Source organism: Salmo salar, chromosome 02, assembly GCF_965601325.2.
Source record: "Salmo salar chromosome 02, fSalSal1, whole genome shotgun sequence".
Classification (NCBI taxonomy): Eukaryota; Metazoa; Chordata; class Actinopteri; order Salmoniformes; family Salmonidae; genus Salmo; species Salmo salar.
This window is the reverse complement of record NC_138292.1, coordinates 81,585,832-81,728,128: the sequence shown is the minus strand read 5'-3', so window position 1 is coordinate 81,728,128 and position 142,297 is coordinate 81,585,832. Positions and strand designations below refer to the sequence as shown.

General features: G+C 44.7%; 9 protein-coding genes and 1 long non-coding RNA gene across 20 annotated transcripts in view; 6 read left to right on the top strand and 4 right to left on the bottom strand.

Annotated features, from left to right (window-relative positions):
- Nucleotides 1–22,988, top strand: part of LOC106585215 (uncharacterized) — an 88,375-nt gene extending 65,387 nt beyond the window's left edge. For 2 of the 3 annotated variants that reach the window (XM_045710804.2, XM_045710821.2), the window contains 11 exons: nt 205–334; nt 2,632–2,822; nt 3,394–3,484; nt 3,679–3,814; nt 3,901–4,091; nt 15,576–15,737; nt 15,856–15,992; nt 16,861–16,994; nt 19,778–19,872; nt 20,150–20,831; nt 21,600–22,988. In XM_045710804.2, the coding sequence (XP_045566760.2) occupies nt 205–334; nt 2,632–2,822; nt 3,394–3,484; nt 3,679–3,814; nt 3,901–4,091; nt 15,576–15,737; nt 15,856–15,992; nt 16,861–16,994; nt 19,778–19,872; nt 20,150–20,831; nt 21,600–21,688 (2,038 nt within the window). In that variant the 3' untranslated portion in view covers nt 21,689–22,988. Of the gene's footprint in view, nt 1–204; nt 335–2,631; nt 2,823–3,393; nt 3,485–3,678; nt 3,815–3,900; nt 4,092–15,575; nt 15,738–15,855; nt 15,993–16,860; nt 16,995–19,437; nt 19,491–19,777; nt 19,873–20,149; nt 20,832–21,599 lie in introns of those variants that run through there. The other variant, XM_082967522.1, reaches the window with a different exon arrangement.
- Nucleotides 22,989–23,093: 105 nt separating this feature from the next.
- On the bottom strand, nt 23,094–24,760 carry LOC106585236 (uncharacterized). The gene is made up of 4 exons (XR_001323926.3): nt 24,684–24,760; nt 24,464–24,493; nt 24,086–24,218; nt 23,094–23,182 (listed from the first exon to the last, which is right to left on the bottom strand). It is a non-coding gene; the product is annotated as an uncharacterized LOC106585236 (long non-coding RNA).
- A 5,403-nt stretch (nt 24,761–30,163) lies between these two features.
- Nucleotides 30,164–41,482, bottom strand: txndc11 (thioredoxin domain containing 11). 3 transcript variants are annotated; one of them, XM_082968702.1, is made up of 12 exons: nt 41,130–41,482; nt 40,022–40,296; nt 39,089–39,308; nt 38,034–38,163; nt 37,222–37,315; nt 36,741–36,853; nt 35,751–35,954; nt 34,718–35,495; nt 34,113–34,267; nt 32,847–32,959; nt 32,162–32,242; nt 30,164–31,971 (listed from the first exon to the last, which is right to left on the bottom strand). In XM_082968702.1, the coding sequence occupies exons 3-12, from the start codon at nt 39,190–39,192 to the stop codon at nt 31,437–31,439; spliced, it is 2,307 nt and encodes a 768-aa protein (XP_082824828.1). In that variant the 5' UTR covers nt 39,193–39,308; nt 40,022–40,296; nt 41,130–41,482; the 3' UTR covers nt 30,164–31,436. The 3 variants fall into 3 exon arrangements, with proteins under 3 accessions (XP_082824828.1, XP_045569255.2, XP_082824830.1); XM_045713299.2 differs by having other exon boundaries at nt 39,211–39,308; nt 40,022–40,238; XM_082968704.1 differs by lacking the exons at nt 40,022–40,296; nt 41,130–41,482 and having other exon boundaries at nt 39,039–39,306.
- Nucleotides 41,483–47,525: 6,043 nt separating this feature from the next.
- Nucleotides 47,526–50,137, top strand: LOC106593742 (phospholipase A2). The gene is made up of 4 exons (XM_014185120.3): nt 47,526–47,629; nt 48,121–48,349; nt 49,479–49,585; nt 49,890–50,137. Exons 1-4 carry the CDS (start codon nt 47,587–47,589, stop codon nt 50,036–50,038), a joined length of 528 nt encoding a protein of 175 aa, XP_014040595.1. The 5' UTR covers nt 47,526–47,586; the 3' UTR covers nt 50,039–50,137.
- Nucleotides 50,138–51,029: 892 nt separating this feature from the next.
- Nucleotides 51,030–76,032, bottom strand: LOC106594449 (bifunctional apoptosis regulator). The gene is made up of 9 exons (XM_082968692.1): nt 75,685–76,032; nt 73,953–74,282; nt 70,429–70,527; nt 65,983–66,082; nt 64,193–64,362; nt 63,675–63,819; nt 58,227–58,409; nt 56,519–56,715; nt 51,030–55,521 (listed from the first exon to the last, which is right to left on the bottom strand). Exons 2-9 carry the CDS (start codon nt 74,273–74,275, stop codon nt 55,329–55,331), a joined length of 1,410 nt encoding a protein of 469 aa, XP_082824818.1. The 5' UTR covers nt 74,276–74,282; nt 75,685–76,032; the 3' UTR covers nt 51,030–55,328.
- A 422-nt stretch (nt 76,033–76,454) lies between these two features.
- LOC106594439 (uncharacterized) lies at nt 76,455–79,927 on the top strand. The gene is made up of 3 exons (XM_014185816.3): nt 76,455–77,227; nt 77,428–78,077; nt 78,812–79,927. The coding sequence occupies exons 1-3, from the start codon at nt 76,768–76,770 to the stop codon at nt 79,121–79,123; spliced, it is 1,422 nt and encodes a 473-aa protein (XP_014041291.1). The 5' UTR covers nt 76,455–76,767; the 3' UTR covers nt 79,124–79,927.
- A 241-nt stretch (nt 79,928–80,168) lies between these two features.
- On the bottom strand, nt 80,169–87,365 carry LOC106594426 (uncharacterized). Its single transcript, XM_014185793.3, has 8 exons — nt 87,262–87,365; nt 86,522–86,711; nt 86,384–86,443; nt 85,807–86,211; nt 85,464–85,582; nt 83,734–83,927; nt 83,010–83,178; nt 80,169–82,887 (listed from the first exon to the last, which is right to left on the bottom strand). Exons 1-8 carry the CDS (start codon nt 87,271–87,273, stop codon nt 82,606–82,608), a joined length of 1,431 nt encoding a protein of 476 aa, XP_014041268.3. The 5' UTR covers nt 87,274–87,365; the 3' UTR covers nt 80,169–82,605.
- Nucleotides 87,366–87,418: 53 nt separating this feature from the next.
- Nucleotides 87,419–108,286, top strand: LOC106594126 (uncharacterized). Of its 5 annotated transcripts, none has more exons than XM_082968652.1 (18): nt 87,420–87,764; nt 88,143–88,323; nt 88,434–88,706; nt 89,044–89,107; nt 92,717–92,958; nt 93,514–93,907; nt 97,348–97,675; nt 98,008–98,298; nt 98,471–98,600; nt 98,814–98,997; nt 99,286–99,782; nt 102,577–102,855; nt 103,303–103,465; nt 104,277–104,426; nt 104,504–104,677; nt 104,932–105,298; nt 105,763–105,834; nt 105,934–108,286. In XM_082968652.1, exons 1-18 carry the CDS (start codon nt 87,760–87,762, stop codon nt 106,178–106,180), a joined length of 4,041 nt encoding a protein of 1,346 aa, XP_082824778.1. In that variant the 5' UTR covers nt 87,420–87,759; the 3' UTR covers nt 106,181–108,286. The 5 variants fall into 5 exon arrangements, with proteins under 5 accessions (XP_082824784.1, XP_082824778.1, XP_082824773.1 ...); XM_082968647.1 differs by having other exon boundaries at nt 88,143–88,706; nt 102,577–102,725; nt 102,786–102,855; XM_045710697.2 differs by having other exon boundaries at nt 87,421–87,764; nt 88,143–88,706; nt 98,008–98,097; nt 98,203–98,298.
- A 184-nt stretch (nt 108,287–108,470) lies between these two features.
- On the top strand, nt 108,471–120,606 carry LOC106594136 (uncharacterized). Of its 3 annotated transcripts, none has more exons than XM_082968660.1 (7): nt 108,472–108,823; nt 109,731–109,866; nt 110,233–110,763; nt 111,064–111,153; nt 117,708–117,769; nt 117,937–118,984; nt 119,187–120,606. In XM_082968660.1, the coding sequence occupies exons 1-7, from the start codon at nt 108,815–108,817 to the stop codon at nt 119,726–119,728; spliced, it is 2,418 nt and encodes an 805-aa protein (XP_082824786.1). In that variant the 5' UTR covers nt 108,472–108,814; the 3' UTR covers nt 119,729–120,606. The 3 variants fall into 3 exon arrangements, with proteins under 3 accessions (XP_082824787.1, XP_082824786.1, XP_082824794.1); XM_082968668.1 differs by having other exon boundaries at nt 108,475–108,823; nt 117,937–118,129; XM_082968661.1 differs by lacking the exon at nt 109,731–109,866 and having other exon boundaries at nt 108,471–108,823.
- Nucleotides 120,607–126,207: 5,601 nt separating this feature from the next.
- LOC106594045 (uncharacterized) lies at nt 126,208–137,134 on the top strand. Its single transcript, XM_082968671.1, has 9 exons — nt 126,208–126,553; nt 128,485–128,634; nt 128,748–129,181; nt 129,284–129,383; nt 129,695–129,875; nt 131,355–131,537; nt 133,624–133,685; nt 133,998–134,886; nt 136,882–137,134. The coding sequence occupies exons 1-9, from the start codon at nt 126,437–126,439 to the stop codon at nt 137,022–137,024; spliced, it is 2,259 nt and encodes a 752-aa protein (XP_082824797.1). The 5' UTR covers nt 126,208–126,436; the 3' UTR covers nt 137,025–137,134.
- The last annotated feature ends 5,163 nt before the right edge of the window (nt 137,135–142,297 follow it).

Genomic DNA, 142,297 nt, shown 5'->3' with positions numbered 1-142,297 from the left:
ATTAAGTTACTGATGAATAAAACTGGTTAATTAAGTTACTGTTGAATACAACTGGTTAATAAAGTTACTGTTGAATACAACTGGTTAATTAAGTTACTGATGAATGAAACGGGTTAATGAAGTTACTGCTGAATAAAGCCAGATGTATTTGTTTATTTATATTGTATGAATATAAATGTGTTATATTGTATTTGATGTCTGCAGCTACAGTAAGGTATCTCAGGACACCTGTAAGGACTACTTCAGGGAGCTGGGAGACGCAGACTTCTCCGTGTTCTCCAACGCTCTCAGCTTCAAACGCACAGCCCTGGTTAATAATGCCAAGACCTGCCTGGTGAGTCACAACACTGTCACACATCATGGATGTGGTCCAAATGACACCCCTATTCCCTTAATAGTGCACTACTTTTGACCGGGCCCATCGGTCTCTGTTCTCAGTAGTACACAATAAAGTTACGTCCTCCATCCATTACTTTCTGCAAGGCAGTAAAGGCAGATTGAAGCTCTGGAATGAACCTGGTTAACCCTGGGGGGCAATAGCAACAGTAGCATCTGAAAGAGTCTGGTTAACCCTGGGGGGCAATAGCAACAGTGTCATCTGAAAGAGTCTGGTTAACCCTGGGGGCAATAGCAACAGTAGCATCTGAAAGAGTCTGGTTAACCCTGGGGGGCAATAGCAACAGTAGCATCTGAAAGAGTCTGGTTAACCCTGGGGGCAATAGCAACAGTAGCATCTGAAAGAGTCTGGTTAACCCTGGGGGGCAATAGCAACAGTGTCATCTGAAAGAGTCTGGTTAACCCTGGGGGCAATAGCAACAGTAGCATCTGAAAGAGTCTGGTTAACCCTGGGGGGCAATAGCAACAGTGTCATCTGAAAGAGTCTGCTTAACCCTGGGGGCAATAGCAACAGTAGCATCTGAAAGAGTCTGGTTAACCCTGGGGGCAATAGCAACAGTGTCATCTGCATACAGGTGTGTGTAAAAAAAAAAAATGCAGAGACCTATATTGTTTATATAAACAGTCAAAAAGTACAGGACCTAAGATCGACCCCTGTAGGACACTTTTGGTAATATCAAGGAAACCTGATTTAACACCATCAGACAATACACAGTGTCCTGTCTGTCAGGTAAAAATAAAAAATGGCCAATCACATGATGCTTGACGACTTAAGACAATCAGTAACGAGTGGTCAACTGTCTCGAAGGCCTCCCATAGGTCAATAAACAGGACAGAACTGTGCTTCTCCTTGTCCATACCTTTTACCACATCATTTAACATCAAGGTTGCAGCAGAGATGGTGCTATGACCCTGCTAGCAACCATCTCGTATTCTGGGAAGGATCTAAGCTGACAGTTGATTAATGATTCCCTAAATGGTTGCTAGGCAAGACAGTTGAGAGATGGCCGATAATTACTGAGGTCAGAGGGCTCCCCACCCTTTTTTAATCTTTATTTTAACTAGGCAAGTCAGTTAAGAACAACTTCTTATTTACAATGACGGCCTACCGGGGAAGCAGTGGTTTAACTGCCTTGTTCAGGGGCAGAACGACAGATTTTTTTTATCTTATCAACTCGGGGATTCGATCCAGCAACCTTTTGGTTACTGGTCCAACGCGCTAACCACTAGCCTACCTGCCACCCCATATTGTTTGAAGGGGGCCAAGCTTCTCCGCCATAGATAGAAAAGAGATGAGAACAACTCTAGAGCTAACTGAGGTTCAGAGACACAGCAGATGGAGATATGTTCCTCCCCAGGCTCAGTCTTCTCTATTAGCCTGTTGTCCTTTTAGGTAGAGAGAACTTTCTCCTGTTTCTAGAATATACAACCATGCTCACACATGATTACTGAGTATTGTTTTAAATGTATTTGAATTTAGGTCCAGCTTTAAATGACGTTCAGCTTATAATGGCATCATAAAGCCTTCATAATGCCTTCATAGGCACTACATAAATGTGTTACAAAGCATCTATAACCATATGTCATGCTTTATAAAGGGTTCAGAAATGTGGCATAACTGTGTGACATAATTGCCAATGTCAAATGTGACATAACCCACTATGTAGAAATATTATATAAACATGGGCTTTATGAAGGCTTTATGAAGCTTTATGGCAATATAGAATGACAATATATAAATGACAATATATAAATGACAATATATAAATGACAATATACAAATGACAATATAGAATGACAATATAGAATGGCAGTATAGAATGACAATATAGAATGACAATATATAAATGACAATATACAATGGCAGTATAGAATGACAATATAGAATGACAATACAGAACGACAATATAGAACGACAATATAGAACGGCAATATAGAATGACAATATAGAATGACAATATAGAATGGCAATATAGAATGGCAATATAGAATGACATTATAGAATGGCAATATATAAATTACAATATATAAATTACAATATACAATGACAATATATAAATGACAATATAGAATGACAATATATAATGGCAATAAAGAATGACAATATATAATGGCAATATAGAATGACAATATAGAATGACAATATAGAAATGCTCATGATATGAACTTACATTTGATGCGATCTGATTGGAAGTCGTGAAGTCAGTGCTGTGTTGTGTCCATCTGTCCCTGCAGGGTATCATCGGCACGGTTCTGAGCAGTGACAACCTGCAGGTCCTAGGTAACATGGTGTGTGTTCTGGACGGTTCCTACATCCAGAACTCTGACCAGCTCATCCTGCAGAAACTACAGAACTGTAATGACCTCACCGACGAACAGGTGGCTGCCATAGAAACGCTGTTGACATCTGGGAAAACACAGTACGGGTAAGTCAACATGGAAATAAACAAACGCATCTGATTGGCTAGGCTGAAACTAACTGACTGACTGACTGGGCTGAAACAGTATCTGAAGTTAGGATTGGGCCCTGAAATGTAAACATTATATGTCAGATACACTGATGTGCGTGTGTACATGTTTCCTGTCAACAGTATAGTTGAGTCTGTACTGTATGATTGAGTTTCCTGTCAACAGTATAATTGAGTCTGTACTGTGAGTTTCCTGTCAACAGTATAATTGAGTCTGTACTGTGAGTTTCCTGTCAACAGTATAGTTGAGTCTGTACTGTGAGTTTCCTGTCAACAGTATAGTTGAGTCTGTACTGTGAGTTTCCTGTCAACAGTATAGTTGAGTCTGTACTGTGAGTTTCCTGTCAACAGTATAATTGAGTCTGTACTGTGAGTTTCCTGTCAACAGTATAGTTGAGTCTGTACTGTGAGTTTCCTGTCAACAGTATAGTTGAGTCTGTACTGTGAGTTTCCTGTCAACAGTATAGTTGAGTCTGTACTGTGAGTTTCCTGTCAACAGTATAATTGAGTCTGTACTGTGTTTCTCCAGACTCCCAGCTACCTGGAACAGAGAGACCCTGGACAACCTGGGCATTCTACCTCTCTACCTGACATCCTCCTTCTACAGGAACTTCTCTAAGGTCACAAACACTACACCTGGCTGTGTGTGTGTGTGTGTGTGTGTGTGTGTGTGTGTGTGTGTGTGTGTGTGTGTGTGTGTGTGTGTGTGTGTGTGTGTGTGTGTGTGTGTGTGTGTGTGTGTGTGTGTGTGTGTGTGTGTGTGTGTGTGTGTGTGTATGTGTGTGTTTACAGGCTGTGTTCTGTTGTTCTCCAGAAAGTAAAGGGTCAGTTCCTACAGTCATTCCTGAAGGTGTTGAGAAAGAATGGAACGTCCAGACAGAAGAAGAGGAGGATGAAGACGGCTATCAGACAGTCCATCATCGACCAATCACAGTCCAAACGCTTCATAGGTGTGTCCACCCTGCGCTAATATACCCTGTCTGTCTGTCTGTCTGTCTGTAGTGAGTGAATAACAGTACTCTCCTCCCTGTCCTAGTGAGTGAATGCACAGTGGGAAATATCACTCAGGTGACGATCAGTGAGAGTACGTTCCCCTTCAACTACGAGACCGTGACCAAGTTCAACTGCTGCCTGACGGCCAAGACAGTTGTTGACAACCTGGACGCCATCACCGCCAAGGTGGACGACCAGGAATACCTTGAAGTGGTCCTGGCGAGACTCAGAGAGGTACTGTACGCTTTCAGACAAAGAATCAGAATCAACTTTATTCACCAAGTACATTAACACAGTCACAATGTTACCTGGTGATATGGTGCTATTGGTGATAGACAACACAGTCACAATGTTACCTGGTGATATGGTGCTATTGGTGATAGACAACACAGTCAGAATGTTACCTGGTGATATGGTGCTATTGGTGATAGACAACACAGTCACAATGTTACCTGGTGATATGGTGCTATTGGTGATAGACAACACAGTCACAATGTTACCTGGTGATATGGTGCTATTGGTGATAGACAACACAGTCACAATGTTACCTGGTGATATGGTGCTATTGGTGATAGACAACACAGTCAGAATGTTACCTGGTGAAATGGTGCTATTGGTGATAGACAACACAGTCACAATGTTACCTGGTGATATGGTGCTATTGGTGATAGACAACACAGTCACAATGTTACCTGGTGATATGGTGCTGCTAGTTATAGATAACACAGTCAGAATGTTACCTGGTGATATGGTGCTGATGGTTATAGACAACACAGTCAGAATGTTACCTGGTGATATGGTGCTATTGGTGATAGACAACACAGTCAGAATGTTACTTAGTGATATGGTGCTATTGGTGATAGACAACACAGTCAGAATGTTACCTGGTGATATGGTGCTGATGGTTATAGACAACACAGTCAGAATGTTACCTGGTGATATGGTGCTATTGGTGATAGACAACACAGTCAGAATGTTACCTGGTGATATGGTGCTGCTAGTTATAGACAACACAGTCAGAATGTTACCTGGTGATATGGTGCTGCTACTTATAGACAACACAGTCACAGTGTTACCTGGTGATATGGTGCTATTGGTGATAGACAACACAGTCAGAATGTTACCTGGTGATATGGTGCTGCTAGTTATAGACAACACAGTCAGAATGTTACCTGGTGATATGGTGCTGCTACTTATAGACAACACAGTCACAGTGTTACCTGGTGATATGGTGCTATTGGTGATAGACAACACAGTCAGAATGTTACCTGGTGATATGGTGCTGCTAGTTATAGACAACACAGTCACAATGTTACCTGGTGATATGGTGCTGCTAGTTATAGACAACACAGTCAGAATGTTACCTGGTGATATTTACATTTACATTTTAGTCATTTAGCAGACGCTCTTATCCAGAGCGACTTACAGTAGTGAATGCATACATTTCATTTCATGCAGATTTTTTTTTTTCTTTTTTTCTTTTTTTTCTACTGGCCCCCCGTGGAAATCGAACCCACAACCCTGGCGTTGCACACACCATGCTGGGGTTGCAAACACCATGCTCTACCAACTGAGCCACAGGGAAGGTTGTAGGCATCCCTACTGTGAAGCATGGTGGTGGCAGCATCCTGCTGTGGGGATGTTTTTCAGCGGCAGGGACTGGGAGACTAGTCAGGATTGAGGGAAAGATGAACGGAGAAAAGTACAGAGAGATCATTGATGAAAACCTGCCCCAGGACCTCAGACTGGGGCGAAGGTTCACATTCCAACAGTTCAACGATCTTAAGAACAAAGCCAAGACTACGCAGGAGTGGCTTCGGGACAAGTCTCTGAATGTCCTTGAGTGGCCCAGCCAGAACCTGAACTTGAACCTGATCGAACATCTCTGGAGAGCCTGACAGAGCTTGAGAGGATCTGTAGAGAAGAATGGGAGAAATTCCCCAAATACAGGTGTGCCAAGCTTGTTGCGTCAGACTCAAGGCTATAATCGCTACCAAAGGTGCTTCAACAAAGTACTGAGTGAAGGGTCTGAATACTTATATAAATGTGATATTTCAGTAGTTTCACGGACTACTCAAAGCAAATTTACAACTTTTATTATTCAAAAACATAAAATACCGTGAAATAGCTTATATTTTTTTGTAAATATTGTGATATGATATTTTGGCCATATCGCCCTACCCTGCTGGCATGTCTTATGGAACCGTGTTCGAGCTGAATGTTATTTGATTATGCAGACAATCTGGAATTTATCACAGTAATATTTCTCATAACTAGAAGATAAGCAGTTCATCTCTTGTCAACCCTCAACCAAGAAAGACTGGTATGCATGTTGTTGTTCTTAGTTCTGTATGTGCAGTTAAGGGCAAGGGATGCTGCTCAGTTTTGTGCCAGATGCAGTTTTGGTAGGTATTTTGTTGCTGCACGTGACCATATTAGCGGACAGTTATCAAGATGGGATGAGACCAGAGCCTGAACAACTAGTACAGTTGATTTTTGTGTCAAAACGCAGAACATCTTTTTATAAAAGACATACCCCTCTCCATCTTCACAACAACTTTGTCAATATGACATGCCCATGATAATGGATCATCCAATGTTATATCTAGGAGTTTAGCTTACTCAACTTCCTTAATGGTCACAGTTTATGTACAACTCCAGTTGAGATTGAGTTTTTTTTTTATGTTTTGAAACAAATACAATGCTTTTAGATTTAGATGTATTTAAGACCAGTTTATTATGAATCACCCATTCCAATACTGACTGCAACTCCTTATTTAGAATTTTAGTGAGCTCACTGGCTTTGGGTGCTGACCTGTAGAATGTGGAATCATCCGCATGCATAGTCATTCTAGCTTTGTCTGAGACCAGAGGCAAATTATTTGTAAAAAATAGAAAATAATAACGGCCCAAGGCAACTGCCCTGAGGGATACCGCACTGTACAGTGCCCTCCACCAATACTGGCACGCCTGGCAAACATGAGCAAAACAGGCTGCAAAACAATATATGTATTGTTTATCCTCTTGGTCATTCAACTTTTAATTAAAGTAAAATCATTCAAAGAAGAAATACATTCTTAACATAAAACAAGTATTTTTCTAACATATGTGTGCCACAATTATTGGTACCCCTTCGTTCAATACTGTGTGCATCCTCCCTTTGCCAAGATAACAGCTCTTGAGTCTTCTCCTATAATGTGTAATGAGGTTGGAGAACACATGGCAAGGGAATGGGAGACCATTCCTCCATACAGAATCTCTCCAGATCCTTCAGATTCCGAGGTCCACGCTTGTGGACTCTCCTCTTCGGCTCATCTCACAGGTTTTCTATGAGGTTTAGGCCAGGGGACTGGGATGGACATGGCAAAACCTTGATTCTGTGGTCAGTGAACCATTTTTGTGTTGATTTTGAGGTGTGTTTTGGATCATTGTCCTGCTGGAAGATCCAACCAAGGCCCAGTTTAAGGTTCCCTGCAGAGGCAGTCAGGTTTTGATGTAATATCTGCTGGTACTTGATGGAGTCCATGATACTATGTATCCTTACAAGTTGTCCAGGGCCTTTGGAAGAAAAACAGCCCCACAGCATCAAAGATCCACCACCATATTTCACAGTGGGGATGAGGTACTTTTCTGCATGGATATCTTTCTGTCTACGCCAAACCAACCTCTGGTGTTTGTTTCAAAAAAGCTCTATTTTGGTCTCATCTGACCATAGAACCTGGTCCCATTGAAAGTTCCAGTAACGTTTGGCAAACTGTAGGTGCTTGAGATTGTTGTTTGATGACAGCAATGGCTTTTTTATGGCAACGCTCCCAAACAACTTGTGGTTACGTAGGTGGCGTCTGATTGTAGTTTTGGAGACTTTCTGACCCCAAGACCCAACTAACGTCTGCAATTCTCCAGCTGTGATCCTTGGAGATTTTTTGGCCACTAACCATCCTCCTCACTGTGCGTGGGGTCAATATAGACACACGTCCTCTTCCAGGCTGATTGTTAACATCTCCAGTTGCTTTAAACTTCTTAATTATTGCCCTGATAGTGGAAATGGACATTTTCAATCATTGAGCTATTTCTCACAGCAATTTCCTGATTTGTGCAGCTCAACAACCTTTTGTCGCACATCGTTACTGTATTCTCGGGTCTTTCCCATAGTGATGGATGACTCTGGGAACTTGGCCTGTATGTCACCTCGTATGTATACCCCAGTGAAACAGGAAGTCATGGCTTACCACTTAAGTATTCCTAATCACTCAGGTGAACTTAAAACTTAAAATATGCATGGGAATATACTTCAGTTAGATTTTACTTATAAGAATTTCTAGGGGTGCCAATAATTGTGGCACACATGTTTTGAAGAAAAATATTTCTTTCATTTACTTCACATTTATCTTTTTTAATAATTTTACTTCAATTAAAGGTTAGATTTTTTTTGAATATTTTGAATGAAAGACCAAGAGGATAAACAGCAAAGACACTCTTATTACAGCCCATTTTGCTCATATTTACCAAGGGCGCCAACACAAGTGGAGGGCACTCTACATATCTGACGTTAGAGAAGCTTCCATTGAAGAACACTCTCTAGGTTCTATTGGATAAGTAACTCTTCAATCATGTGATGGCAGGTGATGTAAAGCCATAGCAAGTTGTTTTTTTTCAATAACAATTTATAATCAATAACATCAAAGGCTGACAACACAGTCAGAATGTTACCTGGTGATATGGTGCTGCTAGTTATAGACAACACAGTCAGAATGTTACCTGGTGATATGGTGCTGCTAGTTATAGACAACACAGTCAGAATGTTACCTGGTGATATGGTGCTGCTAGTTATAGACAACACAGTCAGAATGTTACCTGGTGATATGGTGCTGCTAGTTATAGACAACACAGTCAGAATGTTACCTGGTGATATGGTGCTGCTAGTTATAGACAACACAGTCAGAACGTTACCTGGTGATATGGTGCTGATGGTTATAGACAACACAGTCAGAATGTTACCTGGTGATATGGTGCTGCTAGTTATAGACAACACAGTCACAATGTTACCTGGTGATATGGTGCTATTGGTGATAGACAACACAGTCACAATGTTACCTGGTGATATGGTGCTATTGGTGATAGACAACACAGTCCGAATGTTACCTGGTGATATGGTGCTATTGGTGATAGACAACACAGTCACAATGTTACCTGGTGATATGGTGCTATTGGTGATAGACAACACAGTCACAATGTTACCTGGTGATATGGTGCTATTGGTGATAGACAACACAGTCACAATGTTACCTGGTGATATGGTGCTGCTAGTTATAGATAACACAGTCAGAATGTTACCTGGTGATATGGTGCTGATGGTTATAGACAACACAGTCAGAATGTTACCTGGTGATATGGTGCTATTGGTGATAGACAACACAGTCAGAATGTTACCTGGTGATATGGTGCTATTGGTGATAGACAACACAGTCAGAATGTTACCTGGTGATATGGTGCTATTGGTGATAGACAACACAGTCAGAATGTTACTTAGTGATATGGTGCTGATGGTTATAGACAACACAGTCAGAATGTTACCTGGTGATATGGTGCTGATGGTTATAGACAACACAGTCAGAATGTTACCTGGTGATATTGTGCTATTGGTGATAGACAACACAGTCAGAATGTTACCTGGTGATATGGTGCTATTGGTGATAGACAACACAGTCAGAATGTTACCTGGTGATATGGTGCTGCTAGTTATAGACAACACAGTCAGAATGTTACCTGGTGATATGGTGCTGCTACTTATAGACAACACAGTCACAGTGTTACCTGGTGATATGGTGCTATTGGTGATAGACAACACAGTCAGAATGTTACCTGGTGATATGGTGCTATTGGTGATAGACAACACATTCACAATGTTACCTGGTGATATGGTGCTGCTAGTTATAGATAACACAGTCAGAATGTTACCTGGTGATATGGTGCTGATGGTTATAGACAACACAGTCAGAATGTTACCTGGTGATATGGTGCTATTGGTGATAGACAACACAGTCACAATGTTACCTGGTGATATGGTGCTATTGGTGATAGACAACACAGTCAGAATGTTACCTGGTGATATGGTGCTATTGGTGATAGACAACACAGTCAGAATGTTACTTAGTGATATGGTGCAGATGGTTATAGACAACACAGTCAGAATGTTACCTGGTGATATGGTGCTGATGGTTATAGACAACACAGTCAGAATGTTACCTGGTGATATCGTGCTATTGGTGATAGACAACACAGTCAGAATGTTACCTGGTGATATGGTGCTATTGGTGATAGACAACACAGTCAGAATGTTACCTGGTGATATGGTGCTGCTAGTTATAGACAACACAGTCAGAATGTTACCTGGTGATATGGTGCTGCTACTTATAGACAACACAGTCACAGTGTTACCTGGTGATATGGTGCTATTGGTGATAGACAACACAGTCAGAATGTTACCTGGTGATATGGTGCTGCTAGTTATAGACAACACAGTCACAATGTTACCTGGTGATATGGTGCTGCTAGTTATAGACAACACAGTCAGAATGTTACCTGGTGATATGGTGCTGCTAGTTATAGACAACACAGTCAGAATGTTACCTGGTGATATGGTGCTGCTAGTTATAGACAACACAGTCAGAATGTTACCTGGTGATATGGTGCTGCTAGTTATAGACAACACAGTCAGAATGTTACCTGGTGATATGGTGCTGCTAGTTATAGACAACACAGTCAGAATGTTACCTGGTCATATGGTGCTGCTAGTTATAGACAACACAGTCAGAACGTTACCTGGTGATATGGTGCTGATGGTTATAGACAACACAGTCAGAATGTTACCTGGTGATATGGTGCTGCTAGTTATAGACAACACAGTCAGAATGTTACCTGGTGATATGGTGCTGCTAGTTATAGACAACACAGTCAGAACGTTACCTGGTGATATGGTGCTGCTAGTTATAGACAACACAGTCACAATGTTACCTGGTGATATGGTGCTGCTAGTTATAGACAACACAGTCAGAATGTTACCTGGTGATATGGTGCTGCTAGTTATAGACAACATAGTCAGAATGTTACCTGGTGATATGGTGCTGCTAGTTATAGACAACACAGTCACAATGTTACCTGGTGATATGGTGCTGCTACTTATAGACAACACAGTCAGAATGTTACCTGGTGATATGGTGCTGCTAGTTATAGACAACATAGTCAGAATGTTACCTGGTGATATGGTGCTGCTAGTTATAGACAACAGTCAGAATGTTACCTGGTGATATGGTGCTGCTAGTTATAGACAACACAGTCACAATGTTACCTGGTGATATGGTGCTATTGGTGATAGACAACACAGTCCGAATGTTACCTGGTGATATGGTGCTATTGGTGATAGACAACACAGTCACAATGTTACCTGGTGATATGGTGCTATTGGTGATAGACAACACAGTCACAATGTTACCTGGTGATATGGTGCTATTGGTGATAGACAACACAGTCACAATGTTACCTGGTGATATGGTGCTGCTAGTTATAGATAACACAGTCAGAATGTTACCTGGTGATATGGTGCTGATGGTTATAGACAACACAGTCAGAATGTTACCTGGTGATATGGTGCTATTGGTGATAGACAACACAGTCAGAATGTTACCTGGTGATATGGTGCTATTGGTGATAGACAACACAGTCAGAATGTTACCTGGTGATATGGTGCTATTGGTGATAGACAACACAGTCAGAATGTTACTTAGTGATATGGTGCTGATGGTTATAGACAACACAGTCAGAATGTTACCTGGTGATATGGTGCTGATGGTTATAGACAACACAGTCAGAATGTTACCTGGTGATATTGTGCTATTGGTGATAGACAACACAGTCAGAATGTTACCTGGTGATATGGTGCTATTGGTGATAGACAACACAGTCAGAATGTTACCTGGTGATATGGTGCTGCTAGTTATAGACAACACAGTCAGAATGTTACCTGGTGATATGGTGCTGCTACTTATAGACAACACAGTCACAGTGTTACCTGGTGATATGGTGCTATTGGTGATAGACAACACAGTCAGAATGTTACCTGGTGATATGGTGCTATTGGTGATAGACAACACATTCACAATGTTACCTGGTGATATGGTGCTGCTAGTTATAGATAACACAGTCAGAATGTTACCTGGTGATATGGTGCTGATGGTTATAGACAACACAGTCAGAATGTTACCTGGTGATATGGTGCTATTGGTGATAGACAACACAGTCACAATGTTACCTGGTGATATGGTGCTATTGGTGATAGACAACACAGTCAGAATGTTACCTGGTGATATGGTGCTATTGGTGATAGACAACACAGTCAGAATGTTACTTAGTGATATGGTGCAGATGGTTATAGACAACACAGTCAGAATGTTACCTGGTGATATGGTGCTGATGGTTATAGACAACACAGTCAGAATGTTACCTGGTGATATCGTGCTATTGGTGATAGACAACACAGTCAGAATGTTACCTGGTGATATGGTGCTGCTAGTTATAGACAACACAGTCAGAATGTTACCTGGTGATATGGTGCTGCTACTTATAGACAACACAGTCACAGTGTTACCTGGTGATATGGTGCTATTGGTGATAGACAACACAGTCAGAATGTTACCTGGTGATATGGTGCTGCTAGTTATAGACAACACAGTCACAATGTTACCTGGTGATATGGTGCTGCTAGTTATAGACAACACAGTCAGAATGTTACCTGGTGATATGGTGCTGCTAGTTATAGACAACACAGTCAGAATGTTACCTGGTGATATGGTGCTGCTAGTTATAGACAACACAGTCAGAATGTTACCTGGTGATATGGTGCTGCTAGTTATAGACAACACAGTCAGAATGTTACCTGGTGATATGGTGCTGCTAGTTATAGACAACACAGTCAGAATGTTACCTGGTCATATGGTGCTGCTAGTTATAGACAACACAGTCAGAACGTTACCTGGTGATATGGTGCTGATGGTTATAGACAACACAGTCAGAATGTTACCTGGTGATATGGTGCTGCTAGTTATAGACAACACAGTCAGAATGTTACCTGGTGATATGGTGCTGCTAGTTATAGACAACACAGTCAGAACGTTACCTGGTGATATGGTGCTGCTAGTTATAGACAACACAGTCACAATGTTACCTGGTGATATGGTGCTGCTAGTTATAGACAACACAGTCAGAATGTTACCTGGTGATATGGTGCTGCTAGTTATAGACAACATAGTCAGAATGTTACCTGGTGATATGGTGCTGCTAGTTATAGACAACACAGTCACAATGTTACCTGGTGATATGGTGCTGCTACTTATAGACAACACAGTCAGAATGTTACCTGGTGATATGGTGCTGCTAGTTATAGACAACATAGTCAGAATGTTACCTGGTGATATGGTGCTGCTAGTTATAGACAACAGTCAGAATGTTACCTGGTGATATGGTGCTGCTAGTTATAGACAACACAGTCACAATGTTACCTGGTGATATGGTGCTATTGGTGATAGACAACACAGTCAGAATGTTACCTGGTGATATGGTGCTGCTAGTTATAGACAACACAGTCAGAATGTTACCTGGTGATATGGTGCTGCTAGTTATAGACAACACAGTCAGAAAGTTACCTGGTGATATGGTGCTGCTAGTTATAGACAACACAGTCAGAATGTTACCTGGTGATATGGTGCTGCTAGTTATAGACAACACAGTCAGAACGTTACATGGTGATATGGTGCTGATGGTTATAGACAACACAGTCAGAATGTTACCTGGTGATATGGTGCTGATGGTTATAGACAACACAGTCAGAATGTTATCTGGTGATATGGTGCTGCTAGTTATAGACAACACAGTCAGAATGTTACCTGATGATATGGTGCTGCTAGTTATAGACAACACAGTCAGAATGTTACCTGGTGATATGGTGCTGCTAGTTATAGACAACACAGTCAGAAAGTTACCTGGTGATATGGTGCTGATGGTTATAGACAACATTTAGAGACAGAATACAGGCAGGGGAGTTTACACAAAGTTAACTTACCTTATATACAAATAGGTAGGTTGAACATAGAGCCGTATAACGTATGAGGCGATAACTGGTTTTACTGACGTATGTTTTGTAGTATCGCTTGATTCACATGTACGGTACACACACATCTGACCTGATGTAAATAGATTATCATTACATCTGACCTGATATAAATACATTATCATTACATCTGATCTGATATAAATACATTATCATTACATCTGACCTGATATAAATACATTATCATTACATCTGACCTGATATAAATACATTATCATTACATCTGACCTGATATAAATACATGATCATTACATCTGACCTGATATAAATACATGATCATTTCATCTGACCTGATATAAATACATTTATCATTACATCTGACCTGATATAAATACATGATCATTACATCTGACCTGATATAAATACATGATCATTACATCTGACCTGATATAAATACATTATCATTACATCTGACCTGGTATAAATACATTATCATTACATCTGACCTGGTATAAATACATTTATCATTACATCTGACCTGGTATAAATACATTTATCATTACATCTGACCTGATATAAATACATTTATCATTTCATCTGACCTGGTATAAATACATTTATCATTACATCTGACCTGGTATAAATACATTTATCATTACATCTGACCTGATATAAATACATTTATCATTTCATCTGACCTGATATAAATACATTATCATTACATCTGACCTGATATAAATACATGATCATTACATCTGACCTGATATAAATACATGATCATTACATCTGACCTGATATAAATACATATATCATTACATCTGACCTGGTATAAATACATTTATCATTACATCTGACCTGGTATAAATACATTTATCATTACATCTGACCTGATATAAATACATTTATCATTTCATCTGACCTGATATAAATACATTATCATTACATCTGACCTGATATAAATACATGATCATTACATCTGACCTGATATAAATACATGATCATTACATCTGACCTGATATAAATACATGATCATTACATCTGACCTGATATAAATACATGATCATTACATCTGACCTGATATAAATACATGATCATTACATCTGACCTGATATAAATTCATGATCATTACATCTGACCTGATATAAATACATGATCATTACATCTGACCTGATATAAATACATTTATCATTTCATTTGACCTGATATAAATACATTATCATTACATCTGACCTGATATAAATACATTATCATTACATCTGACCTGATATAAATAAATGTATCATTACATCTGACCTGGTATAAATACATGTATCATTACATCTGACCTGGTATAAATACATTTATCATTTCATCTGACCTGATATAAATACATTATCATTACATCTGACCTGATATAAATACATGATCATTACATCTGACCTGATATAAATACATGATCATTACATCTGACCTGATATAAATACATGATCATTACATCTGACCTGATATAAATACATTTATCATTACATCTGATTAACAGAGAGAATGTACAGATAGTATGACATGGGTGTTATGAAGCTCTATCCTCCTGTTGATTATGTGACTGTACTTCCTGTTTCCTGTGTCCCGCCCATCAGTTCTACTCCGCAAACTCCACCATCCCAGAAGCAAAGGTGCAGGTTCTTGGGCCGGCTTCGTGCGTTGCCACGAATGCTGACATCACCATGTGGAATATCACCAAGATCGACACACTGTCAGCTCTGATGGACTCCTCCTATGGAAACTGGGATGCTGCCATGGTAACCAGATGTATCTGTCTGTCTGTCTGGCTGTCTGTCTGTCTGTCTGGCTGGCTGTCAAATGATTAACCAATCAATCAGTCTGCCATTTACCAATCTATTCATGTCCCCCCTATAGGTGCAGGCCATCATCAGTAAGTACCTGAGGAACTCAGGAAATACTCTGGGCAGTGCAGAGCTCAACTCCATCGGTGGACCCAACCTGTGTTCACTAGACATCAGCCTCCTGAAGACCATTACACAGAGTAGCCTGAGGTAAGACAGAGAGGTGGACCCAACCTGTGTTCACTAGACATCAGCCTCCTGAAGACCATTACACAGAGTAGCCTGAGGTAAGACAGAGAGGTGGACCCAACCTGTGTTCACTAGACATCAGCCTCCTGAAGACCATTACACAGAGTAGCCTGAGGTAAGACAGAGAGGTGGACCCAACCTGTGTCCACTAGACACCAGCCTCCTGAAGACCATTACACAGAGTAGCCTGAGGTAAGACAGAGAGGAGGACCCAACCTGTGTCCACTAGACATCAGCCTCCTGAAGACCATTACACAGTAATGTAATAGTAATAACTGTTACCCTTATTACTAAGATGGGTAACACAGCTAACATTTTCCATAGGAAAACATGTAACACTTAGCCGCTATGCTAACACTAGCTTGCCAGCATCCTGAAGACCGTTACTACAGAGGAGAGCCTAAAGTAAGAGACAGAGGCTCCTCCCCTCCCCCGTTACCGTGGAAACACCACAGAGACTTTGTTTAGAACAGTCCGGGGGGGAGGGAGATGACAGCTGCATTTCAGTTCTATTGGATCATTTTTAAAGCCTTTTTATAGGAGGAGCCGCTGGTTTCAATTTGTTTTCAATGGCGGAATTTTTCAAATTGAAACTAATGACCTATTTTGTGGTTTGATTCTTTACTGAAATGTGACAGGCTGTTACAGTCTGGGCTGTTTTAGGAGATGGCTTGAGATGAATTGAGGTGCTTTTATTCAACCTTCAACTGTTTCTACTGGTCTGCCCACTTACCTATAGTGTGTTGACGTGTGTCTTATCCTGATCTACAGTATGAGGAACAATAAGACGGTTGTGTTGACGTGTGTTATCTGTTTAACCGTGTTGCAGTAAGGCCAATGCCCTGACGGTGACCAACTGCAACATAACGAAGAAGAGAACGCTGTTCATCATTGCTGAAGGAGCCTTCCAGAGCCGTAGTACTGTCTCTGCTACCTCCTACCAGCTAACACAGCCATACATAGGTACCTCTACCTCCTACCAGCTAACACAGCCATACATAGGTACCTCTACCTCCTACCAGCTAACACAGCCATACATAGGTACCTCTACCTCCTACCAGCGAACACAGCCATACATAGGTACATAACATACATACAGTTGAAGTCGGAAGTTTACATACACTTAGGTTGGAGTCATTAAAACTCGTTTTTCAACCACTCCTGTTACGTTCGTCGTAGTAAATGGACCAAGGCGCAGCGGGTCGAGTGCTCATCTTAACTTTATTTGTGAACACTTATTAAACAAAACAAGAAACGAACAAACTAACAGTCTTGCAGGCTAAATACAGCAGTGCTAAGAACAACCTCCCACAATACCCATAACAAACATACTCCTAAATATAGGACCTTCAATCAGAGGCAACGATAACCAGCTGCCTCCAATTGAAGGCCCCAATCCCAATTACCTAAACATAGATCTAAATACCCTAGAACAGACATAGAACTATACAACATAGAACTAAACCAAAAACCCCGGCATACATAAATCAAACGCCCCTCTACATAAACACACACTCAAAACCATATAAAACAAATACCCCCTGCCACGTCCTGACCAAACTATAATAACAAATAACCCCTTTACTGGTCAGGACATGACAACTCCACACATTTCTTGATGGCAAACTATAGTTATGGCAAGTCGGTTAGGGCATCTACATTTTTCCAACAATTGTTTAGACAGATTATTTCACTTATAATTCACTGTATCACAATTCCAGTGGGTCAGAAGTTTACATACACTAAGTTGACTGTGCCTTTAAACAGCATGGAAAATTCCAGAAAATTATGTCATGGCTATAGAAGCTTCTGATAGGCTAATTGACATCATTTGAGTCAATTGGAGGTGTACCTGTGGATGTATTTCAAGGCATACCTTCAAACTCAGTGCCTCTTTGCTTGACATCATGGGAAAATCAAAAGAAATCAGCCAAGACCTCAGAAAAAAAATTGTAGACCTCCACAAGTCTGGTTCATCCTTGGGAGCAATTTCCAAATGCCTGAAGGTACCACGTTCATCTGTACAAACAATAGTACGCAAGTATAAACGCCATGGGACCTCGCAGCCGTCATACCGCTCAGGAAGGACACGCGTTCTGTCTCCTAGAGGTGAATGTGCTTTGGTGCGAAAAATTCAAATCAATCCCAGAACAACAGCAAAGGACCTTGTGAAGATGCTGGAGGAAACAGGTACAAAAGTATCTATATCCACAGTAAAACGAGTCCTATATCAACATAACCTGAAAGGCCGCTCAAAAACCACCATAAAAAAGCCAGACTACGGTTTGCAACTGCATATGGGGGAAAATATCATACTTTTTGGAGAAATGTCCTCTGGTCTGATGAAACAAAAATAGAACTGTTTGGCCATAATGACCATCATTATGTTTGGAGGAAAAAGGGGGAGGCTTGCAAGCCGAAGAACACCAACCCAACCATTGAAGCACGGCGGTGGCAGCTTCATGTTGTGGTGGTGATTTGCTGCAGGAGAGACTGGTGCACTTCACAAAATAGATGGCATCATGAGGCGGGAAAATTATGTGGATAAATTGAAGCAACATCTCAAGACATTAGTCAGGAAGTTAAAGCTTGCTCGCAAATGGGTCTTCCAAATGGACAATGACTCCAAGCATACTTCCAAAGTTGTGGCAAAATGGCTTAAGGACAACAAAGTCAAGGTATTGGAGTGGCCATCACAAAGCCCTGACCTCAACCCTATAGAAGATTTGTGGGCAGAACTGAAAAAGCATGTGCGATCAAGGAGGCCTACAAACCTGACTCGGTTACACCAGTTCTGTCAGGAGGAATGGGCCAAAATTCACCCAACTTATTGTGGGAAGCTTGTGGAAGGCTACCTGAAGCGTTTGACCCAAGTTAAACAATTTCAAGGCAATGCTACCAAATACTAATTGAGTGTATGTAAACTTCTGACCCACTGGCAATGTGATGAAAGAAATAAAAGCTGAAATAAATAATTCTCTCTACTATTATTCTGACATTTCACATTCTTAAAAAAAAGTGGTGATCCTAACTGACCTAAGACAGGGAATTTTTACTAGGATTACATGTTAGGAATTGTGAAAAACTGAGTTTAAATGTATTTGGTTAAGGTCTATGTAAACCTCCATCTTCAACTGTACATACATGCATTCCTCTACTACCCTACTAGCTAACACTGCCATACATACATACATACATACATACATACATACATACATACATACATACATACATACATACATACATACATACATACCTCTACTATCCCACCAACTAACACAGCCATAATTAAGTACGGCTCTGTCTCTCTTTCTCTGATTCCCTCCATCCATATCGCTGTCTTTCCCTTTCTTCTGTCTGACCACTAGGTGGTGCTGACTCAGACTACTCTCTGTCTGTCCACTAGGTGGTGCTGACTCAGCCTACTCTCTGTCTGTCCACTAGGTGGTGCTGACTCAGCCTACTCTCTGTCTGTCCACTAGGTGGTGCTGACTCAGCCTACTCTCTGTCTGTCCACTAGGTGGTGCTGACTCAGCCTACTCTCTGTCTGTCCACTAGGTGGTGCTGACTCAGCCTACTCTCTGTCTGTCCACTAGGTGGTGCTGACTCAGCCTACTCTCTGTCTGTCCACTAGGTGGTGCTGACTCAGCCTACTCTCTGTCTGTCCACTAGGTGGTGCTGACTCGGCCTACTCTGTCTGTCCACTAGGTGGTGCTGACTCAGCCTACTCTCTGTCTGTCCACTAGGTGGTGCTGACTCAGCCTACGTTCAGCGTCTGTCCACCTCTAACATCAATATGGACATGGACACTTTCATCAGCCTGGACCCTACTGTTATACAGGTGTGTATGTGTGTGTTTCTACATCTGTCTGTCTGTCTGTTTGTGTGTGTGTGTCTGTGTGCATTTCTACATCTGTGTGTCTGTCTATCTGTCTGTCTGTTTGTGTGTGTCTTTGTGCGTTTCTACATCTGTGTGTGTGTGTGTGTGTGTGTGTGTGTGTGTGTGTGTGTGTGTGTGTGTGTGTGTGTGTGTGTGTGTGTGTGTGTGTGTGTGTGTGTGTGTGTGTGTGTGTTTCTACAACTGTATCTAGTTATCCCCCTAACCCCTCCTCCATCAGACTCTGGGTGTGAGCCAGGTCAAAGGTCTGCTGGGTTCTAACCTGCCAGAGCTGAAGAGCTATGAGAACCAGAGCGTGGTCCAGACCTGGATCAGCACCCGTTTCCAGGCCGACCTGGACTCCCTGGGGCTGGATCTTAAGGGGGGCAAGGCTGACCCCACCACGGTTGGTGTGGGGACCATCATACTTCCTAGTACCAGTGCAGGGGTAGCTGGAGGAGCTGGGCCAGTCACCACCGTGGCTGGAGGAGCTGGGCCAGTCACCACCGTGGCTGGAGGAGCTGGGCCAGTCACCACCGTAGCTGGAGGAGCTGGGTCAGTCACCACCGTAGCTGGAGGAGCTGGGCCAGTCACCACCGTAGCTGGAGGAGCTGGGCCAGTCACCACCGTGGCTGGAGGAGCTGGGTCAGTCACCACTGTGGCTGGAGGAGCTGGGCCAGTCACCACTGTGGCTGGAGGAGCTGGGCCAGTCACCACTGTGGCTGGAGGAGCTGGGCCAGTCACCACTGTGGCTGGAGGAGCTGGGCCAGTCACCACTGTGGCTGGAGGAGCTGGGTCAGTCACCACCGTAGCTGGAGGAGCTGGGTCAGTCACCACCGTAGCTGGAGGAGCTGGGTCAGTCACCACCGTAGCTGGAGGAGCTGGGTCAGTCACCACCGTAGCTGGAGGAGCTGCTACTACAGGTAAAACATGACCGTTCCTTTTTATCTATGAAAGATCAGCCGGTTCTCTTTCATTTCTCTGTGATAGTTTGATTATTAATCGTTTATAATGCGCTGTATATGATTAGAGGTTCGGTGAACAAAGTTATAATGTATTGTTTCAATCAATCAATCAAATTTATTTATGAAGCCCTTCTTACATCAGCTGATATCTCAAAGTGCTGTACAGAAACCCAGCCTAAAACCCCAAACAGCAAGCAATGCAGGTGTAGAAGCACGGTGGCTAGGAAAAACTCCCTAGAAAGGCCAGAACCTAGGAAGAAACCTACAGAGGAACCAGGCTATGAGGGGTGGCCAGTCCTCTTCTGGCTGTGCCGGGTGGAGATTATAACAGAACATGGCCAAGATGTTAAAATGTTCATAGATGACCAGCAGGGTCAAATAATAATAATCACAGTGGTTGTCGAGGGTGCAACAAGTCAGCACCTCAGGAGTAAATGTCCGTTGGCTTTTCATAGCCGATCATTCAGAGTTCGAGACAGCAGGTGCGGTAGAGAGAGAGAGTCCAAAACAGCACGTCCGGTGAACAGGTCAGGGTTCCATAGCCACAGGCAGAACAGTTGAAACTGGAGCAGCAGCACGGCCAGGTGGACTGGGGACAGCAAGGAGTCCTCAGGCCAGGTAGTCCTGAGGCATGGTCCTAGGGCTTAGGTCCTCCGAGAGAGAGATGTTTATGATTAGAGGTTCAGTGAACAGAGTTATAATGTATGTTTCTGTGTTTCTGTGTAGCAAGCGGCGGAGCGATCAACAGACCAACGTTCGGCCTCCACCTTCTCCTCACCACTCTGGCCATCGCTGTCCTGTACATTCTACACTGATTTCAGAGTGAGAGAGTTAACTGACTCCATAGCATCAAGTCGCATTCGGCTCAGACAGGGAAAAACATAATGTAAAGTTCTCAAACAGGAAACAAAAATATATACATTTAGAGTCAGGTAGTGCCTTAGATATTGTAAATATCACTGAATAAAAGGATATATTGGATCTATCAAAAGACTGTAAAACAATCTAGCACTTTAGTCACGTCAATGTTTCTGCTTTGACAAGGTCTTCACACCATTTTATTTAAGTGTATTCACTTTGTATGTTGTATGTGCTGTCTTGGTTGGAATGAACTATTTTCTGTCTTGGTGGCTGGAATGAAGTCTGTTCTGTCTTGGTTGCTGGAACGTTGTTTAAAGAAGTATTTTTATGGCTCTATTCAGTCTGTATATAGCTGAAATGTAAAGGTCATTTCCTATTAAGCCAACATCTGCAGCATTTACCGTGAATGCAGTCTACGCTACGGGAACATTGCCTTTAAATTTCAATCATGCTGTAACGCTGAACTTCCACGATGTGGATTGAATAGAGCCCTTTGTCTTTGCCTTCCGGTGAAAATATGAAGGTATTTCATTAGATGACAAAGAAGTATTGTGTTGGTGATGTCGTCTTTCTGGGAGAGCCATTGAGAGCCATCAGGGTTAGTATCTCCATACAGTACGCCAACACTTATCTACCGAGCCAAAACGCTGTTCATGTCATGACAACCAATTCCTCTAGTGTAGAATGATTCTGTCATTAGAATGTCACTGTGCTTCTGTTCATGTCAGCTCAAACTGCTGTCTGTCTTCTCAATGCTGCCATTTGATGATACTAAATAGCAGTTGAACGTATGATTTAATTAATAAAAATATATATTATTGCACAATCCCCCCCCAAAAAATTATATTTTATTCATAAAGAAATAAACAGCCTATGAACTAACAACAAAATATTTCAGTGGTTGTGAAATTATTGTAATTTTCAGGGCTCAGTTTATTCCTAACAAACCAGTACAGTACTCAATCAGAAAGACTCACAGTGCTGCATGAGACAATTATAGTAATATAACTTACAGATCATACAACAACCATCAAACCGTGAATATTCACATTCTATGTTTTCTATGGCACAAATATTTTACCGTTGCCAAGGCAGCGGTTAACTGCATAGCAAGGGACAGGGCAGGATGGGATGGAACACTGTCAATGACAACATTCTGTGACAGTTAAATTGTTATATTGAATTAAACTAATTTGTTTTTCAAACACAAAAACTGCTGTGCAGTTCTACTGGGTGGAAGCTGAGAGAAACAGATTGTTTTGGAAGAACAACAACTTGTCTCAGAAGACAAGACACAATGTTGTAGCTAGCTTCCCAAAAGACACGGGAGACTCCTGCAGGTTATGCGCTTATAAACCCCCAGGATGGTCTTGCAGGAGGGACACGTGTGCTTGGCGTCTTTGAGCCTGTCGAAACAGAAAGGGATGAGACAGCAACCCAGAACAAACCTGAGGAGAAGGAGAAGAAACAACAATGGTCAAACATTGTATGGAGATGCATCTTAAGGCCTAAAAGGGATTTCTCTTAATCACAATCAACTTTTACCAGTTAAATGTAGACACAAATAAAATACATTTTGTATAAAAATGTTTCCAAATATCTCATTAAATACAGTATATGCATATATACACAAATGCATTTCAACCTGGACACTGGATGAAGTCAGCCTGAATATTTTGGTGTCATTTTGTTAAGACCCTCCAGGACCGGACTTGACCAGAGCAGATTGTGGACAAATACTGTTTTCATCTTTCTATCTGTAAAATACTAAAGTCATAGGTAAAATGCATTTTTGGTGCATTTTTCCAAAGAAAATGTTATCTAGAATCAATGATTCCCTCTGGGCAAGTCTGGAGAATACATCTAAGCATAACCTCACAACATGTGGTGAACGTAGATGATTCTGAAGCTGAGAGAAATTAGTTGGTTTGTTGGAAGAGTCTGACTTTCAGGAAATGGCAGTTAAAAGACAAGTACGCTGAAATTAGACTACCAAAGCCTAATTAGACCCAGTCACAATCTCATCAAAGTAAGTTACGAAATATAGTCCAGTTTGTAACATTCTTTATGAAATGGGCTTTTAAATTATGTGTAATTTAATGTAGTGAGCTTTGACATTTTTGGCGGTAGTATGATAAACAAATACATACATTTTCATCAAGTTTGACATTTGTATGTTTATTTGGTGAAAATACTAATATTAATGGATCAAAATACCAACAAATCTGAGAATTGATAGATGGATGCAAGTCATTTCAGCCTGTGGTGCCTGACCATAACCCGCTGACTAACAGTAGGATAGGCTTTCACCACACACACACACACACACACACACACACACTTGTACGTACCCACAGAAGAAGAGTCCTCCACAGAAGAGCTAGGTGAGGACACCAGAGAAGAAGTCAACCTTAGTGACCATGGTCTGGTGACAGTTAGGACAGATCATCTGGACAGGACTGTCCCCAAATGCACCGATGGCCACTGGGGGAGGGGGGAGTAGACAAAGTATTAGTTCATTCTCTAATGCATTCATTTGTTAATTCATTCATTCCTACAGTACCTCACAGCATGGCTTCATTCATCTATCAATTCATTCACTCATTCATTCATTCATTCATTCATTATTTACTTTCTTCCAACTCTCTGTCCACTGAAAACACATGGCTGTTTAACTTCCTTTATAGTTAACAAGAGTTTCACTCAACCCAAAGTACAGTAGGACATACCAACAGGCACCTGGACGTTGGCCATCCTCCCTGAGAGGAAAAAGAGTTGGGTGCTAACAAAGAATACACAGAAAGACATACAATATCCTAATGGAACACTCAACAAATGCTGATAGCCATAGAGAAAACATTCAAACTACAAATAAAAGTCTTATTTTTGATAAGCTTAAATTTTTCATCATTACTTTTCCAATAACAGAGTTTCTTATAAAGTACTTACAGATCCGCTGTAAGGGAGAGTCTTACTGCTCTGCTGGTCCAAAAGGAGTCTGTTACTCAGACTTTTCTTCTACTCAGTAAAACAGGAGGGTGAACAGAGTCAGTAGCTGGACCCGCCCATCCTACCAAACAGCCTATAGTGCTAACTACTGTCCTGTCTTTGGCATCATTAGACTGAAGACTCATTTGTAGTTTATCAAATCAATTCTCTGTAATTATTATTACGTGATTAACTAATCAGGTAGATGTAATTAACTAGGAAGTCGGGGCACCAAGGAAAATATTCAGATTACAAATTTTCCTAATATAACTTTCAGATATTTTAATATCTGATCAATTAGTCTTCTAATTAATGAATTATTCTTTACCTCACGTTAGTCTCATTCCAAACGTAGTAAATTGTTGGTTATCTGCACGTACCCAGTCTTCACTATGAATCATCCATACATCAATTGTCTTAAATCATTTATTTACTAATTAAATAAATCACAGAAATGCATAAACAAACAGTAGATATAGTTACAAGGAAATGATAGCGGATGTGCCCTAGTGGGCTAAACCAGCATGGCGGCTTGGTGGACAAAAGGGAAGTGGGTGTCGACTGAGATCAGACACCACAAAGTTGGTAATTATAACAATTGAAATGCAAATCCTTTGCACATGAACGCTCACTCATTCGGGAATAATTGCATTCAATATATGTATATATATATATATATATATATATATATATATATATATATATATATATATATATATATATATATATATATTTACGCTCAGTGTGTCGTCCTGATCTCTGTTGGAAAGTTTGTTTCTGTTGGAGAGTTTGTCCGCCCTCTCTCTCTGCCGTGGTTAGAATGGATAGTTCAGAGTAACATTCAGCAATGTCGTTATAGAGTAGATGTTTCGGCGGTTGTCGGTCTTCGCGTTCAACGATACCGAATTCCTAGCTGCAGACTAGTAATTAGTATCAAAGATTTGTTCTTATTCTGTCGGTTTGATAGTCTAAGAGTTTAACCACGTGGTAGGGTTAAGAATTCAGCAAGATAAATGCATGGTCTCTACTCAAACCTTAGCCCTCTGTGATGAGGTACTGGTCTCTACTCAAACCTTAGCCCTCTGTGATGAGGTACTGGTCTCTACTCAAACCTTAGCCCTCTGTGATGAGGTACTGGTCTCTACTCAAACCTTAGCCCTCTGTGATGAGGTACTGGTCTCTACTCAAACCTTAGCCCTCTGTGATGAGGTACTGGTCTCTACTCAAACCTTAGCCCTCTGTGATGAGGTACTGGTCTCTACTCAAACCTTAGCCCTCTGTGATGAGGTACTGGTCTCTACTCAAACCTTAGCCCTCTGTGATGAGGTACTGGTCTCTACTCAAACCTTAGCCTCTGTGATGAGGTACTGGCTCTACTCAAACCTTAGCCCTCTCGTAATTGAGGTAAGCTTGGTCTGAAGATAGAAAACCCAAGGTGGGGTTATATTCGGAGCAGCAGAAAGGGACGGTCCCATGACGCCAGCTCAATGTCTGCACTCATGGGCGGGCCTCTGATTTAGTTAAACTCCAAAGGGAATTGGAGTTTCCTTCATTAAAGAGTCTAAAATCACATTACATAATTTCAGAAAGTGTTTCATCTTTACTCATTCATTTTATACAATAATTAGATGAAAGCCTCACAACTGAGACTCTTGTATAAACAGGATTATGGTAATGTGGCTGTATTGTCTCTCATGAGTTTCACAAAATTGTACCAAACGGACCAGTTCATAGCTGGCTACGTCACCGACCTTTTAAACATTCTCCAGAACATGAATATTGTTCGGTTCTCAAGTTCTGAGAGGTGGAAGAAATTCCTTTGTTCTCTCTGTGAAAACTCACTCTCTCTTATACTCTGGCCAGGAATTTATGACCTGCCTAACAGAGCCTGGTGTAGGGAGTATAGAGAGAGGGGGGATGGTGCTCGCTGTACCCAAAGAGGGCAACGTCATGACACTACTGCACCCTGCCCTTGTCTCCCACCAAACCGCCTATACTGCTAACTACTGTACCCTGCCCTTGTCTCCCACCAAACCGCCTATACTGCTAACTACTGTACCCTGCCCTTGTCTGTGTCTTGCACTAACTGTTAAGACTCTTCACATTGGCTGCTTCTACTATACAGAAACCCAGCCTAAAACCATAAACAGAAAGCAATGCAGATGTAGAAGCACGGTGGATAGGAAAAACTCCCTAGAAAGGCAGGAACCTAGGAAATTGGATAGTATTTTTTGTATTTTTTATCCACTTTAGAATAAGGCTGTAACTTAACAAAATGTGGAAAAAGTCGATGGGTCTGAATACTTTCCAAATGCACTACATATCTACCTCAATGACCTCATACCCCTGCACATGGACGCAGTACTGGTACCCTGTCTATATAGCCAAGATATTACCTCGTATCCCTGCACATTGACTCGGTACTGGTACCCTGTGTATATAGCCAAGTTATTACCTCGTACCCCTGCACATTGACTCGGTACTGGTACCCTGTCTATATAGCCAAGTTATTACCTCGTACCCCTGCACATTGACTCAGTACTGGTACCCCGTCTATATAGCCAAGTTATTACCTCGTATCCCTGCACAACCACTCAGTACCCTGTCTATATAGCCAAGTTATTACCTCATACCCCTGCACATTGACTCAGTACTGGTACCCTGTCTATATAGCCAAGTTATTACCTCGTACCCCTACACATTGACTCAGTACTGGTACTCCGTCTATATAGCCAAGTTATTACCTCGTACCCCTGCACATTGACTCAGTACTGGTACCCTGTCTATATAGCCAAGTTATTACCTCGTACCCCTACACATTGACTCAGTACTGTTACCCTGTCTATATAGCCAAGTTATTACCTCGTACCCCTGCACATTGACTCAGTACTGTTACCCCGTCTATATAGCCAAGTTATTACCTCGTACCCCTGCACATTGACTCAGTACTGTTACCCCGTCTATATAGCCAAGTTATTACCTCGTACCCCTACACATTGACTCAGTACTGTTACCCCGTCTATATAGCCAAGTTATTACCTCGTACCCCTGCACATTGACTCAGTACTGGTACCCTGTCTATATAGCCAAGTTATTACCTCGTACCCCTGCACATTGACTCAGTACTGGTACCCCGTCTATATAGCCAAGTTATTACCTCGTACCCCTACACATTGACTCAGTACTGTTACCCTGTCTATATAGCCAAGTTATTACCTCGTACCCCTGCACATTGACTCAGTACTGTTACCCCGTCTATATAGCCAAGTTATTACCTCGTACCCCTGCACATTGACTCAGTACTGGTACCCCGTCTATATAGCCAAGTTATCGTTACTCAGTGTGTATATAGCCAAGTTATCGTTACCCGGTGTGTATAGAGCCAAGTTATCGTTACTCGGTGTGTATATAGCCAAGTTATAGTTACTCATTGTGTATATAGCCAAGTTATCGTTACTCAGTGTGTATAGAGCCAAGTTATCGTTACTCAGTGTGTATAGAGCCAAGTTATCGTTACTCAGTGTGTACAGAGCCAAGTTATCGTTACTCATTGTGTACATAGCCAAGTTATCGTTACTCAGTGTGTACAGAGCCAAGTTATCGTTACTCAGTGTGTATAGAGCCAAGTTATCGTTACTCAGTGTGTATATAGCCAAGTTATCGTTACTCAGTGTGTATATAGCCAAGTTATCGTTACTCAGTGTGTATATAGCCAAGTTATCGTTACTCAGTGTGTATATAGCCAAGTTATCGTTACTCAGTGTGTATAGAGCCAAGTTATCGTTACTCAGTGTGTATAGAGCCAAGTTATCGTTACTCAGTGTGTATAGAGCCAAGTTATCGTTACTCAGTGTGTATAGAGCCAAGTTATCGTTACTCAGTGTGTATAGAGCCAAGTTATCGTTACTCAGTGTGTATAGAGCCAAGTTATCGTTACTCAGTGTGTATATATTATTAGTGATATTCTTCTTCCATTATTTCTCTATGTTGGTTCTCTCTGCATTGTTGGGAAGGGCCTGTAAGCATTTCACTGTTAATCTACACCTGTTGTTTAAGAAGCATGTGACAAATAACATTAGATTTGATCTAAAATAACACCCTATTCCCTCTATAGTCCACTACTTTAGACCAGAGCCTTATGGCACCATATTCCCTCTATAGTCCACTACTTTAGACCAGAGCCTTATGGCACCATATTCCCTCTATAGTCCACTACTTTAGACCAGAGCCTTATGGCACCCTATTCCCTCTATAGTCCACTACTATAGACCAGAGCCTTATGGCACCCTATTCCCTCTATAGTCCACTACTATAGACCACAGCCTTAATGCACCCTATTCCCTCTATAGTCCACTACTATAGACCAGGTCCCTTAGGATGCCATTTCAGACGCAGCCTGTCTGTCCCATCCACCAGCTGAGAATCATCCCACCTCACAATCAGCCAGGTATGTCTGTCCCTACCACCACCCACCAGCTTAGAATCATTCCACCTCACAATCAGCCAGGTATGTCTGTCCCTACCACCACCCACCAGCTTAGAATCATTCCACCTCACAATCAGCCAGGTATGTCTGTCCCATCCACCACCCACCAGCTGAGAATCACCATACCTCACAATCAGCCAGGTATGTCTGTCCCATCCACCACCCACCAGCTGAGAATCACCACACCTCACAATCAGCCAGGTATGTGTGGATCAGCCCGTAGTGTCCATGCATCATTGGAATAGTTACTGCTTCAGTATGGATGGAGTTGAAGGGGACAAACAGCAGCCTATTCCTTATTTTGTCGTTTTTCCACTTTGATTGAACAACGGGCTGAAAAGGGGAGCAGTGAACCGTTGGATGTTTATCTCAGTGTTACAGATGACGAGAGAGAATAGCTAACGGAGTGAAGAACTGAAACCAGGCCGTCTTCTCTGAGATGAGCTGAAATGAGGAGCACGTGTTCTCAGGGTGCAGGACTAGGTTACGCTGATAACGCTCAGGCCCACCCAACACACACACACACACACACACGCGCCAGGTCATTAGAATCTGGCCACCTCTCAGGAAGTCATGTGCCCAATCATCTAATGAAACAGTATCCTTCCTCAGCATATTTTATGCGCCAATGATTGTACGTATGTACGTATGCATGTATGTAGTGTCACTGGCAAACTGATTTTAGACATGTGGCGCCCTCTACTGTCCATATTGACAAGGTTCTACTCAGATACAAGGGATTCTTTAAGCAGACAATATGCAGTAAAATCATTTACATACTGAAGAAGGTTGGAGCGAAGTAAGAAGGTGCTCAACCAATGTCAGATGAGATGCAACCAGCAATCCTATTGGCTGTCGAGATGCAACCAGCAATCCTATTGGCCGTCGGGTGAAGGCCAATGCATCTCCATTCTAACTGTGAGAGTCGTAAGAAAACGAATAGTTCACAACGCGGTTGATTAAATTAAAACATTTTAATTAGTACAAATCTGTGCAATATTTCACATGTAAAACAGCTGCATCTTCTTTATACCTGAATTAACGTTACATAGAAAGACGTATTTCTAGCGATTCTTGTAAAAATAGATGAATTTAACAAAAGAAACAAAAAAAAGACACATTCTCTATGGAGAATCACTTGGTGCTCCCTGGAAAATAAAAAACGACCAAAAACCAAGGAGAAGGCTTCAGAAGACAGCTACTCACTACTAAACTCACCTGGGGTTATGCCCCAAATGGAACCCTATTAGCTAGACTAGCACTACATAGGGAATAGGGTGCCATTTGGGACATATTTCTAGTGTTCATCGGCCCATTGGGCTTATTCCATTTCTTTTAGTTCCATGTCAGCGACTGCCCATTTGACATGTATTTGTGTCCCTCTGCGACGGGGCCTGGTCGCTTCTCTCTGACCTCACTGGGTAGAACCTTCTCCCAGACCACTAGCCCTTATGGATTCTAGAGTTCGCATTATGATTGGACATTCTAGAGTGTTCCACACATTCTAAGTCCGGAGCTTAGAGACGTCATCAACAACACATTTTACAGCTATTTTGTTCCTCTGCACTCTCTGTAGTATCATCTCCTTTCTTTCCCTTCCCGTCTCCCTCCCCCCCCCTCTCTCTGTCTGGTCCCCAAGGACATCCTATGGTACATGGTTCTAAAGCTGCTGTTCCCTCCTTCCACTAGGAGAGCATTATGAGGCTGTGATTGGTCTCCCTCCTCCTCTACTCCCGCCACCTGTCAGGGCCCCGTAGTACCTCTTTCTTCTTGGAGGGTGTCAAGAGGCTGTGATTCATCAGCTCTGTTTCCTCTCTACCAGCATTACTTGGCATGACATACCCCCCTTCTCCGTCAAGAGGCCATATAACTCCTCTACTGTCTCCTCCTCGTCGCTCTCCTCCCCCTCTCGGTCTCCCTGGCTCTCAGGGCTCCCAGTAAGACCCTCAGCAGTGTATTCTCCTCCCCCGTCAAGAGGCCATATAACTCCTCTCGTCCCCTGTCTCCTCTTCGCTCTCCTCCTCCCCTCCTCCTCCTCCTCCCCCCGTCTCCCTGGCTCTCAGGGCTCCCAGTAAGACCCTCAGCAGTGTATTCTCCTCCCCCGTCAAGAGGCCATATAACTCCTCTCGTCCCGTCTCCTCTTCGCTCTCCTCCTCCCCTCCTCCTCCTCCTCCCCCCGTCTCTCAGGGCTCCCAGTAAGACCCTCAGCAGTGTATTCTCCTCCCCCGTCAAGAGGCCATATAACTCCTCTCGTCCCCTGTCTCCTCTTCGCTCTCCTCCTCCTCCCCCCTCTCCGTCTCCCTGGCTCTCAGGGCTCCCAGTAAAACCCTCAGCAGTGTATTCTCAGTGAGAAGGTTCTCTGAAGCGTCTGCTAGTTCCTGTAGTCTCCTGACCGCCTCCCCTAACTGACGACTCTTCTCCTTGTGCTGCTCCACTAGGCTCAGCCTCTCACGCTGCAGCTCGCCATTCTGGGCCTGCAGCAGTGCATTGTGGGTCTCCAGGGCCACGGCGTTGAAGGATAACCGCCGGTTGTCTCGCCATAGCTGGGCCAGTTGGTTGGAGAGGCGCTGGCGTGCACGATGTAATGTCTGGACTTCTCCTTGGAGAGCGCGGAACTCCGCCTTGAGGAGAACGTGAGGGTTAGGGTCGGATCCGTCTGCTTTCATTGGCTGGTGGGCGGAGTCGGAGTGCTTCAGGATGAAGCGTAATAGGGTGGGGAGAGTGATGGGCGTGTCCTCCGGGAACTTGACGGACAGGTGTTTCCTAAGAGACGAAGAGAATCAGGAAGTAACATAAGACTAGTTAGTCTAACTAAATGAGGCATGAGAGGCTGTGGAATATCTTTCCATATTAGTGAATCATAGCCAACAGGTCTGGTTCAGTACAAAGAGAACAGTGTATTCAACAACAGTCTGAGCAGGTCATGTACATACAGGTATGTGTTCTGTCTTACCTGTGTCTGGGGAACAGGAGGACAGAGGGGAAGTGATCCACCATGAACTCCCACGGCAGGTCGTTACGCGCCACGTTCACCCTACACACATGACGTCACATCCTGTTACTACAGGAAGTTTAACTGTAAACAGTTGAATATCAATGGAATGTAAAAAAAAAAACGAAATAAAACAGAAGTTAAATCAACAACCCAACACGAGTTGTTTCACAAAATAGAAAACTCACCCAGCCTGCCAGCCAGCCAGTCAACCAGCCAGCCAACCAGCCAGCCAACCAGCCAGCCAGTCAACCAGCCAGTCAACCAGCCAGCCAACCAGCCAGTCAACCAGCCAGCCAACCAGTCAACCAGCCAGCCAGTCAACCAGCCAGCCAGTCAACCAGCCAGCCAACCAGCCAGCCAGTCAACCAGCCAGCCAGTCAACCAGCCAGCCAACCAGCCAGCCAGTCAACCAGCCAACCAGCCAGCCAGTCAACCAGCCAGCCAGTCAACCAGCCAGCCTGCCAGCCAGCCAGCCTGCCAGCCAGCCAGTCAACCAGCCAGCCAGTCAACCAGCCAGCCAGTCAACCAACCAGTCACCCAAGCTGCCAGTCACCCAAGCTGCCAGTCACCCAAGCTGCCAGTCACCCAAGCTGCCAGTCAGTCAACCAGCCAGTCACCCAAGCTGCCAGTCAGTCAACCCTACCTGGCGATGGTGACGGTGCTGTTTCCATGGAACATTCTAGCCAGCTGGATGATAACGTGGTTTAGAACAGAGCAGTAGCCACACCACTGACTGTAGTAGAACAACACCACATCCTGGAGAACACAACATGTCAAATAGTCGTCATTTATCACATTCATGAAGAAAAGCCTTTACCACAGCCGTTTTATAGCCATAACCCCTGTCCATTCTAGAAACCAGTCTGAACTGAACAGCTAGAACATAACCCCTGTCCATTCTAGAAACCAGTCTGAACTGAACAGCTAGAACATAACCCCTGTCCATTCTAGAAACCAGTCTGAACTGAACAGCTAGAACATAACCCCTGTCCATTCTAGAAACCAGTCTGAACTGAACAGCTAGAACATAACCCCTGTCCATTCTAGAAACCAGTCTGAACTGAACAGCTAGAACATAACCCCTGTCCATTCTAGAAACCAGTCTAAACTGAACAGCTAGAACATAACCCCTGTCCATTCTAGAAACCAGTCTGAACTGAACAGCTAGAACATAACCCCTGTCCATTCTAGAAACCAGTCTAAACTGAACAGCTAGAACATAACCCCTGTCCATTCTAGAAACCAGTCTGAACTGAACAGCTAGAACATAACCCCTGTCCATTCTAGAAACCAGTCTAAACTGAACAGCTAGAACATAACCCCTGTCCATTCTAGAAACCAGTCTAAACTGAACAGCTAGAACATAACCCCTGTCCATTCTAGAAACCAGTCTGAACTGAACAGCTAGAACATAACCCCTGTCCATTCTAGAAACCAGTCTAAACTGAACAGCTAGAACATAACCCCTGTCCATTCTAGAAACCAGTCTAAACTGAACAGCTAGAACATAACCCCTGTCCATTCTAGAAACCAGTCTAAACTGAACAGCTAGAACTAAGACATGTCTTTAAAGGTCTGTCAAATCAAACCACAGTTATTATGATGTTACACCAGTGTGAGGTGGGGCCCACCCACCCTCTCCCTCTCCTCCTCCCTCCCTGCTCCTCCCTCTCCCCCCCTGCTCCTCATTTTTCTCTCTCCTTTCTCCTCCTCTCTCTCCTGCTCCTCCTCGCTCCTCTCCCTCTCCCCTATCCCCTCCTGCTCCTCATTTTTCTCTCTCCTTTCTCCTCATTTTTCTCTCTCCTTTCTCCTCCTCTCTCTCCTGCTCCTCCTCTCTCTCCTGCTCCTCCTCTCACCTCCCTCTCTCCTCCCTCTCCCTCTCCCTGGCTGCCTCCTCTCTCTCACCCACCCTGTGAGGATCCATGACAGTACTAAGGAAAGAGGAGGTGGTCAGCTCTGAGATGAGGGGTCTCTTCTGGGGCCTCTCCTCCTCCTCCTCTCTCCTCCCCACTAGGCGTCTCTGCAGTGGGCTGTGGGGGGTGCTAAAGTTCCTGATGAACAACTCTGGAGGGGCAAGAAGACACACATATGTAAAGCTGGCTACTTTCCCCTAGACCAGACCTGGGTTCAAATACTATTAGAAATCTTTCAAATACTTTGCTTTAGCCTGCCTGGAGTGCCAGATGGGTGGGGTTTGCTGTTTCAGGACTTTTCTATTGGTCCATTAATCCAGGCAAGCTCAATCAAGCACAGCTGCAGAATGTTAAATGATTTCAAATGGCATTTAAACCCAGGTCTGTTTCCAACTAGATAGTGACTCTGTAACAGTAGCTAGTTGACCCAGTAACTCCCCAGTCTTACCCAGAGACTCTGTAACAGTAGCTAGTTGACCCAGTAACTCCCCAGTCTTACCCAGAGACTCTGTAACAGTAGCTAGTTGACCCAGTAACTCCCCAGTCTTACCCAGAGACTCTGTAACAGTAGCTAGTTGACCCAGTAACTCCCCAGTCTTACCCAGAGACTCTGTAACAGTAGCGGTTCCTCTGTGGTCCAGAACGTAGTGCACCTCATCCTTCAGGTTCACGATGGTCGCAAACGACCGTGCACCATCACCGGTCCCGTTGCCTAGCAACCTTCCTAACTCCCCCAGGCCACCGCCACCCATCTCGTTGTTGCCTAGCGCCCCGAGACGCACCGCCAGCGGCCAGTGGAGGGCGGAGTCCAGGATGTAGAACCTGAGCGTCTTATTTGTCCGACACCTCAGCCCTTTAAACACGCCTGCTTCCTGGTCCTGAGAGGACGGGGAGGAGTCCTGGGAGGAGGATGGTGAGGGAGGGGGTGTCCCTAACCCCTCGCTGTCTAGCCCTAGCCCCTGCTGTGGGGGCAGGGAAACCCCTAGCTGTCCCAGAGTTCTACAACAGGCACTATAGCGACCTGACGACGGGCTGTAGCTACTCAGGATGTTACTACAGGCAACCGTCGTTGCCGTCGCCATCACAGCAACAGGTAGGCAGCATCGTCTGAGGTAGGACTGGAGCACGGCAGCACCACCTGATGTCTGGGAGGGGAAGGTGCAGTGGGGAGAGCGACCCGGATTGGACTGGTTGAGACAAAGCTCACACACCCTGGAGGTGGAGCCTGGGAGGGGGTGTGGCCTGGGCAGAACCACTGAGAGGCAGCAGAGAGGGGGGGACAGGGGCTGGGAGGGTCCACTGTAGTAGTAGTGGTCAGAGGGGTGGTGGTGGTGAGGGGAGTCGCTACAGGAATGGTAGCGAACCGCGACGTCTGCAATCTAGAAGGGGGGTGGGGCGAAGAGTTCAATTAATGTGGCTATAAACACGGAGAGATTTAGAAATTCTCTTCTTCAGAGATCTACAGCCATCTAACTACATTCATCTAGATAGAACAATTCACAATGATGTTCCTGAGTCATGTTTTTTTCTTCATCACATCAAAATATTAAATGTTGTAATAAAATGTATTATTTTTTTATTGTAGTTGTAGTAGTGGTTGTTGTGTAAGGGTCGTCGTTGTCGTGGTGACTCACCTGCGTCAGCAGCAGGTCGGGGCCGGGCCCCAGGGGATTGTGGGGCAAGAAGAGCAGGAGGGCAGGGCCTTTGGTCAGTTCCTGCTCCAGGAGGCGGGACTTAGCGCCAGTCGGCGCCAGCCATTGGAGGACGGTCTCGCGGTGCTCAAAGACCCAGGAACAGATGCCTTCAGAGGTGAAGTTACGCTCCCAACTAGGGAAAATCTGAGGGGGGAGGGAGGAGGCGGGGGAGAGAGGGGACGGGAGGAGACGGGGGACAGGGAGACAGAAAGGAAGAGCTAAACCTCCATAGGAACAAATGACAGTTTATCCCTGAACATTTGACCCGACCAGGAGAAAGTCACTGTATCGCATTAGAGGAAACCAAGACTACTCTCAGGGCCGGCCTGCTGGTGGTCACTAGCAGAAGTGACTTTTCCCAGCAGATTAGGATAATTAACGTGGCAGGTTAGTAGAATTAGGTTAAGGTTAGGAAAAGGTTTAGGGTTAGCTCAAATGTCCCCCGACGCGACTCGAACATATCTATCTACAACCAGGTCTGCCCTGAGAACAGTCTTGGTTTCCACTAATGCAATGCTGCGAGAAACTCTGGGCCCCATCACCACTGAGCAGTGAGTAATTGAAGTGTCGGTAGACAGGGGTGTGTGTGTGGGTGTTGACTGACCAATGAGGAGTTGAAGTGTCGGTAGACAGGGGTGTGTGTGGGTGTTGACTGACCAATGAGGAGTTGAAGTGTCGGTAGACAGGGGTGTGAGTGTGGGTGTTGACTGACCAATGAGGAGTTGAAGTGTCGGTAGACAGGGGTGTGTGTGTGGGTGTTCACTGACCAATGAGGAGTTGAAGTGTCGGTAGACAGGGGTGTGTGTGTGGGTGTTGACTGACCAATGAGGAGTTGAAGTGTCGGTAGACAGGGGTGTGTGTGTGGGTGTTGACTGACCAATGAGGAGTTGAAGTGTCGGTAGACAGGGGTGTGTGTGGGTGTTGACTGACCAATGAGGAGTTGAAGTGTCGGTGCAGGTAGACAGTCTGGTCATCTCTGACAGAGATGGACTCTGCCACCTGTCTACTGGTCACCACCCCGAAACGCACCGCACCACGGAAGTCTGCAGCGGGGAAGAGCAAAGCACTTTCATTCATCCTTTATTAACGCAGGTTTGCCACTTATCAATTCTATAGTCACAGAACTAGAATGAGTAGAACAGGCCTTGCTATGGGCAGAGCTTCCAAGTCTTGTCTATTCATTCTATTTCAATGGCTATGACATTCTACTCCAGCAGCAAAGCCCAGCAAGTTGCAGTTATCAAAGAGACACTGGATTAGAGCATTTACATTTATCCATCTCCCATCAAGGAGAGGAAATCCAGAAATGTAATAACTGTAAAGTATTGGGACAACATGGATGTTAATGTTTAGCTTACCTCTCTTCAGGGCTTTAGGGAGTTAGCCAGTTAGCATGTAGCGGTTAGCTTACCTCTCTTCAAGGCCTGCAGAGCTGAGGAGAGGTATGTGATGTAGCCGGGAGGCTGAGGAGAAGAGCTGAACTGGAAATAACCCACTACCCCTGGCTGGGAGGCAGGAGAGGAGAACAGACAACAGACATGAAACACGTGACTTGGGTTGCAAAAATCCAGTAACTTCCTCAAAATTCAAAGGTTTTCCAGAAACCTTGGTTAGAGGATTTTGGATTTCCTGTTTATTCCCTCCTGATTCTGTGAATCCTCCAAACAGGATATCTGTTCAACCTGGGCATTATGGGAAAGGTACTGTGACATCACAGGTCACAGAACAGTAGAAGCAGTCAGCCATGTCAGAAAGACTCACTTTTATCTAGGTCATATCTACAGGCTAAACCCTGCTAGCAAAACAAACCAGGCTCTCTGTTGTGAGAGACAGAGGCACGACAGAAAGGATTCAACAGGAAACTGGCTAAGCAGCTCCTCAACACCATAACACCCTCCACCATACCGTACACTGCACCTGACCCACAGGTACACCACACCTAGCGGGCCACTCCCAAATGGCACCCGTTTCCCTATATAGTGTCCTACTGTTAACCATGGCCCTGTAGCACACGATAAAGGGAACCGGGTTCCATTTGAGATAGTGTCGCTCATTGTTACATAGAACTCTGTCTTTCTCTCTAACAACAGAACATAAGACCCAAAGCATAACACTCATTTCCTCTGATCTGTTTCTCAGCTCTACCTTCATTCTTATTCCCTTTAGCATCAACCCCTCCTCCCTCACCCCCCCCCCCCCCCCCATCTCCCCCCTCCCCCATACCTCATGAAAAGACAGGAAGTCTTGTAGTGTGGCTCGTGATGGTAGGTATGTCAGTGGGGTGATGACTCTCAGGATGAACCTCTCTACATAGGAAGCCATGAACGGACCTTTGTATTCTATAGGGCCAAACCTCCAGAGACAAACAGGGGAGAGACAGATACAACAGGTCCTATGTACCAGGCATGTCAGAGTAGGAGAACCCATTTAGAACCAGACAGGGGAGAGACAGATACAACAGGTCCTATGTACCAGGCATGTCAGAGTAGGAGAACCCATTTAGAACCAGACAGGGGAGAGACAGATACAACAGGTCCTATGTACCAGGCATGTCAGAGTAGGAGAACCCATTTAGAACCAGACAGGGGAGAGACAGATACAACAGGTCCTATGTACCAGGCATGTCAGAGTAGGAGAACCCATTTAGAACCAGACAGGGGAGAGACAGATACAACAGGTCCTATGTACCAGGCATGTCAGAGTAGGAGAACCCATTTAGAACCAGACAGGGGAGAGACAGATACAACAGGTCCTATGTACCAGGCATGTCAGAGTAGGAGAACCCATTTAGAACCAGACAGGGGAGAGACAGATACAACAGGTCCTATGTACAAGGCATGTCAGAGTAGGAGAACCCATTTAGAACCAGACAGGGGAGAGACAGATACAACAGGTCCTATGTACAAGGCATGTCAGAGTAGGAGAACCCATTTAGAACCAGACAGGGGAGAGACAGATACAACAGGTCCTATGTACCAGGCATGTCAGAGTAGGAGAACCCATTTAGAGTCAGCCTTTAGATCAGAATGAAGATTACATGGACAGAGGGAATAATACCTCATCAAGGACACAACATAATATTATCACAATGACAGTAACACCCAAACAAGACACAAAATGAATACACTCTCCCTCGAGACACAAAATGAATAAACTATCTCCTTTACCTCCAGTGGAACAGATAGATGACAGGGTATAGATATAAAACAACTAGACTCTCCCCTTTACCTCTTGTAGAACAGGGTATAGATATAGAGCATCTAGACTCTCCCCTTTACCTCTTGTAGAACAGGTGGATGACAGGGTATAGATATAGAGCATCTAGACTCTCCCCTTTACCTCTTGTAGAACAGGTGGATGACAGGGTATAGATATAGAGCATCTAGACTCTCCCCTTTACCTCTTGTAGAACAGGTGGATGACAGGGTATTGGTAGAAGCTCTTCTGTTTCCTGCATTTCCCCTGGCTCCACCAACAGTTCACTGCCACAAACTGCACCTGTACAAACAGTGCAGACAGCAGAGACAGAATGAGACCACAGCACACCACCTGCACAGACAAGGAGTCACATTTATAAACAGCTTCACAATTTAATACAGTAACTCTGAGGTGTATCGAGTTGTGCTGTCTACAGTAGAAACAGACTGGCACCCAGACTATATAACACCATATTGTAGCTGTGCAATAGACCAGGGGTGTATTCATTAGTCGAAAACCGTTGCAAATACATTTGGTCTGTTGCAAAACATTTTGCATTTGGTCTGTTGCAAAACATTTTGCAACAGAAACCGCGTCCTCCAAATGAAAAACATTTTGCAATGAAAACAAGTTTCTATACAACAAATTCAAGTAGGTCCCACCCTGTTTGCTTCCTGAGCAGTAAACGGTTTCCATTGCAAAAGGTTTTGCAACAGGCCAAACGTTTTGCAAAGGTCTGTGACTAATGAATACAACCCTGTTCTGAAATGTACTGTTCTGAACCATCCCTCAGCACTATAAGCCAGTCCACAATGTGCAGTTCCCTGCCTGTCTGGCCAGCCTCCGGGTGACCTCTTGGCGAGTGGCGATGGAGTGTGAGCGTGTGTTCCTGCGTGTATGTGTGCACGTTCCTGCGTGTGTGTGTTCTTGCGTGTGTATGTGTTCCTGCATGTGCGCGTTCCTGCGTGTGTGTGCGTGTGTTCCTGCGTGTGTGTGTGTGTGTGTGTGTGTACCTGTTTGACTAGCCTCCGTGCAACCTCCTGAACCTCGTGGCGAGCGGCGATGGAGTGAGCACACCAGGGAGCGTAGAAGAAGATGACAGACACCTCTGCCGCGCCCCTCAGCCTCTCTACCTGCTCCAGCTGACCCAGGTACAGGTCCACTACAGGGGCCTCGGCAGAGAAGAACCTCACCGGGGGACGCGCTGACGCAACCACATTCTTAGCCCGGCTAGGAGGGAGAAGAGGGATGGAAGGGGGTGGGTGTCCGAGAGAGGGAGAGAAAGACGCTAGGAAGAGACAGGAAGGACTTCTATACAAGTTGCTTATCACTTGTCTCATCTTGAAATAAGTTGTGTGTAACAACATACATTGAGTCTTCTCTAGGCTTTCCTCATTCTAACATGTCAGTCCATCCATAACTGCTCAGTCTAAATGACAATTTAAATATTTAAATCTCCTAGGACCATAAGTGCTATGGACTCGGGGCTGCCACGGGAGAAACAATATTTAAATCTCCTAGGACCATAAGTATGTCTGACAGCCTGAAGACAGAATCTCTGACAACTGCTAGAAGTACAGGACGACACGGCAGACAGTCAGTCTCTGATGACAAGCAGCAGGACATGAGACAGGCGACTGGCAGACAGTCAGTCTCTGATGACAAGCAGTAGGACAATTAGGAGTACAACACATTTCTAATGCCTGGATTGAGGTACGTTTTCCGAGCCATATCTCGCACCGACTCCGTGGTGTGTTAATCTACACAGGAATGCTGTTCGACCCTAGTGCAGTTGTAATCAATCGGGTCAGATCTGATGGCTAACCATAACGTTAGCTATTGGAACACAGGCTGAAGTTGTAACGTTAACCAGCAGTTGGCTAGACAGATAACTAGATCAGGGGGTTTTACCTCTCCTCGGGGACCCCCAGTTGTTCCATGTATTTGATCTATTCTAGAGTTATCACACCTGATTCAACTTGTCAACGAATCATCAAGCCGTTGTGAATCAGGTGAGCTTGTTCAGGGCCACAACAAACCTGTGAAATGCCTGGGGGTTTGTCACTGAAAACCACGTATACCTGCCGGTAGATTACCAACCATCAGAATGATGATACCTACCTGCAGGTAAATGTAACGGCCAGTAGTAGCAGGACGCTCAGCAGTATCGCCCCGCAGACAAGCACTGGTCTCCGGGCCATCAGACTAGACACCTGCCTAAGAGACTGCCGCAGCCACCGAAGCATTACAGGGAACTACCCGGCTAGCCCTCCCATCGGATCTACACGCCCTGGCGGTACAAGGCCATTCAGCTAGTGGGCGGGGAGGTTGTATGAAGACTTGGCGATGCGCGGTAGGGTTATTGTAGGTTCCGTACGTTGCACATTTATCGTGTTTTAGGCAGAGTTTAGTTCAAACACGAACAAGCCAACCTTCCTTCCCCACGTAGACTTAGCTACTTCCGCAATGACGCTACTTCACGTCAAGGGAGCGTCGGGAAGTAATCGGTCAAATCTGAAAAGTAGAATCGTTCGAATTTGTGAAATTTGTCAAATAGGCAATCAGAACAAAAGTGTCTTAAAGTATGAATTTACTCCATTGCTTATAGTTCTGAATAGATACGTATTGCATCGTAAAAGTAAGGGGTTGTTGTTTTGTAAGGTTTCGTGTTATGAATTGCTTCGTTATTGTCAGATTGTCTCTCAAACTGCAAAACCGCAGCTGTCATATCTGTGGTATTACTGTCAAAGACCGCTAGGTCGGGTTCGTTCTCCACGGCAATGCTTGCTGGGTGTTCGGCATTGCAGCCGACTTTAAAGGCGAGACTGACTAATACAAATAATCTTGCATAATAAATACTCAATATTATTTGTAGATCAGTTAGTTGGTCACAATTGACCCCATCACGGTTTTGATGCAGTCATTTAAAAAAAAAAACGTTTATTTAAGTAGGCAGCGGGATAACTGCCTAGTCAGCTCGGGGATTCGATTCAACAATCTTTCGATAACTGGCCCAACGGTCTAACCACTAGGCTACCTGTCACCCCAAGTCCAACACGGCCAAAGTGTCCATGACCAAGAAAGGTGTATTCAATCACAGGTATCGCCTCCTGGGTGGATGCTGCCCTTAACCCCTGTCCTAAAATCGAAGTACATTCATTCTAACCTTAAACGGGTCGGGGGACTGGCCTAAGATCAGTTTCCGGGGCAACCAATTTCTTTTTAATCGCCTATGGCAGGAGTTCCCAAACCTTTTTGGCCCACGACCCCATTTTGATATCTGAAAATTCTCGCGAGCACAACCATGTTAAAAAACACATGTAATTAACAGCCAATGTTTCGTTTTTTATTTGGGGCTATGGCAGTCAATTGAAAAACATTCTAACAATATTTCTGATTGTCTTCTTAACTCACCACCACACACTTTAATGTGGGGCTATGACAGTCAATTGCAAATTAGTCTGACATAAATGTATACCACCACTAATGAGATGGGTGTGCTTGATGCATGTCGCCTCGAAGCTTCTCAAAGTCAGGATCAACCTGGATCGATATTGTGTTTTAATGCAGAGGATAGCACTGAATCCAGCTTCACACATATGAGCTGGCAAAGGGTAGCCTATCATACGTTTTATGGTGCTTTCAAGACAACTGGGAACTCGGAAAAATACGAGGTCAAATCATGACGTCAGTGATCTTCAGGTCGAAAAAGTCGGAGCTCGGAGCCCTAGAAAGATGTTGGAATTCCGAGTTGGATGACCGTTAAACGATTTTCCCGTCGGAGTTCGTTTCTTTCCGAGTTCTCAGTTGTCTTGAATGCACTGAAGTCAGAGATTTCCGAGTTCACAGTTGTTTTGAACGCGTCATTAATGCTCAGAGGGAGAGGGCAGGGTATTGGTTATGGTTTGATGTACATAGTTTACAATCGAAGTTACCTGCTGCAGTACATCGCCGAGTTCTGTGCTCAGCCCTTTTTCAAGCCTGTTGCTCTCAATGTATCATACAATGCGTCCATACGGCAGAGGGAGACACCCTGATAACTAGAGTGCAGAGGCCTGCCCGCTGTCCCACCATAGATGTAGCACCATCTGTGCAAATGCCCACGATTCGATCCCATATGGAAACTGTTTTTCTTCAATTCATGCTCGGGAATCGTGAAACATAACAATATGTCATCGAAAATAGCATCCCCTGACATGTATAGCGAACAAAAGCATGGGCATCTAGGTCCTCACAGCTAACGGCCATTTGGACAGCATAAACTGGGGAGTTTTTGATTCGTTCAGTCAGAACATAAATACTTCGTTTAGTAATGTTATCTAACAAAGGTATTGGTGTGAGTTTCTGTGACTCTGCCTCGCCACAAATTGTTTTCGCCATATCAGTTGCGACCGGTAATATCAAAGTCAATATAAAATATCAATAGTGTTGTGGTTTCACAGCGTAGTGGGCCTAGCCATTCACTGTGGGAACGATTAAAGTGCAACGGTCAAGTGCGGCCTTTGGCCTTTTCGCGTGATCTAAGGGCGCTCTTTGATTTAATTTGATCTTTTAGATTTGAAAAATGTTCATTTGGATTTTTAAGGTTGATCACATTACAATGATTTTGAAATACAAATACAATATTATAATTAAAAAGAAAGGAGTACCAAGGCACTCTTCATATAATTGATTAAAATGCCTTTATTAGTATGGCATGTTCAATAGAAACAATGTTTTTTTTTAATCCGACGCGTTTCGGCTGCATGGCCTTCGTCAGGGACTACAAATAAATAATACAATGTTCTCTTTTTAACAGCTTTTCCAATTAGCCCTAGTGTGAAGAGGGAGTGGTTAAAATTGATTGGACACACCTAGTAAGCAATACTATACACACTTTAAAGTGAAATACTGTAGCTATGATATCAGGGGGAGGAAGAAATCAAGACTATCCAACCACACAGAGCAGGACCAGAACAAGGCTGTGATCAACATTTCTGGAGAACCCCTTTCTGATAATTGCGTAAGGGTATTGTCTAAAGGACTGTCCTTTGCCCCCACATACTCAACTAATGAATTTAATACAAAGATTGACCTATTTAGTTTCTACAGGAATCTACATTGGTACAAGCAAAACATCTCTCCAACTACAGACGCCAGTGTCTCAGGTCAGGCAGTTTCTGTGCCCTCAAAAACACCTTTTAAGCCCAAGTCCACCTTTTGTCCCATCGTCCAGAATGCCACACTAAATACATTTGCCAAGAAGGTGAATTTTGATGTGGAGAATCTGTTTAAGGGTAAAATTGACTCCAACCAAACACGACGTAACCTTTCTAAGACAGAGAGGGATGCAGTTGAATCATTGTCCAAAAATGAACGGGTTGTGGTTAAAAAAGCAGACAAAGGTGGCGCTACAGTAGTGTGGAGTAAAGACAAATATGTGACAGAAGCCTACCGTCAATTAGACAATGATGAATTCTACCAATCTCTTACCTTCAACCCTACAGAGGACCTAAAAATTGAATTGAAAGGGATCCTCACAGAAGCTAAGGAGAATGGCTACATTTCAGACAATGAGTTCGAATTTCTTTTCAATGGCAGTCCGCGTATGGCTTCTTTTCACCTTCTTCCAAAAGTCCACAAAAATCTTGAATATCCCCCAGGCAGGCCAGTCATTAGTGGTAATGAAAGTCTGACAGAACCCATCTAAGTACATTGATTACTTTATTAAGCGTTTTCTGACGTCACTCCCAGCCTATCTTCAAGATACCACAGATGTGTTGAACAAAATTAAGGAATTCAACAATATAGGTACAGCTTCCTTTTTAGTCACCATGGATGTGGAGTCTCTATACACCACCATTGAACATGAACAAGGTTTGGCAGCTATGGACCATTTCTTGAGTACCCGACTTGAGACTGAGATGCCTCCTACAGAATTCATTGTCTCACTGACTGAATGGACTTAATCATAACATCTTTATCTTTCAGGACCGTATTTTTAAACAGGTCAAAGGATGTGCCATGGGAGCTTGCTACAGCCCTTCCTACGCTGGTTTGTACTTGGGTAAATGGGAAAATGACTTCATTTTGGATCCTTCTAATAACCATTTCTTTGACCGGATTATATGGTGGGGACGCTATATTGATGATGTTTGCCTTTTTTGGTCCGGCTCAGAAGATGAACTTATTTCCTTCCACCAATACCTTAACAGCATTAACCCTAACATCAAACTAACTATGGATTACAGCAAGGATAACATTCATTTTTTGGACCTCGACATCAGTAAAAATGATAAAGGTTGTTTGCACACATCAATCTTTAGGAAGCCTACAGATGGGAATACCATTCTGAGGGCAGACAGCTTTCACCCCCAAAGGCTCAAAGAGAATATTCCATATGGCCAATTCCAAAGAGTCCGCAGAATTTGCGATCAGGAAACAGACTATAGTGTCAAATCTGCTGAATTGGAGAATCGCTTCTTGAATCGGGGCTACAGCGTCCAGGTCCTGAAAGATGCAGGTATAAGGGCTGGATTACTTGACAGAGAGAACTTGTTGCGAAGGGGAGTGCGTCGTGAAGCATCAGAGAGAGTATTTTGTTACAAAATACAGCACTGAAGCAGAGAACATTAAAAGAATCATTAGAAATAATTGGGGAATCATCCAAAGTGATACGCTACTACGCCAAGTCTTTCCTGAGCCACCAGTCATAAGCTTTAAGAGATGTCCTACCCTAAAGCACAAATTAGTCCACAGCTATCTTCCGGGTGACTCTCAAAAAACTTGGCTTGGCCACAAACCCAAGGGCTCTTTTAAATGTAACCAGTGCAACCATTGCAGAAATATTGCACAGAAAAAGTATTTTGTTGATACAGCTTCCAAAATGGAGTATTACGTCAAGCATTTCATTAACTGCAAAACCACTCATGTCATCTATAGATTGGAGTGTTGGACGGACAAAGAGACGCCTTCAAGATCGCCTAGCGGAACACAAATACGCCATACGGGTAGGCAATGAAGACTACCCCATGGCAAGGCACTACACGTCCTTACACCATGGCAACCCTGCCTCCCTACAAGCTATGGGTATTGATCATATCCCGGCCTCTATTAGAAAAGGGGACCGTCTTAAACAGTTAAACCAAAGGGAAAGTTTTGGGATTTACAAACTACAGGCCACTAAATACCCGGGTTTAAATGAAGATATGGATTTCTCACCCTTCCTGTAGGGTTGTGATGGGTCCATTTGCTGTCATCTAGTGGACATTTTGTCAATTGCCCTCAGCTATGTTTAGACTCTTGTTGTTCATGTTTTGCTGTGTTCTAGTGTACTATGGAATGTATTGCTTTCTTATTCTTGACACTTCTCCCAGACATATTTAAGGTTAGAACTACCCTTCTAAGTGTTCTGATACTTCTAGCTTGGAGTTAAATTTTTATGATAACATAGCTACAGTATTTCACTTTAAAGTGTGTATAGTATTGCTTACTAGGTGTGTCCAATCAATTTTAACCACTCCCTCTTCAAATTAGGGCTAATTGGAAAAGATGTTAAAAAGAGAACATTGTATTATTTCTTTGTACGAAGGCCATGCAGCCGAAACGCGTCGGATTTTTAAAAACATTGTTTCTATTGAACATGCCATACTAATAAAGGCATTTTAATCAATTATATGAAGAGTGCCTTGGTCCTCCTTTCTTTTTGATGACCAATTCACCCCTTTTACCAAAGAGCACCTTCTGTCTACCAACATTTACTTTTGTGTACCTCAGTAGCGCTTCCCTTCCTCCTCTTTCTTCAATATTGTATGCTATTTATTGTACATACTGTATATAGCTTTTTTCTTCCGGATTTTGTCAATTCTCCCGCACAGTGGCGATTTCATGATGTAAATCTTAGTGGGGCAAACAAAATAAATGTGGGATGCATGCCAGCAGAGCCACTACACAACACTAAACAATACCTTAATTGCACTATAACGGTGACAAACGGTGCCCTCAAACTGTTAAGGTCTACATAAAGCTGTCCCAACGCCTCACCTTGTGAAGGTGGCGCAGCGGTCCTTTGTGGGCAAATTTTGTCATCAAAGTCTGGCGTTCTCTGTATTTATGGTGGGAACTCGAAAAACAAAACACACTGCCACTCCATTCGTTCGTGGTTGCTTTGCAATGCTTGCAGTTAGCCACTGATTCCTTCCAAACGATTCATTGTTGAATTTGCTATTTCCAGCTTGTTGTGTAATCTTTATGTTCAATGGCCGATAATTTCTCTTCATTATTTCTCTTCATATGACAAGGATTAAAAAGGATTTGCCAGTAGATTGTCGACTGTCATGATGACTGCTAACTAATATTTTGAAAGTAAGATGTTGACATGATCAGTCCAATCAAAGCTACCATACATATAACGTGATTTGTCATTCATTAAAAAAAGGACAAAAAATGGGATCAAAACTGAATGATGGTCGCCACTGCTCCCGCAACCCCATTTTCATATCAGGCGACCGCACATGGAGTCGCGACCCCTAGTTTGGGAAACGCGGTCCTAAACTGACGCGTTCTAGAACAGTAGACCATTACTAGGCGCGTGGTTTGCATGGAGATGTCTGCTTTATACTTCGCTTTGCTGCTGTTATCGGGTAAGTGTTCTGTTCTCTTTCACAAAAGTAGTTTTACACAATTGTATCTAAACAGCAGCATTGATGTCAAATTGTATTGCGTGGTTATTTTCAGAAAAGCAAAAAAGCTGTGCGTAAATTGGAGTAGGTGCACATATGCCCAAAGGGGTGAAGGCTATAGGCTGTCAATAAAAGGGATTTTCATCCTTTTAGACACAAAACAGTTTTATATATGTATTTGTCATACAGCTGAATCCCACAGTGGTGTTCCTGCATTGTACAGCAGACTGTTGTCTGGTCTATATAGGACAGCCTACAGAGCAGAGGAAAGTTGACGTGTGCGTGTTAGAATCCTACAGCAATATGAGAACATTTCTCCAAAAACAATTTAGTTTGTTGTACACTGTAGCCTGTGTGTGTTTTGTCTCTCTGCAAGTATACACACACTCACAGCGGTTATAGTTAATACATCAACCGTTTATTTAACAATACCTATTACAATCTAAATTTAGAGCATGTTATCGACGGGATAACCAGATCTTATGAAGGGACTGAGTTAGCGACAACACCGACCGTCACCTCACCGTTACCAGAGCGGTGGCGGCGGCGGGACAAGCGCGGCTTGTTGGACTTGGCGGGCGTCGTTAAATGCAGCACTGGGAGGTCGGCGGTGGCTTACATCATGTATGGATGTTACTGCGGGCTGGGAGGCCAGGGATGGCCCCGAGACAAGGCTGACTGGTGAGTACCATCACACACACACACAGCTACTACTGGACAAGGACTGGTTGGCCCTGGTCCAAAGTCTCCTAGGTCTCAGCACTTAGCCCTGGTGTAAATACAGCTGTGGCTTGGCACAAACCCGGTTGGCACCAACTCTGATTTCTAAATCCATCCACAGACCATGAATATCTACAAACAGTAATTTCATGCTGTAATGTGGTGTCTGTCTGCCAGGGCCGGTTCCATGAACATCCACAAACAGTCATTTCATCCTGTAATGTGGTGTCTGTCTGCCAGGGCCGGTTACATGAACATCCACAAACAGTCATTTCATCCTGTAATGTGGTGTCTGTCTGCCAGGGCCGGTTCCAGGCATAAGCAACATAAGTGGTGGCTTTTGGCCCCACCCAAAAAATACATATATTTGTATTTTATTTTAGGAACTCAGTCAGTGTCTCAACTTCCTGTTGAGAGTTAGAATAGGTGTACAGTTTGAGATTTTGTGGTACAGCAGAAGTTTTTCTATTGTTTTGTCAGTCACTGACAGACACTCAATAGCCGATGTCAGCTAACAAATTTCAGATTGGTAAATTAGTCTAACCAGTAATCTAAACTTGTAGGAATCATGGCCAAATACCGGCTGGGCATTCAGGGCACGTGCCCAGGGGGCCTAACCTCCAGTGGGCCCCAATTCATTTTGTTAGTCACACTCACAGATATCATTAAAGGTGCAATATGTAGAAATCGCTCAGCCATTTTCTGGTTGCTAAAATTCTAATAGTTTGCCTAATAGTTTACCAAATCTCGGGTTAGGACCCCCAAAAGGCTAGATCCGGCCCTGCTGTCTCCTATCCCATGGCCAACAGCTAGTTTCTCAGACCCTCCATTTTGAGCTTGGAAAAATATGCTGAATTCTGCTTTGTTGATGAGCTACTACATAGACAAGAGGAAAAATATGGACTGAATTCTGCTTTGTTGATGAGCTACTACATAGTCCGAGGCTGAAGAGAACACAACCCAAAGCCATTGTCCTCACATAATGGATTGTATAGCAGACTGGATTTACATAATTTCTCAAAGTGCTTTATACATTGTACCAGAGTTAACTCCCATCAACAACATGATTTTGTTGTTTTCTGTCCACAAGGTGCTGTCACAAGCATGACTGTTGCTATGGGAAGGCTGAGGATCTGGGTTGTCAGACCAAGACAGACAAGTACCAGTGGACCTGTGAGAACAAGATGTCAAACTGCGGTATGAACTACACATCCCATAATGCAGCACTGTATTTCTGTACTCCTAAGCACTCTCTGGGATAGTGGTTCATCATTATGCCTAACCTTAAATGAAAAGCTAAAAGCACATTTATGATATAGCCAATATTGACTTTGTGGTTGTGGTAACAACTGTGGATACAAGCTGTATTTCCAGGTCTGAAGCCAAGGGGCAATTTTCCACCGATAATGTGAAAAAGTACAGTTCTATTGTATTCTATTTAGTCCTATTGCATTCTAAGAGTTCTAAATTCCACCCTGTCTGTTCTGTCCGGTGGTTCTAGAGTCTCTCAAGGACAGGTGTGACAAGATTCTGTGCAGGTGTGACCGGGAGGCGGCCAGGTGTCTGAGGAGAGCTCCCTTCATCCCTAAATACTCTGTCTGGCCTGACTTCATGTGTGGATACGAACAGCCCACCTGTCCCCGTCACTGATGCTGTTACAGTGTGTGTGTGAGAGAGAGACTAGTGTTTTCTCAGGTTTGTCCTGGCTAGTGGTGTGTGTATAATAAAGACCTACAGTGCTTGACTGTACCCACTGCCCATGTGATTCATGGGTCTGATTAACAGTGTGATTGTATCACCATGACAGACCTGGTGGGGGTGTACCAGTAAGTCCATGACTGAGGACTCAAACAGCAGCTCTATAAACAGGTTGTAGTCTGACATTTTCAATGTACAAAGAAAACAGTAAGGACATTATTCTAATGGCATGTGTGTGTTAGAATCCCACAGCAAGATGACGGCATTGCTCCAAAACAAAGCCATCAGATTGTTGGCATGTGCATGTTAGAATCTAATGGCGTGATTTCATCTGTAGACCTAAAAGAAAAATACATTCTCTCATTTCATCTGTAGGACAAATCTTTGGAACAAACACAAAGTTTCATCACAAAAAAAAAGAAAAGTATTTTATTAATTTGTTTGCTAAGTCTTCATTTTTTGGAGAAACCAGAACAACCCAGGTAATGCAGCAGAGGGAATCACAGTCAAATCAAATTTTGTTTGTCACATACACATATTTAGCAGATGTTATTGCAGGTGTAGCAAAATGCTTGTGCACCCTAACCCTGGAAACTTGTCAGAGGGAATCAGTGCACCAGAAGTAGTACTACCAGTTTCATTTAAAGGGACATTCCACCGCTGTTCAACCTCTCCAGTATACAACTTAGTTTGTCCCGAATGGCATCCCTTATATTTAACCAGCCAAGTCAGTTAAACACATTCTTATTTACAATGACGGCCTAGGAACAGTGGGTTAACTGCCTTGTTCAGGGGCAGAACGACAGATTTTCACCTTGTCAGCTCGGGGATTCGATCTAGCAACCTTTCGGGTTACTGGCCCAACACTAACCACTAGGCTACCTGCCACCCCTATATAGACCACTACTTGTGGAATTCCTCTAAATGAAAAAATAAATCAGAATAACATTTTTAAAATAAAGATATTTAATAATTCAATCTACGCAATTAGAAACAACCAACCGCAGGACAGGTGGGACAGAATACCGCAAAAAATGAACCTATTCATGGACAATTAAACAAAATGACAATTTAAAACAACATTTTAACATTTTGTCACATACAAACATAAAACATCCTTCAGGCCATTGGTTACATGAGAGGGACCAATGAAGCGATAGCCCTTTTATGTTAAACAATGGAGTCCCACCTGTCCTAGTGTTCATCCCAAATGGCACCCTATTGCCTATGTAGTGCACTATTTTTGACCAAAGCCCTATGGCTTACCCTCTAGGCCTTGGTCAAAAGTAGTACACTACATAGGGAAGAGGTTGCCATTTGGGACGAACTCTCAAACAGGTGATTTCCTTAAATTGAAAATGACAACAGTTGGATATCGCCATGTTTAAACTCTTTCTGAATGCAGGAAGTAGAAATTGTTATTATTTACTATTACCATCTGAAACTCAAGTGCGTAACTCTTTTTTTTTTTAAAGTAACTCCTTGTAAATAAAAAAGGCATATGTGTTGCCTTCCAACAAGACAAGCTGAGCTAGCTCCACATCACCATGGAAACAGAATGAAGTGGCACCCTATTCCCTATGTAGTGCACTACTTTTGACCAGACGTTCTGGTCAATATAGTGCACACTGCACTATATAGGGAATAGGACAGGGTGCCATTCGGAACGCAGACAGAATAAAACTAACAAGAACCTGGGCCCGTATTCACTAAGGTTCTCAGAGTTAGAGTGCTGATCTAGGATCAGTTTTGAGATCAATCAATATGATTATGGATCATCATTTAGATTATAATGAATGCGATTTTATGGACGGGGAGGGAATCTGATTCTAGAACATCATTTAGATCATAATGAATGAGATTATATGGACGGGGAGGGAATCTGATTCTAGATCAGTACTCCAACTCTGACACGCTGTGTGAATAGGGCAGGGCTCTCCAACCCTGTTCCTGGAGAGCTACCATCCTGTAGGTTTGATCTCCAACCCTGTTCCTGGAGAGCTACCATCCTGTAGGTTTTATCTCCAACCCTGTTCCTGGAGAGCTACCATCCTGTAGGTTTTATCTCCAACCATTTTCCTGGAGAGCTACCATCCTGTAGGTTTTATCTCCAACCATTTTCCTGGAGAGCTACCATCCTGTAGGTTTTATCTCCAACCCTGTTCCTGGAGAGCTACCATCCTGTAGGTTTTATCTCCAACCCTGTTCCTGGAGAGCTACCATCCTGTAGGTTTTATCTCCAACCATTTTCCTGGAGAGCTACCATCCTGTAGGTTTTATCTCCAACCATTTTCCTGGAGAGCTACCATCCTGTAGGTTTTATCTCCAACCCTGTTCCTGGAGAGCTACCATCCTGTAGGTTTTATTCCAACCCTGTTCCTGGAGAGCTACCATCCTGTAGGTTTTATCTCCAACCATTTTCCTGGAGAGCTACCATCCTGTAGGTTTTATCTCCAACCCTGTTCCTGGAGAGCTACCATCCTGTAGGTTTTATTTCCAACCCTGTTCCTGGAGAGCTACCATCCTGTAGGTTTTATCTCCAACCCTGTTCCTGGAGAGACACCCTCCTGTAGGTTTTATCTCCAACCATTTTCCTGGAGAGCTACCATCCTGTAGGTTTTTATCTCCAACCCTGTTCCTGGAGAGCTACTGTCCTGTAGGTTCATGCCAACCCTAATCTAGCACACCTGATTCTAGTAATTCTGGTTGATAAGATGAATCAGGTTAGTTGCAACTGGGGTTGGAGTGAAAACCTACTGGATAGTAGCTTTCCAGGAACAGGGTTATTACAGTTATTACCACTGACCACCATAACAGAATCATATCAATCCTCTCTACAGTTATTACCACTGACCACCATAACAGAATCATATCCAGCCTCTCTACAGTTATTACCACTGACCACCATAACAGAATCATATCAATCCTCTCTACAGTTATTACCACTGACCACCATAACAGAATCATATCAATCCCCTCTACAGTTATTACCACTGACCCCCATAACAGAATCATATCAATCCTCTCTACAGTTATTACCACTGACCACCATAACAGAATCATATCAATCCTCTCTACAGTTATTACCACTGACCACCATAACAGAATCATATCCAGCCTCTCTACAGTTATTACCACTGACCACCATAACAGAATCATATCCATCCCCTCTACAGTTATTACCACTGACCACCATAACAGAATCATATCCAGCCTCTCTACAGTTATTACCACTGACCACCATAACAGAATCATATCCAGCCTCTCTACAGTTATTACCACTGACCACCATAACAGAATCATATCAATCCTCTCTACAGTTATTACCACTGACCACCATAACAGAATCATATCAATCCTCTCTACAGTTATTACCACTGACCACCATAACAGAATCATATCCATCCCCTCTACAGTTATTACCACTGACCACCATAACAGAATCATATCCATCCCCTCTACAGTTATTACCACTGACCACCATAACAGAATCATATCAATCCCCTCTACAGTTATTACCACTGACCCCCATAACAGAATCATATCAATCCTCTCTACAGTTATTACCACTGACCCCCATAACAGAATCATATCCAGCCTCTCTACAGTTATTACCACTGACCCCCATAACAGAATCATATCCAGCCTCTCTACAGTTATTACCACTGACCCCCATAACAGAATCATATCCAGCCTCTCTACAGTTATTACCACTGACCCCCATAACAGAATCATATCAATCCCCTCTACAGTTATTACCACTGACCACCATAACAGAATCATATCAATCCTCTCTACAGTTATTACCACTGACCACCATAACAGAATCATATCAATCCCCTCTACAGTTATTACTACTGACCACCATAACAGACAAACACACAACCTCTTACCTTCAATATGAATTACCCTCATTATATATATTTATAAACTAGGTGATTCGAGCGCTGAATGCTTATTGGCTGACAGCCGTGGTATATCAGACCGTATACCACAGTATGACACAATTACATTGGTAACCAGTTTATAATACCATTAAGGCTCCTCGGGGGTCTGTGGTATTTTTTTATTTAACCTTTGTTTAATTAGGCAAGTCAGTTAAGAACAAATTCTTATTTACAATGACGGCCTAGGAACAGTGGGTTAACTGCCTTGTTCAGGGGCAGAACGACAGATTTCTTACCTTGTCAGCTCGGGGATTCGATCTAGCAACCTTTCGGTTACTGGCCCAACACTAACCACTAGGCTACTCCGCGATGCGTCGTGCCTAAGAACAGCCCTTAGCCGTGGTATATTGGCTATATACCACACCCCCTCGTGCCTAAGAACAGCCCTTAGCCGTGGTATATTGGCCATATACCACACCCCCTCTGGCCTTATTGCTTAAATATACCATTTTAATTAAGACATTAGGAGAAACCATCCAATATTATATAGAACTTGGTCTGAGTCCCCAATGGTAACCCATTCCCTATATAGTGCACTGCTGTTGACCAGAGCCCTATGGGGCTTCCTACGGACCCTGGTCAAAAGTAGTGCACTATATAGGGAATAGTGAGCCTTTTGAGACGCAGACACATTAAGACATTGGGTTGTCTGGCTCACAGATGGCTGCCTGTTGCTATGATACTGTGGGCTACGCTGGCATCCATCCTGTTGCTATGATACTGTGGGCTACGCTGGCATCCATCCTGTTGCTATGATACTGTGGGCTACGCTGGCATCCATCCTGTTGCTATGATACTGTGGGCTACGCTGGCATCCATCCTGTTGCTATGATACTGTGGGCTACGCTGGCATCAAACCTGTTGCTATGATACTGTGGGCTACGCTGGCATCCATCCTGTTGCTATGATACTGTGGGCTACGCTGGCATCCATCCTGTTGCTATGATACTGTGGGCTAAGCTGGCATCAAACCTGTTGCTATGATACTGTGGGCTACGCTGGCATCCTATTCCCTTTACAGTGGGCCCCATAGGGAGCCTTTTGGGAGGCAGGCCATAATATCTCCTCATTTATGGCACTTGGCACCCTATTCCCTACATTGTGCACTACTTTTGACCAGAGTCCCTATGGAGTAGTGCACTATAAAGGGAATAGGGAGCCATTAAAAAGACACATCCTGTGTTTAAACGGTACCTCCTCACTCACGGCTCTTGCGTACCTGTTCCCTATATAGTGCACTACCCATAGGGGCACTGGTCAAAAGTAGTGCACTACGGAGGGAACAGGTCAGTCCTTCACGGCCCTTGTGTGTCAGGATGCATTAGCTGCTGCACCACCAGGTCTATGTTGATGATGGGGTTGAAATACAGAGCCCAGTAGAACAGACAGTTACACACAAACTGAGGGATCACCGGCCAGAACAGGGCGAAGGCAAAACCCTGGGAGGACATCCTCCACAAGTGACCCCACATCTTCTGAGGGAGACTCCTGGAGGGGAGAGGAGACTTTGGTTCATTACATTAAACAACAAACTATGCAGAGATGGTGGAGAGAGAGAGGGGTAGTGAGGGATGAGATGAGGGGGAGAAAGAGGGGTAGTGAGGGATGAGTAAGGGGGAGAAAGAGGGGTAGTGAGGGATGAGTAAGGGGGAGAGAGGTAGTGAGGGATGAGTAAGGGGGAGAGAGGTAGTGAGGGATGAGTAAGGGGGAGAGAGGTAGTGAGGGATAAGAAGAAGAAAGAGGAGAGAGAGGACGTGAGGGATGAGATGAGGGGGGAGAGAGAGGGGTAGTGAGGGATGAGATGGAGAGAGAGAGGGGTAGTGAGGGATGAAATGAGGGGGAGAAAGAGGGGTAGTGAGGGATGAGATGAGGGGGAGAAAGAGGGGTAGTGAGGGATGAGATGAGGGGGAGAAAGAGGGGTAGTGAGGGATGAGATGAGGGGGAGAAAGAGGGGTAGTGAGGGATGAGATGAGGGGGAGAGAGAGGGGTAGTGAGGGATGAGATGAGGGGGAGAAAGAGGGGTAGTGAGGGATGAGATGAGGGGGAAGAGAGAGGGGTAGTGAGGGATGAGATGAGGGGGGAGAGAGAGGGGTAGTGAGGGATGAGATGAGGGGGGAGGGAGAGGGGTAGTGAGGGATGAGGATGAGGGGGGAGAGAGAGGGGTAGTGAGGGATGAGATGAGGGGGGAGAGAGGTAGTGAGGGATGAGAAAGGGGGAGAGAGGTAGTGAGGGATGAGATAAGGGGGAGAGAGGTAGTGAGGGATGAGAAGAAGAAAGAGGAGAGAGAGGATGTGAGGGATGAGATGAGGAGGGAGAGAGGGGTAGTGAGGGATGAGATGGAGAGAGAGGGGTAGTGAGGGATGAGATGGAGAGAGAGGAAGGGATGAGTGTGAGAGAGGGACAGAGAGGGGTGGATAATTCAGGGTAAAGGGTGAGAGAGGGAGAAAGTTGGTGTGACAGGGATAGAGAGAAACACACACGGTACCTGATCTCAGCTCGGTTATAGAACCTCCACAGAACACAGCCCTCCAGGACAGACAGTAGCATGGCGTTGACGATGATGAACCGTGACGTCCAGTAGTGAACCGACAGCCAATCCCAGGCAAACTCAGCGATCAGCTGGTACGGAAGGAGGAGGTACTTAACTAGGAACTCCGCCCACTGGCGCCAGCTGGGGTGCGCCTGGGGGGGGGGGGAGATATACTAATATCGTCAGTATGACAAGACAACATCTACAGTAGCCTACGTCTTGTTGTCTATGACCAGCCATACTGACAACATGTACAGTAGCCTAGGTCTAGTTGTCTATGACCAGCCATACTGACAACATCTACAGTAGCCTACGTCTAGTTGTCTATGACCAGCCATACTGACAACATGTACAGTGGCCTACGTCTAGTTGTCTATGACCAGCCATACTGACAACATGTACAGTGGCCTACGTCTAGTTGTCTATGACCAGCCATACTGACATCTACAGTAGCCTACGTCTAGTTGTCTATGACCAGCCATACTGACAACATGTACAGTAGACTACGTCTAGTTGTCTATGACCAGCCATACTGACAACATGTACAGTAGCCTACGTCTAGTTGTCTATGACCAGCCATACTGACAACATCTACAGTAGCCTACGTCTTGTCTATGACCAGCCATACTGACAGCATCTACAGTAGCCTACGTCTAGTTGTCTATGACCAGCCATACTGACAACATGTACAGTAGCCTACATCTAGTTGTCTATGACCAGCCATACTGACAACATCTACAGTAGCCTACGTCTTGTCTATGACCAGCCATACTGACAGCATCTACAGTAGCCTACGTCTAGTTGTCTATGACCAGCCATACTGACAACATGTACAGTAGCCTAGGTCTAGTTGTCTATGACCAGCCATACTGACAACATGTACAGTAGCCTACGTCTTGTTGTCTATGACCAGCCATACTGACAACATGTACAGTAGCCTACGTCTAGTTGTCTATGACCAGCCATACTGACAGCATCTACAGTAGCCTACGTCTAGTTGTCTATGACCAGCCATACTGACAACATGTACAATAGCCTACGTCTAGTTGTCTATGACCAGCCATACTGACAACATGTACAGTAGACTACGTCTAGTTGTCTATGACCAGCCATGCTGACAACATGTACAGTAGCCTACGTCTAGTTGTCTATGACCAGCCATACTGACAACATGTACAGTAGCCTACGTCTAGTTGTCTATGACCAGCCATACTGACATCTACAGTAGACTACGTCTAGTTGTCTATGACCAGCCATACTGACAACATGTACAGTAGCCTACGTCTAGTTGTCTATGACCAGCCATACTGACAACCTGTACAGTAGCCTACATCTAGTTGTCTATGACCAGCCATACTGACAACATCTACAGTAGCCTACGTCTTGTCTATGACCAGCCATACTGACAGCATCTACAGTAGCCTACGTCTAGTTGTCTATGACCAGCCATACTGACAACATGTACAGTAGCCTACGTCTAGTTGTCTATGACCAGCCATACTGACAACATGTACAGTAGCCTACGTCTAGTTGTCTATGACCAGCCATACTGACAACATGTACAGTAGCCTACGTCTAGTTGTCTATGACTGGAGTTGTACCGACACGCCTACCTTTATCAAATAAATACAATCAACATGAGAGTTGAGCCGTCCAATGGTACCTGGTGGTTGAGGGGGAGGCTGTCCTCCATTGGCTCGCTGGTGCGTGAGAGGGCGGGGCAGCAGGTGTGCAGGAAGGGGAGGAAGGTTTCGGAGTAGTCGAAGAGGTAGAGGTAGAGGATGGTGAGGCGAGGAGAACTCTTCAAAGCATAGAGCAGGAACAGAGATTTACCTGCATTCACAGCCTGGTGGGGGGGTAGAGGGTGGGGGGGTAGAGAGACGGTGGGAGAGAGGTGGGGGGTAGAGAGACGGTGAGAGAGAGGTGGGGGGTAGAGAGACGGTGGGAGAGAGGTGGGGGGTAGAGAGACGGTGGGAGAGAGGAGAGGGGGTAGACAGAGGGAGACAGGAGAGGGGTAGACAGGAGAGGGGTAGACAGAGGGAGACAGGAGAGAGGTAGAGAGGAGAGGGGTAGACAGAGGGAGACAGGAGAGAGGTAGACAGAGGGAGACAGGAGAGGGGTAGACAGAGGGAGACAGCAGAGGGGTAGACAGAGGGAGACAGCAGAGGGGTAGACAGGAGAGGGGTAGACAGAGGGAGACAGGAGAGAGGTAGACAGGAGAGAGGGAGACAGGAGAGAGGTAGACAGAGGGAGACAGGAGAGGGGTAGACAGGAGAGGGGTAGACAGAGGGAGACAGGAGAGAGGTAGAGAGGAGAGGGGTAGACAGAGGGAGACAGGAGAGGGGTAGACAGAGGGAGACAGGAGAGGGGTAGACAGAGGGAGACAGCAGAGGGGTAGACAGAGGGAGACAGCAGTGGGGTAGACAGAGGGAGACAGCAGTGGGGTAGACAGAGGGAGACAGCAGTGGGGTAGACAGAGGGAGACAGCAGTGGGGTAGACAGAGGGAGACAGCAGTGGGGTAGACAGAGGGAGACAGCAGTGGGGTAGACAGAGGGAGACAGCAGTGGGGTAGACAGAGGGAGACAGCAGTGGGGTAGACAGAGGGAGACAGCAGTGGGGTAGACAGAGGGAGACAGCAGTGGGGTAGACAGAGGGAGACAGCAGTGGGGTAGACAGAGGGAGACAGCAGTGGGGTAGACAGAGGGAGACAGCAGTGGGGTAGACAGAGGGAGACAGCAGTGGGGTAGACAGAGGGAGACAGCAGTGGGGTAGACAGAGGGAGACAGCAGTGGGGTAGACAGAGGGAGACAGCAGTGGGGTAGACAGAGGGAGACAGCAGTGGGGTAGACAGAGGGAGACAGCAGTGGGGTAGACAGAGGGAGACAGCAGAGGGGTAGACAGAGGGAGACAGCAGAGGGGTAGACAGAGGGAGACAGCAGAGGGGTAGACAGAGGGAGACAGCAGAGGGGTAGACAGAGGGAGACAGCAGAGGGGTAGACAGAGGGAGACAGCAGAGGGGTAGACAGAGGGAGACAGGAGAGGGGTAGACAGAGGGAGACAGGAGAGGGGTAGACAGAGGGAGACAGCAGAGGGGTAGACAGAGGGAGACAGCAGAGGGGTAGACAGGAGAGGGGTAGACAGAGGGAGACAGGAGAGAGGTAGACAGGAGAGAGGGAGACAGGAGAGAGGTAGACAGAGGGAGACAGGAGAGGGGTAGACAGGAGAGGGGTAGACAGAGGGAGACAGGAGAGAGGTAGAGAGGAGAGGGGTAGACAGAGGGAGACAGGAGAGAGGTAGACAGAGGGAGACAGGAGAGGGGTAGACAGAGGGAGACAGCAGAGGGGTAGACAGAGGGAGACAGCAGTGGGGTAGACAGAGGGAGACAGCAGTGGGGTAGACAGAGGGAGACAGCAGTGGGGTAGACAGAGGGAGACAGCAGTGGGGTAGACAGAGGGAGACAGCAGTGGGGTAGACAGAGGGAGACAGCAGTGGGGTAGACAGAGGGAGACAGCAGTGGGGTAGACAGAGGGAGACAGCAGTGGGGTAGACAGAGGGAGACAGCAGTGGGGTAGACAGAGGGAGACAGCAGTGGGGTAGACAGAGGGAGACAGCAGTGGGGTAGACAGAGGGAGACAGCAGTGGGGTAGACAGAGGGAGAGAGCAGTGGGGTAGACAGAGGGAGACAGCAGTGGGGTAGACAGAGGGAGACAGCAGTGGGGTAGACAGAGGGAGACAGCAGTGGGGTAGACAGAGGGAGACAGCAGTGGGGTAGACAGAGGGAGACAGCAGTGGGGTAGACAGAGGGAGACAGCAGTGGGTAGACAGAGGGAGACAGCAGTGGGGTAGACAGAGGGAGACAGCAGAGGGGTAGACAGAGGGAGACAGCAGAGGGGTAGACAGAGGGAGACAGCAGAGGGGTAGACAGAGGGAGACAGCAGAGGGGTAGACAGAGGGAGACAGCAGAGGGGTAGACAGAGGGAGACAGCAGAGGGGTAGACAGAGGGAGACAGGAGAGGGGTAGACAGAGGGAGACAGGAGAGGGGTAGACAGAGGGAGACAGCAGTGGGGTAGACAGAGGGAGACAGGAGAGGGGTAGACAGAGGGAGACAGGAGAGGGGTAGACAGAGGGAGACAGGAGAGGGGTAGACAGAGGGAGACAGGAGAGGGGTAGACAGAGGGAGACAGGAGAGAGGTAGACAGGAGAGAGGGAGACAGAGGGAGACAGGAGAGAGGTAGACAGAGGGAGACAGGAGAGGGGTAGACAGAGGGAGACAGCAGAGGGGTAGACAGAGGGAGACAGCAGAGGGGTAGACAGAGGGAGACAGCAGAGGGGTAGACAGAGGGAGACAGGAGAGAGGTAGACAGAGGGAGACAGGAGAGAGGTAGACAGAGGGAGACAGCAGAGGGGTAGACAGAGGGAGACAGGAGAGGGGTAGACAGAGGGAGACAGGAGAGGGGTAGACAGAGGGAGACAGGAGAGGGGTAGACAGAGGGAGACAGGAGAGGGGTAGACAGAGGGAGACAGGAGAGGGGTAGACAGGGAGAGAGACAGTTCAAACCATCATTAAACCCTAAATGACTTATCATCAAATGATGCACACAGCATATCTTAATGGGCTTACTTCAACCAGAGCATATAAAGTATTTATTAAGTGTGCGTCAATAGCACCCTATAACCTATGTAGTCCTGTGGTCCAAAGTAGTGCACTATATAGGGAATACGGTGCCCTTCAGGATGCAGCCTATGTTTCTGTTAGCAGAAATACAGTATATCTAATTGCTAATGACATAGGATTGACAGTACATCACATTAGCATTAAAACAGCATAGGTTATGACATGTTAAGTTATGACATGATAAGTTATGACATGTTAAGTTATGACATGTTAAGTTATGACATGTTAAGCGATAATCAACGTGGGGCTGTGTGTTCTACAGAAAAGAAGAAACGATGTGAAAGGTGTGTTCCACAACGAGCTAGCAGACAGAGATGAGTAATATACCAGAGAACCCATAGAGCCCCGAGTTCATTATCCCTTTAATACCATGGCTAGAATTTAACCTCTAGGGGCTAGGGGGCAGTATTTTCACGGCCGGATGAAAAAAGTACCCAATTTAAACAGGTTACTACTCTGGCCCAGAAAATAGAATATGCATATTATTAGTAGATTTGAATAGAAAACACTCTGAAGTTTCTAAAACTGTTTGAATGGTGTCTGTGAGTATAACAGAACTCATATGGCAGGCAAAAAACCTGAGAACATTTTTATCAGGAACTGGGAGAATTTAGAAATGTAGTTTTTGTTTTGAATCCCTTGAAAAACTACAGTGACATAGGATTTACGTTACACCTAACTCTTCCATTGGCTGTCAACAATCTTTATGAACTGGTTTCAACCGTCAGCTGTTACCGGGCAGATCATTTTGGCTCAGTCAATCATTGGCCAGTCTGAGGAGAGGTGTCTTATGATGCGTGTGCACGTGACGTCATCGTTTTTATATTTTTCTTCTGGGATGAATAGCTATTGCCCGCTTGTAAAATTATCGCAATTTTACGTAAAAAAATACCCTAAAGGATTGATCGTAAACATCGTTTGACGTGTTTCTACAAACGGTAATGGAACTTTGAACATTTCGTCTATGGATTTGCGTCCAAACCACATGGCATTGTAAAGTGTTCTGGATGGGTCAACAAAACTGACGTATTTGGACATAAATGATGGACTTTGCAGAACAAATGAACATTTCTTGGGGAAGTGGGTGCCCATCCGAGTGCATTCCGCCGAAGATCAGCAAAGGTAACTAAATATTTCGAACATATTGTAGGCTAACTGTATAGCTTAGCATTGAAGGCTAAGTTCTGTACTCAGAATATTGAACAATCTGCTTTTTCCGTAACATTATTTTTAAATCTGACAAAGTGGTTGCATAAAGGAGTAGATTATCTCTAATTCTTTAAATAATTGTTATAAATTTTTTCAACGTTTATGAGTTCTTCCGTAAATTAAATGTGCCTATTCACCGGATGTTATGGGGAGAAAACATTTTCTGAACGTCACGCGCCAATGTAAAAATTGGGTTTTTGGATATAAATATAAACTTGATCGAACAAAAAATGCATGTATTGTCTAACATGATGTCCTAGGAGTGTCATCTGATGAAGATTGTCAAAGGTTAGTGCTTAATTTTAGCTGTATATCTGTTTTTGTGATGGCTATCGTGCTTGGAAAATTGCTTTTTTTTTTGGCTGAGGTGCTATGCTAAAATAATCTAATGTTTTTCTTTCACCATAAAGCCTTTTTGAAATCGGACAATGTGATTGGATTAACGAGTAGAGTATCTTTAAAATGCCATATAATAATTGAATTTTAATTTTGAGATTATTTTGTTTTGAATATTGCGCCGTGCTATCTCACTGGTTGTTGTCCAACCAATCCCGTTATCGGGATTGTATCCTCAAGAATTAACACATTTTCAGGGAGAAATGTGTTCAACATCCACTGAAGTAGCTAGCAAGTTTACTAGATAGCTACAGTAGTTGCTGTGGCGACCAAACAGACAGACTTGCTAGTTCAGCTAACCAAACCACTATTATGAAAATCTAATTCAACAATACCAAATACTGTTTTAAATTCGACTTTTGCTATCAAAAGCAGCTTTAACAAAACATGTAAATCTACAGTCATTGAGTTCTACCATGCAAATATATTGTGCGTTATAGGGAAATAATGCACGCTCTAGAATGCCCTTCAAGCCAATCAGAAAGGAGTATTCAACAATGCCATGGTATAATTAAGCAATAAGACCCGAGGGGGTGTGGTATATGGCCAATATACCACGGCTAAGGGCTGTTCTTATGCATGATGCAACGCGGAGTGCCTGGATACAGCCCTTACCCGTGGTACATAGGCCATATACCACAAACCCCCGAGGTGCCTTATTGCTATTATAAACTGGTTACTAACGTAATTAGAGAAGTAAAAATAAATGTTTTGTCATACCCGTGGTATTCGGTCTGATATAACACGGCTGTCAGCCAATCAGCATTCAGAGCTCGACCCAGGCAGTTTCTAAGTTGATATAATATGTAGTATTTCTGGTTTCTGTCACCTTGTACTCCCAGAGGTTCTGAGGTGGCTTGACCCCCAGTTCCTTGATCCTCTCCAGCTCAGCCAGCACCGCTCTCCTGTGGGCCTGGTTGTCTATGTTATAGGGAGCTCTGGTCAGCTCCTCATCACCGAGCATCAACAATAACCTGAGAGATATATCAGAAAACCATGAAATAACCATGACATAACCATGTTACTATGTTATTAACTCATCACTACCGAACAACAACAATAATCTGACCATGAAAAAAAGAGAGTGAGCGAGGAGACAGAGAGAGACAGAGAGACACAGAGAGACACAGAGAGACACAGAGAGACACAGAGAGACACAGAGAGAGACAGAGAGAGACAGAGAGAGACAGAGAGACAGAGAGGGACCGAGAGAGACAGAGAGAGACAGAGAGAGACAGAGAGGGACCGAGAGACCGAGAGACCGAGACAGAGGTCCAGGGCCCCAGGCGTTCCAACCAGAACAGAACCGTACTACAAACATACCCCAAACTGTTAAACATTCCTCACCGTCCGTTAACGTTCTCCTGTAGGAAGGGTTCTTTATAGAGAGAGGTCCAAGCCCCAACGTGTTCCAACCAGAACAGAACTTCCTCCGGCGTCCATTTTGACACAGGTTTACTGACCAAGAGGTCATGGACCCCATCTCCACTGGACCAGTGGTACACCAGAAACATCACCTGGTAGGAGAGAAGTGAGACAGGTATGAGTGAGGTAGACAGTATGAGAAAGGTGAGACGGGTAGGAGGGATAGGTAAGAGAGAGGAGAGACAGGTAGGAGAGAGGAGAGACGGTAGGAGAGAGGAGAGACAGGTAGGAGAGAGGAGAGATGGTAGGAGAGAGGAGAGACAGGTAGGAGACACGGGTAGTAGATTGGGTAGGAGAGAAGAGACAGGTAGGAAAGAGGGGTAAGAGAGGAGTACGAGACGGGTAGATGAGAGGAGAAGTAGGAGAAACAGGTAGGAAAGATAGGAGAGGAGAGACAGGTAGGAGTAAGGAGAGATGGTAGGAGAGAGGAGAGACGGGTATGAGAGAGATGAGAGAGGAGAGACGGGTAGGAGAGAGGAGAGACGGGTAGAAGGGAGGAGAGACGGGTAGGAGGGAGGGGTAGGAGAGACGGGTAGGGGTGGAGGAGAGACGGGTAGGAGGGAGGGGTAGGAGAGACGGGTAGGGGGAGAGGAGAGACGGGTAGGAGGGACATGAGAGGAGAGACAGGTAGGAGTGAGGGGAGACGGGTAGGAGATGGGGAGAGACAGAGGAGTGAGGAGAGACGGAGAGGAGAGAGGAGAGACGGTAGGAGAGAGGAGAGGTAACAGACAGGTGTGAGAGAGGTGAGACGGGCATAGAATAGGACTAGAGATACATTAGGAGACAGACAGGCGAGACAGAAAGTTAATTCCCACTAGTTTCGCACATATTAACATGAAGCATTGAGACTGTCATTCAAATAAACACAGCCAGACAGACAGCCAGCCAGCCAGCCACGCGGAAAGATACACAAAGACGTTGCTCTCTAACTGCCACATGGACAGAACAAATAGACAAAACCACACACACTGTGACCCTTCAACACACCCCCCCCAACCCACCCCTACCCCCCACACCCTCACTACACACTTTGACCCTTTCTGTCACACGTAGAGAAAAGTAAGCTGACACACACACTACAAGCATTCCTGTCCCACACACACACAGATTTGCAATTGTCCCTTATGTGCTCGTTATGTATACACGCTGACTCCTTCCCGTTGACCTCTCCCCAGGTCCCCCTCGCTGACCTCTCCCCAGGTCCCCCTCGCTGACTCCTTCCCGTTGACCTCCCCAGGTCCCCCTCGCTGACTCCTTCCCGTTGACCTCTCCCCAGGTCCCCCTCGCTGACCTCTCCCCAGGTCCCCCTCGCTGACTCCTTCCCGTTGACCTCCCCAGGTCCTCCTCGCTGACTCCTTCCCGTTGACCTCTCCCCAGGTCCCCCTCGCTGACCTCTCCCCAGGTCCCCCTCGCTGACTCCTTCCCGTTGACCACTCCCCAGGTCCCCCTCGCTGACTCCTTCCCGTTGACCTCTCCCCAGGTCCCCCTCGCTGACTCCTTCCTGTTGACCTCTCCCCAGGTCCTCCTCGCTGACTCCTTCCTGTTGACCTCTCCCCAGGTCCCCCTCGCTGACTCCTTCCTGTTGACCTCTCCCCAGGTCCCCCTCGCTGACTCCTTCCTGTTGACCTCTCCCCAGGTCACGCTCGGAAAAAAGGCTTCTAACCACAAGGCTCTTTTCCTAGTTAAAATCAAACCCACTCTCTCTCTCTTACCGCGACACAGGTGAGTGCAGTGAGGACTCCAGAGAAGAACCCTCCTGCTCCTCTACCAGGACTGGTCTTGGGGATTCCTCTGGCTGCCTGATCACCATACCTACAGACAGGTTACACACAGACAGACAGGTTAGACAGGCTACAGACATGTTACAGACCGGTAACAGACAGGTTACAGGAAGACTGGTTACAGAGGGGGCCTAGGTATGAGCAACATGTTTATACAGCTGGGGTTCCATGCTATTAAGCATCTCAGAGTAGGAGTGCTGATCTAGGATCAGGCCCCCCCGTCCATGTAATAGTATTCATTGTGATCTAAAAGCCAAAAGTGATCCCAGATCAACACTCCTACTCAGACACTGGATCCATACAGATGCCGTTGATTTGATATGAGCTTTATAATCCACTCGATGACCAGCAGTATGTGGACACCTGCTCATCCAACATCTCATTCTAAAATCATGGCCATTAATATGGAATTGGTCCCCCCCTTTTTTGCTGCTATAACAGCCTCCACCTCTTTTGGGAAGGCTTTCCACTAGATGTTGGAACGTTGCTGCGGAGACTTGCTTCCATTCAGCCACAAGAGCATTAGTGAGGTCGGGCACTGATGTTGGGAAATTAGGCCTGGTTCCAATTCATCCCAAAGGTCTTCGATGGTGTTGAGTCAAGTTCTTCCACACTGATCTCGACAAACCATTTCTGTATGGACCTCGCTTTGTGCATGGGGGCATTGTCATGCTGAAACAGGAAAGAGCCTTCCCCAAACTGTTGCCACAAAGTTGGAAGCACAGAATCCTCTAGAATGTCATTGTATGCTGTAGCATTGAGATTTCGCTTCGCTGGAACTAAGGGGCCTAGCCTGAACCATGAAAAACAGACCATTATTCCTCCACCAAACTTTACAGTTGGCACTATGCTTTGGGGTATGTAGTGTTAACCTGGCATCTGCCAAACCCAGATTCATCTGTGGGACTGCCAGATGGTGAAGCGTGATTCATCAATCCAGAGAACGCGTTTCCACTCTTCCAATGGCAGCGAGCTTTATACCACTCCAGCCGACGCTTGGCATTACGCATGGTGACCTTAGGCTTGTGTGCGGCTGCTTGGCCATGGAAACCCATATCATGAAGCTCGTGTTGACGTTGCTTCCAGAGGCATTTTGTAACTCTGTAGTGAGTGTTGCAACCGAGGATGATTTTTATGTGCTTCAGCACTCGGCGGTCCTGTTCTGTGAGCTTGTGTGGCCTTCCACTTCACGTCTGAAAAGGTGGCACGACGGTGCCACGTTTAAAGTCAGAGCTCTTCATTAAGGCCATTCTACTTAGAATGTTTTTCTATGGAGATTGCAAGGCTCTATGCTCAATTTTATACACTTGTCAGCAACGGTGTGGCTGAAATAGCCGAATCCACTAATTTGAAGGGGTGTCCACATACTCCTGCAGATACAGTGCATTCAGAAAGTATTCAGACCCCTTCCCTTTTTCCACATTACGTTACAGCCTTATTCTAAAAAGGATTAAATAAAATATTTTCCTCATCAATCTACACACAATACCCCATAATGACAAAGCTAAAATAGGTTTAGAAATTTTTGCAAATTTATAAAATAAAAAATAAAAAACTGAAATACCTTATTTACATTAGTATTCAGACCCTTTGCTATGAGACTCAAAATTGAGCTCAGGTGCATCCTGTTTCCATTGATCATCCTTGAGATGTTTCTACAACTTGATTGGAGTCCACCTGTGGTAAAATCAATTGATTGGACATGATTTGGAAAGACACACACCTGTCTATATAAGGTCCCACAGTTGACAGTGCATGTCAGAGCAAAAACCATGCCATGAGGTCGAAGGAATTGTCCGTATTGCCCCGAGACAGAATTGCGTCGAGGCACAGATTTCGGGAAGGGTACCAAAACATTTCTGTAGCATTGAAGGTCCCTAAGAACACAGTGGCCTCCATCATTCTTAAATGAAGGACGTTTGGAACCACCAAGACTCTTCCTAGAGCTGGCCGCCTGGCCAAATTGAGCAGTCGGGGGAAGGGCCTTGGTCAGGGAGGTGACCAAGAACCTGATGGTCACTCTGACAGAGCTCCAGAGTTCCTCTGTGGAGATGGGAGAACCTTCCAGAAGGACAACCATCTCTGCAGTGCTCCACCAATCAGGCCTTTATGGTAGAGTGGCCTGACGGAAGCCACTCTTCAGTAAAAGGCACATAACAGCCCACTTGGAGTTTTCCCAAATGGCACCTAAAGACTCTCAGACCTGATGAAACATGATTCTTTGGTCTGATGAAACCAAGATTAAACTCTTTGGCCTAAATGCCAAGCATCATGTCTGGAGAAAACCTGGCACCATCCCTATGGTGAAGCATGGTGGTGGCAGCATAATGCTGTTTTTCAGTGGCAGGGAGACTAGTCAGGATCGAGGCAAAGATGAACGGATCAAAGTACAGAGAGATCCTTGATGAAATCCTGAGCAGGTTGTCAGACTGGGCCGAAGGTTCACCTTCCAAACGGACAACGACCCTAAGCGCAAAGCCAAGACAACGCAGGAGTGGCTTTGGGACAAGTCTCTGAATGTCCTTGAGTGGCCCAGCCAGAGCCCGGACTTGAACCCGATTGAACATCTCTGGAGCAGCAATGCTCCCCATCCAACCTGACAGAGCTTGAAAGGATCTGCAGAGAAGAATGGGAGAAACTCCCCAAATACAGGTGTGCCAAGCTTGTAGCGTCATACACGTGAAGACTCGATGCTGTAATCGCTGCCAAAGGTGCTTCAACAATGTACTGAATAAAGGCTTTGAAAACTTACGTAAATGTGATTGTTTTTTATTAATAATTTAACGAGAAAAAAAAAACAACAATTTAATCAATTTTAGATTAAGGCTGTAACCTAACAAAATTTGGAAAAAGTCAAGGAGTCTGAATACTTTCCGAAGGCACTGTATGTATATGTACAGTACCAGTCAAAAGTTTGGACACACCTACTCATTCAAGGGTTTTTCTTTATTTTTACTATTTTCTACATTGTAGAATAATAGTGAAGACATCAAAACTATGAAATAACACATATGGAATCATGTAGTAACCAAAAAAGTGTTTCACAAATCAAAATATATTTTATATTTGAGATTCTTCAAAGTAGCCACCCCTTGCCCCGAAGACAGCCCTGCACACTCTTGGCATTCTCTCAACAAACCTCATGAGGTAGTCACCTGGAATGCATTTTAATTAACAGGTGTGCCTTGTTAAAAGTTAATTTGTGGAATTTCTTTCCTTCTTAATGTGTTTGAGCCAATCAGTTGTGTTGTGACAAGGTAGGGGTGTTATACAGACAAACCATCTCAATTGGGTTTAGGTCGGGTGATTATGGAGGCCAGGTCATGTGATGCAGCACTCCTTCACCCTACTTCTTGGTAAAATAGCCCTTACACAGCCTGTGTTGGGTCATTGTCCTGTTGAAAAGCAAGTGATGTGCAAACCAGATGGGATGGCGTATCGCTGCAGAATGCTTTGGTAGCCATGCTGGTGTGCCTTGAATTCTAAATAAATCACTGACAGTGTCAACAGCAAAGCACCATCACACCACCACCTCCGTGCTTCACGGTGGGAACCAAACATGCAGAGATCATCCCTTCACCTACTCTGTGTTTCAAAGACACGGCGGTTGGAACCAAAAATCTCACATTTGGACTCCAGACCAAAAGGACAGATTTCCACCGGTCTAATGTCCATTGCTTGTGTTTCTTGGCCCAAGCATGTCTCTTCTTATTGGTGTCCTTTAGTAGTGGTCTCTTTGCAGCAATTCGACCATGAAGGCCTGATTCACACAGTCTCCTCTGAACAGTTGATGTTGAGATGTGTTTATTACTTGAACTATGAAGCATTTATTTGGGCTGCAATCTGATGTGCAGTTAATTGCCGTTTTCTGAGGCTGGTAACTCTCAAACTTATCCTCTGCAGCAGAGGTAACTCTGGGTCTTCCTTTCCTATGGCGGTCCTCATGAGAGCCAGTTTCATCATAGCGCTTGATGGTTTTTGCGACTGCACTTGAAGAAACTTTCAAAGTTTTTAAAATGTTTCGCATTGACTGACCTTCATGTCTTAAAGTAATGATGGACTGTCGTTTCTCTTTGCTTATTTGAGCTGTTGTTGCCATAATATGGACTTGGTCTTTTACCAAATAGGGCTATCTTCTGTATACCAACCCTACCTTGTCACAACACAAATGATTGGCTCAAACGCATTAAGGAAAGAAATAACACAAATTAACTTTTAACAAGGCACACCTGTTAATTGAAATGCATTCCAGGTGACTACCTCATGAAGCTGGTTGAGAGAATGCCAAGAGTGTGCAAAGCTGTCAACAAGGCAAAGGGTGGCTACTTTGAACAATCTCAAATAGGCCAGCCGGCTCTGAGTGTGTTAGTACGGTACCTCTGAAAGGCCAGCAGGCTCTGGGAGACCTTGGGGTTCCCCTGGATCTCTGCTCTCCTCCTACCCACCACCTCTGAGAACAACCGCTCTACTGCATCTCTGAGAGGGGGAGGGGGCGGGTAGAAAGGATGGAGGGGGTGGAGGGAGAAGGAGGGAGGGGGGTAGAGGAGGGAGAGAGGAGGGGATGAGAGAGAGAAGGGAAGGGTGGAGAGAGGAGGGAGAGAGAGGGGTAGAGGATGGAGGGAGGAGGGGATGAGAGAGGGAGGAGTATAAGGTAAGAAAGAAAGTTGATATGAAAACCAATAGAACAGAAGAGAAAATCAGGTTAACGGGATGAAGAAGTCTAAAATAAATTGTCCGTGTTTACATGGATGGATTTTGGCAAGGCTACCTTGGAGCTAGGTAAGACATGCCTCATTATTTGAAGTTAAACATATTTTTTTTAAATCGTGGCCATCAAAACAGTTTAACACGCATTTACAATTGTTATTTGTTGCGCACTGACTAACTAGGATCTGTATACTGTCTGCGTGTGGTAAATAAGATACACGACGACTAAAGAAAATACACACGCAAAAATGTAATTCCTGTAGCCAATCGACCGATAAGCATGCCAGGTTGAATGTATTAACATTAACAGGTATTACTCAGTGTACTGCAGGTCAGTTCCCCCTACCTCAGCAGGAGTAGTGTACTACAGGTTAAGTTCCCCCTACCTCAGCAGGAGTAGTGTACTACAGGTCAGTTCCCCCTACCTCAGCAGGAGTAGTGTACTACAGGTCAGTTCCCCTACCTCAGCAGGAGTAGCGTACTACAGGTCAGTTCCCCTACCTCAGCAGGAGTAGTGTACTACAGGTCAGTTCCCCCTACCTCAGCAGGAGTAGTGTACTACAGGTCAGTTCCCCTACCTCAGCAGGAGTAGCGTACTACAGGTCAGTTCCCCTACCTCAGCAGGAGTAGTGTACTACAAGTCAGTTCCCCCTACCTCAGCAGGAGTAGTGTACTACAGGTCAGTTCCCCTACCTCAGCAGGAGTAGCGTACTACAGGTTAAGTTCCCCTACCTCAGCAGGAGTAGTGTACTGCAGGTCAAGTTCCCCCTACCTCAGCAGGAGTAGTGTACTACAGGTCAGTTCCCCTACCTCAGCAGGAGTAGTGTACTACAGGTCAGTTCCCCTACCACAGCAGGAGTAGTGTACTACAGGTCAGTTCCCCCTACCTCAGCAGGAGTAGTGTACTACAGGTCAGTTCCCCTACCTCAGCAGGAGTAGTGTACTACAGGTCAAGTTCCCCTACCTCAGCAGGAGTAGTGTACTACAGGTCAGTTCCCCTACCTCAGCAGGAGTAGTGTACTACATGTCAGTTCCCCTACCTCAGCAGGAGTAGTGTACTACAGGTCAGTTCCCCTACCTCAGCAGGAGTAGTGTACTACAGGTCAGTTCCCCTACCTCAGCAGGAGTAGTGTACTACAGGTCAGTTCCCCTACCTCAGCAGGAGTAGTATACTACAGGTTAAGTTCCCCTACCTCAGCAGGAGTAGTGTACTACAGGTTAAGTTCCCCTACCTCAGTAGGAGTAGTGTACTACAGGTCAGATCCCCTACTTCAGCAGGAGTACTGTACTACAGGTTAAGTTTCGCTACCTCAGCAGGAGTAGTGTACTACAGGTTAAGTTCCCCTACCTCAGCAGGAGTAGTGTACTACAGGTCAGTTCCCCTACCTCAGCAGGAGTAGTGTACTACAGGTCAGTTCCCCTACCTCAGCAGGAGTAGTGTACTACAGGTCAGTTCCCCTACCTCAGCAGGAGTAGTGTACTACAGGTCAAGTTCCCCTACCTCAGCAGGAGTAGTGTACTACAGGTTAAGTTCCCCTACCTAAGCAGGAGTAGTGTACTACAGGTCAGTTCCCCTACCTCAGCAGGAGTAGTGTACTACAGGTCAGTTCCCCTACCTCAGCAGGAGTAGTGTACTACAGGTCAAGTTCCCCTACCTCAGCAGGAGTAGTGTACTACAGGTTAAGTTTCCCTACCTCAGCAGGAGTAGTGTACTACAGGTCAGTTCCCCCTACCACAGCAGGAGTAGTGTACTACAGGTCAGTTCCCCTACCTCAGCAGGAGTAGTGTACTACAGGTCAGTTCCCCTACCTCAACAGGAGTAGTGTACTACAGGTCAGTTCCCCTACCTCAGCAGGAGTAGTGTACTACAGGTCAAGTTCCCCTACCTCCAGGGCCTAAAATGTACTTTTTGGTCTATCAGCCACTGTGACAGTTAGATTAAAAAAAAATATATATACCAGCCACTCACAATTTTTACCAGCCAAAATATTTTTTTCGCCATAATTTCATCAAAAAACACACTTTTTTTTTTAACACAAATAACAGATGACCATGCTTTGTAATGTTTCTAAAACAAGAAATGTATTAGTAAGAAGAAATGTGATATATTTCTCAATTTCATTATTTTGTGACCTCAGTCTTTTAATCAAAATAGCAGAGACAAAATGTTCAGCTGCCCCTTTAAGGGCGGGAGGTTACTGTGGTAACGGGGCCACTGGAGTCTTGTCGTGTGTGTGTGAGATTTGGGATCTGACTGGGGCGTCTCATTGGCTATCAGTTGAAGCAGCACTCAAACTAACGTTGAAAAACAACCGCACAATGTAAATAGCCAAGAAACACCAGGACAAAGTCTCACTTTGTAGACTTGAGTAAATTAGACTAACTTTTGTCCAAGAAAATGAATCCATTAGCACTTCCCTCATTGCACAGCTCCCCTGCCAGGCGGTATTACTGTGTGTGGTGGGATCTAGGAACCCTATTTCTTCCTAATTAACAGCCATGAAACTAAACAGCAGAAACACCTTGAAAACAGGTACCTACCACTATCTAAACCTACCAGTACCTAAACCTACCTGCATTTGGCAGGTGGTGGGTGTTGTTAATTGTATGCCCTGCCTACCTCAGTAGGATGTTGACTTTGGCGAAGCCCTCCCACTTCTCTCTGACCTCTGATATCTTAGCTCGACCTATACATTTCACCATACAGAGAGGGTAGTAGTTATGGAGGGGGGGGACAAATTGATAGTTACATATCGGGGTATTATTTTTGACCATATATGGTATTGGATATCATAAGGTGAATGCACCAATTTGTAAGTCGCTCTGGATAAGAGCGTCCGCTAAATGACGTAAATGTAAATGTAAATGTATTGTTTTGACAGTATCGCAGTATTATTTCTGCGCTAGTTGGCTGTACCTGAACCAAAACTCCAGTATTTTTCCTTCATATCTGCTTCTCCATCTTCTTAAATAGTGAGCCAATTTGTTTTCAGCACTTTTATTTCCATGACTGATCAAAACTCGTTCACCATACTTAGGTGTCGATACGATATGAATTGCGATTGTCACAATTCTATATAGAATACATATGGTATCGGCACCTAAGTATGGTGATAATATGGTGAGGTCTCTGGCAGTTCCCAGCTCTAGAGAGTCGTACCAGTACGTTAAGTTCACGTACTCTAGTACCTTACCTCAGCAGGATGTTGACTTTGGGGAAGCCCTCCCACTTCTCCCTGCACTCAGGACACTCAGTCTTCCTACTAGACTCCCACCAGAGAGCCAGGCAGTGGCGGCAGAAGCTGTGACCACAGTTCAGCGTTGTCGGGTTGACCAGGACGTCGTAGCAACAGTGGCACCCAAACTGGTCCTCGCTGATGAAGGGGCTGGCAGAGGGCCGGGGGTACGGAGAGGGAGGGGGGTCAGAGGTCACAGGAGGGGTTAGGGGGGAGGAGAGATCGGAGAGAGGGTTGGGGACGGGGGCAGCAGCAGCACCCCCCTCCATCTGCTGGATCATCTGGGGTCTGGAGGAGAGAGAGAACCAAAGAATAAGTGAGAGGGGGACAGAGGAGAGAGAGAGAGAGAGCACACGCGAGAGAGAAAGAGAAGTGTGAGAGAAAGAGAAGTGTGAGAGAAAGAGCGCGACAGAGAGAGAAAGAGCGCGACAGAGAGAGAAAGAGCGCGACAGAGAGAGAAAGAGCGCGACAGAGAGAGAAAGAGCGCGACAGAGAGAGAAAGAGCGCGACAGAGAGAGAAAGAGCGCGACAGAGAGAGAAAGAGAGAGCAAGAAACAGAATATGGGTTGTAAAAAAAAACTTTCCCTACTTGCACATCGTTACAACACTGTATATATACATAATATGATATTTGAAATGTCTTTATTATATTGGAACTTCTGTGAGTTTAATGTTTACTGTTATTGTTTATTATCTACTTCATTTGCTTTGACAATGTTAACATATGTTTCCCATGCCAATAAAGCCCTTGAATGGAATGAGAGCGAGAGAGAAGAAAAATAAAGAGCGAGCACAAGAGACAGAAAGAAAAACACAAACAGAGAGACAGAGACAGAAAGAGAAAGGCAGAGAGAGACAGAAAGAGAAAGGCAGAGAGAGACAGAAAGAGAAAGGGGGAGAGAGAGAGAGACAAACAGAAAGACAAAACTATTAACTGTGTGAGACCCCAAATGGCACCTTATTACCGCAAATCAAAGTGTATTGGTCCTTTACACAGATTTTCAATGTTATCGCAGGTGCAACAAAATGCATACCTTTCTAGCGCCAACAGTACAGTAATATTGAACATTACACACAATCCAAAAGGAGGGGGAAAAAAAACAAGAAATATCATAGCGACTACTTTTGACCAGAGCTCAGGGCCCATAGCATAAGCACTCCTCCATTGCCCTATGGGTCATTGTCAAAATTTGTACACTCACTATACTAGGGAATAGGTTGCCATTTGGGACGAAATATTTCCAAATATTACAGAATAACTGGCGTTGAGTTCTGACAATGTATTTCATAGCTAATAACAGGAACCCACTTTTATAGCTTTCTTAATTGAGTAGTAACTGACGTTTTGACAGACATGCAGTTTGGCTAGCTAAATGACAGTTGGTAAACAGGAAGCAACTCAAATGCACATAACATTACACGAACACTGCAACAAATGCGTAATTGTCAACTCCGCAGATCAACTTATACTGACGGGAAACCTGTTCCTAGGAAAGAGGGGTTCTTACAGGTTCTCATATATGGCTAGCCATTCAATAAAAACAATTATTATTTTAGTTAGCTGATTCTTGACCAAATCACTATGTACCGTTAGCTGCTAACTAGTTAGCTAGTCAGTGGCAAACCCCAATTGTGCTAACGTTAGCTACCGTTAGGTATAAAACAGCATTTGTCATCTTTAGTTTCCTACCTCAGGAATAACGGCCGTTGCAACCAAGCTGGAAAATCACATCACCGCCGAATAGATGCTTTTCCAAAGTTAGTTTTGATTACGCTAGCTAGCTAATAAGACAAGTCGACATTTTCCGAGCAGTCATATGGGTAGCTAAACAGCTAGCTAGCTTCTCATTTCACTTCTTTCTTGCCAGGGGTATATTCATTACGCGGAAGCAAACAGAACCAACAGGGAGGGACCTATATTTATTTATTTTCGTTGCCAAATGTTTCCCGTTTGGAGTGAAAGGTTTCCGTTGCTAAACGTTTTGCAACAGACGAGACCTTTTAAAGTGGAATCCGCGTAATGAATACACCCACACAGACTCGCTAGGGAAATGATGCGTTCAAAACAACTGGGAACTCGGAAAAATACGTATTTATATATCGTCGTTAGTGATCTTCAGGTCAGAAAGTCGGTGCTCTAGAAAGAGCCCCGAGTTCTCGAGTTGCAATTCCGAGTTGGATAATTTTTCATTTATTTTCCGAGTTCCCCGTTGTTTTGAACACACTGATGTTGGAGCTTTCTGAGTTCCTATTTGCGAGTTTCCAGTTGTAATGAACGCGGCAACACTCACACTCTGGTCACGCGAGCCGCGCCGTGACGAACTCATGAGCTAAAAACAAATCCGTGTTCTCGCTCCTCATTGGTTGCGCTCCGTGTACTTTTACTTTACCGTAATTGGTGGTGTGGCTTTTATTTTGAAAAGTCAAAAATAACGTGCTAATGCTCTTCCAGTTCAAAGTTCGATTGTTTTGTCCTTTCGTAGAATCTGTTTCCTGTTTATTATGTTCATGGAAAGTCGTCTATCACACCACGTATGTAGTAATTATCATAGTACATGTCTACGATTGCAGCGTGAGTGACGTAAGGCGGAAGCTGAAATAATCAAATGGTTAATGTCAGCTAAACTGTCAAACTGTGTTCTAGAGATATCAACCTCTTCCCCGAGCATACTGGCTACCCAGAGCAAACTGGCTACATACGGCTCTAAAAAAAGAGCGATCAGTGAACTAACTCTGTATATTGTGTTACATTGACCCTAAACCCACAGTCACCATGGATACTCTCTACACTTATAGATTACTACCACCCACATATACCAACACGAAGGACCCTGAATACAGTTATAGACTAGTGAAGCTGGAACTGGTAGACTGCTGGCAAACCCCAGACCTGAACATCATCATCAAACAAGAAGAGGAGGAGGAAGAGGATAGCTTTCTACAAGTTAAAGAAGAAGAGGAGGAAGAGGATATCTCTCTGCAAGTTAAAGAAGAAGAAGAAGAAGAGGAGGAGGAAGAGGATATCTCTCTACATGTTAAAGAAGAAGAGGAGGAAGAGGATATCTCTCTACAAGTTAAAGAAGAAGAGGAAGATCATGCTTTCATGGTCAAAGTAGAGGAGGAAGAGAAGGACAAAGCTCTTGTAGTTAAAGAAGAAGAAGAAGAAGAGGAGGGTGGTTTTGCGGTCAAAAAAGAAGAAGAGGAAGAAGCTATAGGGGGTTTTCTTTTTTCTGGTATGTACAGATAATGGGTACGTCCCAAAATGGCACCCTATTCCCTGTAGAGCCCGACAGGCCTTGGTCAAAAGTAGTGCCCTATAAAGGGAATAAGGTGCCAATTGGGACGCAGACCAATATTGAGTGTGCTAGTATGAACCTTAGCATGGTACTGTTTCTTCAGATTTAACCCAGCACTCTTTATTTCCTTGACGCAGACGGAAACTGCAACCAGTGGCCTGTCAGTGGGAAGAGTCCCTCCGTATCAGAAGAACCTCAACAACAACCACAACAAAAACAGACACAACCAAAGAAACAGCAAAAACAGACCCAGCAACCCCACCACTCCCCTCTGTACTGCTCCGACTGTGGGATGAGTTTTGTCAGCCCTGGGATACTGAACGCGCACCGCAGAATCCACCAGCCCAGAATAATCCACACCACCACCACCGGTGAGCCGTCTCACTACTGCCATGACTGCGGCAAGACCTTCGACACCGCCCGCTACCTCAACAAGCACCGCTTGGTTCACACAGCAGAGAGGACGCACCACTGCTCCCAGTGTGACCGGAGCTTCCTGAGACTCCAGCACCTCAAAGAACACCAGAGAACCCACAGCGGAGAGAAGCCTCACTACTGCTCCGTGTGTGGGAAGGGCTTCACCAAGGTCCGACTGCTCCGGACACACCAACGGCTGCATGCCGTGGAGGGGGCTGACGTGGTCGGGGATGGGACAGGGATGAAGGAGGATAGCGGGGTGGTGATGTCAGCGATGGGGCGGAAGAGAGCTCTGAGAGTTCTGGCCGGAGTGGACTACTACTACTGCTCTGAGTGTGGGAAGAGCTTCTCCAGTGCGGCCTATCTTAAGGTGTGTAAAATAGAATCACTCTCACACTACGTCTGATCCCATTACCACCTGTATTGACAAGCCTATACAGTGGGCCGGCCTTTCCGTTGTTTTTTTCAAGTAGACTTTATTTAGCCCAGCACCAACGTTTGTTAAGGATGTGCGTATTGACCACAAACGTTTCTACAGATATCAAATCAAAATGTATTTGTCACATACACATGGTTAGCAGATGTTAATGCGAGTGTAGCGAAATGCTTGTGCTTCTAGTTCCAACCATGCAGTAATATCTAACAAGTAATCTAACCTAACAATCACGCTGACATGCAGTTACCAGATTTGGCCCAGTAGCTGTCTCTCCCATTGAAATAGAATGAATAGAACGGACGTCCCCGTTCAAGTCAATAATGTCATAATGGGTGGATGGCGGTTTAGTTTGCCAGGGTTGGCGGTTCCTAGCCCGTTCCATTCATTCCATTTCTATGGTGTCGCCAAATAACCATGTACAATAGAAAACCTATTGTACATGAAACGTTCAGATAGAAATAGTCTATCTAGAACAAATATGCCTCTCTGACATGTAGCATAAGGAATCACGTCGGCTCTATTTATGGCATTTCTATTCCGCAAAGTTCAACAACTTTTCGGCTACTGAACGTGGCCCTGTTGTTTCAATTTTGATGAACGATGCGTTTCTAAACACAGAGATCCTGTAAAATGAAGTTCTAATATGTAATTCTTTGTTTCTGTCTCAGGTGCATCAGAAGGCTCACACAGGAGACAAACCATACCAGTGTGCTCACTGTAAGAAGTCATTCGGCACGTCATGGGGTTTAAAGGTTCACCGGCAGAATCGCTCTGGGGAGAAGCCCCACCAGTGCGCCGACTGTGGGAAGAGGTTCTCGGACCTGCGCAGCCACAAGGCCCACCAGAGCACCCACACTGGAGAGAAACCATACACATGCCCTGTCTGTGGAAAAGGCTTTGCCTGGCACAAGAGCCTACAGAAACACCAGGCCACACACAGCAGCAGTGGTGGTGGAATCATAGAAGTACATATAGAATAATGTATGATATCCTGGAGGGTTTCGCTCCAACCTCAATCTAGCACCTGATTCTAATATCCTGGAGGGTTTCCTCCAACCCCAATCTAGCAGGTTAGTTACAACTACGGGACAGGAGGGTAGCTCTCCAGGAACAGGGTTGGGTTACAGGAGGGTAGCTCTCCAGGAACAGGGTTGGGTTACAGGAGGGTAGCTCTCCAGGAACAGGGTTGGGTTATAGGAGGGTAGCTCTCCAGGAACAGGGTTGGGTTATAGGAGGGTAGCTCTCCAGGTGAATCATGTCACATCACCTGGATTTTAACCTTTTATTTTAAGCCTTTTCCAGAAATGAGAATTAGACTAAAAATGAAAGCAATCACCTCAGTGTGGTGCTGGAGGATGGGGCTGGACCAGCTGACATAAAAAGAAAAGGGGACAGTTTGATTAAAAGCTTTAAATCAAAGTAAAAATCCAGGTCAAAACACAGGGCCCTAATGATCTTAACACAACGGATGGTCATGCTCTCTCTTGGGTGAGGGAATGCTGTTGTATCAGAAGGACTGTTTTAATTACATCAAAATGTCACATAAGTATGTGACTTGTAATTAAATATTTTAGATGTTTATATTCATACACAAATGTAGTTTGTAAGCCTACTTTTTGTTCTCTCAAAGTGTTCTCTGGATGGATTGTGCAACACGTGATGGCTATCTTTTGTTTCCCACAGCAAATGTGCTCACTAGAACATGAAGTGTATGGAGCAGTGTTTGGTTTGGATCTGAAATGAATGGATGATGAAAATAGACATGGTCAGTTGTTGCACTCCGATCTGATTTCTGTCTTTATTTTGTAGCTGATCTCAAAGCACATGCTGAGGTCTGGTAGCATAACAGTTTTCCACATATTCACGTCTTCATATCCGCTTTGAAGCCTTTCAAAAGGAGATCTGGCATTGGAACTGGAGGGTGAGCAAAACCACTCTATTGAGCAGTGGAGGCTGGTGGGAGGATCTATAGGAGGACGGGCTTGTTGTAATGGCTGGAAAGGATTGAAATGGAACGGAGCCAAATGTGGTTTACATATGTTTATTGTTTGATATTGTTCCATTTCAGACATTACAATGACCCCGGCTTCCTATAGCTCCTCCCACCAGCCGCCACTGATAGAGGTGTGTAACCCCCCTCCAAAACATGGCTGTACTTACTAGGCACACTACTTTAACAGATAAAGTGATGTACATGTCTTGTTTAATTTCAAGACTGTTATCTTCATTGACTGGCTGTATTGATGAATTATATTGACTGATATGGTTTAACGGTAACCTTTACACAAACATGAAAGCCAACAGATGTGTCCAAGAGAAACAATTCACATCATAAACTAGTTTTCCATCCAATAGGCGACAGATTTCCATGTTAATATTCTAGAATTAGCATAAATAAAATATGCGCATATTCCCACCAGTGGTGTTTCCACCAAACTGAATCCCACTTAAGTTTTCAGGTACCGAATACATTTTTTTCAATGTGTTTCCGTTGCATTTTCAACTCTACGGATAGTTTTGTCACAAAAACTGTTGCGTTTAAAAGCAAATGTGCCTAGTCTAGTTTTGGCACATGTGCTCTAGCTAGCAGCTCACAGATATATGATGGGTATTATATCAATATTTGCACATAAAACGCGTTTCCAGCGCCATTTCTCACATAAATTAGTTTACCGACACAAAAAGATCCCACCATGTCGACGAACAAATGATCTGTCGGCATTTATAAAATTGTATCAAAAACTTCACAGCTGTCACTCATTTTTTGGTTTATACAGTATGACTTCACGCACATAAAAACTGTAATGGAAACGTAGTAAAATGTGTCTTTCATGTCATGTCAGTTTCTAAACAACCTAAAAAATGTCTCAAAACATTTCATCAAAACGATCATTCTATCGGCATCTTAAAAGAACATTGACCTTGTGTCTGTTCAGTGCAACGACAGAACATTCTAACAGACATGTTGACATCACCACTGTGACGTCATCACGGAACGAGTAGAGAGCTAGCAAAGTAATGTGATATCTTTTTTTTAACAATTGGTCTCTCTTTCCAATGATGTGGCACCGATGGCATCACTGAGGATGATAAATATATATTTTTTTGGAGGGGATTTCCGAGTGGCACAGCGGTCTAAGGCACTGCATTTCAGTGCAAGAGGCGTCACTACAGTCCCTGGTTTGAATCCAGGCTGTATCACATCCGGCCGTGATTGGGAGTCCCATAGTGCGGCGCACAATTGGCCCAGCGTCGTCCAGGTTTGACCGGGGTAGGCCTTCATTATAAATAAGAATTTGTTCTAAACTGACTTGCCTATACAACGCCCTATACAACTTCAACCTAAAACCATTTACATAGTCAATAAGGTTCCAAGGTGGTTCCTCAGGCAAACAACCATCCTGCAGCACTGCTAAAGGCCCACGCACCCTATGACCAAACACTAAGTCATTTGGGCTAAACCCTGTGCTTTCCTGCACTACTTCACGAGTGACGTAGAGTAGAGCTCGTCCTCTATGTTATTGATCAAGACATCGTTACATCATCATGGCGTGACGTAGAGTAGAGCTTGTCCTCTATGTTAGTGATCAAGACATCGTTACATCATCATGGCGTGGCGTAGAGTAGAGCTTGTCCTCGTCCTCTATGTTATTGATCAAGACATCGTTACATCATCATGGCGTGACGTAGAGTAGAGCTCGTCCTCTATGTTATTGATCAAGACATCGTTACATCATCATGGCGTGACGTAGAGTAGAGCTTGTCCTCGTCCTCTATGTTATTGATCAAGACATCGTTACATCATCATGGCGTGACGTAGAGTAGAGCTCGTCCTCTATGTTATTGATCAAGACATCGTTACATCATCATGGCGTGGCGTAGAGTAGAGCTCGTCCTCTATGTTATTGATCAAGACATCGTTACATCATCATGGCGTGACGTAGAGTAGAGCTCGTCCTCTATGTTATTGATCAAGACATCGTTACATCATCATGGCGTGGCGTAGAGTAGAGCTCGTCCTCTATGTTATTGATCAAGACATCGTTACATCATCATGGCGTGACGTAGAGTAGAGCTTGTCCTCGATGTTATTGATCAAGACATCGTTACATCATCATGGCGTGACGTAGAGTAGAGCTCGTCCTCTATGTTATTGATCAAGACATCGTTACATCATCATGGCGTGGCGTAGAGTAGAGCTCGTCCTCTATGTTATTGATCAAGACATCGTTACATCATCATGGCGTGACGTAGAGTAGAGCTCGTCCTCTATGTTATTGATCAAGACATCGTTACATCATCATGGCGTAGAGTAGAGCTCGTCCTCTATGTTATTGATCAAGACATCGTTACATCATCATGGCGTGGCGTAGAGTAGAGCTCGTCCTCTATGTTATTGATCAAGACATCGTTACATCATCATGGCGTGACGTAGAGTAGAGCTCGTCCTCTATGTTATTGATCAAGACATCGTTACATCATCATGGCGTGACGTAGAGTAGAGCTTGTCCTCGTCCTCTATGTTATTGAGTCCGCTACGTGTGGTGCTGTGGTCCGGGTTGAACTTCATATGTTCCTTCAGCTGCTTCAGCTGATAGTAACTCTTCCCACAGTCATAGCAGTAGAAGGGCTTTTCTCCTGTGTGAATCCTCTGGTGTACCTTTAACTCTGAGGACGTGATGAAACGCTTGTCACAGTCTAAGCAGGGGTAAGGCCTCTCTCCTGTGTGAGTCCGCAGGTGCACCTTCAAAGTAAAAATACAAAATATAAATTGTATTAATTAATAAGAATTTCAGTATATAGTAAATAGCAAGTATTATGTTGTGTAGCTGAAATAAAATCCACAACTAAATAGTTATATTTGACCTTTAAGGTCCCCTGAGCACGGAAGGTCTTCTCGCAGTAGGAGCAGGCGTAAGGCTTCTCGTCAGAGTGTATTCTCTGGTGGAGCTTGAGGTTGGACAGCTGTTTGAATGCCTTGCCGCAGTAGGAACAGCTGTGAGGCTTGTCCTGGCTGTGGATCTTCTCATGGACCCTGGAACAACAGGTAATGCAAGAACACTGGTTAAGTAGTAGTAGTTCTAGTTCACTGGAATATCCCACAATGGGAAATTGGTTCGTGACAGTTAAAAAATAAAAATAAAAAGACATGACAACATTGAATCATAACAACAGCAAATACAGTTTAATGAAATAAATTACTACATAACGGATGTCGTAATAAAACAAACAGATGACTTAATAATACCTTTTCCCCAGATAAAAACGTAATAACTTATTACAATGTCCGGTGTTTATTACGTTATCAGGTGAGTAACACATGGGCCCATACTCATAAAGCATCTCAAAGTAGGAGTGCTGATCTAGGATCAGGTCCCCTTGTACATGTGGTGTTGTTCAGATCAGATCCAATAGGAGTGATGATCTAGGATCAGGTCCCCTTGTACATGTGATTTTGTTCAGATCAGATCCAATAGGAGTGATGCGCTAGGATCAGATCCCTCGGTCCAGTCATTATAATCTAAAAGACAAACAGATCCTGAATCAGCACTCCTACTCAGACGATTCATGAATATAGGCCCTGAGTTACCTGAGCTCGCTGGAGGAAGGGAACTTCATGGGGCAGCTGCTGCAGTGGTACGGCTTCTCTCCTGTATGGATACGCTGGTGCTTCTTCAGATGGCCAGACTCTACAAATGTCTTCCCACAGAAGGAGCAGGAGAACGGTCTCTCTCCGGTGTGCCTGCGCTCGTGGGATTTCAGGTTCCCCGTTTGGGCGAAGCCCTTAAAATCAAATCAAATTTAAAGTGCATTTAAAATCACAACACACTTTTGCCAGAGTCTGGAGTATTTACACTGAGTGTACAAAATATTAGGAACGCCTTGCTAATATTGAGTTGCCCTTAGAACAGCCTCACTTCGTTGGGGACGTGGCCTCTACAAGGTGTCGAAAGAATCCCACAGGGATGCTGGCCCATGTTGACTCCAATGCTTCCCACAGTTGCGTCAAGTTGGTTGGTGGACCATTCGTAATACACACAGGAAATTGTTGAGCGTGAAAAACACATCAGCGTTGCGGTATCTTGACACACTCAAACCGGTGCACCTGACACCAACACTTACGACCATACCCCGTTCAAAGGCACTTAAATATTTTGTCTCAAGGCTTAACAATCCTTCTTTAACCTGTCTCCTCCCCTTTATCTACACTGATTGAAGTGGATTTAACAAGTGACATCAATAAGGGATCATAGCTTTCACCTGGTCAGTCTATGTCGGCCTTGTCTCAGGATGGTAAGTTGGTGGTTGAAGATATCCCTCTAGTGGTGTGGGGGCTGTTCTTTGGCAAAGTGGGTGGGGTTATATCCTTCCTGTTTGGCCCTGTCCGGGGGTATCGTCGGATGGGGCCACAGTGTCTCCTGACCCCTCCTGTCTCAGCCTCCAGTATTTATGCTGCAGTAGTTTATGTGTCGGGGGGCTAGGGCCAGTCTGCTATATCTGGAGTATTTCTCCTGTCTTATCCGGTGTCCTGGGTGAATTTAAGTATGCTCTCTCTAATTCTCTCTTTGTCTCTCTCGGAGGACCTGAGCCCTAGGACCATGCCTCAGGACTACCTGACATGATGACTCCTTGCTGTCCCCAGTCCACCTGGCCATGCTGCTGCTCCAGTTTCAACTGTTCTGCCTGCGGCTATGGAACCCTGACCTGTTCACCGGACGTGCTACCTGTCCCAGACCTGCTGTTTTCAACTCTCTAGAGACAGCAGGAGCGGTAGAGATACTCTCAATGATCGGCTATGAAAAGCCAACTGACATTTACTCTTGAGGTGCTGACTTGTTGCACCCTCGACAACTGTGATTATTATTATTTGACCATGCTGGTCATTTATGAACATTTGAACATCTTGGCCATGTTCTGTTATAATCTCCACCCAGCACAGCCAGAAGAGGACTGGCCACCCCTCATTGCCTGGTTCCTCTCTAGGTTTCTTCCTAGGTTTTGGCCTTTCTAGGGAGTTTTTCCTAGCCACCGTGCTTCTACACCTGCATTGCTTGCTGTTTGGGGTTTTGGCCGGGTTTCTGTACAGCACTTTGAGGTATCAGCTGATGTAAGAAGGGCTATATAAATACATTTGATTTCATGGAAAGAGCAGGTGTTCATAATGTTTTGTACACTCAGAGTATACACCTGGCGACATGGGTAGAAATGCTATCTCTCTCTGTATCTGTCTCCCCTATACATTCCGACTATCACTGTCCATAAAATCAATAAAAGTAAAAGCAAAGAATCAGTAAAAGAGATTTAAATAAAATAACCAACCTTTCCACACACCTCACAGACGTAAGGTCTCTCTCCTGTGTGTGTTCTCTGGTGGGTCTTTAAAGCAGCCAATATGGTGAAGCTCTTGTCACAGTCTGTACAGGGGAAGGGTCTCTCTCCTGTATGGGCGAGGACACAAAACACACAATGTATTGAACTTGAATGTCTAAAAAGGCACACTAGAATGACCTTAAACAATTCAACCAAAAAAGTAGGCAAAACTTGTGGCAAAAATATTTATTGACCAGATTGGTTTAGAACCCAACTCTGATTTTTCACTTGATTGAACTTTGAAAATAAATTTAGGCTGAATACTTTCAAAAGGAACCAAAGTAAAAGAAACCTGTGTGTGTAAGTGTGTGTCTCTTCAGCTCGGCTGGTGAGCAGAACCTCTTGGTGCAGGCCGGTACGGAGCAGGGGTACGGTCTCAGTCGGGTGTGGATGATCTGGTGTTTGTCTAAGCTAATAGTGGTGGATAAACGCTTCCCACACCTAGAGCAGGGGAACGGCCTCTGATGACCGCCTTTGGTCTTGTTGGGCTTAGTCCCTGGGTTTGCTGAATTCTGGGGGCTCCTCTCCTCTCCGGATGCAGGGTCCTTGTCCGATGCCCCTCCACTGGCAGGGCCAGACCTGGGGTTGTTGTTATGGCGGGGGTTGTTCTTGTCAGGGGTGGCTCTAGGGCCATTGTCAGGGCTGGAGTCGTCAGAACTGTGGCTGGTAATGTCAGAAGTGGGGCTTGGGTTGTTATCTGAGGGAACAGAGAAATCTCAGGTCAGATAAGAGGGTTAGTAACTCCATGGTAGCTCCTCTGTGATGCTGTACTCACTAGGCTGTATAGGATATACTATGGCTCCTCTGTGATGCTGTACTCACTAGGCTGTATAGGATATACTATGGCTCCTCTGTGATGCTGTACTCACTAGGCTGTATAGGATATACTATACATTCTTCCTCTTCCTCCTTCTTGACGTTGAAGAACCCTGAAGGAAACACACAAAATCTAATTCACGGCAAGTTGTAAATAAACAAATCACAACAGAGAGAGAAGGCAAGAGCACCTGTACTTGGGTGAGCCACACCCCATATCTCTTCCTCCTCTTCTTCTGTTTTCACATGGGCAAAACTCAGGTACTTTGTTAAGGGTGTTGTTAGGGGCCCACAGTCCTCCTGCTTCACCACCCCCAGGGTCTGCGTTACTTGATCCCCATGTATACATTTGGGCCCAGGGGATCCTGGGAGTTTGGTCTCCTGAGAGAGAAGAAAACTGAAGTGGATTTGGCACTACGATTATTTCCAGATAAAGCATTTTTTGGGTTACATGTAACTAAAGAAAGTAATATGGTCCACAGAAAAACTCCATTCTTTGGTAGGTACCGAACATATTTTAACATGATTAAGTTTGAAAAATGTGTGAATGGCAAGTTGAATGGCTGTTTCCTGGGCTTAGAGGAGAATCGCAATATTCAACTGACTCCTTCGTAAACCCAGATTCTGGTTTATTCTACATCATGCCTGTACATGCATCTATACATTTACATTGATGGAACCAACATGATCGCTGCATTGACCATTCTAGCTATTTCACTTCACTTATGTGACGTGAACTAGAATGGTGAACGTATCGATTAGACTGCTGCCACCAGGCTAGGAAACTGCTGCTTTGTTCACAACTGGCCGCTGAGCTGAGTACCGCCCTGTATTAGGTCTGTTTGAGGGTCTATACGTGAAATTTTTTTTACATACGCCCACCTTCGAAACATTATACACGTTATATCTGAGTTTATTGTTATCTACTCACCACCACGTCCATTGTATATAGTAGTGCTCTTTAAAAAAGCTCAGAAAATGAAACAAACTGCTTGTTGTTTTCTTCCCGCTTCCGCCTCAGTGTCGTCAGACGTGATAGACGAGAGTAATCAACTACCGCTTGTGATTTAGCTAGTATCTTTTACTTCTGTCTTTTTACTGTTAAGCTAGCAAGTTTATAGTTAGCCGATGGTAGCTTCTTATCTTCCCATTTTTGCATTTGCTAATACAACTATTCAGCTATGAACTTCGCTTTTGTCTTACGTTCATCGGCCACAGGACGTCGTTGAACGGCGACTTTTGGAGAGCACCGTAATATTAGCTACTGGGCAACATCGTAAGCCTAACAGGTTAACAGGTTTAGCTACCGTTAGCCATGGCCCTGTCCTGTGTGACATGACAACTTTCTCGACCTGCTGATGATCCGTGTGTCATCTCAGTGATCCTGTGATATTCCTGCCCGGTGGACCATCTTAACAACACAGCATGGATGAGGTAAGAGGAAACTTGTGGGTGGAGGAACCGCTTTCTTTCAAGATATGAGTGTAAAGATTTCATGTAGCTAGCTTGCTAGCTTGTCGCCGATGCCTACTAGTATCTGCTGTCAGTTGAATTGTTGGTGTAATAACAATGTAGTTTTTAACTAATCACGTGTCTAGCGTTAACTGTTGTTTCGCAATATGAAAGAAAGCAGCAACAACTTCTTGATTTGAGGAATCTTTACTTTAGTATCCGTCAGGAGACAATACAGCACAGCAGTGTAGCGATGTTCCTAACTCAGGGTCCAGCGGAGTAGACTGAACTAAGTGCTGAATTTGTTTCAATTGTTTACCTGTAAGGATGTAGCCTAGCCTGTGCTGTTTTCTGCTTCAGGAGTCTGCAGACCAAGCGGCCAGCCTGTCTCCTCTTCGCCACAACGCTGGAGCTGACTGTAACCATGGTGACCAGAGCTCACTGTTCAGCCAGCAGAAGATGGTGTTGGAAAACCACGATTATCTCCATCACAGTGAAACACTGGCCTCAAAGGTTTCAGCGGAAGAGAGAGGAGTGTGGTGTGAGTCTGATGTCCCTGTAGTACAACAGAACAACCTCTACAACACAACATCATCCACTAACAAGTCTTTCCCCTGCTCTGTGTGTGGACGACTCTTCACTACAAAACAGTCCCGGGACCGACACGTGAAGACCCACACGGGAGAGAAGCCGTTCCACTGCACCGTGTGTGGGAAGAGCTTCTCTCAGCAGTCCTCCTTTAGGATACACCAGAGGAGCCACACGGGGGAGAAGCCCTACCGCTGCCTTGAACCTGACTGTGGGAAGAGCTTCTACCAATCAGGAGCCTTGTTGAGACACGGAAGGGGTCACGCTGAGAGGTCGACCAGACTAAGAGCTGCTGGAGATGTGCTGCTTGTCCAGCAGGACGATACTAGTAACAAGGTGGGGGAGAACTAGGGCTGTGTCTCAATTGGCCCCCTACTCCTTATATAGTGTACTACTTTTTGACCAGGCACCAGGGGCCATCCCTATTCCCTAAATAGTGCACTACTTTTGACAGGAGCTGGCGATAATCAGTTACTCAGCCCTATGGGCCCTGGTCAAAGGTAGTGTACTATTTAGGGAATAGGGATTGGTCCTGGTGCCTGGTAAAAAAGTAGTGCAGAATGTAGGGAATAGGGTGTTATTTGATACGTGACCCGTGACAACTAGCTGTACAATAACTTTTCAACTGGTATGTTTTAACCGTTTTTAACTTTTCATTGTTGCTTCATTTTAGAATTCTAAACTTCAGGCTGTAGTGGATGTGCTGCCAGAGCAAGAGGATGTCCTTCTGGCTGAAGGTACTGATGGGTGGTTTATGAACACATGTTGCTACTGTGCAAACAAACGAACACACATCTTCAATTGCAAATCATGTTCAAGTGAGTTGCTGGCCCTTTGAGGACCACAATATACAGTGAGTGTACAAAACATTAAGAACACCAGCTCTTTCCATGACACATATAATCCCAGCCCCCCGTCCCCACAGGAGGCCTTTTGCCTTTTGGTAGTCCGTCATTCTAAATAAGAACTTGTTTTTAACTGACATGCCTAGTTAAATAAAGGTTAAATAAAATGTAAAAAATAAACATAGACTGACCAGGTGAAAGCTATGATCACTTATTGATGTCACCTGTTAAATCCACTTCAATCAGTATAGATGAAGGGGAGGAGACAGGTTAAAGAAGGATTTTCAAGCCTTGAGACAATTGATACATGGATTGTATATTTGTGCCATTCAGAGGGTGAATGGGCAAATATATTTAAGTGCCTTTGAACAGGGTATGGTAGTAGGAGCCAGACGCACCGGTTTGTGTCAAGAACTGCGATGCTGCTGGGTTTTTCAAGCTCAACAGTTTCCTATGTGTATCAAGAATGGTCCACCACCCAAAGGACATTCAGCCAACTTGACGTAACTGTGGGAAGCATTGGAGTCAACATGGGCCAGCAGTACTGTGGAACACTTTCGACACCTTGTGGAGTCCATGCCCCGACGAACTGAGGCTGTTCTGAGAGCAAAAGGGGAGGTGCAACTTAATATTAGGAAGGTGTTTCTAATGTTTTGTATAATCAGTGTAAATATGCCTCCAGACTTTGTTTTGTTTCATTGTGTTTTTATCCTGAATAATGTTTAATGTACACGACCGTTCAAAAGTTTGGGGTCACTTAGAAATGTCCTTGTTTTTTTTAAAGAAAAGCACTTTTTTTGTTGTTGGTCCATTTAAAATAGCATCAGATTGATCAGAAATACAGTGTAGACAATGTTAATGTTGTAAATGACTATGTTTGCACTGCAGATTTTTTATGGAATATCTACATAGGCGTACAGAGGCCCGTTATCAGCAACCATCACTCCTGTGTTCCAATGGCACGTTGTGTTAGCTAATCCAAGTTTATCATTTTAAAAGGCTAATTGATCATTAGAAAACCCTTTTGCAATTATGTTAGTACAGCTGAAAACTGTTGTCTGATTAAAGAAGCAATAAAACTGGCGTTCTTTAGACTAGTTGAGTATCTGGAGCATCAGCATTTGTGGGTTCGATTACAGGCTCAAAATGGCCAGAAACAAAGCATTTTCTTCTGAAACTCATCAGTCTATTCTTGTTCTGAGAAATGAAGGCTTTTCCATGCGAGAAATTGCCAAGAAACTGAAGATCTTGTACAACGCTGTGTACTACTCCCGTCACAGAACAGCGCAAATTGGCTCTAACCAGAATAGAAAGAGGAGTGGGAGGCCCCGGTGCACAACTGAGCAAGAGGACAAGTACATTAGAGTGTCTAGTTTGGAGAAACAGACGCCTCACAAGTCCTCAACTGGCAGCTTCATTAAATAGTACCCCCAAAACACCAGTCTCAACGTCAGCAGTGAAGAAGCGACTCCGGGATGCTGGCCTTCTAGGCAGAGTTGCAAAGAAAAAGCCATATCTCAGACTGGCCAATTAAAAAGAAAAGATTAAGATGGGCAAAATAATACAGACACTGGACAGAGGAACTCTTTTGCCATCGAAGCTGAGCATTTACCCACTGAAGTCGGTTTCGACTCCGAACTGCAGTCAGGTCAAGACCCTGGTGAGGACAACGAGCACACAAATGAGCTTCCCTGAGACGGTTTCTGACAGTTTATGCAGAAATTCTTTGGTTGTGCAAAACCCACAGTTTCATCAGCTGTCCAGGTAGCTGGTGAAGAAGCCAGATGTGGAGGCCCTGGGCTGGCGTGGTTACACGTGGTCTGCGGTTGTAAGGCCGGTTGGACGTACTGCCAAATTCTCAAAAATGTTACATTAAATTCTCTGGCAACAGATCTGGTGGACATTCCTGCAGTCAGCATGCCAATTTCACACTCCTTCAAAACTTGAGACATCTGTGGCATTGTGTTGTGTGACAAAACTGCACATTTGAGTGGCCTTTTGTCCCCAGCACAAGGTACACCTGTGTAATGATCATGCTGTTTAATCAGCTTCTTGATATGTCACACCTATCAGGTGGATGGATTATCTTGGCAAAGGAGAAATGCTCACTAACAGGATGTAAACACATTTGTGCACAAAATGTTAGAGAAATAAGCTTTTTATGGGAAAAGTTGGGACCAAAACTTTACATGTTGCATTTATATTTTTGTTTAGTGTATTTGAAGTAATTCCAAATACTTTATCTGGGATTAATTGGGCTTGTCTTGCGCAATGGAACCAATAAGAGTAGCCTCAAAAACCGCAAACCCCGCCCATCTGGTACTCCTGGCATGCTAGAGCAAACGCTAACAGTATCTGAAAGATTTCAGATAGTATTTGAACCCAGGTCTGGTGACCACTGGTCTAATCCAGAGACATGTATTTAGAGCGTTGGACCAACTTTGTCCTGCTCCTCCTCCCAGCTCTGTAAACACATGGTTCTGATCTAACCAATGAAATAATGAAATGTATTTATAAAGCCCTTTTTACATCAGCCAATGTCAAGTGTTATATAGAAACCCAGCCTAAAACCCCAAACAGCAAGCAATGCAGATGTAGAAGCACGGTGGCTAGGAAAAACTCCCTAGAAAGGCCAGAACCTAGAGAGGAACCTAGAGAGGAACCAAATAGCAGTCAGATTAAAAAAGACCACGTAATACAAACATTTCTCACACACTTGCCAAGGTTTACATTGTACATTTGAAACCAGTTGAAGAATGCAATATGGGAAAGTTTTTAAAGTAAGCTGTCGTCAAGTGAAGTATGAGATTCTGGGCCTTGTCAGGCCCGCTGCAGTTTTCCGGGTTTTTATAACTGAGATTGTAGCAGTTTATAGTTTTGAGGAGAGACCCAGTAACTGGACTGTGATCTTGAGATCCCTGACACTGAGAAACACAAACAAAACAACATTGTTTTTCCTATGAGGGGTGGCCAGTCCTCTTCTGGCTGTGCCGGGTGGAGATTATAACAGAACATGGCCAAGATGTTCATAGATGACCAGCAGGGTCAAAAAATAATAATAATCACAGTGGTTGTCGAGGGTGCAACAGGTCAGCACCTCAGGAGTAAATGTCAGTTGGCTTTTCATAGCTGAGCATTCAGAGTTAAAGATAGCAGGTGCGGTAGAGAGAGAGAGTTGAAAACAGCAGGTCCGGGACAAGGTACCACATCCGGTGAGCAGGTCAGGGTTCCATAGCCGCAGGCAGAACAGTTGAAACTGGAGCAGCAGCATGATAAGGTGGACTGGGGACAGCAAGGAGTCATCAGGCCAAGTAGTCCTGAGGCATGGTCCCAGGGCTCAGGTCCTCCGGGAGGGGAGGGAGAGAGAGAGAGAGAATTAGAGGGAGCATACTTAAATTCACACAGGACACCGGATATAAAAATGATAAATACTCCAGACATAAGACTGACCCTAGCCCCCAACACAAACTATTGCAGCATAAACCTATCTCATTCCCACAGGAGACAGTCCTGCTCCTCCTCCCAGCTCCGTCCCCTCTACACCGGGAGGACTACCTGTCCGACACCGGCAGAACCACAACAACACGTCCCACACCAACACCTGTCAGAAGTGCGGAGAGCAGTTCTCTACCTTCTACAAGCTGCGTGTCCACCTGACCACCCACAGGGGAGAGAAGCCCTTCTCCTGTCCAGACTGTGGTCAACGCTTCTCAGCCCGGGGGTACATGGAGTCACACCAGAGGGTAGGTTGAGTTGATTTGAGTGCGTCCCAAATGGGACCCTATTACCAGTTGGGATGAATCCCCTATTTCTTTATTTAAATTGTTGTTCAGTTTAAAAACATTTTTAAAAGTACAAAGAAATCCTAGAGGACAATGAAAGTGTTAAATCTGAAATCTGTAAAGGTGGGAAACAGTGCCACTGTTCACCCAGGCGCTAATGTTGTTGATGGTCCAGCAGCGCACCAAAAATATGGTGTTCTAGCGTGCGTGCAATGATGTCAGAGGGAAAAGTAAAGTGTTCATTGTTTTCAGTAACGTCTTTATTATTGTAATATTCCAAACAGCAGTTTCACCAAATACGGATTCCAGGTTTGACTAAAGGATCACTTTTAAGTTAAACAATATATTTTTGGTATTTTCATTCATTAGCCAATGGTACTACAACCCCCCCCCCCTGCATGTCAGAAGTCAAGTTTTCAAGATAGAGCACTTTTTGTCCAAAGCAAAAACTCTGATTGTTTATCAAAAAAACATTCCTTTTAAATACACTTATTTTCAATGTGGTCCTGGGTGTAGGTACACATCAAGGAGAGACCACACCCATGCCCTGACTGTGGTAAGAGGTTCCTCTCCCTGGGAGACCTGAAGAGACACCAGCAGAGCTTCTCCGAGGAGAGACCGTACAGCTGCTCCGAGTGCAGGAAGAGTTTCACCCAGCCGGGGTTCCTAAGAGCACACCAGAGGACACACACCGGGGTAAAAGGTTACCGCTGCCCCTACTGTCACAAGGACTTCTTCACTGCATCCAGTCTGAGGAGACACAAAAAGCAGGCGCATGCGGAAGAGACCGTCACGCTGCCCCCTAGTGGTGGACTCCAGCTGTCACATGCTGGAGAGAGCCTGGGTCAAGCTGAAGCTGGTGTACCAGGACTTAAGGTCATAGTGAAGGAGGAGGAGGATCCTGCTTTTGGTGAGTACATGTTCTGTCACAAGTCATAGTCACGCCTTATTGTGTCAGACCGGTTTAGTTACACACCAATTACTAATAAAACGAAGTAAGGAGGGCATCTCCTATAAAATATAAATCATTAAAGCTAGAGTCCTTAATTAAGACAATAACAAGCGGGGACCCCACCTCTGTTTTGGTAAAAAGCTGAGGTACGGGCCTGGAGAAATGTAACTACTCTCAAATGCATAGACCGAGCTATGAATGCAAGGACTGACCATCTATGATATCAAAACGTATAGTTTTAAGTCTACACAGTGTTTGATAAAAACATTGCAGCAAAACTATTTTATATTTTGGGTTCTGATGTGGTACGACAGTTGAACTAAACTCATTAAATATTTATAAGTCATATTCTACAAGAATCAATGGGTATATATCATTAAAGGAACGTTCCACAGCTTGCCTCCACAACAAGTTGTTACAGGCAAACCTCTCCGGCCACGTTGCAAAAATAAGTGCACACATACAGTACATGTCATTCAATCATTTCACCCACACCACTCGCGCACATGAACTAGCGTCTGTGTAGCCAAGCGCTAAAATAGAACTTGGTTCTATTTGAGTTGCTCCACACACTGCATGACCCCTCCTTATTGTATATCGGGAAGATACAAACCCAAGTCCCCTCCTTATTGGATTCCGGGAAGATACAAACCCAAGTCCCCTCCTTATTGGATTCCGGGAAGATACAAACCCAAGTCCCCTCCTTATTGGATACCGGGAAGATACAAACCCAAGTCCCCTCCTTATTTGTATTTATTTTTTGGAACCAGGAGAATAATGGCGTCGGAGGGTAGGACTGCCATCTTATCGGCTCTCAACCAATCATGCTTATTTTGTTAGTTTTTTTCGCGTTGTTCGTAACTTGTTTTGTACATAATGTTGCTGCCACCATCTCTTATGACCGAAAAGAGCTTCTGGACATCAGAACTGGGATTATTCATCTCAAATTGGACGAGGAGTTCTTCTTCAATGAGTCGGACGCGAGGGATATACTGCAGACACCCGACCAGGCCCAGATCCCTGTGATTTGCTGGAGAAGGAAACAGAGATTTTAAGGCAAAAGATCAGGGTGCCTTGCGAGGATCAGGCGACGAATGGCTAATATGCCCTTGCTTTCTGTTCTGCTAGCTAACGTTCAGTTTCACTGAGTCGTGGCTGAACGAAGACGTTAAGAACATACAGCTGGCGAGTTATACACTATCGGCAAGACAACAGTAGCCTCTGGTAAAACACGGGGCGGGGGCCTATGCATTTATGTAAACAACAGCTGGTGCAGTGAGTGAATATAAACCCTTGGTCTTACCCCATTCTACTTTAGTATTACATTAACCTCTTTTGCAAGAGGGCAGTATTTTCACTTCCGGATGAAAAGCGTGCCCAAAGTAAACTGCCTGTTACTCAGGCCCAGAAGCTATAATATGCATATAATTAGTAGATTTGGATAGAAAACACTCTAAATTTCCCAAAACTGTTAAAATAATGTCTGTGAGTATAACAGAACTCATATGGCAGGCAAAAACCTGAGAAAAATCCAACCAGGAAGTGACCATCAGGAGATAGATATTCCTCATCAACCTGGATAAAGCCTCTATAGTGTACTGACCATCAGGAGATAGATATTCCTCATCAACCTGGATAAAGCCTCTGTACTGACCATCAGGAGATAGATATTCCTCATCAACCTGGATGAAACCTCTGTAGTGACCATCAGGAGATAGATATTCCTCATCAACCTGGATAAAGCCTCTATAGTGTACTGACCATCAGGAGATAGATATTCCTCATCAACCTGGATAAAGCCTCTGTACTGACCATCAGGAGATAGATATTCCTCATCAACCTGGATAAAGCCTCTATAGTGTAGTGACCATCAGGAGATAGATATTCCTCATCAACCTGGATGAAACCTCTGTACTGACCATCAGGAGATAGATATTCCTCATCAACCTGGATGAAACCTCTGTAGTGACCATCAGGAGATAGATATTCCTCATCAACCTGGATAAAGCCTCTGTACTGACCATCAGGAGATAGATATTCCTCATCAACCTGGATGAAACCTCTGTAGTGACCATCAGGAGATAGATATTCCTCATCAACCTGGATAAAGCCTCTGTACTGACCATCAGGAGATAGATATTCCTCATCAACCTGGATGAAACCTCTGTAGTGACCATCAGGAGATAGATATTCCTCATCAACCTGGATAAAGCCTCTGTAGTGGCCATCAGGAGAAATATATATTCCTCATCAACCTGGATGAAGCCTCTATAGTGTACTGACCATCAGGAGAATGCGCCCAACCACCATGGCAGGTGAAACCACTCTTGTTTTTCCCCAAGTCTTTCTCCTTGAAGTATCCACTCCAGGAAGAAACAGTAGGCTGTGGTAGGCAGGCGGTATTTTCTGAAAGGGGGAAAAAATAAATAAAAGACGAATCAGATTTGTTGTTAGGATGGTGTGTTCTCTAACATTAGTAAACCCAGCTGATAGATGGAGCCGATACCAAGGTAACGTGATCTAAGTCTACCTATGGTAATCGGGAGATTACCATAGCACGCTTGTAGCCTATTGAATGCTATACGAGACTAGTAAATACAGCTATTTTTCGATATTATTGTGGGAGCACACCCAGCAGCCAAATATGGCAATTTTCAAGTCAGTGTTAGCCTAGCAGGTAACGTTACCAGCTAGGCTATGTCAATGCTACCACTTCTCTACGTTACCAGCTAGGCTATGTCAATGCTACCACTTTTCTCTATGTTACCAGCTAGGCTATGTCAATGCTACCACTTTTCTCTATGTTACCAGCTAGGCTATGTCAATGCGCTAGCTCTAGATGTAAAGAAACTAGGCAGATCTCTAAATTAAGTAACGATATCAGAACTAACGATTCACAACAGCGCTAACGTTATATGTCAGTTTTTCAATATAAAAAGATTAGCTGGCGCAAAACACTTACTCTGCTGTTATGTCTTCTTGGCCCCGCTGGTTTAGGATGTCTTCTCCAGTTGATCTTCAGGATTACAGCCTCAAGGCTGTTTAACTAGGAACGTACACATGTTCCCTGTATTCGAGTGGGCGAGGCAAGTAGAGATTGGTCAACCTCGCTCCTCCCTGATTAGCCCCAAATATGCCACTGATGGTAAAATCCGGACCCAAAAAAAGAATACCTAGCTTTTGATCTACAGTCCTACAGGTTCATAACGTGATCTGGACAACAATGTTGAGGTCAAAAAAGTTCCTTTTTTAATTTTAAGTCCAAAAATGGATGTAGCAACTGCAGATTGTAGCTTTTTTTTGTATTACTCATTACCCTTTGACCTTCAGTTCTCATGTTAAGTTCGTTAGTTATGGTTTAGTATATTTAACCCAAACTATTGTCCTCATCCACACAGGAGACAGTTCTAACAACCACCACTCTGAGACTACTGAGGAGAGTCTCCCTGCAGCCGTAGAGCATAAACAACAACAACAACAACATAAACAGCATCACAGCTGTCATAGAAGAGCCCACCCCTGCCCTGTGTGTGGAAAGGAGTTTCCCATTGCCTACAAGCTTCAAGTCCATATGAGAATCCACACTGGAGAGAAGCCTTACTCCTGCCTTGTGTGTGGGAAGAGCTTCGCCCAGAAGGGGAGCCTGACGCTCCACCAGATCGTCCACACTGGAGAGAAACCTTACTCCTGCCCCGACTGTGGGAACACCTTCTCCCAGATGATCAGGTGTGTTGTTGTTATCAGTGTAGACCAGTGCCGTATTAATTAGTGCACACATAGATTCTAGTGCACACCATAGCAAAAATGTTTTGCAAAGGAAAACAAAAACAAGCGCTTCTTATTGAACAACTACAGGTCATCCCTTCTCTGTTACGGCCGTGTGCATCCTTTTGGTTCCTAGTGAATACGACCCGTGTCCGTCCTTTTTAAGTATATATATGTATTTAGTTTGGCATATGCCATTTGCATGCTCATGGAGTTCATTGGTTTGTTTTGACTGGCTGCTATCTGGGTGTAATAAAACTTGAACTACATATAACTAACTTATAACTGATCAGCCTGAAGAGACACCAACTGTTGCACACGGGAGAGAGACCGTACCGCTGCTCCGAGTGTGGGAGAAGCTACACCCAGCAGAGAAACCTGAGGTGTAAACTATGCTTTTTATTTATCAATTATAAGGTTTACAGGGTCATTTCAAGTAGTCAAGTGTTTTTTGTTGTTTTTTTAAATCTATTTTTATCTTATCTTAGGGCCCACCAGCTGAAGCACACTGCAGAGAGACTTCACTGCTGCTCTGTGTGTGGGAAGCGCTTCTTCACACCCTCAGGACTCAGGGATCACCAGAGGTTAGTATGGACTTGAATCGATGACTTCACTATTATTTTTTGTCATCTCTTTTATTTGATGTTCCTTTATTAATCACTTTTATTGCCTTCTGTTGTTTTTTTTATCTCCTATATTTCATTGTTAAGTGTTGTGATTTTAAATGCACTTTAAATAAAGTTTGATTTGATTTAGGTCTCACACAGGAGAGAAACCATTCCCCTGCTCTGTGTGTGGGAAGAGCTTCTCACGGCCTGGTCTCCTGAGAGAACACCAGCAGACTCACACAGGAGACGGTGGACAGGTGGAGCGAGACCGCAGCAAGGTGGGAGACAATTATAGCCACGTCCCAAATCGCAATAGCCTGGGCCTTGGGAATAGGGTTCCATTTAAATTATGACTGACAGTGCTTCAAGTGTTTCAAGAGGAGACGTCAATATTCTGTCATCTAGGGAACCTTCATAGGTAGTTAGGGTCAAAAGCTTTGTTATTCCTATCTTGTTTTTTTTTTAAATATTTAATACAATTTCCATTCTAGGACCCTGGTGACCGATCGAGCCCCAAACCCAAAGAGTCCCTGGGTGAAATTCTGGGACTGAAAATTATAGTTGAAGAACTGGAGAAAGAAGAGGAGGGGAAGGAGGCGAGAGAAGAAGAGGATGAGGAAGTTGGTGGTTTGATAAATTCCGACGGAGAGGAAGTTGGTCACGTTTCTCTTTCTAGTAAGAGGCAGAATGATGACGATTTTGATTGAGCTCTTCATTGTTGAAGAATGCATCCCAAAAATGGCACCCAATTCCCTACATAGCACTACTTTTGACCAGAGCCCTTTAGGGAATAGGGTGCTATTTGGGACGCAGCCTCTGTGTTTGTTAGTCGGTCAGCTAGTGTTAGCATAACGGCTAAGTATTTGTTTAACCTGCTCTACACTTTTACCCATAGGGCTCTATGTCGGGAATAGGATGTCATTTGGCAGATCCATTGTTTAACCTCTTCATTTTTCCACACAGGAAAAAGCCCTGTCCCAGTCTTTGTTAGCGGTGAGATTCCCTCTACATCAGCAGAACCTGAACAACACCAACAAATCCAGGAGAAACGATACAGAACCAAGAAGCCTCACCTCTGCTCGGTGTGTGGAAAGGAGTTCCCTAAACCATCGAAGCTAGTTGCACATCTCCGTACACACAGTGGAGAGAAACCCTTCCGCTGCTCCGTGTGCGGTAGAGGTTTCTCCACAGGGGGTATCACCCTACAGAGACACCTTCTGACGCACACAGGGGAGAAACCGTATCACTGCTCTGTCTGTGGGAAGAGGTTCATCCAACGAGGGAATCTGTTAAAACACCAGAAGGTACACACTGGAGAAAAACCTTACTCCTGCTCCGTGTGTGGACGGAGTTTCCCTCGATTTGAGCGTCTGAAGGACCACCAGCGGACACATACAGGAGAGAAACCTCAATCTTGCGATGTCTGTGGGATGAGGTTCTCCTACGCGTCCTCCCTCAAGGTCTTTTAGACATTATTACCACACTTCCCTACATTGTTTTTTATCACTGAAATGTAATTTTATTTGTCACATGCTTTGTAAACAACAGGTGTAGACTATATACACAATGAGTAACGATAACTTGGCTATATAGACAATGAGTAACGATAACTTGGCCAGTACCGAGTCCATGTGCAGGGTTACGAGGTAATTGAGGTAGATATGTACATATAACTAGGAATAAAGTGACAGATAATTAAGAGTAACAAACTATTTGTTAATCTTATGGCTTGGGGGTAGAAGCTGTTCATGGTCCTGTTGGTTCCGGACTTGGTGCGTAGGTACCGCTTGCCGTGCATTAGCACAGAGAGCAGTCTATGACTTGAGTCTTTGACAATGTTTAGGGCTTTCCGCCTGGTATAGAGGTCCTGGATGGCTGGGAGCATGTAGCCAGTGAAGTACTGGGCCGTACGCGCTACCCTCTGTGGTGCCTTGCAGTCAGATGCCAAGCAGTTGCCATACCAGGCAGTGATGCAACCAGTCAGGATACTCTCAATGGTGCAGCTGTAAAACTTTTTGAGGATCTGAGGACCCATTCCAAATCTTCTCAGCCTCCTGAGGGGGAAGCGTTGTCGTGTCCTCTTCACGAATGTGTTCTGTGTTTGGACCATGATAGAGCCTTAGTGATGTGGACACTGAGGAACTTGAAGCTCTCAACCTGCTCCACTCCAGCCCCATCGATTGTGAATGGGGGAGTGCTCAGCCCTCCGTTTCCTGTAGTCTACTGTCAGCCTTTGTCATGCTGACATTGAGGGAGAGGTTGTTGTCCTGGCAGCACACTGCCAGGTCTCTGACCTCCTCCCTATAGGCTGCCTCATTGTCGTCGGTGATCAGGCCTACCACCGTCGTGTTGTCAGCAAACTTAATGATGGTGTTGGAGTCGTGCACGGCCAAGCAGTCGTGGGTGAACAGGGAATACAGGAGGGGACTGAGCACACACCCCCTGAGGGGCCCCCGTGTTGAGGGTCAGCGTGGCAGATGTGTTGTTGCCTACCCTCATCACCTGGGGCCGGCCCTTCAGGAAGTCCAGGATCCAGTTGCAGAAGGTGTTCAATCCTAGGGTCCATTGCTTAGTGATGAGTTTGGAGGGCACTATGGTGTTGAGCTGTAGTCAATCAACAGCATTCTTACATAGGTGTTCCTCTTGTTCAGATGGGAAAAGACAGTGTGGTGTGCAATAGAGATTGCATCATCTGTGGATCTGTTGGGGCGGTAATGCGAATTGGAGTGGGTCCAGGGTGTCTGGGATGATGATGGTGTTGATGTGAGCCATGACCAGCCTTTCAAAGCATTTCATGACTACAGAAGTGTGTTACGGGCGATAGTCATTTAGACAGGTTACCTTGGCCTTCTTGGGCACAAGGACTATGGTGGTCTGCTTGAAACATGTAGATATTACAGACTGGCTCAGGGAGAGATTGAAAATGTAAGTGAAGACATTTGCCAGCTGGTCAGCGCATGCTCTGAGTATGCATCCTGGTAATCTGTCTGAATGTTAACCTATTTAATGGTCTTACTCACATCGGCTACAGAGAGTGTGATCACAGAGTCGTCCGGAACAGTCGGTGCTCTCATGCAAGGCTCACTGTTGCTTGCCTTGAAGTGAGCATAGAAAGCATTTAGCTCGTCTGGTAGGCTCGCATCACTGGGCAGATCTCGGCTAGGTTTCCCTTTGTAATCTGTGATAGTTTGCAAGCCCTGCCACATCCGACGTGTGTCAGAGCCAATGTATGAGGATTCGATCCTGTATTGATGCTTTGCCTTTTTGATGGTTCATCGGAGGGCATAGCAAAATTTCTTATAAGCTTCCGGATTAGAGTCCCACTCCTTGAAAGCGACAGCTCTAGCCTTTAGCTCAGTGCAGATGTTGCCTGTAATCCATGGCTTCTGGTTGGGATATCTACGTACCGTCACTGTGGGGACGATGTCGTCGATGCACTTATTAATGAAGCCGTTGACTGATGTGGTAAACTCCTCAATGCCACCGGATGAATCCCTGAACATATTCCAGTGAAACAGTCCTGTAGCTTAGCATCCGCTTCATCGGACCACTTCTGTATTGAGCGAGTCACTGGTACTTCCTGTTTGAGTTTTTGCTCGTAAGCAGGAATCAGGAGGATAGAGTTATGGTCAGATTTGCCAAATGGAGGGCAAGGGAGATATTTGTATGAGTTTCTGTGTGTGGAGTAAAGATGGTAGAAATGAGGTAAAACAGATTTTAGTTTCATTTAAAATCACCGGCCACTAGGAGTGCCACCTCTGGATGAGCGTTTACATTTTCTTGTTTATGGTCCTATATTGGTAAATAGTGTGGTCTACAGCTTATCATGAGGTATTCTAACTCAGGCGAGCAGAACCTTAATTTTAGAGATCAAGCAACCAGCTGTTGTTAAGAGACACACACCTCCCCCTTTGAGCTTACCTGACGCTGCCGTTCTGTCCTGCCGATGCATAGAAAAACCAGCTAGATGTATATAATCCATATCTTTTGTTCAGCCACGACTCCGAGAAACAGGATATTCCAGTTCTTCAGGTCCCGTTGATATGATAGTCCAAAATGGAGCTCATCCAGTTTGTTCTCCAGTGATTTCACGTTCGCCAATAGAACGGAGGGTAGAGGCGGATTATGTCAACCGACATAGTTCACTAGTTATCTCCACATTCCCTTTTCCCTACACTTTTTCTATCCCTTTAATGATGTAAAGTGAGTTGTGACCCGTCTAATATGCGTTTTAATTCAATTCTGTCTTGACAGGTCCATCGCAGGATGCACACCGGGGAGAGACCTTACCAGTGCTCTGTCTGTGGGGAGAGCTTCAACTCAACAGCAAACCTGAGGAAACACAGACAGTCCCACACTGGAGATAATGGGTCTGCTAACATGAAGAGGGGTCGGCTCCTGAGGTCGTCCCACACTGGAGAGGGGTCTGCTGCTGTTACTGTGAAGAGGGGTCGGCTCCTGAGGTCGTCCCACACTGGAGAGGGGTCTGCTGCTGTTACTGGAGGATGTCAGACCGCTGGTGGGGATGCTCAGGTAAATCGTCAGACTATACCTGTGGGCTATCCAAACCAGATGGGGGAATAGGACGTCACTAACAGGATTAATTTATTGATTGTGATTGATTTTTGGCTTCAACATTTGTACAGTTTAAAAGTACAAAGAAATGCCAGAGGATAAAGCATTTTATAAACTGGGTGGTTCGAGCCCTGAATGCTGATTGGCTGACAGCAGTGGTATATCAGACCGTATACCACGGGTATGACAAAACATATTTTTTGTCTCTAATTACGTTGGTAACCAGTTTATAATAGCAATAAGGCACCTTGGAGGTTTGTGGTATATGGCCAATATACCGCGGCTATACCCCCTCGTGCCTTATTGCTTAAAAATACACGTATTTCATCAGAGTAGGATGGAATATTTTATTTTAACTAAACAGTCTCTTAACTCAGCGTACTGTGTGACTCCTCTGCCATTTAGGGAACCGTCGTAAAAGATAAAAGCTCTCTGGGTCCTGACCAAGGCCACGGTGAAGGCTGCAGTCAAACATCTACCTTATATATCGATAGTAAAGAAGAGGAGGAGGAGGAAGTTGGTGGTTTGATAAATTCCGAAGGAGAAGAAGTTAATTGGGATTACCTCAGTAAGTAAAAGATTATTGGTGACAAAAAAACAAACAGAATTAGAGAAAAACAATGGCACCAGATGGTTGTTGATGTATAGGCTGAATCCTACATAGTGAACCAGATGGTTGTTGATGTATAGGCTGAATCCTACATAGTGAACCAGATGAATCCTACATAGTGAACCAGATGGTTGTTGATGTATAGGCTGAATCCTACATAGTGAACCAGATGGTTGTTGATGTATAGGCTGAATCCTACATAGTGAACCAGATGAATCCTTCATAGTGAACCAGGTGGTTGTTGATGTATAGGCTGAATCCTACATAGTGAACCAGATGAATCCTTCATAGTGAACCAGGTGGTTGTTGATGTATAGGCTGAATCCTACATAGTGAACCAGATGAATCCTTCATAGTGAACCAGGTGGTTGTTGATGTATAGGCTGAATCCTACATAGTGAACCAGATGAATCCTTCATAGTGAACCAGGTGGTTGTTGATGTATTGGCTGAATCCTACATAGTGAACTAGATGGTTGTTGATGTATAGGCTGAATCCTACATAGTGAACCAGATGGTTGTTGATGTATAGGCTGAATCCTACATAGTGAACCAGATGGTTGTTGATGTATAGGCTGAATCCTACATAGTGAACCAGATGGTTGTTGATGTATTGGCTGAATCCTACATAGTGAACCAGATGGTTGTTGATGTATAGGCTGAATCCTTCATAGTGAACCAGATGGTTGTTGATGTATTGGCTGAATCCTACATAGTGAACCAGATGGTTGTTGATGTATAGGCTGAATCATCAGGTCTTGGATCTTCAGCATTGCAGGGCCGGAAGTCAGTTTCTGAAAAGTTTGAGAACCAAGTTGAAGATGAAGATGAAGAAGATGGTTATGATGTGGAAGAAGAGGAAATTGGTGGTCTGATTAATTCAGACGGAGAAGAAATTGGTTGGGATCGTCATCGTATCAGTAAGTGATAGAACGTTGACAGTTAGAATTTTGATGGTTCACTCATTATCTAACCCCATACTGTTTCATCAACACAGGACAGAGTGTCAGCCGTCCTTCTGACAGCGAGGAGAGTCCCTCTGCATCAGCAGAACCTGAACAACACCAGGAGAATCACAACAACACAAAGACCAAGTCTCACCACTGCTTTAGATGTGGGAAAGACTTTGCCAACATCTCTAACCTACGGCGACACCAGAAGAGACACTCAGGTTGTTGTCTCCACTGAGTGCCTATTAAATGATGAGTTCTAATATGGAATTCCACATGACATTCTTTGATTCTTTTTCATTGATATGTTGTTGTGAACCATTTGGAATTCATTTTGAGGTTGTGTTCCAAATGGCACCCTATTCCCTTTGCAGTGTGCTACTTTTGACCAGAGCCCTATGGGCCCTAGTGCACCACCAAGGGAATAGGGTGCCAATTGGGACACAACCCAAATACTGTAAATCTGACTTGACAGGAGAGAGTTCCGAACACAGATCCGACAGCAAAGCCAGGAAGTCCCACTGCTGCCCAGAATGTGGAAGAGACTGTAAGAAGCTATCAGCTCTACAAAAACACATGAAGATCCACACAGGAGAGAAGCCGTACCCTTGCTCCGTGTGTGGGAAACAGTTCCGTGAAAAAACAGCCCTCCGCGACCACCAGAAAGTGCACACGAGAGAAAAACCTTACCCTTGCCCCGACTGTGGGAAGAGGTTCGCTCACTCAGGAGCTATGAAGAGACACCTGCTGACGCACACCGGAGAAAAACCTTACTCCTGCTCTGTGTGTGGGAGGAGCTACACCCAGATAGGGCGACTGCGAGAACACGAGCGAACACACAGGTTGGTTCTATGTTAAGTTTAGATGTTCTGCTGTTTAGTCTTTGCTGGCTCCTTTTTAGTCTGCCTATCTTGTAGTATTAGTCATACACATATTTGGGGGCTAAATAGGTTTAGGGTTAGGGTTAGGGTTAGGGTTAGTAGCCCTTTTTTGAAAAAACGTTTCTACCGCTGTTGCTGATGCACATCAGATCTGGGCCACAAAACTTCTCAGAGTAGGAGTGCTGATCTAGGATCTGTCCATATAATCTTATTCATTATGATCTAAAAGGCTCAACTGATCCGAGATCAGTACTCCTACTCTGAGAGGTGTTGTGAATATGGGCCCAGCTCGTTTGTCAAATAATTGGGCAAAAGATCAGAATTTGGCTGCCTGTGTAAACGTAACCTTTGTCATTTCTGTGTGTAATAAAAAGTGGTCTACACATAAAATGCATTTTTTATTATTATTATTATTATTATTACAGCGAGGAGAAACACGACTGTTCCGTCTGTTGGAGGAGCTTCTCCAAAGCTACGGCCCTCGTCGCTCACTTCAGGTAAAGCACTTTGGGACAACAACTGATGTTAAAAGGGCTTTATTAAATACAATTGTGATACACTGATTCATTCATGAATTGATGTTTTGATTGATTCAGGACCCACACTGGAGAGAGACCCTACAGCTGTGAGGAGTGTGGGAAGAGCTACGTTCGAACCCAGAACCTCCGAGCCCATCAGAGGAAAAGTCACAGCAGCTCACTACCAAACCCTGGGACTGGGACAGGGGAAAACCTGGCTGCAGGGGTGAAGAGTGAAGAGGATTCTATTAGTATCAGTGATGAAGAGGAGAAGGAGTTGATGCTAGCAGGGTGGAGGAAAACGAGGACTAGCCTTTCACATTAGGATAGATTCCTCTTTGTGCTGACCATCTCTAGACACTGAATGAATAGAATGGACCAAAACAAGGACTAGCCAACCACATAGGATTTTCTGCATCCAAAATGGTACCCTATTCCCTAAATACCAGGCCCTGATCAAAACTAGTGCACTACATAGGAAATATGGTGTCATTTGGGATGCAGATAGGCTTTGTGGTGATGATCTGCAGACAAAGAACCAATAGAATGGACTGTAGTTCTGAATTCCACCAGAGGAGGGCAGCAAAGTCGGAGATGAAAATGATTAGTGTTGAGAAATTGAGTTTGATCTAAAACATACACTACATGATGTGGACACCTGCTCATCTAACATCTCATTCCAAAATCATTGGCATTAATATGGAGTTGGTCCCAACTTTGCTGCAATAACACTCTTCTGGGAAGGCTTTCCACTAGATGTTGGAACATTGCTGCAGGGACTTGCTTCCATTCGGCCACAAGAGCATTAGTGAGGTCGGGCATTGATGTTGGGCGATTAGGCCTGGTTCCAATTCATCCCAAAGGTGTTCGATGGGGTTGAGGTCAGGGCTCTGTGCAGGCCAGTCAAGTTCTTCCACACTGATCTCAACAAACCATTTCTGTATGGACCTCACTTTGTGCACGGGGGCATTGTCATGCTGAAACAGGAAAAGGCCTTCCCCAAACTGTTGCCACAAAGTTGGAAGCACAGAATCGTCTAGAATGTCATTGTATGCTGTAGCGTTAAGATTTCCCTTCACTGGAACTAAGGGGCCTAGCCCAAACTATAAAAAACAGCCCCAGACCATTATTCCTTCTCCACCAAACTTTACAGTTGGCACTACAGTATGCATTGGGGCAGGTACCGTTCTCCTGGCATCTGCCCAACCTAGATTCATCCGTCGGACTGCCAGATGATGAAGCGTGATTCATCACTCCAGAGAACGCATTTCCACTGCTCCAGAGTTCAATGGTGGCGAACTTTACACCACTCCGCCTGACGCTTGGTATTGAGCATGGTGATCTTAGGCTTGTGTGCGGCTGCTCGGCCATGGAAACCCATTTCATGAAGCTCCCGACAAACATTTGTGCTGACGTTGCTTCCAGAGGCGATTTGGAACTCGGTAGTGAGTGTTGCAACCGAGGACAGACGATTTATACACACATCAGCACTCTGCAGTCTTGTTCTGTGAGCTTGTGTGGCCTACCACTTTGCGGCTGAACCGTCTTTGCTCCAAGAAGTTTCCACTTCACAATAACAGCACATACAGTTAGTTGACGGTGCCACATTGAAAGTCACTGAGCTCATCAGTAAGGCCATTTTATTATTTTGTCTATGGAGACTGCATGGCTGTGTGCTCGATTTTAAACACCTGTCAGCAACGGATGTGACTTAAATAGCCGGATCCACTAATTTGAAGGGGTGTCCACATACTTTCGTGTGTATAGAAAGGTTGTCTTTTCTTTTTTTAACTGCATTGTTGATTAAGGGCTTGTAAGTAAGCATTTCACTGTAAAGTCTACACCTGTTGTATTCGGCGCATGTGACTAATACAATTTGATAGTTACGAAAATGATGCACGCAAGTCGATGGGGCAGAAGTCCATGTGTTGTTATGATTCTGAACGTCATATAGCAAGCAACAATGACAAGAAGCTGCCATAGTTTAATTTTGTTCTCGATGCCATGTCTTGTTTTGACTGGTGTCTCATCTACGCTAATATGGCTCAAATTCACTAGCTAGCTAACCAACAACTGTAACGATGTATTTGAGCGATTTGAACAAGTGCTCATTGTGCAAATGTATTGGTTTTCAATAAACATTTGGAGAATAAAAATATAGTTTACATATAGTCAACAATATAAGCCTGTTTTTCCCCAAAGTTGCGTCCTCATTGGTAGTTGCTTAATAACCAACCCATCTACTGACCAGGAACATTCCGTTGAACTGACTGAAGAGATTCTGTAATTATTCTGTTCTTTTTTGTATACATCTCAATCATTTAAATATGTTAAATTCCTTCACATTTTATCATATTTGTATTTGTCAAAGTTCTGGTGGTGCCAAGAAATAAACCCAGTGCGTTGTAGCCAACACATGCAATACCACTCACTGACGTCTATGCGCAATTAATGTCATGATTGAATAAATACCCATTAAAAACCTGCTCCTTTCCCTAGAATAACGAATCAATGATATTTTAATTAATGTCACTAGGGTCTATGGCAGTTTACCAGGCAGTTGCCCCTCTCCCTCCTTTTACTGCCTTTCTCCTCCAATACGTGGCGGTAGAGCGCCAGAAGCTGCTCACTGGCCGAAGAAGAATATCCCGGAAGTAGGTGGATGCAGGCGCTAGTTAGCCAGCTACTTCACTTCAAAATACTGATAAAATATGTCCATATGCCATTTCTGATACGGTTGTGATTGGCATAGACATTCTGTCAAAAAATATTATGTAACTCTAACGAGCTAGACGCGAGGAGGCACAAAACAACTTTGGTAACTTCGCTTGTTTAGCTAACAAGTTAGCTGTCAAATAGTTTCACAACTGACCCGACCCCGTTCTGAGGTGACAGTTGGTTTCAGTGGAAATTTCTCCAAACCCCAAAGTCTACTGAAGAACTGTTGGGTCGATTCACGATGGATGAGGTGAGAAAGCGCACATCCAGTAACAAACGTTCGCAAAGGTAGCTAGCTAGCGCCATGGTTTGTTGTCATAACAAATGTTAGTGGCTAGTTATCGTAGAATAAAAGGCAAGCGGTCAGTTGATTCCTGGGTTATTGCTCCATCTAATGATCGTTATATTCCACTACAGTAGGTCATGGTAGTAAATGCAATCTTTAGCGATCTGTCAGATTCATATTATAGGCCGCAGATTTATCCCTGTCTAAAGACCACGTGACCTGGCCAGGAACACTCTGGGCCTTGTGGAGCGTTTCCTGATCAGATCGTATTGGCCTGTTCCAAGTGACACCCGATTGCCTATATAGTGCACTGCTTTTGACCAGGGTCCATAGGACTGAAGTATTATACTATATAGCCATTTGGGAAGGATACATTGTCAGGGTAAAACTCATGATCGTAGTAGTATAATAATACTAGTTAACATCAGACATCCCTCTGTTCCATCATTGTATCTGTGGCAGATAGCCTAGCGGTTACAAGCATTGGGACAGTCACTAGTTTGAATTGTATTTATTTTATTTAACTAGGCAAGTCAGTTAAGAACAAATTCTTATTTACAATGACAGCCTACACCGGCCAAACCCAGACGACGCTGGGCCAGTTGTGCGTCGCCCTATGGGACTCCCAATCACAGCTGGTTGTGATACAGCCTGGATTCGAACCAGGGTGTCTGTAGTGACGCCTCTAGCACTGAGATACAGTGCTTTAGACCGCTGCGCCACTCGGGAGCCACTTGGAATCCCCTAGCCGACTTGGTGAATCTGTTGATGTGCCCTCGAGCAAGGCACTTAACCCTAACTGCTCCTGTAAATGGGTCTGGATTAGAGTGTCTGTTAAATGACTAAAATGTAATTTAAACATTTATTGTAGGACGGTGATGGCAGATCCAGCCTGTCTAACTCCTGTCCCACTCGACCTAAACCCACACAGTCACCAGTTCCTGTCAGGAACCAGAGAACACTGCAGGGTCCCAAGCTGCTAAAAGTTGACTGGGATTCTCTTTTTAGTAAGTTGGAATAGTTCGGAATGTTTTGAATTTGAATTTTTGGGACAGAATAGTCATCCAACAGAAAATTACTTATCGTTGAATGATTTACGTTCATCTAACTCAGTGTTTTTCAATCCTGGTCCTGGGGACCCAAAGGGGTGCACGTTTGAGTTTTTTCCCTATCACTCACACACTTTCAACTCATCATCAACCCTTGATTTGAATCAGGTGTTTTAGTGCTAGGGCAAAAAAACTCAAATGTGCACCCATTTGGGTCCCTGGGACCAGGATTGAGAAACACTGATATAACCCAGATATGTTGAATTCATGTATTTCCACCAATAAAACTAAAGTTCTAACGCATTAGTGCTATCATTCACACAGGAGAGATACAACCTCCATCAGGAGCAGCTAAACAACACCAGGAGAATCAGCAGAAACCAAAGACATTTCACGCCTGTCCAGTGTGTGGAAGACACTGCCAAAAGTTATCCATACTGCAGATCCACATGAGAATCCACACAGGAGAGAAGCCGTACCCCTGCCCCGACTGTGGCAAAAAGTTCGCTCACCTGGGAGCCATGAGACGACACCACCTCACACACACGGGAGAGAAGCCTTACTCCTGCTCTGTGTGTGGGAAGAGTTTCACCCAATCGGGACATCTGAAAGAGCACCAACAGTCTCACTCCGGAGAGAAGCACCACTGTCTGATCTGTCTGAAACAGTATATCAGAGCAGAAGATCTGAAGATTCACCACAGAGTTCACACGGGAGAAAGGCCCTACCGCTGTGCAGAATGTGGCAAGAGCTACATCAGATCAAAGAATCTCCGGGCTCACAAGCTGACTCACCAGAGGACAGGAGGTGGTGGTAAAAGTGACAGGGAGAGGGAGATGGCAGCTACTATCCAGGGTGAGTTGGAAGATCATTTATTAATAATAAACAATGCATAAAGGACTGGGGGTGTCCCGAACAGAGTGAGCCTAGACCTGGACTAAGAAGAGCTTTTAATGGAGAATCTCTTTTGAGAATGCTTGTTAGTCCAGGACTAGGCCCATTCTGTGTCTGGGAAACTGTCTCCAGGAGGTTTTCCTGACCACATGGCCTGACCTGATGATGATTAGTTCTACATTTAGACAAAAGATGCCTGTACATCAATAGCTGTGTCATAAATGAGCAAACAGATGCTTTGTCTTTCTCTCTGCCTGCCAGTGAACGTGAAGGAGGAGGAAGAAGAGGAAGAGGTTGGTGGTTTCATCAATGCTGAAGGAGAGGAAGTTGGCTGGAGTTTCCCTGATCTCAGTAAGTAGAGGCAGAATGGTGACACAATCAGTTGTATCGGTTGTGTGTTCCAATTGACACCCTATTCCCTTTATAGTGCACTTCTTTTGACCAGAGCCCTGTGGGGAATAGGGTGCCATTTTGGACACAACCTAGACCTAGATCACTTGTTGGCTTATTTACCCACCCAATTATTTAACTCACAAATTATCTCCACAGGATCTGTAATACCAACCTATCTCCACAGGAGAGGGTCCTGTCCATGGCTCTGGTAGTCTCATTATAACCCATAATACCAACCAGTGGAAGTTGACATTGTGTTTCCAAATGCTATCACCAAGAGGTCATGAAACTGAAAGATATCAGTTTGTCTCTGTGGATGGTTTGTCTTCTGAATTGTAAGTTTCGGTGTTCCTCAAAGTTCCATTTTAGGACCACTATTGAAAACTTTGAGGAACACCGAAACTTACAATTCAGAAGACAAACCATCCACAGAGACAAACTGATATATTTTACAACAGATAAGATCTAAACCAGGCAAGAACATGTCCGTGCAGACCAATTAGGGTTTCCAATCTCTCCAAAAGAATGTGGTGATCGATGGTGTCAAAAGCGGCACTAAGGTCTAGGAGCACGAGGACAGATGCAGAGCCTTGGTCTGACGCCATTAAAAGGTAATTTACCACCTTCACGAGTGCAGTCTCAGTGCTATGATGGTGTCTAAAACCAGACTGAAGCGTTTCATATACATTATTTGTGTTCGGGAAGGCAGTTCAACAATTTTGAGAGGAATGGGAGATTCGATATAGGCCAATATTTTTATTTATTTTCTGGGTCAAGATTTGTCTTTTTCAGGAGAGTCTTTATTACTGCCACTTTTAGTGAGTTTGGTACACATCCGGAGGGTAGGGAGCCGTTTATTATGTTCAACATAGCAGGGACAAGTACAGCAAGTAGCTCTTTCAGTAGTTTAGTTGGAATAGGGTCTAGTAGGCAGCTGGAAGGTTTAGAGCCAATGCCTTTTTTCAGGAACATTTGCGAGAGGTATACAGGATTAAAAACTCTAGTGTCTCCTTTGATCCGAGGTCCTGGCAGTTCTGTTCAGACTCAGGACAACTGAGTTTTGGAGAAATACGCAGATTCAAAGAGGAGTCTGTAATTTGCTTTCTAATGATCATGATCTTTTCGTCAAAGAAGTTCCTGAAATGATCACTGCTGAAGTGAAGGCCATCCTCTCTTGGTGAATGCTGCTTTTTAGTTAGCTTTGCAACAGTATCAAACATACACTTTGGATTGTCTTTATTCTTCTCAATCAGGTTGGAAAAGTAGACTGATCGAGCAGCTAATCGAGGGCTCTTCGATACTGCACGGTACTGTCTTTCCAAGCTAGTCAGAAGACTTCCAGTTTGGTGGAGCGCCATTTCCTTTCCAATTTTCTGGAAGCTTGCTTCAGGTCTCGGGTATTTTCTGTATACCAGGGAGTTAATTTCTTGTGACAATTGTTTTTTGTTTTTAGAGGTGTGACTGCCATCTAGGGTAGATACCCAATTAGGGGTTTAATTGATTTTTGTACTCTGATGTCCTTGGGTAGGTGGAGGGAGTCTGGAAGGGCATCTAGGAATCTTTGGGTTGTCCGAGAATTTATAGCACAGCTTTTGATAATCCTTGTTTGGGGTCTGAGCAGATTATTTGTTGCCATTACAAACATAATAAAATGGTGTTCTGATAGTCCAGGATTATATTCCACAATATTTATTCCACGGGATGAAACTAGATCTAGAGTATGACTGTGTCAATGCGTAGGTCCAGAGACATGCTGGATATTATGTCGATGATGGCTCCGAAAGCCTTTTGGAATGAGAATGTGGACTTCTCCATGTGAATATTGAAGTCACCAAAAATGTGAATATTGAAGTCACCAAAAATGTGAACATTATCTGCCATGACTACAAGGTCCGATAGGAATTCAGGGAACTCAGTGAGGAACGCTGTATATGGCCCAGGAGGCCTGTAAACAGTAGCTATAAAAAGTGCTTGGGTGGGCTGCATAGATTTCATGACTAGAAGCTCAAAAGACGAAACTGCTTTAAAAAAATATATATATATACACTGCTCAAAAAAATAAAGGGAACACTAAAATAACACATCCTAGATCTGAATGAAAGAAATAATCTTATTAAATACTTTTTTCTTTGCATAGTTGAATGTGCTGACAACAAAATCACACAAAAATAATCAATGGAAATCCAATTTATCAACCCATGGAGGTCTGGATTTGGAGTCACACTCAAAATTAAAGTGGAAAACCACACTACAGGCTGATCCAACTTTGATGTAATGTCCTTAAAACAAGTCAAAATGAGGCTCAGTAGTGTGTGTGGCCTCCACGTGCCTGTATGACCTCCCTACAACGCCTGGGCATGCTCCTGATGAGGTGGCGGATGGTCTCCTGAGGGATCTCCTCCCAGACCTGGACTAAAGTATCCGCCAACTCCTGGACAGTCTGTGGTGAAACGTGGCGTTGGTGGATGGAGCGAGACATGATGTCCCAGATGTGCTCAATTGGATTCAGGTCTGGGGAACGGGCAGGCCAGTCCATAGCATCAATGCCTTCCTCTTGCAGGAACTGCTGACACACTCCAGCCACATGAGGTCTAGCATTGTCTTGCATTAGGAGGAACCCAGGGCCAACCGCACCAGCATATGGTCTCACAAGGGGTCTGAGGATCTCATCTCGGTACCTAAAGGCAGTCAGGCTACCTCTGGCGAGCACATGGAGGGCTGTGCGGCCCCCCAAAGAAATGCCACCCTACACCATGACTGACCCACCGCCAAACCGGTCATGCTGGAGGATGTTGCAGGCAGCAGAACGTTCTCCACGGCGTCTCCAGACTCTGTCACGTCTGTCACGTGCTCAGTGTGAACCTGCTTTCATCTGTGAAGAGCACAGGGCGCCAGTGGCGAATTTGCCAATCTTGGTGTTCTCTGGCAAATGCCAAACGTCCTGCACGGTGTTGGGCTGTAAGCACAACCCCCACCTGTGGACGTCGGGCCCTCATACCACCCTCATGGAGTCTGTTTCTGACCGTTTGAGCAGACACATGCACATTTGTGGCCTGCTGGAGGTCATTTTGCAGGGCTCTGGCAGTGCTCCTCCTGCTCCTCCTTGCACAAAGGCGGAGGTAGCAGTCCTGCTGCTGGGTTGTTGCCCTCCTACGGCCTCCTCCACGTCTCCTGATGTACTGGCCTGTCTCCTGGTAGCGCCTCCATGCTCTGGACACTACGCTGACAGACACAGCAAACCTTCATGCCACAGCTCACATTGATGTGCCATCCTGGATGAGCTGCACTACCTGAGCCACTTGTGTGGGTTGTAGACTCCGTCTCATGCTACCACTAGAGTGAAAGCACCGCCAGCATTCAAAACTGACCAAAACATCAGCCAGGATGCATAGGAACTGAGAAGTGGTCTGTGGTCACCACCTGCAGAACCACTCCTTTATTGGGGGTGTCTTGCTAATTGCCTATAATTTCCACTTGTTGTCTATTCCATTTGCACAACAGCATGTGAAATGTATTGTCAATCAGTGTTGCTTCCTAAGTGGACAGTTTGATTTCACAGAAGTGTGATTGACTTGGAGTTACATTGTGTTGTTTAAGTGTTCCCTTTATTTTTTTGAGCAGTATATATAAATTGAAATTTGCTGTCAAATGTTAGCAACACCGAGCGTAACCTGGAGAAGAGGCCTCATTTAACACAGTAAATTCATCAGGCTTAAGCCATGTTTCAGTCAGGCCAATCACATCAAGATTATGATCAGTGATTAGTTCATTGACTATAACTGCCTTGGAAGTGAGGGATCTAACATTAAGTAACCCCATTTTGAGTTGTGAGGTATCACAATCTCTTTCAATAATGACAGGAATGGAGGAGGTCTTTATTCCAGTGAGATTGCTAAAGCGAACACCGCCATGTTTAGATTTTCCGGACCTAGATTGAGGCACAGACACGGTCTCAATGGGGATAGCTGAGCTGACTACACTGACTGTGCTAGTAGCAGACTCCACTAAGCTGGCAGGCTGACTAACAGCCTGCTGCCTGGCCTGCACCCTATTTCATTGTGGAGCTAGAGGAGTTAGAGCCCTGTCTATGTTCGTAGATAAGATGAGAGCACCCCTCCAGCTAGGATGGAGTCCGTCACTCCTCAGCAGGCCAGGCTTGGTCCTGTTTGTGGGTGAGGGTCAGTTATCTACAAATTCTATCTTTTAGTAGAGGCAGAAAACAGTTTTCAACCAGCGATTGAGTTGTGAGACTCTGCTGTAGAGCTCATCACTCCCCCTAACTGGGAGGGGGCCAGAGACAATTACTCGATACCGACACATCTTTCTAGCGATTTACACACTGAAGCTATGTTGCGCTTGGTGACCTCTGACTGTTTCATCCTAACATCGTTGGTGCCGACGTGGACAACAATATCTCTATACTCTCTACACTCGCCAGTTTTAGCTTTAGCCAGCACCGTCTTTAGATTAGCCTTAACGTCGGTAGCCCTGCCCCCTGGTAAACAGTGTATGATAGCTGGATGATTCGTTTTAAGTCTAATACTGCAGGCAATGACTAGGGTTTTCAATTTGTCAGAGCTAATGGTGGGAGCCTTCGGCGTCTCAGACCCCGTAACGGGAGGAGGAGAGACCAGAGAAGGCTCAGCCTCTGACGCCGACCCGTTGCTTAATGGGAGGAATCGGTTGAATGAGCGACACCGGTTGAGCATGCCAACAGCATTTCCTTCAAAAAGTAATGGGAAAATTGTCCGGCTGCGGGGACCGTGTGAGGGGATTTATACTACTATCTGTACTTACTGCTGGCACAGACGCTGTTTCATCCTTTCCTACACTGAAATGACCCTTGCCTAACGGCTCCGTCTGAAGCTGGACTTGCAACACGGCTATCCTCGCCATAAGGCGGTTGTTCTCCTGTATATTATGAGTACAGCGACTGTAATTAGAAGGCTTAATGTTAATGTTACTACTTAGCTTCGGCTGGTGGAGGTCCTGACGAACCACGTCCAGATAAAGCATCCGGGGTCAAAAAGTTGAATGAAAAAAAATAAAAATAGAACGAGGACAAAACTAAGACGTTGGCAAATTTGTTAAATGCAAAGTTTTAATTAAATGGTTAATGAAAGTAAAATAAAATGAAAAGTTTAGCAGGTAGCTGAAAAGCAACAAAATGGTTATCTATAACCCATAATACCAACCTATCTCTACAGGAGAGAGTCCTGTCCATGGCTCTGGTAGTCTCATTATAACCCATAATACCAACCTATCTCTACAGGAGAGAGTCCTGTCCATGGCTCTGGTAGTCTCATTATAACCCATAATACCAACCTATCTCTACAGGAGAGAGTCCTGTCCATGGCTCTGGTAGTCTCATTATAACCCATAATACCAACCTATCTCTACAGGAGAGAGTCCTGTCCATGGCTCTGGTAGTCTCATTATAACCCATAATACCAACCTATCTCTACAGGAGAGAGTCCTGTCCATGGCTCTGGTAGTCTCATTATAACCCATAATACCAACCTATCTCCACAGGAGAGGGTCCTGTCCATGGCTCTGGTAGTCTCATTATAACCCATAATACCAACCTATCTCTACAGGAGAGGGTCCTGTCCATGGCTCTGGTAGTCTCATTATAACCCATAATACCAACCTATCTCTACAGGAGAGAGTCCTGTCCATGGCTCTGGTAGTCTCATTATAACCCATAATACCAACCTATCTCTACAGGAGAGAGTCCTGTCCATGGCTCTGGTAGTCTCATTATAACCCATAATACCAACCTATCTCTACAGGAGAGAGTCCTGTCCATGGCTCTGGTAGTCTCATTATAACCCATAATACCAACCTATCTCTACAGGAGAGAGTCCTGTCCATGGCTCTGGTAGTCTCATTATAACCCATAATACCAACCTATCTCTACAGGAGAGAGTCCTGTCCATGGCTCTGGTAGTCTCATTATAACCCATAATACCAACCTATCTCTACAGGAGAGGAGAGAGTCCTGTCCATGGCTCTGGTAGTCTCATTATAACCCATAATACCAACCTATCTCTACAGGAGAGAGTCCTGTCCATGGCTCTGGTAGTCTCATTATAACCCATAATACCAACCTATCTCTACAGGAGAGAGTCCTGTCCATGGCTCTGGTAGTCTCATTATAACCCATAATACCAACCTATCTCTACAGGAGAGAGTCCTGTCCATGGCTCTGGTAGTCTCATTATAACCCATAATACCAACCTATCTCTACAGGAGAGAGTCCTGTCCATGGCTCTGGTAGTCTCATTATAACCCATAATACCAACCTATCTCTACAGGAGAGAGTCCTGTCCATGGCTCTGGTAGTCTCATTATAACCCATAATACCAACCTATCTCTACAGGAGAGAGTCCTGTCCATGGCTCTGGTAGTCTCATTATAACCCATAATACCAACCTATCTCTACAGGAGAGAGTCCTGTCCATGGCTCTGGTAGTCTCATTATAACCCATAATACCAACCTATCTCTACAGGAGAGGGTCCTGTCCATGGCTCTGGTAGTGAAGAAAGTCCTCCTACATCAGACATCAACAAGGTGAGAGAAAAAATGACCAACATTTTATGAGATTAAATGTATTTATTAGAAATACTACACAGGGAACCTAATGTAATAGTTTTCAGGTCTTGAAAAGATTGAACAGAAATCTTGTATTGTGTTTATAGAGTTCTAACATGGTTATTGATGTTATGTTTTCATTGTAGGATCCTGGTGACCAATCCAGCACCAAAGCTATAGAGTCCCAGGGTCCTGATCCAAGCCATGAGGAGGACATCACTCCAACACCTGGGATGAACATTCATATTGAAGAAGAGGAGGAAGTGAAAGAGGAGGATGAAGTTGGTGGTTTCATCAATTCTGAAGGAGAAGTATTTGACTGGGATTCTGTTCAACATAGTAAGTGGAGGCAGAACACTGACTGTTCTTTAGTTGACTGGGATTCTGTTCAACATAGTAAGTGGAGGCAGAACACTGACTGTTCTTTAGTTGACTGGGATTCTGTTCAACATAGTAAGTGGAGGCAGAACACTGACTGTTCTTTAGTTGACTGGGATTCTGTTCAACATAGTAAGTGGAGGCAGAACACTGACTGTTCTTTAGTTGACTGGGATTCTGTTCAACATAGTAAGTGGAGGCAGAACACTGACTGTTCTTTAGTTGACTGGGATTCTGTTCAACATAGTAAGTGGAGGCAGAACACTGACTGTTCTTTAGTTGACTGGGATTCTGTTCAACATAGTAAGTGGAGGCAGAACACTGACTGTTCTTTAGTTGACTGGGATTCTGTTCAACATAGTAAGTGGAGGCAGAACGCTGACTGTTCTTTAGTTGACTGGGATTCTGTTCAACATAGTAAGTGGAGGCAGAACACTGACTGTTCTTTAGTTGACTGGGATTCTGTTCAACATAGTAAGTGGAGGCAGAACACTGACTGTTCTTTAGTTGACTGGGATTCTGTTCAACATAGTAAGTGGAGGCAGAACACTGACTGTTCTTTAGTTGACTGGGATTCTGTTCAACATAGTAAGTGGAGGCAGAACACTGACTGTTCTTTAGTTGACTGGGATTCTGTTCAACATAGTAAGTGGAGGCAGAACACTGACTGTTCTTTAGTTGACTGGGATTCTGTTCAACATAGTAAGTGGAGGCAGAACACTGACTGTTCTTTAGTTGACTGGGATTCTGTTCAACATAGTAAGTGGAGACAGAACACTGACTGTTCTTTAGTTGACTGGGATTCTGTTCAACATAGTAAGTGGAGGCAGAACACTGACTGTTCTTTAGTTGACTGGGATTCTGTTCACCCTATCTCCTATGAAGTGCACTACTTGTTGACCAGGGTCCTGGACAAAGTGGATGCACTTGATAGAGAATAAGGTACCATTTGGGATACGGACTGTGAATGAAAGTCGACTTGCTTACCTCGATACCTAACCCACTGTTATTCACACAGGAGAGAGCCCTAACTGTGGCTTAGACAGCAAAGCGAGTCCCGCTACATCAGAACATCCTGAACACCAGGAGAGTCCCAAACCTAAGACGTCCCACTGCTGCTCAGTGTGTGGCAGAGAGTGCTACAAGCTTTCGGTACTACAGATCCACATGAGAATCCATACGGGAGAGAAGCCGTACCCCTGCCCCAACTGTGGCAAGAAGTTCGCTCACCTGGGAGCCATGAGACGACACCTACTCACACACACGGGAGAGAAGCCTTACTCCTGCCCTGTGTGTGGGAAGAGTTTCACCCAATCAGGACATCTGAGGGAGCACCAGCAGTCTCACAGTGGAGAGAAGCCTCACCTGTGTCTGGTCTGTGGGAGAGGGTTCTCTAGAGCGTCAGACCTCAGGATACACCACAGAGTTCACACAGGGGAGAGGCCGTACAGCTGCGACTACTGTGGGAAGAGATACGGCCGCTGTCAGAAGCTACGGGCTCACCAGCGAACGCACCACAGTGACAGGACCCACGCTGATACTGGAGAGGAGACGGAGTGAATAACCAGGAGGCTTTGAACGTAAGACATGATAAGCTTAGTATTCCTATAGGTGATGTTAGCTGGCTGGACACATTGATCACCATCAGACAGGAGAACAATAGACTCCATTGGAACAGACATAGTTCTAAATTCCACCTAAACGATTCACAGAATTCTGATGCAGGACACAGGCTGCGGGGGAGGGGACAGACGCTGGGTGAAGATTCCCACAAGTTCCCCTGCCTGAATCCTAACCTTAACCATTAGTGGGGGAGATGCAAAACTGACCAGCGTCTCGGGGCAACTTCACCCTGCTCCGTTGGGGGAAAGAATGGGGAGGCTTTATCAGTAAGTGTTGACAGTAGAACTATGGGTGTTTTGTTAGTAGGGTGGACAAACACAACTATTCAACTTATGATGAAGAACGATAGGCTCGGTTAGAACAATTACAATGGACATGGTTATAAATTCCACTTGAAGGAAGCACCCAGTTCTGATTGAGACATGAAATAACCAGTACTGTCTTTAGTTTGTTGAACTTGAACCAGAGAAAGGGAACCCAAAATGGCCTCTAGACGGTGGTCTAAATTGGAATCGTGGAATGCTTGTTCTCTGTCCACCCCATCCTGTGTGAGGAACCCAGTTCAAATGATTGTTTAAAAAAAAATGTTAATATAATAATTCTGTTCTTTATTGGATGACATCCAAATGATCCAAATGATGTTCAGTCGCAGGACATTTGATGACAGAGAGCGAGCTATGGCTCCGTCCATGATTTCATTCAGTTCATTACGCCGCTATAAGAGAGTAAACAAAGGTGTGTCATGGTGATTGAATAAAGAGGTTACAAAAACCTGCCTCTTACCCTTCTATCTATTAAAAAAAACAGTTTCTGTATTCGGTGCCATTTTATGCAAACTCTTTTCACACTACTGAGCCAAGCTGATGGAGATCAAGAATAAGGTTTTATCTGCTGTGCCTGAAGACGGCTTTGGTAAACCTGGGCTTTATATGGCGTGCAGAAAACATAACAGGGCTGTATTGAAGCGTTTACTATGATTACAGCAGGGGAACTGTCAGTATACTCAGTTGAACTGTTGGCGATAATAGTCGCCCTCCAGTGGGTGGAGGACGTACAACCTGTTAGAATTATAGTATGCTCAGATTCTCTGTCTGTCTTGAATAGTTTATCATCCGGTAAATCTGATAGGAGTGACCTACTATTGGAGGTATTAATGTTATTATGGAGAATTGAGAGAATGGGTGTAGTATTCTCTCAATACTATACGCCGCAACTCCCCAACGGGCTCAGGAGAGGCGAAGGTCGCCAAGCTGCGCTTCTTAACACCCGCTCGTTTAACCCGCAAGCCAGCTGCACCAATGTGTCAGAGGAAACATCGTTAACTTATGACCGAAGTCAGCCTACAGGCGCCCCGCCCGCCACAAGGAGTCTCTAGAGCGCGATGAACCAAGTAAAGCACCCCCCCGGCCAAGCCCTCCCCTAACCTGGATGATACTGGGCCAATTGTGCGCCGCCCTCTGGGACTCCCGGTCACGGCAGGTTGTGACTGGGTCAAACCCCAGGCTGTAGTGACACCGCAACACTGCGATGCAGTGCCTTAGACTGCTGTGCCACTTGGGAGGCCAGTAGTGGTATTCTGCTGGGCCCCAGCACATCCGGCTGTGGAAGGGAATGTAATTGTAGACCAGTTAGCCAAAAGAGCTTTGAAATAAGATATAATTGATATCAATGTTCCACTGGGTAGAGATGAGGCCAAATGTAAGATCAGAGCCATGATAGATGTGTGGCAGAAGAGATGGGACTCTGAGCCCGAGGGCCGGCATTTATATGCCCTCTACAGAAAGGTCAGTGGACCAAGGTTCAAAGGTCAGATTAGGAAGGAAGAGGTGGTGATTGCGCTTAGGACATTGTACATTGAACTCATCATTACTCATCATTCACATCAGCATGTGAATGGTTTGTGTCTGGAGTGTACGGTCGATGAAACGGTGGAGTATGTGTTGTTATATTGTCTTAAGTATGTTGAACAGAGGGAAAGATTGAAGTGTAGGGTCATTGAGGTTGGACGGGGATTTGGGGGATGGGGAGGGTCTATTAGAAGTTAGTAGAGCTATTTTTGTATTTTCTCAGAAGTACTGAGGTAGGAGGATTTAGAAGTTAGTAGGGCTCTTTTGTATTTTCTCAGAAGCACTGAGGTAGGAGGATTTAGAAGTTAGTAGGGCTCTTTTGTATTTTCTCAGAAGCACTGAGGTAGGAGGATTTAGAAGTTAGTAGGGCTCTTTTTTATTTTCTCAGAAGTACTGAGGTAGGAGGATTTAGAAGTTAGTAGGGCTCTTTTTTATTTTCTCAGAAGCACTGAGGACCGAGTGGTGCAGCGGTCTAAGGCACTGCATCTCAGTGCAAGAGGCATCACTACAGTCCCTGATTGGGAGTCCCATAGGGCAGCGCACAATTGGCCCAGTGTCGTCCGGGTTTGGCCGGGGTAGGCCATCATTGTAAATAAGAATGTGTTCTTAACCACTCAGACCTTGGTTGCAGCTCAGGGTCCTTCATCTGATATGTTAATTCTTAATCTAACTGCACTGTCCGATTTACAGTAGCTATTACAGCGACAACATGCCATGTGATTGTTTGAGTATGGCGCCCCACATCAAAATATTTTTTACACCGGCACAGGTTTCATACATTCACAAATAAGCATTAACCTCTATGGGCTAGGTGGGACGCTTGCGTCCCACCTACTCAACAGCCAGTGTAATCCCGTGGCGCGATATTCAAATACCTTAGAAATGTAAAACCTTCAATTTTTCAAACATATGACTATTTTACACCATTTTAAAGATAAGACTCTCGTTAATCTAACCACACTGTCCGATTTCAAAAAGGCTTTACAACGAAAGCAAAACATTAGATTATGTCAGCAGAGTACCCAGCCAGAAATAATCAGACACCAATTTTTCAAGCTAGCATATAATGTCACATAAACCCAAACCACAGCTAAATGTAGCACTAACCTTTCATGATCTTCATCAGATGACAACCCTAGGACATTATGTTATACAATACATGCCTGTTTTGTTCAATTAAGTTCATATTTATATCAAAAACCAGCTTTTTACATTAGCATGTGACTAGCATGTGACTAGCATTCCGACCGAACACTGCCGGTGAATTTACTAAATTACTCACGATAAACGTTCACAAAAAGGATAACAATTATTTTAAGAATTATAGATACAGAACTCCTCTATGCACTCGATATGTCCGATTTTAAAATAGCTTTTCGGTGAAAGCACATTTTGCAAGATTCTCAGTAGATAGCCCGGCATCACAGGGCTAGCTATTTAGACACCCAGCAAGTTTACCACTCATCAAAGTCAGATTTACTATAAGAAAAATGTTATTACCTTTGCTGTCTTCGTCAGAATGCACTCCCAGGACTTCTACTTCAATAAAAAATGTTGGTTTGGTCCAAAATAATCCATCGTTATATCCAAACAGCAGCGTTTTGTTCGTGCGTTCAAGACACTATCCGAAAGGGTAAATAAGGGTGACGAGCATGGCGCAATTCGTGACAAAAGATTTCTAAATATTCCATTACCGTACTTCGAAGCATGTCAAGCGCTGTTTAAAATCAATTTTTATGCCATTTTTCTCATAAAAAAGCGATAATATTCCAACCAGGAATCTGCGTTTAGGTAAACAGACAAAAGAAAAGAAAGCATTCGGTCGACTCGGGCACGCGCCTAAACACATAGTACTCTGAGCGGCCACTTGCCAAAAGCGATAAAGTGTTTCAGCCAGAGCCTGCCTCGATATCCTTCAGCTTTTTCCCGGGCTCTGAGAGCCTATGGGAGCCGTAGGAAGTGTCACGTTATTGCAAAGATCCTCAGTCTTCAATAAAAAGAGCCAAGATAAAACACACCTTGTCAGACAGGCCACTTCCTGCATGGAATCTTCTCAGGTTTTGGCCTGCCATTTGAGTTCTGTTATACTCACAGACACCATTCAAACAGTTTTAGAAACTTTAGGGTGTTTTCTATCCAAAGCCAATAATTATATGCATATTCTAGTTACTGGGCAGGAGTAGTAACCAGATTAAATCGGGTACGTTTTTATTCCGGCTGTGTCAATACTGCCCCCTAGCCCTAACAGGTTAACTGACTTGCCTAGTTAAATAAAGTTTAAATAAAAAAATAAACACAGTTGTGGCCAAAAGTTTTGAGAATGACACAAGTATTAATTTCCATGAAGTTTACTGCTTCCGTGTCTTTAGATATTTTTGCCAGATGTTACTATGGAAAACTGAAGTATAATTACAAGCATTTCATGAATGTCAAAGGCTTTTCTTGACAATTACATGAAGTTGATGATGCAAAGAGTCAATATTTGCAGTGTTGACCCTTCTTTTTCAAGACCTCTGCAATCCGCCTTGGCATGCTGTCAATTAACTTCTGGGCCACATCCTGACTGATGGCAGCCCGAGCCACTTAGTTATCACTTTTGCCTTATGGCAAGGTGCTCCATCATGCTGGAAATGGCATTGTGGACGGTTCTACTCTGGACGGTTCTGACTTAGAATATGTGGACAACTACAAATACCTAGGTGTCTGGTTAGACTGTAAACTCTCCTTCCAGACTCACATCAAATATCTCCAATCCAAAGTTAAATCTAGAATTGGCTTCCTGTTTCGCAACAAAGCATCCTTCACTCATGCTGCCAAACATACCCTCGTAAAACTGACCATCCTACCGATCCTCGACTTCGGCTATGTCATTTACAAAATAGCCTCCAATACCCTACTCAATAAATTGGACGCAGTCTATCACAGTGCCATCCGTTTTGTCACCAAAGCCCCATATACTACCCACCACTGCGACCTGTACGCTCTCGTTGGCTGGCCCTCGCTTCATACTCGTCGCCAAACCCACTGGCTCCAGGTCATCTACAAGACCCTGCTAGGTAAAGTCCCCCCTTATCTCAGCTCGCTGGTCACCATAGCAGCACCCACCTGTAGCACGCGCTCCAGCAGGTATATCTCACTGGTCACCCCCAAAGCCAATTCCTCCTTCAGCCGCCTCTCCTTCCAGTTCTCTGCTGTCAATGACAGGAACAAACTACAAAAATCTCTGAAACTGGAAACACTTATCTCCCTCACTAGCTTTAAGCACCAGCTGTCAGAGCAGCTCACAGATTACTGCACCTGTACATAGCCCATCTATAATTAAGCCCAAACAACTACCTCTTCCCCTACTGTATTTATTTATTTATTTTGCTCCTTTGCACCCCATTATTTCTATTTCTACTTTGCACTTTCTTCCACTGCAAATCTACCATTCCAGTGTTTTACTTGCTATATTGTATGTACTTCGCCATCATGGCCTTTTTTTGCCTTTACCTCCCTTATCTCACCTCATTTGCTCACATTGTATATAGACTTATTTTTCTACTGTATTATTGACTGTATGTTTGCTTTACTCCATGTGTAACTCTGTGTTGTTGTATGTGTCAAACTGCTTTGCTTTATCTCGGCCAGGTCGCAGTTGTAAATGAGAACTTGTTCTCAACTTGCCTACCTGGTTAAATAAAGGTGAAATAAAATGTAAAAAAATAATTGTTCATCACCAAACTGTTCCTGGATGGTTGGGAGAAGTTGCTCTCGGAGGATGTGTTGGTACCACTCTTTATTCATGACTGTGTTCTTAGGCAAAATTGTGAGTGAGCCCAGTCCCTTGGATGAGAAGCAACCCCACACATGAATGGTCTCAGGATGCTTTACTGTTGGCATGACACAGGACTGATGGTAGCGCTCACCTTGTCTTCTCCAGACAAGCTTTTTTTCCGGATGCCCCGAACAATCGGAAAGAGGATTCATCAGAGAAAATGACTTTACCCCAGTCCTCAGCAGTCCAATCCCTGAACCTTTTGCAGAATATCAGTCTGTCCCTGATGTTTTTCCTGGAGAGAAGTGGCTTCTTTGCTGCCCTTGACACCAGGCCATCCTCAAAAAGTCTTTGCCTCACTGTGCGTGCAGATGAACTCACACCTGCCTGCTGCCATTCCTGAGCAAGCTCTAATGGTGGTGCCCCGATCCCGCAGCTGAAGCAACTTTAGGAGATGGTCCTGGCGCTTGCTGGACTTTTTGGGTGCCCTGAAGCCTTCTGCATTAATGCAGTGGAAATGTTTGTTGTGGATTCAGTTCATTTGCATGGCAAGAGGGACTTTGCAATTAATTGCAATTCCTCTTATCACTCTTCATAACATAACAACAGTATATGCAAATTGCCATCATACAAACTGAGGCAGCAGACTTTGTGAAAATTAATATTTGTGTCATTCTCAAAACTTTCGGCCACAACTGTATATATAATAGAACAAGATTCCTGCAGGTTGTAAGCGCCTTGTATTGCCTGCCTTCTCACTCCTGTACACAAGGTGGCGCTATTGCACCAGGTAGTTTAGTCATGCAGAAGAATCATACCCGGAAGTACGGTGATGCAGCAACGCAGACAGTCGGCTTATTTCCCTCTCTTCAAAACAGGCTAGCTAGTTACTGTTAAAATGGCAACATATAGGATGTCTGCATGTATTGCCTTCGTTTACATGGCTGGTTAGGTTTCAAATCGTTTCACGACCAGTAAATTGTTCAACTGACGTGAGTGACCTCGAGCTGAAGTGAACGTAAAAGAACAACAATCAATAACATGTCGGCAGAATTCACTCCTCCCGGTTCTGACCGACCCACAATGGACTGCAGTCGCAACTTTGACACAATGCCACTGGGTTTTGCCTTAGGATTAACTGGACAGGGAGGGTCTGAGGTCAGTATTCTTACTGCTAGATGCTTTGTGAAATACAGGCCCTGATTCCCTGATCAAAGTATTGGACACTCATATAGTCTACCACAACAAAACACTCGTATAGTCTACAACAACAAAACGCTCGTATAGTCTACCACAACAAAATGCTCGTATAGTCTACCACAGCAAAACGCTCGTATAGTCTACCACAGCAAAACACTCGTATAGTATACCACAGCAAAACGCTCATATAGTCTACCACAACAAAACGCTCATATAGTCTACCACAACAAAACGCTCATATAGTCTACCACAACAAACGCTCATATAGTCTACCACAACAAAACGCTCGTATAGTCTACCACAACAAAACACTTGTATAGTCTACCACAACAAAACACAGATTATGGGCTACCACAACAAAACGCTCGTATAGTCTACCACAACAAAACGCTCGTATAGTCTACCACAACAAAACACAGATTATGGGCTACCACAACAAAATGCTCGTATAGTCTACCACAACAAAACACTCGTATAGTCTACCACAACAAAACGCTCGTATAGTCTACCACAGCAAAACACAGATTATGGTCTACCACAACAAAACGCTTGTATAGTCTACCACAACAAAACGCTTGTATAGTCTACCACAACAAAACGCTCATATAGTCTACCACAACAAAACGCTCGTATAGTCTACCACAACAAAACACAGATTATGGGCTACCACAACGAAACGCTCGTATAGTCTACCACAACAAAACGCTCGTATAGTCTACCACAACAAAACACAGATTATGGGCTACCACAACAAAACGCTCGTATAGTCTACCACAGCAAAACGCTCATATAGTCTACCACAACAAAACGCTCATATAGTCTACCACAACAAAACACAGATTATGGGCTACCACAACAAAACGCTCGTATAGTCTAGCACAACAAAACGCTCGTATAGTCTAGCACAACAAAACTCGCATATAGTCTACCACAACAAAACGCTCGTATAGTCTACCACAACAAAACACTCGTATAGTCGACCACAACAAAACACAGATTATGGGCTACCACAACAAAACGCTCATATTGTCAACCACAGCAAAACGCTCGTATTGTCAACCACAGCAAAACGCTCGTATAGTCTACCACAGCAAAACGCTCATATTGTCAACCACAGCAAAACGCTCGTATTGTCAACCACAGCAAAACGCTCGTATTGTCTACCACAGCAAAACACAGATTATGGTCTACCACAACAAAACGCTCGTATAGTCTACCACAACGAAACGCAGATTATGGGCTACCACAACAAAACGCTCGTATAGTCTACCACAACAAAACGCTCGTATAGTCTACCACAGCAAAACACAGATTATGGTCTACCACAACAAAACGCTCGTATAGTCTACCACAACAAAACGCTTGTATAGTCTACCACAACAAAACACTCGTATAGTCTACCACAACAAAACGCTCGTATAGTCTACCACAGCAAAACACAGATTATGGTCTACCACAACAAAACGCTCGTATAGTCTACCACAACAAAACGCTTGTATAGTCTACCACAACAAAACACTCGTATTGTCTACCACAACAAAACGCTCATATAGTCTACCACAACAAAACACAGATTGTAGGCTACCACAACAAAACGCTCGTATAGTCTACCACAACAAAACACAGATTATAGGCTACCACAACAAAACGCTCGTATAGTCTACCACAGCAAAACACAGATTATAGTCTACCACAGCAAAACGCTCGTATAGTCTACCACAACAAAATGCAGATTATGGGCTACCACAACAAAACACTTGTATAGTCTACCACAACAAAACACTCATATGGGCTACCGTAACAACACTCATACAGTCTACCACAACAAAACAAATGTTCCCCTCTCCAGAACTAGTCAAGGCTGACTTCTGCCCTTCATCCTCTTTTAGGATGATGTTAACAACCAGCCCAGCCTGTCCCCATCCCACAGCCCCCCTGCATCAGGAGAACCTGATCAAGAGAACCAAACAGAACCAACCAAAACCTTTTCTCACTGTTGTCTGGATTGTGGGAAAGAGTTTTCCCGCCCATGTGACCTGGTGAGTTTGATGGGTTTTATTTGCCAGTTTAAAAAATGACATATACACACAGTACATGAAACGTGACGGGATAACACAAAACAAGTCAACTTATTTCCATTGTGTTCCATAAGGTGAGACACCAGAGAGTACACACAGGGGAGAAGCCCTACCCCTGTCCTGACTGTGGCAAGAGGTTCGCCCACTCAGGAGGCCTCCGAGAACATGAGAGGATACACTCCGGAGAGAAGCCTCACTCCTGCTCTGTGTGTGGGAAGAGCTTCACCCAGAAGGGAAGTCTTAGAGTTCACCTACGGACACACACGGGGGAGAGACCTTATTCTTGCTCCGTCTGTGGCAAGAGCTACACCCAAAATGAATTTTTGAAAGTGCACCAGCGAACACACACGGGAGAAAGGCCCTACTCCTGTTCTGTGTGTGGCAAGGGCTTTGCTCAGATAGGAAACTTGAAGAAACACCAGCGGATTCACACCGGGGAGAAGCCTTATCAGTGCCTGGAGTGTGGCGCCAGTTTCACCCAGAAGGACAGCCTGAAGATGCACCAGAGGTCATTTATTTCATTCTTGTTTTCATTTGATCTCCTTTTTGTTTTACTGTAAAGTCTGTTTCAAGTTTAAATGCACTTTGAATCAAGTATGATTTGATTTAGGTCTCATACGGGAGAGAAACCCTGCGTCTGCCCCTCGTGCGGGAAGGGTTTCCGTGACAACGGGCACCTGAAAGTCCACTTGAGAGTGCATACAGGTGAGGTTGATTTAACGATCGAAGGATATCAGTGTCTCAACTCTGAGTTGTCCACAATGTGGTTCTTTAATAAAACTTGAAACTTTATGCAGCAATTGACAGCATACATTACAGATTTGTCGTATGTACGGGATACACATGGTATACACCGTCCAATGAAATACTGACTTGCAGGTTCCTTCTCAACAATTCAACAACAATAAGAAATAATAAAACATAATAATACGAACATAAAGTAAATGGCTCATTATTATGGAGTGACACTGTCTGTCTGTCCCACCCACCCGTCTGTCCATCCATCCATCTATCAGGTGAGAAGCCATACTCCTGCCCTGACTGTGGGAGACGGTTCAGCCAGGCGGACGTCCTGAAGAGACACCAGATGGTGCATACAGGGGAGAAGCCGTACTTCTGTGCCCTGTGTGGCAGGAGGTTCGCCCAGCCTGCCACTCTGAAGTACCACCTCCGGACCCACGCAAGAGAGAACCAGACAGGAGGTGAGTTCAACAACACTTCCCTTTACAGCCAACATGTTGCCAGAGTAACACATTTCAGGAATGATTTGAATGAACATTCCAGAATGTTACGGCGAAGCTGCCAATAGCTCATTTTTCTATGTATTCAAACTGCAAATGCTAATCTTACTACATGTAATAGAAAGCCTGCATAGCAACATGTATTATTTGTAGTGGCAGTTTAGACAGGAAACAGATACTCATGTTTACCTCACACTGCCTTCTCAGACTGTCAGCCACTTCACTGCCTTCTCAGACTGTCAGCCACTTCACTGCCTTCTCAGACTGTCAGCCACTTCACTGCCTTCTCAGACTGTCAGCCACTTCACTGCCTTCTCAGACTGCCAGCCACTTCACTGCCTTCTCAGACTGTCAGCCACTTCACTGCCTTCTCAGACTGCCAGCCACTTCACTGCCTTCTCAGACTGTCAACCACTTCACTGCCTTCTCAGACTGTCAGCCACTTCACTGCCTTCTCAGACTGTCGGCCACTTCACTGCCTTCTCATACTGTCGGCCACTTCACTGCCTTCTCATACTGTCAACCACTTCACTGCCTTCTCATACTGTCAACCACTTCACTGCCTTCTCAGACTGTCGGCCACTTCACTGCCTTCTCAGACTGTCGGCCACTTCACTGCCTTCTCAGACTGTCGGCCACTTCACTGCCTTCTCAGACTGTCGGCCACTTCACTGCCTTCTCAGACTGTCGGCCACTTCACTGCCTTCTCAGACTGTCGGCCACTTCACTGCCTTCTCAGACTGTCGGCCACTTCACTGCCTTCTCAGACTGTCGGCCACTTCACTGCCTTCTCAGACTGTCGGCCACTTCACTGCCTTCTCAGACTGTCGGCCACTTCACTGCCTTCTCAGACTGTCGGCCACTTCACTGCCTTCTCAGACTGTCGGCCACTTCACTGCCTTCTCAGACTGTCAACCACTTCACTGCCTTCTCAGACTGTCGGCCACTTCACTGCCTTCTCAGACTGTCGGCCACTTCACTGCCTTCTCAGACTGTCGGCCACTTCACTGCCTTCTCAGACTGTCGGCCACTTCACTGCCTTCTCAGACTGTCGGCCACTTCACTGCCTTCTCAGACTGTCGGCCACTTCACTGCCTTCTCAGACTGTCGGCCACTTCACTGCCTTCTCAGACTGTCGGCCACTTCACTGCCTTCTCAGACTGTCGGCCACTTCACTGCCTTCTCAGACTGTCGGCCACTTCACTGCCTTCTCAGGGCTGTCGGCCACTTCACTGCCTTCTCAGGGCTGTCGGCCACTTCACTGCCTTCTCAGGGCTGTCGGCCACTTCACTGCCTTCTCAGGGCTGTCGGCCACTTCACTGCCTTCTCAGACTGTCGGCCACTTCACTGCCTTCTCAGACTGTCGGCCACTTCACTGCCGACACAAAACAAACAGAATGCTGTTGCTAGCATTCTAACGTTCACAAACCATTTCCCCAGGGTCTCAATGCTGCCCAGTGTGTGGACAGGACCTCCCTACAGAGCAGGCTCTGAGAAAACACCTACAGACACACATGGGGGAGGACCTCGGTCACAATGGGGGACAGGAAGACGGGGAGGATGAAGTTGGTGGTCTGATCAATTCTGATGGAGAGGACGTCGGCTGGGACCCTTCTCATCTTAGTAAGTGGAGGCAGGTTATTCGTCCCTAATGGCTCCCTGTTCCCTATGTAGTGCACTACTTTACCCTAAGATACATCCCTAATGGCACCCTATTCCCTACATAATGCACTACTTTACCCTAATATACATCCCTAATGGCACCCTATTCCCTACATAGTGCACTACTTTAGACCATCCATCCTTCCATCAAATGATGAACAGGAGAGAGTCCTGTCCATGGCTCTGGTAGTCTCATTATAACCCATAATACCAACCTATCTCTACAGGAGAGAGTCCTGTCCATGGCTCTGGTAGTCTCATTATAACCCATAATACCAACCTATCTCTACAGGAGAGAGTCCTGTCCATGGCTCTGGTAGTCTCATTATAACCCATAATACCAACCTATCTCTACAGGAGAGAGTCCTGTCCATGGCTCTGGTAGTCTCATTATAACCCATAATACCAACCTATCTCTACAGGAGAGAGTCCTGTCCATGGCTCTGGTAGTCTCATTATAACCCATAATACCAACCTATCTCTACAGGAGAGAGTCCTGTCCATGGCTCTGGTAGTCTCATTATAACCCATAATACCAACCTATCTCTACAGGAGAGAGTCCTGTCCATGGCTCTGGTAGTCTCATTATAACCCATAATACCAACCTATCTCTACAGGAGAGAGTCCTGTCCATGGCTCTGGTAGTCTCATTATAACCCATAATACCAACCTATCTCTACAGGAGAGAGTCCTGTCCATGGCTCTGGTAGTCTCATTATAACCCATAATACCAACCTATCTCTACAGGAGAGAGTCCTGTCCATGGCTCTGGTAGTCTCATTATAACCCATAATACCAACCTATCTCTACAGGAGAGAGTCCTGTCCATGGCTCTGGTAGTCTCATTATAACCCATAATACCAACCTATCTCTACAGGAGAGAGTCCTGTCCATGGCTCTGGTAGTCTCATTATAACCCATAATACCAACCTATCTCTACAGGAGAGAGTCCTGTCCATGGCTCTGGTAGTCTCATTATAACCCATAATACCAACCTATCTCTACAGGAGAGGGTCCTGTCCATGGCTCTGGTAGTCTCATTATAACCCATAATACCAACCTATCTCTACAGGAGAGAGTCCTGTCCATGGCTCTGGTAGTCTCATTATAACCCATAATACCAACCTATCTCTACAGGAGAGAGTCCTGTCCATGGCTCTGGTAGTCTCATTATAACCCATAATACCAACCTATCTCTACAGGAGAGAGTCCTGTCCATGGCTCTGGTAGTCTCATTATAACCCATAATACCAACCTATCTCTACAGGAGAGAGTCCTGTCCATGGCTCTGGTAGTCTCATTATAACCCATAATACCAACCTATCTCTACAGGAGAGAGTCCTGTCCATGGCTCTGGTAGTCTCATTATAACCCATAATACCAACCTATCTCTACAGGAGAGAGTCCTGTCCATGGCTCTGGTAGTCTCATTATAACCCATAATACCAACCTATCTCTACAGGAGAGAGTCCTGTCCATGGCTCTGGTAGTCTCATTATAACCCATAATACCAACCTATCTCTACAGGAGAGAGTCCTGTCCATGGCTCTGGTAGTCTCATTATAACCCATAATACCAACCTATCTCTACAGGAGAAGGTCCTGTCCATGGCTCTGGTAGTCTCATTATAACCCATAATACCAACCTATCTCTACAGGAGAGAGTCCTGTCCATGGCTCTGGTAGTCTCATTATAACCCATAATACCAACCTATCTCTACAGGAGAGAGTCCTGTCCATGGCTCTGGTAGTCTCATTATAACCCATAATACCAACCTATCTCTACAGGAGAGAGTCCTGTCCATGGCTCTGGTAGTCTCATTATAACCCATAATACCAACCTATCTCTACAGGAGAGAGTCCTGTCCATGGCTCTGGTAGTCTCATTATAACCCATAATACCAACCTATCTCTACAGGAGAGAGTCCTGTCCATGGCTCTGGTAGTCTCATTATAACCCATAATACCAACCTATCTCTACAGGAGAGAGTCCTGTCCATGGCTCTGGTAGTCTCATTATAACCCATAATACCAACCTATCTCTACAGGAGAGAGTCCTGTCCATGGCTCTGGTAGTGAAGAAAGTCCTCCTACATCAGACATCAACAAGGTGGGAGAAAATGAGCTTTATACATTTTACTGTAAACTAATGTCATCTATTTCAGGGGCCAAATGTATCAAGCATCTCAGAGTTGGAGTGCTGATCTAAGATCAGTTTTGCATTTTAGATTATAAATAATGGACAAGGGGGGACCTGATCCTAGATCATCACTCCTATTGGATCTGATCTGAACAACATCACATGTTCAAGGGGACCTGATCCTAGATCATCACTCCTATTCTGAGATGTTTTATTAACACAGACCCTGATCTTCAGAGGAAATATTACTTCCTTTATTATTGATCACTGTTTTCATTCTAGAATCCAGGTGACCAATCCAGATCCAAACCCAGGTCACCTGACGACAGAGAGGCCTTCAGTCAGACACTGGGTCCTGACGACAGAGAGACCTTCAGTCAGACACTGGGTCCTGACGACAGAGAGACCTTCAGTCAGACACTGGGTCCTGACGACAGAGAGGCCTTCAGTCAGACACTGGGTCCTGACGACAGAGAGACCTTCAGTCAGACACTGGGTCCTGACGACAGAGAGACCTTCAGTCAGACACTGGGTCCTGACGACAGAGAGACCTTCAGTCAGACACTGGGTCCTGACGACAGAGAGACCTTCAGTCAGACACTGGGTCCTGACGACAGAGAGACCTTCAGTCAGACACTGGGTCCTGACGACAGAGAGACCTTCAGTCAGACACTGGGTCCTGACGACAGAGAGACCTTCAGTCAGACACTGGGTCCTGACGACAGAGAGACCTTCAGTCAGACACTGGGTCCTGACGACAGAGAGACCTTCAGTCAGACACTGGGTCCTGACGACAGAGAGGCCTTCAGTCAGACACTGGGTCCTGACGACAGAGAGACCTTCAGTCAGACACTGGGTCCTGACGACAGAGAGGCCTTCAGTCAGACACTGGGTCCTGACGACAGAGAGACCTTCAGTCAGACACTGGGTCCTGACGACAGAGAGACCTTCAGTCAGACACTGGGGATGAACATTAAAATAGTGGAGGAGGAGGAGCTGGAGGACTTGAGTAAAACTGTTGGGGTGATGGTTAAAGAAGAAGAGGAAGAGGTGGATCTGGAGGACCTGAGTCAAACTGTTGGGGTGACGGTTAAAGAAGAAGAGGACGAGGAAGTCAGCAGATTCATTCAGTCCCCAGTAGAAGAAGTGGACTGGGAGGCAGTTGAACTTAGTAAGTAGAGGGAGGGAGGCTGTTGAACTTAGTAAGCGAGGGAGGGAGGGAGGCTGTTGAACTTAAAGAAACATGAAGTAATGAGGACTTACTATCTCTGTGCCCCAAATGCCATCCTATCCCCTACTTTAGACCAGAGCTCTATGGGGAATAGGGTGCCATCCTATCCCCTACTTTAGACCATAGTTCTATGGGGAATAGGGTGCCATCCTATCCCCTACTTTAGACCAGAGTTCTATGGGGAATAGGGTACCATCCTGTCCCCTACTTTAGACCAGAGCTCTATGGGGAATAGGGTACCATCCTATCCCCTACTTTAGACCAGAGTTCAATAGGGAATAGGGTACCATCCTGTCCCCTACTTTAGACCAGAGCTCTATGGGGAATAGGGTGCCATCCTATCCCCTACTTTAGACCAGAGCTCTATGGGGAATAGGGTGCCATCCTACTCCCTACTTTAGACCAGAGTTCTATGGGGAATAGGGTACCATCCTATCCCCTACTTTAGACCAGAGCTCAATGGGGAATAGGGTACCATCCTAATCCCTACTTTAGACCAGAGCTCTATGGGGAATAGGGTACCATCCTGTCCCCTACTTTAGACCAGAGCTCTATGGGGAATAGGGTACCATCCTATCCCCTACTTTAGACCAGAGTTCAATAGGGAATAGGGTACCATCCTGTCCCCTACTTTAGACCAGAGCTCTATGGGGAATAGGGTGCCATCCTATCCCCTACTTTAGACCAGAGTTCTATGGGGAATAGGGTGCCATCCTACTCCCTACTTTAGACCAGAGTTCTATGGGGAATAGGGTACCATCCTATCCCCTACTTTAGACCAGAGCTCAATGGGGAATAGGGTACCATCCTAATCCCTACTTTAGACCAGAGCTCTATGGGGAATAGGGTACCATCCTGTCCCCTACTTTAGACCAGAGTTCTATGGGGAATAGGGTGCCATCCTATCCCCTACTTTAGACCAGAGTTCAATAGGGAATAGGGTGCCATCCTATCCCCTACTTTAGACCAGAGCTCTATGGGGAATGGGGTGCCATCCTATCCCCTACTTTAGACCAGAGTTCTATGGGGAATAGGGTACCATCCTGTCCCCTACTTTAGACCAGAGCTCTATGGGGAATAGGGTACCATCCTATCCCCTACTTTAGACCAGAGTTCAATAGGGAATAGGGTACCATCCTGTCCCCTACTTTAGACCAGAGCTCTATGGGGAATAGGGTGCCATCCTATCCCCTACTTTAGACCAGAGTTCTATGGGGAATAGGGTGCCATCCTACTCCCTACTTTAGACCAGAGTTCTATGGGGAATAGGGTGCCATCCTATCCCCTACTTTAGACCAGAGCTCAATGGGGAATAGGGTGCCATCCTATCCCCTACTTTAGACCAGAGTTCAATAGGGAATAGGGTGCCATCCTGTCCTCTACTTTAGACCAGAGCTCTATGGGGAAAAGGGTACCATCCTATCCCCTACTTTAGACCAGAGCTCAATGGGGAATAGGGTACCATCCTGTCCCCTACTTTAGACCAGAGCTCTATGGGGAAAAGGGTACCATCCTATCCCCTACTTTAGACCAGAGCTCAATGGGGAATAGGGTACCATCCTGTCCCCTACTTTAGACCAGAGCTCTATGGGGAATAGGGTACCATCCAATCCCCTACTTTAGACCAGAGTTCTATGGGGAATAGGGTACCATCCTGTCCTCTACTTTAGACCAGAGTTCAATAGGGAATAGGGTACCATCCAATCCCCTACTTTAGACCAGAGTTCTATGGGGAATAGGGTACCATCCTGTCCTCTACTTTAGACCAGAGCTCAATGGGGAATAGGGTACCATCCTGTCCCCTACTTTAGACCAGAGCTCAATGGGGAATAGGGTGCCATTTGGGTAACATCTCAAATCTTAGGTTGCGTCCCAAAGGGCAGTGTATGTCCCATATTGTGTACTATATGTAACCTGAACTTACTATTCCCATAGGAGAGAGTCCTAACCAGTGCTCAGTCGGTGAGGAGAGACCTCCCCAGCAGGAGAATCACACAGCTAAATACCATCAGCACACAGAGAACACAATCCTCACTCCTGCTCTGACTCTATTTCAAGGACCTGATCAAAGCTATTGATGATTAAATAATTAGGTTCATTAGCTACTGTATCCTATTGCAGATATTTAATAATTGTGTTTTATTTAATAAATCATGGTTGCAACAACCTGCCAATCATTATGAACTGGGTGGTTTGAGCCTTGAATGCTGATTGGCCTGGTATATCATATAGTATACCACGGGTATTTTTAATTTAACTAGGCGAGTCACTGCCTTGTTCAGGGGCAGAACTACAGATTTTTACCTTGTCAGCTCGGGGATTCGATCTTGCAACCTTTCGGTTACTGGTCCAACGCTCTAAACACTAGGATACCTGCAGTATGACAAAACATACTGCATTAATTACGTTGGAAACCAGTTTATAATACCTATAAGGCACCTCGGAGGTTGTGGTATATGGCCAATATACCACAGCTAATGACTGTATCCAGGCACTCCGGCGTTGCGCCGTGCATAAGAACAGAATTTAGCCGTGGTAAATTTGCCATATACCACACCCCTTCGGACCTTATTGCTTAAATAGACCATTCAATCTGTTAATTTAGCCTATGTTGACCAGATGTCCCCGATTTTGGTGGCCAGTACCCGGATATAGCCGTCCCAGAAAATGTCCCTGATTAGGCTTCAGAAAGAAAAACAACAACTTTGAAGTTAAATTGAGGCTGATATTTCCATTAAAAAAGGATGGCTATCCTATCCCTGTCCCAAGCTCGTTTGCTCCCACAGCTTTGCCACGGGCCTTTTATGACAACGTTTGATCAGTGATACATTAACCTCCACATGAACAGCCATGTCCAGATTTTGGTGACAGATTTTCAAGAGAATATTCAAAAATCTTCATAAAAGCAAATATGCCATTTCAGAGTTTCCTTTAGGAAAAGTAGGCGCCGGACGTCACGACAGGGAACGTAACGGACATCCATATGCATTCAGATCCAACCTGGCGCAGCCAGCGCCATCAATAAACGAGGGATGTTGGCCAAAGGAGCCACATTTACATGTTCTTAAAAACAGCCTATAACAAATTACAGAAACACTATTCCTTGTGTTTTGATGTGTAGCATAGGCAAAACTGTGTATATATATATATATATATATAAGGCTACTTTCCTAAAACATGAATTGTCCTCCTGTCGAGGTGACTAGTACGGGCCGCAGGGGCGGAAATCCCGGGGGGGACACGACCCCCCCATCCTGGGAAAAATATGATTTGTCCCCCCCAATATATCACTGAAACATAACTATGTAATTTAAATAATATTAATAATACGCAATGAAAGCAATTGTGCTGATTATAGACACTTAATAGCGCGTTTTTAAGTTTCAAAAGATTGCAACCCCCCCACCCTTTGCCTCACAATGGTTTGATCCACTACCAGTTCCTTAGTTTGCTAGGTAACAGAGAAGGCATATCTACTGTCTGAAAGGCACTCAATGCACGTAACTGACGTGAGGTTAATCCAGTCAATCGCGCACACACACTAGCTGAATATGCAGAGCTAGCGCGCAAATATTAACTATTAAGCTAGCTAGTACCTATTCCATTTATGTGGCGTCGTCAAAGATGGAATCAGCATGCAGATGATGTAAGTTAGTGCTTCAAAGTCCCTGTGATAAGGTTAGCGATAAACTGAAATCCAAACTGAACAGAACTACACTCTCTTCTACCATAGTCTTAAATATATTTAATGGTCTCGTTGCAAAAGCTAAATTGTCGCAAGTGAACTTTTATTTATTTATTTTATTTCACCTTTATTTAACCCAGGTAGCAAAGATTATAGCAAACACCACTGAAACTGAATTGGTGCTCGCTAGCTTTGCAAATTTAGCTATTGTTGGAAGCCAGCCAATAAGAAACAAACTATTATAATTACAAAAGGTTGCAGCATATGTTGTGTAAATGGTGAACTCATACAGCTGTCAACTCTTGTCATTTTAATCCGTTTCACATTTGCTAGCTACCTTTTAGATCGAAGCCCAAATAGAATGATTGAAGATGATAGAAGCCCATCTCCTACTGTAAATAACCTACACACTGTGTGTGTAGCCAGCCAGCCAGCCAGCCAGGTAGAAAAATGGCAGAAAAATAAAAGACGGACATCAGAGTATTTTTCAATACACCAAAACGCATAGTAAGAACCCTAGTAGCCTAATATCTCAAAGACTAGTTGATAAAATGTTCAGAAGAAAGAAATGAAATTCTAATGGAAATGTTTCACAATGATGTCATTAGGCAGAGCAGGCAACAGATGGCACACAGACAGCAGAGTTGGGGACAGATATGCAGGGACAGACTGGCAGAGACAGGGAGTCTCAGGTAAGTTTGTTGAGTCTTTGTTTGGCAACATTATGAAAGGTTCTCAATTTTTTTGACTTGTAAAATAGGAACATAATTGGAAAATGCCATGAATACCCCCACTCTCAACTGGTGACTGAACTAAGATTTGTTAAAGGCAATGGTATTGCTGTTGTGATTAGTTGTGTAGTTTTGGGTACCGGTAGATAGGAGTACGGCAAACACCTTATTTCTTTGGTTCCTCAATATACATTTACCATATTACAATGTAGGCTATGTGTTACAGCACTACTTTTGGTGCCCCCCACAGGAATTGCTCTTGAGAAAATTTAATGTAATTGTCCCCTCCAAAGTTGATATCAGATTTTCGCCCCTGACGGGCCGCCTCCCAGACGTCCTACTGGTTTCACTCTCGAGCGGGTGGTCTTTGCCTGTGGATCTTCTCTTGACCAGACTATGGAAGGCCGCGGTATGAGCCTCTTTCCTGGTGAGGGGGCCTCCCTGTCTTCCTACCCGAGTTAGCAATGGAGCCCTGGGCTTCACTTTATCAACCCGGGTCACCCCTCTTGGTACATCTCTGCTTTCCACAGAGGTTAGTTCACTCCTTCCTACTGTTAACACTTTACCGGGTAGTTTGTGACACGGTATACTACCCGTCAGCGGGGGCTATTTCTGTGTACAACACCAACGAGTAATCCAATATTTATTTATAGTGCGCTCGGCGCTATTTTAGCGTGTCCAGGTTCTTACTGCGTGTTATCTCGTATTTCACGCAGGATACGTTCAAACGTGGGGTTATACTAGGTTATTTGTATGCGCGCGGCATAGTCTCAGACACTCCTGCTAGCGTTTCTAGTTGACCCGACAACACTCTCACGGGTGAGTCACACTCGCTAAATACCTCAAAAGTCTTCTAACTTCTAACATATCAGTCAGCTCCTTCTAACATATCAGTCAGCTCCTTCTAACACATCAGTCAGCTCCTTCTAACACATCAGTCAGCTCCTTCTAACACATCAGTCAGCTCCTTCTAACACATCAGTCAGCTCCTTCTAACACATCAGTCAGCTCCTTCTAACACATCAGTCAGCTCCTTCTAATACATCAGTCAGCTCCTTCTAATACATCAGTCAGCTCCTTCTAATAGATCAGTCAGCTCCTTCTAACACATCAGTCAGCTCCTTCTAACACATCAGTCAGCTCCTTCTAACACATCAGTCAGCTCCTTCTAACACATCAGTCAGCTCCTTCTAATAGATCAGTCAGCTCCTAATACATCAGTCAGCTCCTTCTAATACATCAGTCAGCTCCTTCTAATACATCAGTCAGCTCCTTCTAATACATCAGTCAGCTCCTTCTAACAGATCAGTCAGCTCCTAATACATCAGTCAGCTCCTTCTAATACATCAGTCAGCTCCTTCTAACACATCAGTCAGCTCCTTCTAACACATCAGTCAGCTCCTTCTAATACATCAGTCAGCTCCTTCTAATACATCAGTCAGCTCCTTCTAATACATCAGTCAGCTCCTTCTAATACATCAGTCAGCTCCTTCTAACACATCAGTCAGCTCCTTCTAATACATCAGGCAGCTCCTTCTAATACATCAGTCAGCTCCTTCTAACACATCAGTCAGCTCCTTCTAATACATCAGTCAGCTCCTTCTAATACATCAGTCAGCTCCTTCTAATACATCAGTCAGCTCCTCAATACATCAGTCAGCTCCTTCTAATACATCAGTCAGCTCCTTCTAATACATCAGTCAGCTCCTTCTAATACATCAGTCAGCTCCTTCTAATACATCAGTCAGCTCCTTCTAATACATCAGTCAGCTCCTTCTAACACATCAGTCAGCTCCTTCTAACACATCAGTCAGCTCCTTCTAATACATCAGTCAGCTCCTTCTAACACATCAGTCAGCTCCTTCTAACACATCAGTCAGCTCCTTCTAATACATCAGTCAGCTCCTTCTAATACATCAGTCAGCTCCTTCTAACACATCAGTCAGCTCCTTCTAATACATCAGTCAGCTCCTTCTAATACATCAGTCAGCTCATTCTAACACATCAGTCAGCTCCTTCTAACACATCAGTCAGCTCCTTCTAATACATCAGTCAGCTCCTTCTAATACATCAGTCAGCTCCTTCTAATACATCAGTCAGCTCCTTCTAATACATCAGTCAGCTCCTTCTAATACATCAGTCAGCTCCTTCTAAGACATCAGTCAGCTCCTTCTAATACATCAGTCAGCTCCTTCTAACACATCAGTCAGCTCCTGATCTGTCTTCCCCAGAATCTCCGCTCCTCTCCCTATCTTTTACATTGGTTTTATACTCCTTAATTCCCCAAGCCCATGCCTCCAAATGTCTTCCAAGAATGATGGAGGCCACTGTGTTCTTGTCTACGAACAACTCCTTCGACCTCATAGCTTGGTTTTTGCTCTGACATTCACTGTCAACTGTGGGACCTTATATAGACAGGTGTGTGTCTTTCCAAATCATGTCCAATCAATTGATTTTACCACAGGTGGACAGCAGTCAAGTTGTAGATGCATCTCAAGGATGATCAATGGAAACAGGATGCACCTGAGTTCAATTTCAACTCTCATAGCAAAGGGTCTGAATACTAACTAAATAAGATATTTATGTTTTGAAAAAATATTTGGGAAAAAAACTGTTTTGCTTTGTCATAATGGGTTATTGTGTGTAGTTTGAGTCATTTTTATTTATTTAATACATTTTTGAATAAGGCTGTAATGTAACAAAATGTGAAAAAAGGGAAGGGGTCTGAATACTTTCCAAATGCACTGTATACAAAGGAGGAGAAGGTCTAACCACAGAGAGAGAGATATGCTGGTGGCTACGACACCGACATGCATTTCTTTATGTCAGATGGCTTCCGTCTGCTCTCCAGAGGGTGGTGAGGTCTGCCCAACGCATCACCGGGGCCAAACTACCCGCCCTCCAGGACACCTACAGCACCCGATGTCACAGGAAG

Bases quoted from the DNA above. Each gene is read 5' to 3' on its own strand.
- txndc11 (XM_045713299.2), bottom strand. From the start codon at position 41,254: ATGCTTCGGTGGCTGCGGCAGTCTCTTAGGCAGGTGTCTAGTCTGATG. The intron at 40,239-41,129 runs GTAGGTATCATC...TCTCCCTCCTAG, and splicing joins GCCGTTACATTTACCTGCAG to CCGGGCTAAGAATGTGGTTG. The intron at 32,960-34,112 runs GTGGGTGAGAGA...TGTGTTCTCCAG, and splicing joins CTGTCATGGATCCTCACAGG to GATGTGGTGTTGTTCTACTA.
- LOC106593742 (XM_014185120.3), top strand. From the start codon at position 47,587: ATGGAGATGTCTGCTTTATACTTCGCTTTGCTGCTGTTATCGG. The intron at 47,630-48,120 runs GTAAGTGTTCTG...ATCTAAATTTAG, and splicing joins CGCTTTGCTGCTGTTATCGG to AGCATGTTATCGACGGGATA. The intron at 49,586-49,889 runs GTATGAACTACA...CGGTGGTTCTAG, and splicing joins GAACAAGATGTCAAACTGCG to AGTCTCTCAAGGACAGGTGT.
- LOC106594449 (XM_082968692.1), bottom strand. From the start codon at position 74,275: ATGATCCAGCAGATGGAGGGGGGTGCTGCTGCTGCCCCCGTCCCCAAC. The intron at 64,363-65,982 runs GTAAGAGAGAGA...CTCTCCTACCAG, and splicing joins CTGCACTCACCTGTGTCGCG to GTGATGTTTCTGGTGTACCA. The intron at 56,716-58,226 runs GTACCATTGGAC...CCCCCCCCCCAG, and splicing joins GCCTCCCCCTCAACCACCAG to GCGCACCCCAGCTGGCGCCA.
- LOC106594439 (XM_014185816.3), top strand. From the start codon at position 76,768: ATGGATACTCTCTACACTTATAGATTACTACCACCCACATATACCAAC. The intron at 77,228-77,427 runs GTATGTACAGAT...TCCTTGACGCAG, and splicing joins AGGGGGTTTTCTTTTTTCTG to ACGGAAACTGCAACCAGTGG. The intron at 78,078-78,811 runs GTGTGTAAAATA...TTTCTGTCTCAG, and splicing joins CCAGTGCGGCCTATCTTAAG to GTGCATCAGAAGGCTCACAC.
- LOC106594426 (XM_014185793.3), bottom strand. The intron at 83,179-83,733 runs GTAACTCAGGGC...CTGTTGTTCCAG, and splicing joins CCTTCCTCCAGCGAGCTCAG to GGTCCATGAGAAGATCCACA. The intron at 82,888-83,009 runs GTCAAATATAAC...TTTACTTTGAAG, and splicing joins GTGCTCAGGGGACCTTAAAG to GTGCACCTGCGGACTCACAC.
- LOC106594126 (XM_082968646.1), top strand. The intron at 98,601-98,813 runs GTGGGAGACAAT...TTTCCATTCTAG, and splicing joins TGGAGCGAGACCGCAGCAAG to GACCCTGGTGACCGATCGAG. The intron at 102,856-103,302 runs GTAAATCGTCAG...TCTGCCATTTAG, and splicing joins CCGCTGGTGGGGATGCTCAG to GGAACCGTCGTAAAAGATAA.
- LOC106594136 (XM_082968660.1), top strand. The intron at 110,764-111,063 runs GTGAGTTGGAAG...TCTGCCTGCCAG, and splicing joins GATGGCAGCTACTATCCAGG to TGAACGTGAAGGAGGAGGAA. The intron at 111,154-117,707 runs GTAAGTAGAGGC...CTATCTCTACAG, and splicing joins CTGGAGTTTCCCTGATCTCA to GAGAGGGTCCTGTCCATGGC.
- LOC106594045 (XM_082968671.1), top strand. From the start codon at position 126,437: ATGTCGGCAGAATTCACTCCTCCCGGTTCTGACCGACCCACAATGGAC. The intron at 129,384-129,694 runs GTTGATTTAACG...CTATCAGGTGAG, and splicing joins TGAGAGTGCATACAGGTGAG to AAGCCATACTCCTGCCCTGA. The intron at 133,686-133,997 runs GTGGGAGAAAAT...TTTTCATTCTAG, and splicing joins CTACATCAGACATCAACAAG to AATCCAGGTGACCAATCCAG.